Source organism: Mustela putorius, unplaced genomic scaffold (genome assembly GCF_011764305.1).
Source record: "Mustela putorius furo isolate JIRA1106 unplaced genomic scaffold, ASM1176430v1.1 tig00003853_pilon_pilon_pilon, whole genome shotgun sequence".
Classification (NCBI taxonomy): Eukaryota; Metazoa; Chordata; class Mammalia; order Carnivora; family Mustelidae; genus Mustela; species Mustela putorius.
Window position 1 is genome coordinate 28,716,784 of NW_025422005.1, and position 111,055 is coordinate 28,827,838.

General features: G+C 48.2%; 5 protein-coding genes and 1 non-coding gene across 14 annotated transcripts; 3 read left to right on the forward strand and 3 right to left on the reverse strand.

The window, feature by feature from the left end:
• The first annotated feature begins 688 nt into the window (after positions 1 to 688).
• Positions 689 to 6,264, forward strand: MANEAL (mannosidase endo-alpha like). Of its 3 annotated transcripts, XM_045064217.1 has the most exons (5): positions 689 to 1,385; positions 2,623 to 2,732; positions 3,584 to 3,660; positions 4,714 to 4,757; positions 4,991 to 5,232. In XM_045064217.1, the coding sequence occupies exons 1-5, from the start codon at positions 836 to 838 to the stop codon at positions 5,017 to 5,019; spliced, it is 810 nt and encodes a 269-aa protein (XP_044920152.1). In that variant the 5' UTR covers positions 689 to 835; the 3' UTR covers positions 5,020 to 5,232. The 3 variants fall into 3 exon arrangements, with proteins under 3 accessions (XP_044920152.1, XP_044920151.1, XP_012901241.1); XM_045064216.1 differs by having other exon boundaries at positions 700 to 1,385; positions 4,714 to 6,264; XM_013045787.2 differs by lacking the exons at positions 689 to 1,385; positions 3,584 to 3,660 and having other exon boundaries at positions 2,662 to 2,732; positions 4,714 to 6,264.
• A 791-nt stretch (positions 6,265 to 7,055) lies between these two features.
• YRDC (yrdC N6-threonylcarbamoyltransferase domain containing) lies at positions 7,056 to 11,211 on the reverse strand. Its single transcript, XM_004741554.3, has 5 exons — positions 10,820 to 11,211; positions 10,151 to 10,265; positions 9,908 to 10,027; positions 8,167 to 8,309; positions 7,056 to 7,855 (listed from the first exon to the last, which is right to left on the reverse strand). Exons 1-5 carry the CDS (start codon positions 11,209 to 11,211, stop codon positions 7,795 to 7,797), a joined length of 831 nt encoding a protein of 276 aa, XP_004741611.2. The 3' UTR covers positions 7,056 to 7,794.
• Positions 11,203 to 12,481, forward strand: CUNH1orf122 (chromosome unknown C1orf122 homolog). 2 transcript variants are annotated; one of them, XM_045064219.1, is made up of 3 exons: positions 11,203 to 11,337; positions 11,563 to 11,764; positions 12,008 to 12,481. In XM_045064219.1, the coding sequence occupies exons 2-3, from the start codon at positions 11,717 to 11,719 to the stop codon at positions 12,101 to 12,103; spliced, it is 144 nt and encodes a 47-aa protein (XP_044920154.1). In that variant the 5' UTR covers positions 11,203 to 11,337; positions 11,563 to 11,716; the 3' UTR covers positions 12,104 to 12,481. The 2 variants fall into 2 exon arrangements, with proteins under 2 accessions (XP_044920154.1, XP_044920153.1); XM_045064218.1 differs by lacking the exon at positions 11,203 to 11,337 and adding an exon at positions 11,342 to 11,470.
• Positions 12,482 to 12,596: 115 nt separating this feature from the next.
• On the reverse strand, positions 12,597 to 54,529 carry MTF1 (metal regulatory transcription factor 1). Its single transcript, XM_004740747.3, is given in 12 exon segments — positions 12,597 to 18,424; positions 19,677 to 19,740; positions 22,634 to 23,223; positions 23,947 to 24,043; positions 28,545 to 28,619; positions 33,082 to 33,194; positions 33,197 to 33,217; positions 33,689 to 33,762; positions 36,360 to 36,491; positions 37,608 to 37,846; positions 52,380 to 52,838; positions 54,439 to 54,529. Coding segments are annotated over 11 exon segments (2,241 nt in total). The 5' UTR covers positions 52,788 to 52,838; positions 54,439 to 54,529; the 3' UTR covers positions 12,597 to 17,996.
• A 1,688-nt stretch (positions 54,530 to 56,217) lies between these two features.
• Positions 56,218 to 104,767, reverse strand: INPP5B (inositol polyphosphate-5-phosphatase B). Of its 6 annotated transcripts, none has more exons than XM_045064220.1 (24): positions 104,680 to 104,767; positions 103,884 to 103,966; positions 103,398 to 103,492; positions 102,057 to 102,086; positions 101,397 to 101,488; positions 101,121 to 101,231; positions 96,446 to 96,586; positions 78,003 to 78,099; positions 75,832 to 75,999; positions 74,854 to 74,955; positions 72,932 to 73,046; positions 72,483 to 72,599; positions 71,319 to 71,506; positions 69,714 to 69,825; positions 66,965 to 67,074; positions 65,681 to 65,816; positions 64,062 to 64,172; positions 62,971 to 63,133; positions 61,899 to 62,134; positions 60,818 to 60,931; positions 59,226 to 59,310; positions 58,737 to 58,864; positions 57,317 to 57,428; positions 56,218 to 57,069 (listed from the first exon to the last, which is right to left on the reverse strand). In XM_045064220.1, exons 2-24 carry the CDS (start codon positions 103,938 to 103,940, stop codon positions 56,954 to 56,956), a joined length of 2,736 nt encoding a protein of 911 aa, XP_044920155.1. In that variant the 5' UTR covers positions 103,941 to 103,966; positions 104,680 to 104,767; the 3' UTR covers positions 56,218 to 56,953. The 6 variants fall into 6 exon arrangements, with proteins under 6 accessions (XP_044920155.1, XP_044920157.1, XP_012901189.2 ...); XM_045064222.1 differs by lacking the exon at positions 101,397 to 101,488 and adding an exon at positions 102,203 to 102,300; XM_013045735.2 differs by lacking the exons at positions 101,397 to 101,488; positions 103,884 to 103,966; positions 104,680 to 104,767 and adding an exon at positions 102,203 to 102,300 and having other exon boundaries at positions 96,479 to 96,586; positions 103,398 to 103,495.
• On the forward strand, positions 59,940 to 60,046 carry LOC123387421. The gene has a single exon (XR_006601875.1). It is a non-coding gene; the product is annotated as a U6 spliceosomal RNA (small nuclear RNA).
• Positions 104,768 to 111,055: the final 6,288 nt, after the last annotated feature.

A 111,055-nucleotide genomic window follows, 5' to 3' on the forward strand; every position in this document is an offset into this window, starting at 1 on the left:
GAGTTTGTCCGAGGACAAACAGCTCTGGACAACGGGCCTCGGACCCAGCGGTCTGGGCAGTGACAAAATCTCCCTCCAGCCAGTCCCGACCCTTGGGCTTAGGTCGGGTGCATGTGACTTTGTGCAAATCACCGTCTCCCTCGTCTTTCCACGCACTAGCCCAGTGTTTGAAACGTCTGACCCCTGGGTTTCCCTGGCGCCGCAAGCTTCAGAGGGTGCCTGGGGTGTGAGACAGGGTCCGAGGGATGGGGGATGCCGAATGCAAAGAAGGGAGGTCCCTGAGATCAGTACCGAGGCGGTCAGTGGTCAGTGAGGAGGGAAGAGCCGGCAAGGAGATCCCTGGAGAGAGAGACGGACACGGACAGTCGCATTCTTCCCCATCCAGGCCCTGCTCCCACGCCCTCCGGCGCCGCCGCCGCGACCTTCTCCTGGGCCCCGGAGGGAGGGCATTCGCCTTCCCCACTGCGTGCCTCTACGCCACTGTCCCGGGCCCAAAGGCGACAAGTGCTCCGCGAGCCGCGCATCTAGACCAGGCCCCTGCTCCTTTGGCTCCGGGAACTCGCAGCTCTACTGCTCTTTGCCTCTCCTCGCGTCCACTCCCCCCTCGGCTCCTGACCACTTGGTCTGCGCCATCTGCATTCGCAGTGTGCCGGGCCCGCCCGCACTGCGGGGGAGAGGCGGGGAGCCGCCCACGCCGCGCTCGGCGCTTGGCGCTCGGCGTCGCCGTCTCCCTGGGACGCGCGCGGGCGGCGCGGCGCGCGGGAGCCGGGCGGGCAGCCATGGCGTGGCGGGCGGGGAGGTAGCCCGGCGGGCCGCGGGGAGCGCAGGGGCCGCCATGGCCCGGCGGCGGCGCCGCGCCTGCATCGCGCTGTTCCTGGTGCTGCTCTTCGCCTTCGGCACCCTCATGGGCCTGCGCACGCTCAAGGCTCCGGACGGACTGCCGGCGCTGGGCCCCGGCCTGGAGCTGGCGCCCTTTGAGCGACGCCCGGAGGGAGCCCCCGCGCCCGCCGCCCGGGCCCCGGCCGCCCCCGCCGCGCCGCCCCCGCCGCCGCCGCCGCCCCGCACCGCTGGCCCGGGCAGTCCCCCGGGCCCGGCCCCCGCGGAGGCCGAGCCCGCCCCCGGGCAGAGTCTGCGCGTCTACTCGGACCTGCACGCCTTCTACTACTCGTGGTACGGGAGCCCGCGGCGTGAGGGCCACTACATTCACTGGGACCACGTCATGGTGCCGCACTGGGACCCCAAGATCTCGGCCAGCTATCCCCGCGGCCGCCATAGTCCCCCAGACGACTTGGGCTCCAGCTTCTACCCGGAGCTGGGGCCCTACAGCTCCCGGGACCCCGAGGTGCTGCGGGAGCACATGACCCAGCTCAAGGAAGCCGCCATCGGTGAGTTCCCCCCACCCCCCGGGAGGCCCTATTCCCCAGTCTCACCCTTCCTCAGTTTTCACACCCCAACTCCCGCTGGTCCTGTCACACTGGGCCTCTGGTCCCACTCACCCTTCAGCCTGGCTTCTTACTCCCTCCCTTCTATTTTCATTCAGCACTTACCACGCGGCGCCCTCCCCCCCTTCTAGTATTAAGACTCCTCCATCTCTGCCATCTGACCCCTCACAGCTGGGCCCTTTCATAGGGCGGAGCTGCCTGGAGGGCCAGTGGAAGAAGGCATTTGCTCCGAGCTGTCCCAAGTAGGGACAGCAAGGAGAGGGAGAAAGTCTTCATCTCTTGGGTTTCTAGGCTTGGGTAAGTGAGGACTGGGCATTCTGACTCTGTAGGAATGGGGTTCAGAGGAGCCATGCCTAGGATGGCAATGCTTTCACACCAGATACAGGAGAGGGCAGCAACCCTTCCAGTTCTTGCTGGCTGCAGAAACAAAGTTTGCCCATATTGCATGATGAACCCAGCTGTTTGCATTGGGGGGTAGGGTGGGGGGCGGCAGGAGCTTTTCTTCAAGTATTGTGGTTGCAAAGAGGTCCCTGGGAGACTCTTGTAGGCAGGCTTGGGTGGGGAAGCTCACTTCTTTCAGACCGTGTCACTGAATTCTCCTGGATTTTAGAACACATTTCAATTTATCTAGAGATGGTTAGTGAAGGGGGGCGGTGTGTTTGAATGACAGAGACAATGGTGGGAGGTATTCACAGAGAAATACCACAGAGGCTATTCCTCAGGATTTTACAGTCTGAAGAGGCCGTCGAGACAAATGTTATTTCCCTCGGAAGGCATGAGATGACTTCTGCATGGGGCTCCTCTCCCTGCGGGAACTTAGAGGTGTCCTTCTTCTCCAGAGAGAGTACTGTGGCTTCCAGATGGGTGTGGCATTATCCACTCATTTCCTTTTGTTCTACTGCTTGCCATTGCAAGCGGAAGCCCGCGTCCTCCGGACTTTTCTCTGGCTCCTTCCCTGCCTGATGTGCAAAGGTTCCCGCTGGCGCTGTGCTTCAGCACCGTGGGCGTGGACAGCTCCGGGAGGCTAGATTCTGGGATTCGATCCGCAGGAAGCTGGCAGGAGCCTTGCTCAAGATTTCATTCAGAAACCATTTTGCAGTTGGAGACAGTCTGGGAGGAAATGCATCTCTGTTGCGGGGGTACTGTGTGTCTCTGAAGTAGCTTCTATGTTGTGACTCAGGCGTCCTGGTCTTGTCCTGGTACCCACCTGGTATGGCTGATGATAACGGGGAACCCTCAGATGACCTGGTACCCGCCATTCTCGACACCGCCCATCAGTACGACATCCAGGTGAGTGTCCAAGAATACGTCAGGTGCTCTTTGGCCCATTCTGGAGATTTCCCCTTCTTTGCCCTTAGGGTTAGTTTGGGGCTTTAGCCCACATATGGCAGATACACAGCAAGTGTGGTATTGGTGCGGTTCTAATAAATAGCACCTGTCCCTCTTATTCTCTTGAATTTTGGGGGGGAAACTGGGAAAACTAAATATAGGAGAAATGGGAAGACTTAATAAGTATCACTGTGATAGAGGTTAGGGTGGAGACCCTGACTCTGGATAGATGGCAGGCAATCGCCAAACATCTCAGATCGCTAGTAGGAGGCAGTGCTGGGCCTCAAGGAGGGGAGTATAGACAGGCAGGTGCACTTTCAAGATGATGGGGTGGAGCTAAACATGTCCACTTATTTTCCCCAAATGAACCAAATAAGTTATTCCCCTCTCCTGGGGTGAAGGAAGAGAAACAGCAGAGCAGAGCCCCATCCCTGTTCCTGAGCCCATCACTGACATGTTAACAGATCAGAGCACCTTCGCCGGACAGCTTCAGCACACTTGTTCCCATGGTTTCAGATAGCTAGTGCCAATCATATAGAGCTGGCATGTAAGCTTAAACCAATTAGCCATCCAGTGATGGCTAAACCAATTAGCCATCCCATGGGAATGATTCCCAGATGCCCTGCTGTGGGAGGTGGCCAGGCTTCTTGCCCCTCTTTTTCCGACCCTAAGGGCAGTGGCTGCTTTTATCTCTGTTATGCCCACTGTTGCCAAGCCTCCTCCTTTAAGCCCCAGTGGAGCATGAGCCTTATTATGGGTTGTGGCTTGTGGGCAGATACTCACCTGACCAGTACCTCCTCTGTTTGTGCCAGGTGGCCTTCCATATCCAACCCTACAAGGGCCGGGATGACATCACTCTGCATGACAACATCAAGTACATCATTGACACGTAAGGCTGCTATGGAGTCTGGATCTTGATGGGGATCAAAAAGGGGGACGGGGATAGACTTAGAGGGTTAGGTCGAGAGACACCAGGGAAGAATGTCGGTGTCCTCAGCAGCTCCTTCCCAGTAATACAGTACTAGGCTTGGAGTCAGCAACCTGGGTTTGAATTCCAGTTTTGCAGCCTCCAATCTGTGATCTGATGCAAGCCTCTTAACCTTTGAGTCTCATGAGAGTTACAGGAGTTAAAATATGTGAAAGTGCCTTGTACAGTGCTTGCAGTTTCATCCATTCATTCAAAAAATATTTTGAGTGCCTTCCGGTGTCCGGGCTCTGTCCTGAGCCCTGGCTGTACGGTCATGGGTAGGGCTAGCAAAGGTGATGTTCTAGCGTGTTGCTGCAGTGAGGCACACAGTAGTTACACATGAAAAATTACATAGTGACCCATGCTATGAGAAAGTGATAGTAAAGAATAGAGCAGGGAACTGTGTTAACAGCATGCCTGAGAATGGGTGCTAGACTTTAGAACAGGTGGGCAAGGGAACCTGAGGAGAGGAATGTGTGAGCTAACACCTGAAGGGAGTTAGCTCTGCAAAGATCTGCGGCCCATAATGGGACAAGCTTGACGGCAGAATAAGAGGCTGTGTAGCTGATGTGGAGATGGGGTAATGCAGGGATGGAGGTGGGGAGGGCCAGATCAAGTAGGATGGGCCTTGCCCGTCTCCGTCAGGAGCGGTCGGTTTGGGTTCATGCCTTAGAAAGAGAGTGGGTTATAGGGAACCAGAAGTGGGAGCCTGGAGACCCAGTGGCTGGCTGCCTCTGCAGTCCCAATGGGAGAGGGGGTTGGTGTGGTGTGGGACTGGAAGTGAGGCTTTAATGGAGGGAGGTTGAGGCTGGGGAGAGGAGAGTGGGAACTCAGTTCTTGCTATGAGGCATGAAGAGTGCAAGCACGGGGAAGGGCTGGATCCCGAATCACACTTGGGCATCAGGAAGGACCTGATCCGTGGCTTGCCCCCCTCCTAGGCCACCAGCTCAGGTTGTTCTCCCTCCTGCTCCTCAGGTATGGCTCCCATGGTGCGTTTTACCGCTATAAGAACAGCATGGGTAAGAGCCTTCCACTCTTTTATATCTATGACTCCTACCTGACATCCCCTGAGGCCTGGGCCCACCTCCTGACTCCCAACGGGCCCCACTCCGTCCGCAACACCCCTTACGATGGGGTCTTCATCGCGCTGCTGGTGGAAGAGGGCCACACCCACGACATCCTGGCGGCCGGGTTTGATGGCATGTACACCTACTTCGCCTCCAACGGTTTCTCCTTCGGCTCCTCCCATCAGAACTGGAAGGCTGTGAAGAGCTTTTGTGATGCCAACAACCTCATGTTCATCCCCAGCGTGGGGCCTGGCTACATTGACACCAGCATCCGGCCCTGGAACAACCACAATACTCGGAACAGGGTCAATGGCAAGTACTACGAGACAGCCCTGCAGGCAGCCCTGACCGTGAGGCCCGAGATTGTCTCCATCACGTCTTTCAATGAGTGGCACGAGGGCACCCAGATCGAGAAGGCCATCCCGAAGAAGACGCCAACACGTCTGTACCTGGACTACCTGCCTCACCAGCCCAGCCTGTACCTGGAGCTGACTCGCCGCTGGGCAGAGCACTTCATCAAAGAGAAGGAGCAGTGGCTGATGTGAGGAGCCTGGCCACGAGGTGCCGATGTCCTGGCCTCCCCGGAAGGTGTCACCGTGTGGGGCTCAGCTGTGGTGGGAGACACTCGCTGGCCTCCCAAGTTAGCAGCGGGGCGCCTCTGGGTGGCCCATCGAGCCTGGGCCAGTGGGGACCGGAGCTTCCTCCTCAGGCATGTGGCACTGGGGTGCTTTGTAAGGATGGGAAGTAAGGCGGGGCTCCCAAGAGGGACCCAGAGAGGCTGGCAGGTGACTGGACTCAGCCCAGGGCCATTCCACAACCTGGAGAAACACTTTAGAATTATCCCTTTGAGCTTGGAACTCAGCAGGTTGGTGGCGCATAGCAGTCCCCAGGTCACTGCTGTCAGGAGGGTTCAGGGCTCTGGGCAAGCAGGTGCCCTGCTTCCTCTCTGGCCTTCCCATAGCATCTGTCTTCTCCAAGTGAGGGAACCTTATCTGAGACTTCCCAAAATGGGAATTTTAGGTTGAAGCCCCACAGTAGACCCCTGAACACAACAATCAGGAAATAACCCTGAGCATTTGTACACTCATCCAACACATACTAATGGAGCACCTACTATGTGCTAGGCACTGTGGAGAGACTTCATACGGGAAGGTTCTTTTCTTCCAGAAGCTTACAGGATCCAGCTTTCCTTATTTGGCGTGGCCTTGTAGCTAGTACCTGAGCAGTTTTTCTTTTTTTGCCGTTTTCTCCAGTGCTGGGAGTTCAGTTTTTTCCTCCTCTAAGAAGATACCTCTGTGCCCCCGAGCCCAGATTTCCCCAGATGACCATCTAGCTCCAGGGAGAGGACCAGGACATCCTCCCTCCCTCCGGCTGCCTAAACCGAATGAGGCCCACTCGGTGGGGCCATTTTCAGTGCTACTGTGATTTGTAGTAATTAAATATAACATGATCTTCTCAAGTAAGCATTCCTTCACTCTCTTCAGGCCTTCCTGAACTCTGAGTCCTCCCTCAAATGCTGTGACAGACACGAGATGGGCTGGCCAGTGTCAGTACAATGAAGAGTGAGTTTGCTTAAGAAACCAGGAGTATAAAGAAGATGTTTAGAGGGGACATTTAACAGTGCTTATTTACAAATAAATGAATCTACTCATTGTAGGGGCCCTCAGGGCAGGTCCTGGAACACCTTCTTGGCAAGGTTTAGGAGCTACTTGGAAATATGTGCATTACTTTATGGGCTCAAGCTTGAATCCCACTTGTGGGACCAGGGTGCAAGGCAGGAGGGGAGGAAGTGGGGCCTATGGATTACCATGGGACCCCCAGCTCCCGTGAGGTAATGGGCACTGGATGCCATGGTGGACAGGGCAGTTCAGGACAGGAGCACAGGGCTGCACGGCACCCCACAGTACTTCACAGAAACAAGACACACTGAGGCTTCATTTCACACACACACGGTTTGAAAAATACTAAAAATATGGCAAGCTCAGGGTCAGGAGCAGTAATTCTCATTCATGACAGCCTGGTCAGTTCTTTCAAAGGCTAATCTGTAATGAGAGCCATAAAGATGTTCATACACTTTAACCCTATAATCCTAATCCCTGAGGAAGTAATTCAAAAGAAGAAAAATAAACTATTTACAAAACATTTTCTATTAAAGAAAAACATGGTTCAAATAACCAAGAGTAATTCTGTTTAACACTTGGCATACATGTGAATAAAGGCTCTGAGTACATACCGGATTCAATAAAGGTATTGTAGGCATAACTCATTATAATTTATTTTATGAATAAATAAGGAAAAAAGCCACTGGCTGAAAAGAGTAGTGAAGATATGTTTTCCCATATTCTTTTGATTTGGCCTTCCTCAGCCCCACCCCCTGCCAAGTGAACTCACTTCCCACCGTTAGTCCAGAATGCTGACTCTCCACCAGGCCTTAAGGCACACCACACCACCGGCCTCTCCGGTTTGGAGAAAACAGTGTTGGGCCTGTGGCTCAACAGTCTTTATCCTTCTCTAGGTCCAGCTTCAGGTGCCTAAGTACATGTCTTTGGTCACTGGAGACTTAACCAGCTGGTGCTCTGGCTAATTTGGACCTTAAATGCCACTACCTGCCAGAGAGGGGGCTCTGACTGGATTCCGTATCTGTTCCTCAAATTACTTCTTAAAAAAAATTTTTTTAAAAAGAAACTTATCAGAACAAGGCCATCCAAGGAATGTTCTCAAACAAAATCTCTAAGTCAGCTTTTGGCTGATACATGAAATCACAGATAATAAATAGGACCTCCCCCACCAGGTGTCAGACGAAACCAGCAGCTTCTGGGACTTGGTGTGCAGTATTCAGAAAGACACAGTGCCTTCAAGAGTCAGGACTAGTGATGCTGCAGCCCCAGTGGCCTCTCTCAATGAGGCCGTGCCAGTCCCCAGTGGACAGACACATAGTGTCCAGCACCAGTCCTTGGGCCTTCCCCCTACCCAAGATGCAAAAGCAGGATCAGTGTGAGGGGAGGAGCCCATACTTCTGTTGGAGGATGGCTGTAGTACTCTCCAGGGCACTGAGAAAAAAAAAATGGAGGCAGTTAAAGTCTGACTTCTCAAAGCTCCGAGCCCACCAGAGTCTGCTGATCAGTGACCTCTAAACCCTCAGGCCTTAAATATGTTCTCGTCACCAAACCCGTGATGAATCCTTTGAATCCCCAAACAGCCAGCAAATGCCAGCAAACCCAGTCCATCCACCACTTCTCCAAACCTGCCCACCCCACCCAGGACAAGGTAGGAGTGCCAATCCTTATTTTATTAAGGCCCTTTTTTTTTTCCCACCTTCCAACCTTCCTCAAATTCTTTCCCCATGCCATAGCAGACTCACCAGCCTGGACGAATGATGCCAAACTTTCCAGGTACAGACAAATCAACCACAGTTGAGCCCAGGCGATACTCAGGGCTCTGGCCGTTCCCAATTGGTCCCCCGTCAATGACCAGGGACAACTGAGGCCAGAGGTCCTGGAACTCCTGAGAAGAGGGAGAGGAAGATCATGGACACCAACTCTGGCATCCACAGTGATGTCACTGTGCACGCAACGTGTACAAGGAGACAAAGCCAGCACACGTCTAAAACAAGAGGCATCTTCCTCTAAGCAGGGAAGGAACCTCCTTCAGTTAAGGTTTGTCAGCATCTAGGACATGGCATCCTATGGGGTTCGGAGCTGCCCCAGGTTAGCACTTCAAGGAACATCTATCTAGAGCTTTAAAAAAAAAAAAAACCTCACTGTGCCAAGAGGAGCTTGCACACAGGGCTTCTGTTAGAGACATACAGGTCCGATGACTGGAGGTCTAGGTGGATGTCCAAAGATGTAGGCTTTTACCCTGAACTTTCGCCCAAATTTTTGAGTCGGTGCATGCAAGTTACGTCATCCAGTGCATCTCCTGGCTCTCAGAACTCTGGGTAAGGTCAGGGAGAGGAAGGCAGGGTGCATTCTGCACATGCGTGACACCAGCTCTCAGTCCTTGGGTTGTGGGAAGGAGAGCCCCTCCGAAATCCGTGGTCTGAACTGTTAACTGGCTTAGAGCATCACCCACTCTCCCTGCCACCACCACTCACAAAAACCCTGCAGTGGTGGCTAAGCCTGGGCATTTGGGATGGAGGAGCGTAACCACCAGTTTCTGTACTGGACAGGTCAACTGTGTGCTGACAAGAATACCCCCACTCCCATCCCCATTGCCTCAGGCATAGCCACCAGGTAAAGCCTGCAGTCCCAGAATAAGACAGGATGCTGGACTCTCAGTTTCTAAGGCCCCTGAAGCCACTCTCTAGGTCTGGACATGGAGAACCCCATCACTGTGCTGTGTTTTACATTTTAGTTCAGGAAGAAGAAAAGTGGTAAGTGACATCTTTTTTTTTTTTTTTTTTTAAGATTTTATTTATTTATTTGAGAGAGAGAGCTCACGTGCACACAGCAGGGATAGTGGCAAGCAGAGGGAGAGGGAGAAGGAGGCTCCCCAAAAGGGAGCCTGATGTGGGGCTAGATCCCAGGACCCTGGGATCAGAACCTGAGCCAAAGGCAGGGCACTGAGAAACCAGTTGAGCCACCAGGCACCCCTGTAACTGTCATTTCTTTGTGTTGTCATTCGTTCCAAGCTATGCAGTCAAGACAGAATTAGGATGGATTCTTTGACCTGGCTAGTGGCCAGAGAAGAGAACAGGGTCAGGAGTCCCTGGGCCAAGTGATTTAACTTTCTGGAGCCTTAACTGTCTTTACAGCACTGTTGTAAAGACTTAGTACCTGACTATACTTTCCAACGGCTACCACCACAAAAAGAACAAAAGAATTAGATTCACCATGCCGTTCCTTATTATTAAAAAGACAACAAGAAGAAAACACCAATTCTTCCCCTCACCTCTCAAGCTTTTCAATTAAACCTTTCCAAGATTCTTTAATTTGGATCCCCCCACCATGCTACCCCACCCCTGCCAACTGGACAGACCTCCCACCATCAGACTAAATGGATGAACTCCTGCAAGGCGTTCCGGTGAACCATCAGCCCTACTGACTCAGAGGAAACTGTGTCTGGCCTGGTGGTGTTTCTGCAGGGAGGGCTGGGTAACTTACCTCGACATTCAGAGAACTGGCCTGGGAGCTCAGGTTGGCACTGGTGAGAGCGAGTGGTCCCCCAAACACCTGGACCAAATCCTGTATGAAGGCATGATCAGGAATCCGGATGCCTACAAGCTATGAGGCAAGGGACAAGAAGATAGTCAGAAAGGCTGGAAGCGGTAGGGAATGGCTCTCTCCTGGATCCTAGTGAAAGCCAGATGGCAGAAGTCTGGGGACACAGGAGAAACTCTGACTCACAGGAGTAAAGGGATTCAGGTCCTTATTGAGCTCCTCTGAGCGTTCCAACACCAGAGTCACTGGTCCTGGTAGTAAGTCCTTCAGGAGTCCCTCAGGTACTCTCACATGGCAGTACCTGAAAAACAGAGATGGCACAGATCTACCCAAGAATGAAGGGTCTCTGCTGGTCCTATTCCAGACGGTAGACAGATCTAGAAAAGGGGAACCTGGGACTACAATGGGATCGGTCTTCCCTCTTCACCTCTAAGAGTTTGAGAAGGCAGTGCTCCAGAGGAACACCCACGGCTTGGAGCCCACATGCCTCTGGTCTCCGGGACTACAACAGCTGCACCGTTATCACGCTCCGTGTTTCATTTTCTCCCAGGCATCCCCAGAGCGTTTGTTTCCTTTGTTGCCGTTTTTAAACCGCGGGAGTCCCGACCCCCACCCCTCATCATCACAAAATCGCCGGGAGGATAGGGACCCTGCCTGCCTCGTTCATCGCTGCGCCCCAGCACCCCTCTCAGGGACTGGAAGACGTTAAGTGCTCGATACACACTTCCAGTTCCGGATTCCTGGGTGAGCCTGGACAAGCCCCTCCCGCTCTCTGCGCCTCAGTCTCCCAAGCCTGTCACCGGAAGCCCCTCCCGCGGTGCCGCCCCCAGCGGGGCCGGGTCGGGGCGGCCTCACCTGTAGACGTCGGCCACGCGGCCCAGGCAGACGGCCAGCGGCTTGGCCTCGCTGCGGCCCTTGAGGCGGTACACAGCGCCCAGTGCCGCAGAGCAGCTCGCCGAGCAGGCCAGGCCGTACAGCGTGTCGGTGGGGACGGCCACCACGGCGCCGGCGCGCAGCTCGGCCACGGCGGCCCGCAGCGCCTCGGTCCAGCCGGCGCGCTCCGGGCTTGCGGCCCGCACGGCCCCGCTCCCTGGGAGCCGGAACAGCCGGGCCCCCGGCGCCGCCGGAGCGGGGCTCGGCGGGCGGAGGAGGCGGCCCCTCCGGGCGGAGCCCGCCGGCCCCTCGCTCAACCCCACGCTGGCAGCCACCGCGGCCCTCAGCCCCCTGCACGGACGCGCCGGAGACATCCGCCAGGGCCCGCTTCCGGGAGGAAGTGACGCGCCCAGTCAGCTTCCGGCCGGGGAGGCTCGGCCCCACCTCCGCGCCGGGCAACTTAAAGGGACCGCGACCCCCAGGAGGATTGAAGGAGACCGGTGGGGACGGGGCGGGGCGCAGCTTTGCGGAGCCCAAGCGCTGCGCTGGGGAGGGGGGCGGCCGAAAGGGGGGCGGTGGTCGGGCCGCGCAGGCGGAGATGGAATGGGGCCCGGGCTCAGACTGGTCACGGGGGTGAGAGGGGGCCCGTCGGGGCGGGGGGAAGGGGCTCGGACCCCGCGCGAGCGCCGGCCCTGACCGTGTGTCTCTCGCTCTCTCCCGGGCAGGGAGGCTGCCGGCGTGGACCGTGGGAAGGCGGGGCTGGGGCTCGGCGGGAGGCCACCCCCGCAGCCGCCCCGGGATGAGCGCGCCCAGCAGCTGCTGGACGCGGTGGAACAGCGGCAGCGGCAGCTCCTGGACACCATCGCCGCCTGCGAGGAGATGCTGCGGCAGCTGGGCCGCCGGCGCCCGGAGCCGGCTGGTGGCGGGGTCAGTGCCCACCCCGGGCTGGGCCTGGGAGGTGGGAACTGCCCCGTGGCTGGACTTGCTAAGCCCTAGCTTCCCCTGGAGGGTGGAAGAGTGTCCCCACCGCCTTACCCCTGAACCTCCTTTCATCTGGGCAAGAGGCTTTGAAAAAGTTGTGCTATCCAAATGCCAAGTGGCCATGTCCTTGCGGGGCCTAATCCCAAGGCCTTTCCTCCCAGCCTCACTTTTCCTTTCTGTTCCAACCAGAACGTCTCAGCCAAACCCGGAGCACCTCCCCAGCCAGCTGTCTCCGCCAGAGGTGGCTTTCCAAAGGATGCTGGCGATGGAGCTGCGGAGCCCTGAGCATCCCTGATGGGCACCCTGACTTCTCTCCCTCCCGGGGCTGGTGGCTGAACTCTGAACAACTCCCTTCAATAAAGGGGCCAGTCTTCACTGGCAGTGGCTGGTACTTGGCTCTCAGCCTGGGGTGGCAGCTCTGCTAGCAGCTGGGTTCACTCCCACTTCATCCTGGCTGAAGGCAGTGCTGAGCTTTGAAATGTAGCCAACGAATACCCTGTCTGATTACCCGGATTTGGACAGACCAGCAGTGCTCTCCAGAGTGGTCTGGCCTGCTTTGGGGGATCCAGGTGGTGTTACATGTCCATTTCATGCTTTGGGGGCTCCTAGCCCCACAACACACTTTTAGCAGAGCCTTGATTAAAAGGAAACCTGCAGACTTTCCTGGTGACCGACCTTTCCTTTCTGTCCCCCAAGACTCAGCTGGGGAGGGGAGGGGGTGGTAAGTAGAGGAAAATCATCAGCCATGGGTAGGTTTGGGAAGAAATGCCACAGATACTACCAGATTTAAATAAGCATTTAATTAGGATTTCATTAGTATTTAATATTGCTTTTTCAATTCCAAAAAGTTAAATTTTCACTTCTTAGCAGATATTTTAAAGTACAATATTAAGTTTATACAAAATGAGCAATTAAGCAAACACCATTATTTCACATTCTTCAAAAATACAAATTCATATTTACTTTTTGGGGTTTGGAGGTTTCTTCCTTTGGAAGTACTGAACCTGTAACGTTTTCATATCGCTCGGTGGAAGTCCGTTGTTCCCATGTTTCACACTTCAATAACTTTGATAGGCTTTCACATAATCCAAATAAAACCATTGGAGATTTAAAAAACTGTCACCAAGACCTCCGGCCAATGACTACTAGTGTGTGTCAAAAAAAGAAGGCTCTCTGTGGGTCTTGCCTTTCCTGGCCAGATGCAAGCCAGGGATTCAGCAAAATCCTGTTTCCAGCCACCTTCCCCAAAAAGGGACTTGGAAGAGTTGACAGGGAAAGGTAACAGCCACCTTGAGCTCTGACCCTCCACTCCCACATTCTCCAAAACACAACAAAGGATGTAGACTGTTGAACCAAAGGCGCCTCAGGGAGGCCTAAGGACGTGGGAGAAGGGCAAGAGAGGCCTCTGACTTGGCACCACTACGAGGATAACAAGGATATTGCAAAAAACACCCCTGGGTTTTGGTGAAAAAAGGTTTTATGAAAAATTTTCCCATAAGAAAAAGAGTAGAAACTGCATTGCGCTGAGAAAGTGACACTACATTATCACCCAATTTTTGGCCAGCAGGCACACCACCAAAAGGGCAGTGTGTGGTTTTAAACTTTGCTTCCAGTAAAAAAAGCTTGTACTATGTACACATTGACGTAAGATCCAGTTTAATTTGCATTTTTCAGTGCAGACTGAGAAGCCCTCTGGAACAGGAATAACAGTGAGAAATGCCCCAACAGTGATCGTCCGCTTCCCCCAAGGGGCATGAGAGGAAATACGGGACTCTCCCTGTCCCCCAAAACTCTGCAAGAGGAAACAGGCTAAACTGACTACCAACCAGAAATATGCAAAATTCCATTTTGTTGCCTCCCCCCGCCCCCACCCTAATATTAGGGAATGGACAACTTCCCATCTATGTTACAGCAGGCCCATTTGCATATTGATCTGTGGAAATCCTTCTGCTTTGGCTGAAGTGTTATGTCAAAACTTCTCTATTCTACTGTAGCCTGAGAATTGAAGATAAAATGGGGGTGGTACTCCCCCCCCCAGACAAAAGGGAAATATGGGGGAAGGAAGAAAGTAAAAAAAGATTATTAACAGCTTTGTTTACTGGATTTAAGGAAGGCTGGAGACCTTTTTTCTTCAAGAATCAACACGGGTGGTGAGGGGAGCAGTAGGAAAATGGCTCATGTTGCCCGCTCCCCCACTACCACCACAACCTCCCAGACATGTTTCTGATTGGTGGTGGAGGAAAATGTAACTCTAGCAATACTGTTGCAGTTCCACAAATCAATGGTTTCAGTGACTCTGGAGAAGTCTTTAAGATTAAGGACAATGAACGTGATTACAAATAGAAAAGTCTAGAAGGTGCCAGGTTTCTACTAGGAACAACCTGTTCCTTCCTTTCAGGCATCACTTTGTAATGGTGAAGGTGGGGCAAGATGGCAAGGGACCAAGAAGTGATGAGAAAGGGCCTCAACAGTCAGCAGAAGAAAACAGGACCCGCAGCAGTTCTTCAGAGAGCCTGAGGGGGCGCCCTCGGGCACACAGGGAAGGCTTGCATAGATTGAAGCAGTTGCTGAGAATGCATAATAGTGTTTCCCTATGGACAGCCTCCCAGCACAGGGCTGATCAGAGTGGAAAAAGGCGGCCAGGCCAGGGCCACATGGGACAACGACCGTCAAGCTACACATATTGCACCAAGGTAAGTGCTTTTCTTTTCACACCTCAATTTAAATTTTTATTCTGAGCAAAAAATAAAACTTTGTGGAAAGTATATATATGTATATATATACACAAAAGAAATTGCAGCAATTGGGTTAAAGATAAAATAACCTAAAGTGCTTTTTTATTTTATTATTTCTTTAATATACCAATATGAGGTTCTGCAAACTCATCCCTCTGGACACATTCAGCATTATACTATACAAAGTCTCTCAGGAAAACCCACCCATACCCTCCACGATCCCCATCAGCCCACTGCCTTGACCCTGAAGGTGAAACTCCCATCTACTGACTTTCCCAGAGCTGGTGGAGAGAAGTCCCTGGCTTCTACACAGAGAGGTCATCACGCCTTAAGGCCCCTCCTGGGCTTTGTACCATGATCTCCTTCTAAGGGGAAAGGAGTGGAATTTAATAAATGACACCGACTCTGGTCACCAAACAAGCAATGCCCCCTTGAGGCTGACCAGATTCCTCTCCCCACCACTGCCCACCCCCCAAGGATAGGCAGGGCCATGCTCCCTCGATGTCCCAACCACCTCCTGGGGAAGGGCCCACATCACTAAGGCAGCTTGAGGGTGCCAGCCGGTCTCCTACCCCTTCCTAAGTCCATGAACTCCAGTCCCTGGTGCTGACGACACCCTGTAAAGGGGTGGTGGAGCTGGAGATGCCAGCGGGGGCTGGAAGCATACACCAACCAGGTGGAAATGGCTAAGGTTACCATGGTTAGAAAAAAGGCTTGATTTTACCTGCCCGAAGTCTGCAGCTCTTCCCTAACTTCACCACAGGGTCATTCCTGGGTTTGGGGACAGCACATTCTCCATGAAGGCTCGTTCTAGCTCCACTGTAGCCAGTAGCCTGCTCCCCCCGGAAGGTTCCTGGCACTAGAGGCCAGGCTTTGCAGGAGGCGATAGGAGGGAGAAAGCTCTGGAAGAGGAAGGAAAGACTGCCTGTCCCGTGGAAAAAACCTGCTCTTCACAATTGCTCACTAGCATTTTAAGCACATTCCTGATTTTTCAAAAGCTAATTGGCTCTGATAGTCCCCCTGTAATTTTGAGTCACCCTCAAAAGGCAGATACTTCAACTAGATAAATCTGTCAGCCTAAATACTGTTTAAAGATGCTTCTTCATCACCCCCAATCTTTGGAGAGCAGAAAAGCCAATGACCTCGCTAGGCCCAAGAGGAGCACAGCTCTGGCTGGCTAGAAAGAAGCAATCATGAAACCACGGATACTTCCAATGACCTTCCCTGGGCTCCCAGGGAGGTTTCCCACCTCAGCTCCCAGGGAACCGACTCCCAGGTGCCCCCAGACTGGGTATGTGGGGAGGTCATTTGTAACCTCAGATATGAGCTATCTTTGGGACCCTGTCGCTTTGCTCTGTCTGAAGTTGTAGCGAAAACAGCCTAAAAGCTTCCTATGGGTACAAGACCCAGAGACAGCCATGGATAACCCACACTCAGCAACTAATTTTCCAGAAAGACTAAGCCACTGTGGTAAGAGAAGATTCCTTCCCCCTTGTCAACTTCTGCTGAAGTCAGTGGTCACCAGAACCCACCAGCCTTTGGGGGAGGGGAGTGCAGAAAGTCAAGAAGAAATGGATTCTCTGGACTAGACTCCTGGAATGAGAAACCATCAGCTGCCTGAGGGAAAGTCCTTTTCTCATGGCAGTAACAACATTTACTATGTCTGCCTTCCCATCCAACTCCATCCCTGAAATTCTGTCAAAGGCAGGGCCTCTGGGCCCCCAGGTAAATGATCAGCTCTGGATACTGTCTTGGCTGGCCCTGAGTAATAGCTCAGAGAACACAAGAGTGACACATGCAGATCTCTGTACGTTAGGGAATGGGAAAAGACAACAAAATTATGGCTGCGTTCTGCCTGACACTGTTGACTCAGGAGAGCAGCTGTGTTCGTGGACCCCTTTTTCTTGCTCAAGGCAGGGAACGGTCTCTTGGAGGCAGAGGCCTAGTCTACACCCTGGGCCAGGCCTCATTTCTGAGCTCAGTGAGCTTGGTGAGCACTCATGACTATGTTAATATAGCCAGTTGAGAGAAACCTTCCATTTTAGTGTGAACTGGATTTTAGGTTTTATTTTAAAGAGGCAATGACTTAGAGCCAAAGGCAGACAGATGGATATAATTCTATACACAAATCAAAAAAAAATTTTTTTCCTATAACACAACTTAATGAAACATTCCAAATGAGATAACTTATTGCAACATTTCAGGCTTTTTGGTGGAAGGGGGATTTTTGTTTTGTTTTACCCTGAGTAGAAGATCATCGTTTTGTGGTTTTTGTTTTTTGTTTGTTTGTTTAGAAATCACATGACTAAGCCAAGCAAGTCACATCCTTCTTTGCACTGCACTAGACTGTATGCAAAATCCAGAGGGGTGAGAGGCAGAGATGGGAGGGGCAACCAAAAGCCTGGCTAGAACCTGGAACCAGGACACCTGGCCTGCCAATTACATGCCATCTAAAAGAGAAAACAAAACAACAACAAACTCCCTTAAAGCTGCACTTCTTCCCGATAAGCAAAATGCAGCTCTTCTGCTCTGAGGAAGAAAATACCATTAAAGGCAAGCAGACCACCACCCAGCCACTGGCCATAAGCCACATGTCCACTCTAGGACGAAACAGGGAGGTTCCCCAAGAAAAATTCACTGCGGTCCGCAAGCCCTGGCCGCCAACCGAGAGAGGCAAAGTACCAGGAAGGCAAAGACTGGGATGGCGTGGCTAGAGCCTGCTCTGCACACGCACTGACAGACCGCAGTCAACAGCTCGTCCAGGGCCCCCCGAAGAACCTGATCCCCCACACAGCCTCGGGCCAGGCTTTTCGCAACCCACTGCTGGGTGACACCTGCCACAGCCACCCTGAGCTCCACCGACACCAACAGCAAACAACAAAACCACCTTACCCAGTCCCTGTCTGGCTCACGGCTGTCTGACCTGCCTTGGCAATCGCCCCCTCTGATGAAGCCAGGCTCTGGCCTCCCAGGCCAGCTGTGGCCTCAGACTCAAAAGATGCACAGGGAGGGAGGAGCAACACTCGACCCACTGAACTCCACTGCCCAAACCACAGAGACCCCAGTGCAAGTGATGGGCAGCATCAGACTGATGGAAGCCACACCCTTTCATTTCGAATGTTTATGCATACGAGTAACCTTAGTTTCCAAGTTCACATGACAATAAGCAAAAGTGACATACAGTGCAGCCAAACAGTTCATTTATAACTTAGTTTTTGTTTTGTTTTTTTTTTTGTTGGTTTTTTTTTTTTTTTCCAAAGATCAGTTCCTTAAAATGGATGCTCCTGGGATATGACTAAAGAAAATACGTCTGAAAGGTGAGGATTTCAAACAGTAGATTTCTTCATCCTTTGAACTGCTGACCCACCCCCAGTGAGGCAGACGCCGGCCCTTCCGCCTCCCGCTCGCTCCTCCTTTCCTGGAGGTGAGCGCAAGTGGCCCTTTCACTTGGAGAAGCTGGTCAGGCCCATCTCCTCCTCCCCCTGCAGTAGTGCTTCAATGGGAATCAGATTGGACGGGGTGTCCAGGCTCTGGAGGGACAAAAACTCTGACACATCCATGGCACTTAACGTTTCTGTCTGAGGGTCTGAAGGAGTCTCAGCTTGTCTGCTTTGCTCACAGGAAGAGGGTACAGCGGAGGATGTCGACAGGGGGTCAGGGGGCGAGGAAAAAGTCTGTGGTGGTAGCTTCAGGCTGGGCCCGTCAGGAGGCTGGGGGCTCGGTTCTGCAGGGGGTGGGGAAGAACAGCCCTTCCTCCTGCCCGCCGCCCGCTCCTTGGCAGAGTCCCGGCACGCGCACTGACACTGACATGCCTCCTCTTGTTTGATGATGATCACAGGAACACTGAGGCCAATCTGCTGTACAGAGTTCCCTGTGAGAGAGGCAAGAGACACTGCTCCTCAAGTAGCCGCAGGCAGGGGCGTGAGGGATGGGGGGGTACAGACTAGGTGAGCGCCGAGGGCCACAGAGGCAAGAACCGTGGGGAGGGATGATGCCACGCTGCAGGCTTCGTTCTGTCTGACACTCCCCATCCCCTCCAAGGCAAAGTCCCTTTTCCTCAGAAAGCCACTTACACCATCTAGATGACCCTGTACCTCCAGCTTTGTTTCTGGCCATTCTCCCTGGTACCCTCCATGCCAGCCACAGCAGATGCCTCCCTTTTCCTGACATGTTCTTCATACCTCTAGGACTCTGGGCTCTTCCTTCTGCCTAAACTCCCCACACAGGGCTGCTTTTCTGGAGAACTTACTCTTCTTCTTCCTGAAGACCCAGCTCATCCTCTTTCCTGAGGCTGCCAGGCTGGGATGCCCGCAGGCTCCCACGTAGGGCTGGCCCAGGGCAGCCGGCCCACCAACTTCCTGTCTGTGTGCCAGGAGCTCCTGCCTCCCTTCGCACTTCTCGCAACACTGCGTGAGATGTGTGGCCTGAGTCCTCCTTGTCTAGGACCAAGCTCCTGGACAGCCTCTTGCTCACTCTTGCATCCCAGTCTTACACACACAGTGTGTGTGTGGGGGGTCCCCCTGTACACTGCCAGCCTTGCGCTCACGCATGCGCCCGCTCTTTTGTGTGTGTCTGTGTGCTCTGCACACGCACACTCCGAAATCAGGCTGTGTGTGTCTCAAAAAAAGAGAGACCAGGGAGGCAGGAGAAGAAAATAGAAGTCAGGAGCCTGAGAACCAGGGCCCTGACTCTGGCCACAAACTCTCTTAGGACTCCAGAGGAGTCAATTCATCTTTCAGGGCCCCATTTCTTAATCTATAAGATAGTTTGGAAAAAAAAAAAAAAAGGAACTTTTCACTCTGTATGAGTCTCTGGCCCAGATGCTATTTCTTCATTACTGTAATTAGAAAAGAATCCAGTGAATTAACAGCTGCCCTCTTCGGCATTAACTGTGAGTCACACTTTCTTCTGGTTACTCTTAAAAGCTGTATCTGAGAGGCAGAGAACCACTACTCCCTAAGGAATGTTAAGTGTGGTTATTTACGCCGTAAGTGTGCTAACTTATGAACAATACAATCTGACAAATGTGAGGTTTTAAAAACTGGGGCAAAGCAACAGTGAAATCTGCCTCAAAGGGGCCCCGAGAGCTGACGTGCTTTTAAAGCCCCCACACAGTTACATACCTGTGCTACTGGCTACTGGTACTGCCGTGGTAAAAAACACCTTCTCGACTTTAGATGCTTGCTGCTGGGGAGGAAGAAAAAAAAAATCACATTTACGGCCACTCATATATGGCAAATCTCCAAGGACCTGAAGCCTGCCTGATTGTATTGGTCATCCAAGAGGACAGAAAACCCTCAGTGTTCAAGGATTTTTGCACTGAGTGATGTTTTGTTTGTGCTCTGACATGAGGTCACTGCACTGTTTGACATTCAGTGCTGATGGTGCATCCGGCTTTGTCTCCTACTACTTGGCTGTCTCCCAGCTACCCAATCTAGTAGGTTCTGTCCACCCAAAGGCTCCGCCAAGGTTGCTTTGCTTATGCTGGGGTCTTCTCACAGGGAACCCCAGGGCTAGCTTCCCTACAAGGCCTCCACTGCCGCCACACCCCAATACTTCTGTGAGGCTGGAAAGTTCTTTTGTCTCATCAAGGATCAACGTGCATGCTAAGGACCGGCTAAGGTGTCCTCTCACTGGTAGAAGAGCCCCGTGAGGTGTGCTGTAAGCTGCACAGGGTAGCAGCTCCAAGGAGGGCTCTGGCCTCAAGTTCAAGTCCCACCACCTCTTAGTTATTGAGGGAAGGCAAGTGATTTTTCTTAGAGTCTCAGTTTCCTCATCTGTAAAACAGGAATAATAACCAAAGGACCTCCCAGAGGGCCCCCATGAAGGTGAAATGAGAGGAGGCGTGTGAAGCCTGCAGGACGTGGTGAGCCCACAGCGCAAACATGAGCGATTTACATTCTATGAGGCGGACCACAGAGTCAGGCCCAGAGGCCACCCCTTCCACTGTGGTAACACTTCCTGTTACACTGGCTGCTTTCTTCTAGTAGTTACCTTAAAAAGGCTTTGTACTTTACCCCTTTTGTGGGGGCGAAAGGGTCCCTCTAGGCTGACTCTAGGAGGAATGTGAGAGCTTCTGGCTAAGTTATAGGAGCGGACACTAAAATAATGGTGGAAAAATGAGACCAATATTTAAATACATAAAAATGAATTGTATGGAAAAGGAATGACACTGGCCCCATGCAGCTCCCCAGGGCAGATGCAGGAAAAAAAAAAAAAAGTAAAAATGACATGGAGCAGATTGGATTACGACACCAACAAAAAGGCCTCTCCAGTGACTCTGGCACTCTAAACATGGCATCAGGTGGCCTCTGGGGCCTGGCACCTGATCGATGGAATCCGAACACTCTGGTCTCGCTGTTTAGCCCCAGACTACCCTTCCAGTTTAACGGCGTCATACATCCACCCTAGCATTCTCCGACTTAGTATGTTGTTTTCTCCATCTATTTCCTCCTCTTAACTCAAGGCTCACATGCCCTGGATGGCTACCCAACAAGTAGTCAGGAGCACGGGCTCTGAGACCAAGCTGTCTATGCTCAAATCGCAGCCTTCCCACTTATGAGGTGTGTGACCTTGAGCTAGTCACTTAACTTCTCTGGGCTTCAGCTCTCCATTGGTAAAATCATACCCACCTCCTAGGATTACTGTGATTAAATGAGCAATGCACTGAAAAGTGCTTAGTTAGCACAGTGGGTGACATTCAGACATACAGACATCTAGAGACTGAAATTATCAGTGGGTGCTAAGGGAGAGGGGGACGGGATAAATAAGTGAAGAATAGGGACTTTTAAGGTGGTGAATCTACTCTGAATACAGTAATGGGAGACACGTGACATCATGCGTTTGTCAAAACCCACAGATCAGTGCACACACAGAGTAGGCCCTAATGTAAACGATGGACTTTGGATAGTAGTAATATATTGATACTGATTCACCAGTTGTAACAAATGTGCCAGACTAATGCAAGATGTCACTAGCATAGCAAACTGGGTGGTGGTGGACGAGAGCCAATGGCCAGAGAGTACACAGAAATTCTCTGTACCACCTGTTCAATAAAATCTAAAAAAAAGGTAATCTAAGAATAATGTACATAAGGTAACAACTGGCACATGTCAGACCTTCAGTTTCAAAAAGTGCTTAATCAGCACAGGGAGCCCTTATACAGAGTAAGGGTTCGATAAATCACTGCTGGTATTTTTTTATTACCGTTTTTATTATTTGGCCCTTCCCCTACTGGTAATGTTAACTTTGAGGTATTTTAGCCTCTTTAACTAAAATGTTAAGTTTTCGTGAAAAAGAGATCATGGTTTCCACTCTTCTGTATCCCCAAAAGTATCATGCATGGTACCTGGTAAATACCAGGCCCTCGGGGCTCCCGGGGGGCTCAGTCAGTTAAGTGTCTGCCTTTGGTTCCAGTTACGACCCCGGGGTCCTGGGATGGAGCCCCCGCTCAGTAGGGGAGCCTGCTTCTCGCCCTCCCTGTCCCTCTGCCCATGCTCCTGTGCTCACTTGCTCTCCCTCTTATCACTCCTTCAAATAAATAAATACAATTAAAAAAAAAAAAAAAACCGGCCCTCAAAAATATATTTGAGTGACCAAGTCATTTCCTTTGTCATCGAAACAGAATACTGTAGAAACCGGCTCTTAAGGAGGCCCTGGGAGCACAGATTCTCTGTCTGACCTGGCCACAGCTGTGCTTTCCACCTGATGGGGTCTGACCATCCCTGCACATAAGTCTGACTCCGCCTTGGAGAAGAACCCGGTTTCCTAAGTCGTTCTTGGGCCTCTGCAGTCTGCTGACTGCTCTGCTCTCCTAGAGGATGCCGTGACACTGCAGATGGGATCTTCATTCATGAGCCTGCTGCACAGGAGGGCTTGTCCTCTGCTTCCCTACTGCGGGTCTGCATCATGGCATTCTCCGGATTTCTACCACTTGCTCATGGGGACAAGGCCAAGAGGTCAAATCACAGGTTTCAGGGCCAATACAATAACCGTGTTCCTTTCTGAAGCGAAACCTGGGAACATGTCCTCTACGTATAGACACTTCACCCCACCAGATCCGTTCAGACAGAGTACTTACAATTTGTTCCTGGTTTTGTGGTGAACTGGTGGCACCATTTAAGATCCACTGTAGGTTCTGTTCTCCCATGACCAGGCTGGACTGCAGGATGGCTGTGCTGGGCGTCGGGGTGATGGTGATCGTGGGGTTGTGAGTCAGGACAGAGTTGGCGCCCAGGGGCAGAGTCTGGACCATGGCCGGCAGGGGCTCAGTAGTACTTTGGGACTGGGGCGGTGCCGCCACGGCTGGTGGTGCTGCCGCTGCCGCAGCCCCGGAAACAACAGAGAGTCCCGGTACGACGGGCTGCGGGGCCTGAGGGTGCGGGAGAAACTCTTGACGATTAGCAGCAAACTGTGTGCTGTGGGGGACAGGCACTTCTGGAGGTTGGAAGAGAGCAGAGGGGTTGCCAAATGCAGCTTGCCGGGAACCAGTTCCTAGGGAAGGAGCAGGCGGAGGAGCAGACGGTGCTGAGGCTGGTAGCAGAGGCTGGGGTGGCTCGGACATGCCAGGCTGCAGTACAAGCGGGAGAGATAAAGATGCTGAATTTCCTGTGGATGGCGGAACATCACTGACTGACTCTGCATCACCATTAAAACTTTCAATCAAGGCAGCTGGCAAGAAAAAGAAATAGAAATATATATACATATCCCAAGCCTTACAGGAGCCACAAAAACACAGTCATCATGGCGACACCAAAGATAGCTGAAGTCCGTTAGAGCCAAGAGCTTCGTTCCTAGAAGGCTGGCCTCCTGCGTTCCCTTTAATGACCCCTCCAGCCGAAGCACCAGGCTTCACGACCAACCTCGCTTTCTACATGTGAAGAGCTAGTATGGGCTTCACCGTCAAAAAAAAAAAAAAAAAAAATTATTCTAAAGCTTTTCTGTTAAAGAGACTAGACATCCCCTTTTGGCATAACCAGCGAACACACTTTCTGACTGCTGTGAAGCTTCAGGGACAGATTTCCATTCAAACACAGAAGGATCTAGGCATCTGATGCTGTTTGAGGATCCTGCCCACTCGCGAGCACAGTGTCGCTTCAGAAGTGCGAGCTCACAGCTCCTCCTGCTTCTGAAAGCCAACAAGAGCTTTTGAAGAAGACCCTCTTCTTTTGAAGGGCTAGGGAAAGTAGGCCCTCAAGGAGACTCTTGCTGAGGGAAGGAGAGAAAAAGATGGAACCAAACAAAAGGCTCATACTTCCTGGACCCCTCACCAAATGCATGTGTTGTTCAAGGGAACTGAAATCTACTTCACGGCGCCTGCCGCGGTGTGTCACCGAGGGGGACTCCCTTGCCCGGTGCCGAGACGTGAGCAGGAAGAGAGACTGTGGCACAAACCTGTCTGTTGAGGATCTTCCTGAATTGCCGTGTCTTCGGAATTCTGGAACATAGATTCGAAGATGATTGCTGGTGAAATTGTGCTGAGGTCCTGGCCCTGTGATTGACAGAGACAGACAGAGACGTGAGGCTTGTCACCCTGAGGCAATTCTTCACTGGGACAGAACACACAGAAGCAGAACTAGAATGATCTTTTTGATATGTTTCTTTTTTCCAACTTCTCCCTTTCCAAGGTGACATCTAGTTCCCTAAACTTCAGACACTGGCGATTTGGGTCCTAAGATACTCTCAAACAGGAGCCCACAAACTATGACTTGTAGGCTGCGTGTCCGTTTTGGGAAATAAAGTTTTACTGGAATGATGCATGCTTGCTCATTTATTTCCATGCTCCTTTCATGCTCTGACGGCACAGCTGACTTTTGTCAGAGACTCTGTGGTCCACAGAGCTAAAAATATTTACTATCCAGCCCTTTCCAAAAAAGGAGCTTCCTGACCCCTGCCCTAAAAGAAGACCAAATCCTACCTAAAAATGGGATTGTATAATATCTATTACCTGCAACCTGCTCTTCTCGTGTAATAATAATGTACTGTGAAGGTCCTTTAAGATCATTACATAATCCCTATGAAAGTCTAACAGGTATGCGTGGCAACTTATCAGGCAATAAAAGAAACCTTTCATGAGAGACAGTAGTTATCACCTTATACTCACTATTGTTTGTCACTGTTTGTAATTAAGAATTAAGAAGACGTCAGAGGCATTTTTAAAAAAGATAAAATGGGGGGGGCAAAAAACATATAATGCCCTAAGGGTCTGATTCCTGATAGGCACCAAATAAAATGGCCACCTCCAGTCTTCTCTGTGGTGAGGGGGAGGGGACAGCATTCTTCTCCCTCCAGTCCGCCTCCGCCCCACAGCTGGTAGGGCAGGAGGGACAGAGGCAAGTGCCTCCACAAAAGCAGGCAGGTAACAGAAGTCATGAAACCAGGGCGGCAGGGACAGGAGGTTGGGGCAAACTGGGGAGCGTGTACCCCCGGGCAGCTCAAGGGCTTCGGAGGAACGCTGCCCTATGAAGTGCAGACTGGGGACTTCCGGAGCTCAAAAATGGTCTGAAAGGTGGATTTTCATGTGAAATCTACTGATTTGTCATTAAAAGCAAGTAACTGAAAACAAAGCACTGTACAGCCAAACAAAACCGATCTTCGGGCCATGTTTTGCGTCTGTGCCAAACTCATGTTTAAAGGTCATTTTGTAACAACTCTACTTCTGGGAGGGGGAAGGCTCACTCTGGGCCTGGGCAAGTGTGGTGAGCGGAACTGTCCAGCAGCCTAGAGATCCTCCGGATGGAAACACCCACGTGAACCAAGAGGGGCCGAGTTGGGATAGTGGTTATCCTTAGGGAGAGGTAAGAGCTGTTAGCGGGCATGAGGCTGGGAGGCTTCAGGAATGCTGAGAATGTTCTATTTCTTGATTTGGGTGCTGGTTACATCCGTGTGATGAATTGTGAGCATTCATTAAGCTGCGTATCTGTGATTGGTGTACTTTTCTGTATGTATACTACACTTCAATAAAAAACTATTTTAAATTAAAAAAAAAAAAAAAGTGCTTAAGTGCCTGTGACTCAGCCACTGCCAGGCTTCAGGATACAAACCCAGGGGACAGAGTGAGTTCGAGCAGCTCCCCGAAGTGGAGGAGACCAGAATAGTCTGAGCCTCTGGGGCCTGGCTCAGAGAGACAAAGAACCCTGGGAGCTGTCTAGGACCAGGATGGAGCCTGAAGCTCTAGATCTAAGAGGTCCAGAGCACCGTTCCCTAGGCACTTCAACCCTCCTTTAACGAAAGATCCAAGCAAATCGAAGCTCACGTCGGGGACCCACATACACATATGGCTGTCCAGAAACCAAGGAAAGAAGGACTTCATCAAAATGTGTCATTTGGGGGGTGCCTGGGTGGCTCAGTGGGTTAAGCCGCTGCCTTCGGCTCAGGTCATGATCTCAGGGTCCTGGGATCGAGTCCCGCATCGGGCTCTCTGCTCAGCAGGGAGCTTGCTTCCCTCTCTCTCTCTCTACCTGCCTCTCCATCTACTTGTGATCTCTTTCTGTCAAATAAATAAATAAAATCTTTAAAAAAAAAAATGTGTCATTTGGTATTAACAATTCATCATTTTTTTAAAGCAGAACAAAGCAAATTAATTTTTTAAAAAGGCAAATTAATTCTATTTCTTTAAGAATTGTGGCCTTAGAATGAAAGACTAAAAATGAGACTATTTCCAATTCTGGAATAAATGATGGGTGGTGAGGGCACACTATGTAATTTGACCCCAAGGGACAGAGCCTCTGTCTTGCCAATGTCAACTGTGGTAGAAAAGGCTTTTTTTCTTTTTAACAAGTACTTAATGTTCCTCCATACCAGGATTCCTCACCTGATGACCCCAGGGCTCCAGAAAGCTCTTTAATCCTAGATCATGGCCTTGGTCAGGGAGTAGACTCCTAAACAAATCATTTAATACAACCTCTGAGATTAAAGTGCTATTATACCCCAAAATCTTAGGTTCCCCAACTCAGAGGGCATCGAGGCCTCTGATATAGAAATTTCATCTTAGACTATTAACTCTGAAATGCAAAGAGGCATAAAAATCACATGAATCGCTTATTTAGTGTCTTTCTTCTTCAGATTGGTTCATTTCTATTGCTCTGTCTTCAATTTAACTGGTTCTCTCTTCTGTCATTTCCAATCTGCTGTTAAGCCCATCCAGTACATTTTTTGTTTCAGATACATTTTCAGTTCCAGAATTTCCATTTGGTGCACTTTTTATAGTTTCGATTTCTCTGCTGAATTTCCTGTTTATTCAATTATTACAAGCATGTTCCTTTACGCCCTTGAGCATGAAGGAGCTACTCAGAAAGCCTTGTTTACTGGGGCACCTGGCTAGCTCGGTAAGTGGAGCCTGTGGCTCTTGATCTTGGGGTCGTGAGATTAAGCCCCATGTTGGGTGAAGAGACTGCTTAAAGAAATGAATTATTTTAAAAAAATGTTTTCCTCTTTCTTACGTGTACTAATTTGGGATTACCCAGGGCACTGTAAACGGTATGTTGTAGAGACTGTCGGCTTGACTATTCATTCTGTGGATCCGGCTGTGCTCCAATGGCAAACTCGGTCTTCCCTGTGGGGGAGAGCAGCCATCTCTTCGTCCAGTTCTTCAGCCCCAGCTGGGCTGCGGAGGGTCTGTCTCACACATGCCCAGTTCGGGTGTCAACTAGAGATGTGACCAGTTTATACACAAGAGCTTGGGGTTCCCACTTTGTGGCTCTTTACTTTCCAGGCTAATCCCCCCTTCATCTTCCAGGTGCTGCTGTGGTAGCTCTGAGCTCTGTCCTCTGGTTATCAAGCCAGTGAGACTGCATGTTTACGGAGTTTTAGCCATCTTGTTTGGGGTGTCACCTGGGGCTTGCCCTGAGGCTGATCAGCTGTAAAACTTGAGAACTTATCTAGGGCCTTTGCCATTCATTGTCCGTGTGGCTCCTTTTTCCAAGCTTTCACCTCTGCCTGTTTGGGGGCTGCCCTTTGATGCCTTCAAGTAGCTGTTCCTGATCATCTGTTTTCCATGGGGGGTTGGTCTGATAAGAGCAACTCCGCCATCACCAGAAGAACCCAAGCCTTGGGGTGCTTAGATTAAAAAACGCAGTGTCAGATGCCACTCCCAGAGGATACTGATGAAGTAGGCTTGGGGTGTGGCCCAAGAAGCCCGGCATCAGAAGCGCAGAGGACCCCACTGACACACTCTGACGGCACTCCTGAGTCTTTCCGTTTCTGCTCAAATACCTCCCGTCATGTTGATTCCTTCTTACTTAGGCAAATACTCATAGAAAATCTAACTTAAGCTATGTTTATTTACCATACTAAAACGTCAAACAATGCATCCGTAACAACCCAGTTGGTGACACAGCAAAGCACAGATCCTCACGGAGATAAGCTCGGCCTTCATACAGTGGCCTGCAAGGCACATCACCAAGCCACGGGAATGGCAGGGAAATTCCACACAGAGTCAACTGAAGGCACCAGATCAAGAGACAGTGCGGCTGTCCTTTAAAAGAGGCTCAGAAAGAAGGCTCCCTCAGGACCTCAATGCAGTGAGTGAGCTCAAAGAAAGACAAAGACAGACTCCAGTTACATCAGCAGGGCTTGAGAAAGCCTGCAAACTGGAGTTCTGGTGCATTCTGCCTCTCCCCTTATATAGAACTAATTTTAAACTCCTCAAGGACAGACCACACTTACTTTTTTACCCCTATAAGCTCATACCAGCACACTACCTGATGGACTGGGCACTCAGTAAGTATCTGCTAAGTGAATAAAAGAAAGACATTTTCTGGAGCCAGAGGTTATCAAGTGAGTGACATGGGTCAAAAGACATTAGACATCAGAGAGTACAACCTTTCCCATGAGGGCTCTATCAGGAAATAAAATCAAAACAGCCCTCAACCAACTGGATGCAACCAAATCTGGAAGACTCCAAAGGCTGGCCTCCCTTAATTTTCCCACCAAAGGGGTGTGCTCAATTCTTGCACTTATTTTTCTCATACCCGTATCACAGGTACACTTACTGTAGAATTTTCTCGCAGTTCAGAATCTGTGGACAGAAGGCTCAAATCACTCAGACAAAGTGAGTGATTTGTATCCTGTGAAAGACAAAAAGTTCTTATTAAGTAACAACAAAAAAAATTAAGATTTATAGTAGCATAGCATGTATAAAACACTTGATCACAATGTCCCTATGATTGCAAATGTCAAGATTTGTTACTTGGGGGGCACCTGGGTGGCTCAGTGGGTTAAAGCCTCTGCTTTCAGCTCAGGTCATGATCTCAGAGTCCTGGGATCGAGCCCCGCATCAGGCTCTCTGCTCAAGAAGGGAGCCTGCTTTCTCCTCTCTCTCTCTCTGCCTGCCTCTCTGCCTACTTGTGATCTCTGTCAAATAAATAAATAAAAATCTTTAAAAATAAAAAAAATAAAAAGATTTGTTTCTTGGAAAGGTAAAAACCATTCGAAGAAAGGGCTATGTGAATTATTTTAATTTTTAAAATCCTGATATTCTTAGAAGACTGTCTTATATTTCTTAAAGGTGGTTAATAGATGAGTTTAAGAATTATCTCATGACTCAGGCTCCAGAGGAACAAAAGCTGTAATAATATGAAATTAATAGTATTTGTGTAATTGGTCTTCTCATTTATAAAGCAATTTCACATGGCCTGATTTGCTATTCATATGAACAAGTATTTTATATTCCCATCTTAAGTATGAGAAAATCAATGCTAAGACTGGCAGTGAACTGTCCAAAATCACACAGCTCATTAGCAGAACACAAAACCCAGGGCTTCTGAGGGAACGCCATCTTCCTCTGTATCACTGTGTTCCCAGCATCTCAGGGATTCTTACTCAGTAGTGCTGAAGATTTACTTCCAAATACAGCGGCTGAGGCTAACTCTGAACTCTGGATTCCTAGAATGCTAGCTGCGATTCACATACTTTGAGTGGGAACCCTGCTTACCTGGTGGGTCAAATATTTCCATTCATACATACAATCAACAAATAGTCACTGAGCGTCTACTACGTATGAGGCACTGTTCCAGGCCCAGGGCTACGATACTGAACAAAACAAGTCCCTGCCACCAGAGAGCTTACATTTGGGGGTTGTGGTGGGGGTGTGTGACAAAATCCCCGAAGATGATGCTAAGTTTATGGAGGATAAAGGGAACAGGGAATGCCGGGGCAGGAGATGCCCTCTTATTAAATCAAGGGAGGCCTCTTAGATAAGCTGGCATTTGGGCAAATACTGAAGGAAAGACAGCACGAGCCAGGCACGTATCTGGGAAAAGTGTTCCAAGCAGCGGGTATAGTAAGTACAGAGGCCCGGAGGCAGGAATGGGCTTCCCTCTTCTCTACAAAGAGGACAGGAGAGCTAAAGTGAGAGGAAGAGAAGCAAATGAGGCCAGAGAAGTGACCAAGAGAAATGACTCCGTAAGCCACTGTAAGATTCTGACTGACTTTTGCTTTAAGTGACGCAAGAAGCTACCGCAGAGTTATGAACAGAGGACAGACATTATTTGCTTTATGGTTTAGAGAGATTGCTCTGGGTGACATATGTAATCCAGTCTGTGTCAGGGCAGAGTGGGAGTGGGGAGAAGGGGAAAGGTGTGAGGAAGATCATTTAGTGGTTACTGTAGTAATTGAGACAAAAGATGACAGTGGCCTGAACCAAGTTATCAGAAGTGATCAGATTCTATGTCTATTCGCATGGTAGAGCTGACATTTTGCTGGCAGGTGTGGGATCTGAGGGGAAAAAAAGAGGTATCAAGAACGACTCCAAGACTTTCGGCCTATGTCACTAAAAGCACAGAGGTACCATTTACTAAGGTGGGGACCTATGGGTGGAAGAGGTTTGGACATATGAAATTTGAGAAGACTGATGTTTTCTGGGTTGAGGAGGGAGGCTGAAAATATTGATCTTTCTCAACTTACAGTGTAGCTATATCCTGATAAACCCAGCCTAAGTTGAAAATGCACTGAACACCTAATCTTCCAAACATCACAGCTTAGCCTAACCTACCTGAAACAGGCTCAGAACACTTACGCTAGCCTATAGTCAGGCAAAATAATTTAACACAAAGCTGATTTTATAACAGTGTTGACTAGCTCCTGTAACCGACTAGATATTGTACTGAACGGGAAAAACAAACAGACCGGCTGAATGGGTCTGGAACAGCTGGAAGCGTTACCAGCTGGTTACCCTGATGATCGCAGGCTGACAGGGGGCTGTGGATCATACAGGATCATACAGCCTAGCCTACTGTTAGAGGGACAAGAGTCAAATCGAGTTTCAAAGTACGGTTTGTACTGAATGCGTATGACTTTTACACCATAAAATCAAACCATCCTAAGTGGGGACTGTCTGTACCAGTCTAGAGTTCAGGAAGAGATCCAGGCTGGAGGTCTTTATTTAGGACTCAGGGCAATCTAGATGGCTCTGAAAGCCTGGGACAAGAGGAGCTTCCCTCTACTGGGGAATGAGCTGCAACCCAGAGAAAACAAGACCTGAGCACCATGCACTGGGGGGGTTTGGGCAGGGGGTCCCAGTGCTTAGGGGTTGTCACCAATTAAACTGTCCTCTGACTGTCACATGAACAAGAAGATTGATCACGACTTAATACAGGCAGCTTAGTAGACAAAGACTCTCAGATCTTAATATTTTTATCTGGTTTTCCAGAAGAAGAAACTGAGGCACAAAAAAGCCATTTGCCTAAGGGTGTCCATCTGATCAGTAGCAGAGCTTGGATCTGAATTCAGGCAGCTGAGCTCCATAGGCCACAGCCTTGACAGCTAATGTGATTTTGCCTCTCACCACACAGGGGTCAAGAACCAGGCTCTGGAATCAGACTGCCTGTTAAATCAGAATAATTACAAGCTTTGGATACTCACCAAGTCATTTAATTTCTCCTTGCCTCAAAAGCTTCATTATCGGTAATGTGGGGCTAATAACAGTACTGACCTTGCAGAGCTTGTGAGTGAGACCATCCATGTAAAAGCACTCAGCACTGAATGCAGCACAAGGTAAACACTCAGTAAATGCTAGTTATTATTACTAATAAGATACAGGGGCAGAATAGGTTTGAAGGGATCCTTTGCTGTTTAAAAATTGGAAACCACAGAATTTATGTGGTCTCTCCCCAAACCAAAAGATATTACCTATTTTAAGTAGAAACCTCATTTTTCAAAAGGAGGTCAGTGTGGTTCAGTTCCCCTATCTATGAAATAGTAAGATAATAATAATACTTACTTCCTAGGTTTAACAGATATACATTAAGTGCCCAATATGTTAGAAGTAAAAACAGTAGGGGTGCCTGGGTGGCTTGGTCAGTTAAACATCTGACTCTTGATTTCGGCTCGGGTCGTGATCTCAGGGTTGTGAGACTGAGCCCCGTGTCAGGCTCCACACTCACTGGAGTTTGCTTCTCTCCATCTCCCCATGTACTTGTTCTCTCTCTCTCCCCCTCAAATAAATAAATAAATCTTAAAAAAAAAGAAAAAAAGAAGAAGAAGAAGAAGAAGGGGCGCCTGGGTGGCTCAGTGGGTTAAAGCCTCTGCCTTCGGCTCGGATCGTGATCCTGGGGTTCTGGGATCAAGCCCCGCATTGGGCTCTCTGCTTGGCAGGAAGCCTGCTTCCCTTCCTTTCTCTCTCTCTCTCTGCCTGCCTCTCTGCCTACCTGTGATCTCTGTCAGATAAATAAATAAAATCTTTTAAAAAAAATAAGAAGAAGAAGAAGAAGTAAAAACAGCAAATTTCTCCCAGGACCTCTCCAGAATGAAGCTGCAGAGAAGAAAATACAGTAGATGGGCTTGGCAAAGAACAGACCAACTGTCTAAAACTCTGCAGAAGAAAGCTCTGCAGTTCAGTACCTCCCATCAGTGGCTCTCAAACCTTCTGGCCTACAGACAATTCAAAAGGGCAAGAAACTTTCCAGATTCTGCCTGGTTCTCCAGTGACAGATTAAACAGATGTATGAAGCAAAGCTTTATTTATTTTTTTTTTTAAAGATTTTATTTATTTATCAGAGGGGGGGGGGGGAGCGAGCACAGGCAGACAGAATGGCAGGCAGAGGCAGAGGGAGAAGCAGGCTCCCTGCCGAGCAAGGAGCCCGATCCCAGGACGCTGGGATCATGACCTGAGCCGAAGGCAGCTGCTTAACCAACTGAGCCACCCAGGCGTCCCTGAAGCAAAGCTTTAATTTGCGTTTCAAACTCAAGTACAGATGTTTCACAAACACAAGTGAGAAAATAAGACTTGTAGAGCATCTGGCTGACCCATGTGAGACCTCTGGTTACAAGGTGTCTCTTGCACCATATCTGATGGGAAGGTGGCAGAGCCAAATCAAAAGCTGAAGCACAGGGCGCCTGGTGAAACTGCCGGCTTGCACCATCCCAACACAAAGACACAACCATCCCAACACAAAGACACAGATCTTGACCCTGACTTCTTCCCTCTCACTGTCGGATGCACAGAGAAGACGTTTTGACCTTTTATTTTGATACACAAACAACTGTTGCTGTTCTGTGTTGTGTCAAAACAAGAGACAAAACACCACGCACCTCTGATCCATTGTGATTTGGAAGTGCATTGTATGAGTGTCCTTTATTGTCGTGACCTTTCATGTGACTTTTGAGACTGTACTGAGTGCTGAATGTTTTCTCACAGCCATTACTGGGCAGAAAAAGGGTCTTTCACCTGCAAGAATGACAAATAGTGTTAATATTTCCATAGTCATTTCACTCGATTCAGACATCTACTTTTCCCTAAGAGAGAGAAGTAAATATTCCTGTGAAGGTTCAGGTAACAGTTGTTACAAGTTGGACAAATTACATCTTTACCATCCCAGTCCTAAAACTGAATGTAGAGTAAACATAGCTTGCCCCTGGCAAGTTTAAAGAAAAGATTCATCCCCCCACCCCCACCCCACCCCCAACGCCCCCACTATAGGTTCTTCTGAGAATCTCTGTACTGATTTCACCTAAGGCTGGATTCCTGAGTCCAACCTTTAGATCTTTTTCACTCTGAAAGAAACTCAAACATTACAGGTGAAGGCTAAGCTGATTAGGTTTGCTCCACCCAGGAAGCTCTACAAGTCCCAAGAGAAACACAGATATTTACCGGCTTGATGAAGGTTAAAAGAAAAATTACAAATCAGCCTAAACTCACCAGTATGTGTACGGACGTGAGTTTTAAGGTGGTGGCTTGCTGCAAATGCTTTCCCACAGCCATCATGATCACACCTAAGGAAGTTGTTTAAGCAAAAAGAAACAGCAGTCATATGGGAAATACGTCTTCTATCTTCAACATCTCTTATAAATACAAGTTCAAACTAAAACACATGTTCAGAACACAGAGATCTGATCGAGAAAATTGATTTTAGAAATGGGAAATGAAGACAGGTCGCTGGAAAAAGTGACAGATCTGGGAACAGAGGGAACTGATGGTCCAGGATAAATATTTCTTGTCCTACAAGTAAGTCACATGTTGAGAGCTCTGACAATGAAAGCCTTTTGATGAATTACTTAACAGAATTCTATTGACGATCAGAGCTGATACAGAAAATCTACTGCCAGTGGAATAGTAGGAATGTCAATAGTGGGTACAGAAGCTCTCACATAGGCAGGAAGCCTAAAATATAACACGAAAACACAATCAGTCCCAACTACACTGACCACATAATATGTAATGTATAATGGCCATTAATGACTTACTTATAATCTTCAGTGTCAAGATCTACTTTTCTCTTTTACTTTCTTGATAACCAGAGCTATAAGTAATCTCTACCTCCTGAGAACTCCTGAGGCACTTATCTCTGTTGTTTCTTTTACGCACCTGTCCTTTCCAATCTTATTTTATCTTTAAGGGTATACATTTGTTATCTGTTCTAGATTAGAAACTCTTTGAGGGCAGGGTCCAAGTAGTCCTTTCTCTCTGCTGTAGTTCTTCCACACAGCAGGCATTCAGTAACTATTTATATGAATGAATGCATTTTCTTGTAAGCCAAAATATTTTCTTTCTTTAAATAGAAAGCTTCTCTGGAGCGTTTTACTTCTTAATTATATATAATCATGTGTCTAAATTCCCATCTAATATTCAAGAAAAATTAGCAGTTTCAATCATCACAAAAATGCATGTGACTGAATAAAAATTAAGAGTCCCCTCAACAGCCCTATGGGGGAAAAAGTAACCCAAGCTTCCCAGAATCTGGAGAGTAACCAACTAGAATCTAAATACTCTTGCTTTTAGGGGTGCCTGGCTGGCTCAATCGGTAGAGCATGCAACTCTTGATCTCGGGGTTGTGAGTTCAAGCCCCATGTTGGGCATATAGCTTATTTACTCACTTACTAAATAAATAAATAAATAAATACTCTTGCCGTTAGAGGGGCTATGCTCAGGAATGAAACTTCAATTTTATTTTATTTATTTATTTAAAAAAATTTTTTTTAAAGATTTTATTTATTTGTTAGGGATAGAGAGAGAGAGAGAGCGAGCGAGCATAGGCAGACAGAGAGGCAGGCAGAGGTAGAGGCAGAGGGAGAAGCAGGCTCCCTGCCAAGCAAGGAGCCCGATGTGGGACTAGATCCCAGGACACTGGGATCATGACCTGAGCCAAAGGCAGCTGCTTAACCAACTGAGCCACCCAGGCGTCCTGAAACTTAAATTTTAAAACACAATTCCATTCAGTTGATGTTTAAGAATCATGCGGTGCCTGGGTGGCTCAGATGGTTGGGTGTCTGCCTTCGGCTCAGGTCATGTCTCAAGGTCCTGGCATCGAGTCCCGCACTGGGCTCCCTGCTTGGTAGGGAGTCTGCTTCTCCCTCTCTCTCTGCTGTTCCCCCTGTCCGTACTCTCTTGCTCTGTCAAGTAAATAAATAAAATCTGAAAAAAAAAAAAAAAAAGTTGACTGCCCCTGAAGACAAGGGCAAAGTCTAAGGATCCTGACGAGATGAGTGACTTGAGAGGGGAAAGGTAGCATTGCAACGCCATGTATGTAAAGTCTCTCCTGCCACACTTCAGAGACAATGTTTATGAACAATTTTCAGTAATACATTTATACTGTATTTAGGCAGAATCCTTACAAGCTGATTATCTTATTTTAAAAATGTCATATGATCATTTGTTCAAAATTTGAACATTTGTTCAAAATGTTTTTGAATCCCCACTGAATGCCCAGAACCAGACCCTATGCTGTGAGCGGAGAAGAAGGGAGATGATACACGTCCTTCCTTCAAGGTTATATACACATTTACACGTGGATGTGTTCAATATACACATGGGCACAGGTATATACAGACTGAAATACAAACAAAAATGGTTGCTTCTCTATGTATCTGTATACACAGATGAATTACAAGGCAACAACTCAACATGCAACAAAATAAAAACCCTGCATTCTTACCCTTCATCTCCCCTCTCACCTCCTCCCCTACCCACCTAGATCTTTAGGCAGCTCTCCCTTCCGCTGTGCTTGAAGTCATCTATGCACCTTGTTCTCATACTGTCTGTTACTTAGTACTTTCTCACCAGACTACGTTCCCAAGAGAAGAGCATGTGTCTTAGTATTTCTCTAGCACCAATAAAAGTGCCTCTCATCTTAAGTGAGTTTCAACAAATGCCTGTTGAGAAAGGGAAAACCTGAGGCAGAAAGGCCATCACTAGGGTCCCGAGTAAGGATGCTCTTAGAACCCATCACCACCCCCTCCTGTATGCAGGAGTGGGTTGTGGCCGCCAAAGAACTAGCAGAGGGAATTTTCTTTCTGCTTCGAAAAATGTCAGGGCCCATGGAGACAACCAGCTGCAACCTGGTCAGCGACAAACAGAGAGCAGTTCGACTCACCGAAATGGCTTTTCTCCTGTATGTGTTCGGATGTGCTTCCTCAGATCGCTGAGTGTGGTGAAGTACTTGCTGCAGCCTTCAGATTCACAGTTAAACGTTTTCCCTGTGTGAAGCCTCTGATGTGCTTTCAGCCTAAGAGACAGCCCAAGAGACAAAGTCCCTCCGGCATTTGCATAATGTAGGACAGAGCCCCACCCCCGTTAGCTTAATGTGCTTCAGGATCCAGGGCGTGGGAACCCTACATCCTTAATATATTAGTATCCCCAGTTTTCTTGCTTGAAAAGAAATTCAGAGACGTATGTAGCCTAGTGGTAGGAGTGTGACTGTGCAGCCAAACTGCCTAGGACTCAAATCCTGGTCCCACTTCCTACTGGGTAGAGCCCTCCAACCAGTTACAAAACCTCTCCACTTCTTACTATCAGTGCTATGAGGATTCGCACTCAGAACAGCGCTTAGCGCAGGGTGAGTGCTTCCTAAGTGTTAGATCTTGCCAAAGTTGAAGACTAACAGGAGCCTCCTGATACAAACAGTGTAAAAGAGAACTGGCCAAAGTGTGGTAGAAAAAAGTTAACTTCAAGGTGATGAAGGAAAGAAAATGACAGAAGCCTTTGAACAAGATACTGAGCCAAGGGAAAACAACAGTGCAAGTATTAAAATCCCCAGGTCAGGGGCGCCTGGGTTGCTCAGTGGGTTAAAGCCCCTGCCTTCAGCTCAGGTCGTGATCCCAGGGTCCTGGAATTGAGCCCCACATAGGGCTCTCTGCTCAGCAGGGAGCCTGCTTCTAAATCTCTCTCTGCCTGCCTCTCTGCCTACTTGTGATCTCTGTCAATGAAAAAATAAAATCAAATAAATAAATAAATAAATAAAATCCCCAGGTCCGTATGTCACTCCAGGAGAGGCAAATCTGAATATAAAATGTACTATCCTTTTTAACCAACTCCATATAGGTCAATCTTTAAGTAACAAGTTCCTCCAGAGAATTTTAAACAGTTGGGAGAGCACAGCTGTGCATTTCATTTTATTTTTAAGTAGGTGCTACACCCAGCACAAAGCCCAGCACAGGGCTTCAACTCACTGACCCGTGATCAAGATCTTAGCTGAGACCAAGAGTTGGATGCTTAATGGACTGAGCCCCCAGGTGCCCCCCCAGCCACGCCCTTTCGAGCGCTGGAAGTGCCCATCTGCACTGGGCAAGGAGAGGACTCTGTAATCACAAGGGCAGGGGCAGGGGCTGGAGAAGAGGCCGACCTGTACAGCGTGTTGAACGCCTTCTCACAGCCCTGCACGTCACACTCAAATGGCTTCTCCTTCGTGTGCACTCGCACATGGATCCTGAGGCTGTAGGAGGTGAGGAAGGCCTTGCCGCAGCCCTCCTGATTGCAGACAAACGTGTACTCTCCTCGGTGAGTCTTCTGATGGGTGCGCAGGTTGCCTGCTGTGCTGTAGGTGCGGGGACAGCCCTCAAAGGTGCACTGGTACCGCTTTACCTGGCAGACAAAGGACACCTCATCAACAGGACAAAAGAGCTGCCCAAGGCCTAACTCCTCCCAGAGTCTGTCTCCCAAGAAATGTGGACGACAAACTGAGGCTCCTATCAGAAAACCACCTCTAGCAACAAAGCAAGGGAATCTTTCCCTTGATCGAATCACGCCAGAACAAAGAGTAAGTCATAAGGATGAGAGAAGCCTATAGGCAGATGAATATTCTAAATGAATATAAGAAAGGGGTTTTCCAACTCTAGTACACGTCCGGCATCTAAAGGTGGGTCCATACTGTCACAATCACCTACAGCAAAATAACATTTAGCCTTTTTTTTTTTTAAAGATTTCTTTATTTTAGAAAGAAAAAGAGAGACTCAGACTGTGTGTGCAGGGGGTGGGGACAGAGAGAGTCTTAAGCAAGACTCCACGCAGAGCACTGAGACTGCTACAGGGCTCCATCTCCTGACCCTGAGATCACCTGACCCTGAGATCACATGACCCTGAGATCAGGACCTGAGCCTAAAACAAGGGCTGAGATGGATGCTTGATTGACTGCACCCCCCAGGCATCCCTTGGCTTTGTTTTCAGGCTTGATTAAACAACCCTGCCTTGGGGCGCATGGATGGCTCAGTGGGTTAAAGCCTCTGCCTTCTGCTCGGTCATGATCCCAGGGTCCTGGGATGGAGACCCACGTCGGGCTCTCTGCTCCGTGGGGAGCCTGCTTCCTCCTCTCTCTCTGCCTACCTCTCTGCCTGCTTGTGATCTCTGTCTGCCAAATAAATAAATAGAATAATTTAAAAAAAAAACAAAAAACAAACCCTGCCTTATGGCAGCCCACCTTGACGGGAACTGACCAATGTTAGACTGGGTCTAAACCACCCTGACACTGATATACTCAGTCATCAAGCAGTATCTCCCTAGCATAGCTTCCACTGCAAAGTTTCAAGTCCACAAAATGAAAATACTGTATGAATTTCTCAAGAGTATTTGCTGGTATATGACATTTCTCAAAATGCCAGCCTCTCGGTTTCACTTTCACCGCCAAACTTCTTGAGAGGGTGGCATACATGTGCGCCTCCATCTCCCTCGAGGCCCACATACTCCTTAACAACTTGGCAAGCTGCTTTCACTGCATGAAATTATTCTCTTGCACTTCCCAGTGGCCAGACCCTTCCATCCTTCGCCATTTGCCTTCCCTTATTTGCAAACCTCTCCCATCACCCTCCCCTCCTGAAAACCTGTCCTTCACAGCACAGCAGTTCCACCAGGCTCTCTTTATCTTCTTCTCCTCCTCTGAGCCACGCCTTTCCCTTCCCAGTGATGTGTAGGTTTATTCTGGAACTTACCGCTCCCCTCCCAGACCCTCCCCTGCCTGCCCCCATGCAGTGGGCAACAGCCTCATACGCAGCTGGAGGAGACTGAATTTCCTGCACTTTTATGTTCCAGACATTCCGCAGGTCATTTTGCTTCACTGAGCCTCAGTTCTTTATTTCTCAAATGAGTATTTTTTTTAAAGATTTTATTTATTTATTTGACAGAGAGAGAGATCACAAGTAGGCAGAGAGGCAGGCGGGGGGTGGGGGGGTGGGGGGGTGGAGGGTGTGGGGCTCGATCCCAGGACCCGGAGATCATAACCTGAGCCGAAGGCAGAAGCTTTAACCCACTGAGCCATCCAGGCGCCCCTCAAACGAGTATTAATGTGTGACCCGCCTGTCTCACGGTGCTGTGGAGCGGAACGAAATGAGATCAAACATTTGAGAGAACCTGCGGTAGACGTGACGCCGTACACACCAGGGTGATAGCACATTCTACTCTTCAGCTTTTGTCAACATCTCCATTCTTTGACCTGACCTTGCTCCAAAGCCTCAGTCCACATCTCCAGCTACACCGTTAGTATTCCTTGCACAATTACTGAACTAGCAGGTCCCAGGCAACAAGCTAGATACCATATGAGATAAACAAAGGAACCAGACAAAATTCGCTGCTTTTAAGGAGTGCCAATTTTTAGGAGGTTGATGTGCACAAATTATTACAAACTGTGCTGAACCGGACAACAGATATTTGCCCAAGGGGGCTGGGGAATATAAAAAGGGGAAACCTAACCCTTCTTGGAAAGACTGGAAGTGGTAAAGGCTCAGAAGCTGAGGTCCTCTCTTTGAAGTGGTTTTTTTTTTCAGTTGCCAGTTTGTTTTAGGGATAAACTGAAAACGTGTTCTGCAGATAAACCAGGAAGAGAAGGGCATTCTAGAAAGTGCGGGGACACAGGGCACCTGGGTGGCTCAGTAGGTTACGCATCTGACTTCAGCTCAAGTCATGATCTCAGGGATGTGAGATTGAGTCCCACATTGGGCTCGCTGCTCGGCAAGGAGTCTGCTTCTCCCTCTCCATCTGCAACCTCCTCTCAGATTAAAAAAAAAAAAAAAAAAGAGGTGACACCTTGGGAACTGCATGGAAAGAGGAATAGGTGTGCTGGTACAGGGAACCACAAACATACCTGTAGCATGTAAGAGGCTGGAAGGAGAAGGATCTAGAAAAATAAGGTGAGTTCTCCTTAGTCAAGCCCTGGAGTAGAAGAGTATAACAATGGGGGCTCACCAACGGATTTCAACCAAGAGAGCAACATATCAGATCTGCGGTTTATGAGATATCCTTCTGGCAGCCTAGTGGAAGATGGACTGGAAGGGTAAAAGAACAAAAAAAGGGGTAGGAATAACTGGCCGTAGCAGCAACTGGGTACTGAGGAGCGGAAGGGGTGAGGGGGAGGCAAAGTCGAAGTCAAGAGAATGGCCTGGATGACTAAACAGATGGTCATGCCACCAAGTTGGGGATGGATGGAGAGTGGAGAAGAGATGATGAGTTGGCTGTAAAGTGCTGCCAGGACTTCCAGGTAGAAATTTCTAGTAGATAGACATACAGGCTGGAAGCTGAAAGGAAAGCCTATGGCAGGAGTCATGGGTACACATAGCTGACTTTACCTATATACCAAAGCAGGCTCGGGTTCTGCCACTTATTGTGTAATCTTGGGAAAATTACTTAAGCATACCAAGCCTCACTTTCCCTATTTATAACCTGAAGGAAACAAAACCTATCTTTTTAGGTCTGTTGTAAGGATCAGGAATAATTTGCATAAAGCATTTAAATATAGTGACAGGCATATCATAGGCATACAATAAAATAACAGCTCTTGTAAGAGGACAAAGGCTAGACCTCGCTAAGTCACCAATGCGTAAGGTGCTGGTAAAAGAGAAGCCACTCTGGGTGAGTGGGGAGAGGGGCGGGGAAAACAGGAAGAGTCGCCAAGGAGAACGATGGCACAGAAGCCAACAGAAAAAGGATCTCAGGGACAAAGAATGATCAAAACATGAAATGTCCGAGAAAGTAAGGAAGATGCGACTGAGGAAATCCTGGATCCAGCACTAGGAATCACTAATGGCTTAGCAAGTCTAGTTTTCATGGACTACTGGGGCCCCAGGTCTGGAAGAAAGTAAATAAATCGAAGGTTAACGGGAGGCAGACATGACAGACGGACAGCAGGAGCAAGAGTGGGCTTCTGAGCTGATGCCCATTTCCTTCCTTCTTTTCCTTCTTTCTTTTTTCTTTTTTTTGAGTAGGGTAGGTCCTGAGCACATTTGGAAGAAGGTAGGTCCTGGGAAAAAAGAGAAGCTGAGGACCTGAGAGGAATATAAAGAAGAGAATATTTAAAAAAGGCTGGTGGAGGGAAAAGCCTCAGATGGGAAGAGGCACAGGTAGCTTGAGAACTGAGAGGGACTGAGGTAAGGACAGGTATGTTCAAGGGCGTACAAGGTTTCTATAAAGGGCCAAGTGGTACATATTTAAGGCTTTGTGGGCCATGCAGACTCTGTTCCAACCACTCGACCCTGCTGCTACTACGTGAAAGTAGCCATAAACAATGTCTGAATGGACAAGCCAGGCTGTGCTCCAGAAAAACTTTATTTACGGACAGGGGGATTTGAATTTTATATAGTTTTCATATATCACGAAATACCATTCTCCTTCTGATTTAAAACAAATCATTTAAAAATGTAAAAACCATTCTACACACACAGGCATCCGGACAATTTGGCCCATGGGCCACAGTCTGCCAAACCCTAAAACCTGTGCGTGTGGGGAAAGGAGGAGCCCTAACTCCTCCCAGCTCCCCTCCCACTCCCTGGCTCATCTGTCCAACCCCCAACACAATCTTGCACAAGTGCCCGCTCATTTTCTGTTCGGCAGCCTTCCCGCTGCTACACAGGAGGTGCTCCAGCAACATTTGCTGAACTGAATGACTGACCTACCAGTCCAGTGTTCTCATGTCTCAGTGCCTAGGTCTGACGCCAATCGTTCCCAGATTTGTTCTATTTGTTCTAAAAAGAATACACATTCCCAGAATGTGTATTCTCCACATGCCACCTCTATGCTCAGATGCTAAAGTCCCTTTGCCTGATAGTCAAGTCACCCCTCCACAGGTCCTCTTCTGCTTTCCCACACATAACCCCACGTGACTCCACCATTAGCCCAGCAGGAGGCTCTATCTGAGCCTAGAAGCAACAGGACCCTCTATGAATCCCCACTCACTGCCTCTGCTCTCTCCCCGTTCTCTCTGCTGAAAAGGCCTGCTTCCTTCTCTGCTTTTCTGAGTCTCTCTCTCCCTTCCATTCAGGCCTCACTACCTCCAAGGTGCTCCAGGATCAACACACGTGGAAGTGACAGTGCCCCTCTCTGAATTCTAATCATATTAAACTACACCTCCCTTGTGGCACTTAGCCTGTATTATTAACTATTCTCTCATGCCTATATCCTAATTTCCCATCAAGACTGAAAACCTCTCTAGTTCTGCCAGGCAGAGATTTCAAAATAGTCACCGACCAGGAAGGAGAAGCTGCAATAAAGGAGTAGTGTGTCTCCATTGGAGCGCATCAACGATGGCGGCCAGTGAGAGCAGACTCTCATTCCTACGATAGACTGCACTGATCACTTTATAAGAGCTGTGCAATCAATCATTAACCACCCCTCCCTGTCTCCCTGCCCTGCTAACCCCTACTCCTGTCCAGGATTTCCACTTGGCCACCTCAAGCTTCCAATAAAAGTTCCTTCCTCAAGGAACTGCTGCTTGACATCATTACCTCTTTAGTTGCTGGGCACAGCAGTCGGTGGAGAACATGAGGCTCTAAATAACCACTTGTTGAGTTAAATGCAGGAATGGCTACTCGCGTGGTGGACTGCAGGCTCCATGAGAGCAGGGCCTTTATGGTGTTGGTCACAGCCTCAGGGGCTGGCCTTGTGGAGGAGTGGCACACATTCACATTTGTTGAATGAATGAAGGAATGATAACACAAACACAAACACAAACCAGCAAGACTTAATGCTGAGGAAAGTAGTGACAGAGAGTGACAAATGACAAAGGAAGGATGGTCAACTAGGTCAAATGTAGCAGAGATGACTACTGAAGCATTTTTTGGGTTCGCCTAACTCACTAGATCATAAGCGCCCCCCCCAGCAAGATTAGCTTCACTGGAGGAGTGGGACCAGAAGCCAAAATGTAACAGGCTGAACAGTTGGGGGAAAGCAAGGAACTAAAGACCATGAATATAACCACTCTTTCAAGGAACCTGGCTGAGGAGAGAGAGAGAGGGGAGAGAGTTGGGAGAGGACACAGACTGGGAAAGGTATTTGTGTTTCAAGGTTGGGGAGATGGGCCCACTGACAAAGCCAATGCCTGCTCCCTGCTAATGTGCTGAACAGACAAGTAATCTCTTACCCCATCAGGAGGGAGGCTATAAATGAAAGTCATTATTCTGGGTCTTTCAGAATCATTTTTAAATAGCACCAAATTTCACAAAAGGGAAAACTAAACCTCCTCAAACTGGATCGGAACAGGAAGTTGCAAAAAACATGTAAGTTTTCACGGTTACAGAGAAGAGGTATTGCAACATACGGTATATTTAAATACAAGTAAGGTTTATCATGCTTTCAAAAAATGTCGCAGGGATTATATTGTCCAGGGTTCTAAGCATACAGCAAAACCAGTCCATGCTCTCAAGCTCAATGTCAGAAGGAGAATCAAACAGAGAGACAAGACCAATATGGTATGAGAAGTTGGGCTGATAATGGATGTGAGAACAGAAGTACAGGGGGAAAGAATCTAACTTAGACATGGGGGCCACTGAGAAAGGTTTCTCAAAAGAAGTTATGCTCAAGCTGAATCTAAAGAAAGAGGTGACACATAATTCACCTTCAAAATTAACTAGCATTGTCTATAATATGGACCTAATGTCACTGACGATTCCACTGGATAATAAAGACTGCATTTCTTTAAAAGAGCTGAAGACTTGCCATTACCTTAACTTTCCTGTATGACCTCTAACACTTGTTGATTATTAAGCTAAAGAGCTGGGGGTGGGGGTGCACAGGGTAGGCTCACTGAGGACGGGGTCTAATGTTATAATGGGCAAGAAGCATGAGCTTTCAGAGAACTGATACTGCTTTACTCAGGTGTTCTGAGTAGTTCTAGAATATAGAAATATTTAACAAAGATGACTGCCTGGTTAAGTCAACAGAATCAGAGAAGGAAAGGTAAATGAGACAAGCAAAAATGAGAAAATTAAAAACTAGACTCCAAGAGACAAAAGCTTAAAAATTTTCAGAAAGATAAAAAGGCTGGGTTTCTGCTGGAGGAAAAAGAAATGAGAGATCTAGAGAACTAGATGTGACCCTCCTCACCAGCCCCATACTCGAGGAGTCTCTGGTCCTGAGCATCCAGTGCACAAACATTCTCACAAATCAACAACTGGCCTGGTCCTGATGGCTGCTGGAGCTGCCCATTCCTCCTCCCCAACCCTGGAGACTACCTACCCACCTCCCAGATACCAACTCTGTTCCCAGGCTGTCACTGATCTCATTTCTTCTACTGTACAATGTGCAACCACAGAGCTCAAAGTGGAAATTTTTTTTTTTTAAGATTTTATTTATTTGACAGACAGAGATCACAAGTAGGCAGAGAGGAGGAAGCAGGCTCCCTGCTGAGCAGAGAGCCCAAAGCAAGGCTTGATCCCAGGACCCTGGAATCATGACCCGAGCCAAAGGCAGAGGCTTTAACCCACTGAGCCACCGAGGCACCCCTCAAAGTGGAAATTCAAGAGCTTTGACTGACCTCATTTCTTCAACAGGCCTCCCATTGCCTACCACCAGAGCTGGAGTCACACAATACTTCCCACACCTCAGCCTTTTACACTCGCAGAACTAATGCCTTCCTGCTGCCCCGTTTCAGGGCTAACAGGCTTCGGTGGCTCAGTCTCCCCTCTGTCCTTACAAAGGTGGTGTGTTATGTTAGAGCAGCACAGGCTCTGGCATCCAGAACATCCTCGGTTCAAACCTCATGTCTTATCACCTGCTACACTAAGCGTGTCTTCTTCATCTGTAAAATGAGGGCTATGGTACCTATTTCATAAATTCTTATGAAGATCACATACAAGCCATGCTGAAGCCCCTGCGCAGGCGGTCCGCGGATGCTGGCTGTCTGGCCCTCTCACCACAGCCGGCATATCTGGAGTCCTCGATCCTCAGCTCTAGGGGCCCTCAGCTTATAAAACAAGTAAGTCATGGGGATGCAGCACACAGCAGGATGACTGCAGGTAATGGTATCATACGGTGCCACCTGAAAGCTGCTGAGAGAACAGTTCTTAAAAGTTCTCACCGAGGGGCGCCTGGGTGGCTCAGAGGTTTAAGCCTCTGCCTTCAGCTCAGGTCATGGTCTCAGGGTCTTGGGATCAAGCCCCACATCGAGGTCTCTGCTCAGTGGGGAGCCTGCTTCTCCTCTCTCTCTGCCTGCCTCTCTGCTTACTTGTGATCTCTCTCTCTCTGTCAAATAAATAAATAAATAAATATTTTTTTAAAAAAAGGTTCTCACCGTAAAAAAAAAAACTGCAACTATGTGTGGTGACAAGACTTACTGTGGGGATCATTTCAGTGTGCACAAATACTGAATCACTATGTTGTATATCTGAAACTAATAAAATGTTACATGTCAATTATCTCGCAATTACAAAGGTGGCGGAATACCTGTGGCAAGGGCTGGTGCACACAGAACCCCACAGAAGGACTACAAACTTCTGATTATAAACAGAGGTTCACATTCCACAGCGATATTAATACAACAGCTCAGCTAATCAGAGGTTACTGGGAATTCTGCAGGCTGTCTCCTTGTTTTCAGAAAAAAAAATGCTTCCCAAAGAGTTCCTAACAAAGGCCATTTTAACCTCTTCTTAAACAGGAGATTACCTGTGAACCTCCTTTAAGAACCCGTGGGCCCATGAGGAACAGAGAGTAAATGAGCATTCACTGAACCACCACGGTGAACCAGACACTGGGCTCAATGTTTTATGCACATACTGCTGTATATTTATATATGAATAAATCTCATCTAATCTTCACAAAATGCAACTGGGATATTTTTATTTCAATTTTACAAAAGAGGAAACAGAGCAGCTTGCCCAATGCCACACAGAATAAAGCAGAGCAAAGATGGAACCTAAGTCTAAATTATCCCTTTGCACATCACAGAAGAAATAATTTCAAGAATAGGCTTGATTTTCAAATGAGAAAAACATTAAAATTCAGGCTTTTTCTCCAATGTCCTACACTACCAAAATGTTAGCAATAACCAAGAGGTACAGCTTATATAAAATGTCAATTTGAGACCTGTTTATTCCTGAAGCACCATGCTATAAAACCAGTATGTACACAAAACCACTCTGTCCCTCTTCCAGGCCAGGGGGCTTCAATGACGCAAGTGCCCACGGCTATGGAGAGCTACCACCACACATACAGACTTGCAGGGAAGTGCAGAGATGGCTTCTCCCCATGGTAAATGGAAAATGCTTCCTGCCCCGGGTTCCTACATCCCTCCCCCCCAACCCTGCACATAACAGCCTCTGGCAGTCTCCCTGCTAGAGTCCCAGCCCTTCAGGGCAGGAACTATTTCTCTGTCCTTCCTGATCAAAAGTAGGGACTCCATATGTAAAAGCTTGTGGAAAGAGTGAATGGCTCCTTAACACCAAAATTTCAAGCAGCAACAGTCCCAGTTCTGAATGGCAGTTCTGTGGGAGTTCAGAATGGAGCCTAGGAAGAAATGTAATCACAGTATGCGAAGACTAAAAGCAAGTAGCTCCCCTCTGGGAGAGTCAGCAATATCCAGGTTTGTCAGAGTGGATCCTTCCACTGCCTGAGGGGCTGATAGGGAACTAGGTCTCCCAAAGTAAAGGGCGATTGCAAAACACCACAGTCAAAATTCTCCCTTTATTCTTATACTTAAAATTTGTCACACTAAAGAGGAAAAAACCCCACAAAACTCCTCTTGGAGTGTCCCTGACTAATATAGCAAGCAGCCTAATTCACAAAACATCTCTGTAACTGGGCTTCTTGGTAGAAAAAAAAAAGATATTCTTTTCCAGTCAACACACCGGAATACTTTGGCACCTCGTGAAGAAATAACTGGTACGGGGTTCCTGGCTTTCTTCATACTTCCTGGCCAGCTATCGAGCAGAAAAGTGGCAGGGTCAGCTAGCCACAGGGGTACATTATGTTTACCAGTATGGTTCGTACAGAGGTGGATGAACAGGTAACTGGAGAGTCCTGGCAGGTTCTCGCAAAGGGAGGGATGCAAGAAAGTTTGGGAAATCATGGGCTACCTGAACCAGCGAAAGGAAACACAGCTGCTCAGAAACCCAGAGCAGGGCATTAAAGGAGCAACCCCCTTTAGAATGCTGACTTGTGTAGAATGACATATTTTGATCGGAAACTTCTCAAAGATACCCGCAGGTGGATGGTGGTTAAGACAAGTATGAGAAGAAGACACAAGAAATTAGAGTCAGAATGACCAGTGGGCCTGTGGAAGGAGGAGAAGACAGTATCTGCAGCCGAGTTCTGGTTGGTTTATTTTTACGCAAGACAAGCAAAAGGGGAAAAGTGAAGTAACAGGTAAGCCAACTACACACTACAGGAAACAAAAGAACAATCCAGGGTAAACAGGAAAATCAGGCTAAAATCTGACTCAGAAAATAAGCTGCTTGGGAAGCCAAGAAGACTAGTTATCAAATAATCTGATTTCTCAAGAGTAACACCTGGACATGGAGATGGAAGGAAAACACCGGGTTTTAAAAAAGGGGAAAAGAGGAGGTACAGAAATCATGAGAAGTATTATCAAGCAGTCATAAACATTGCCCTCTTTAGGCCAATTAAAAGGATTTAAGTGCCTCCCCACCCCCACCCCCACCACTGTTGAAGCAAAAGCTAAGGTAAGATGGTGCCTCAGGAAGGCAAGTCTCCTGAAGGCCTGGTCATTCAGTAACATTTTCAAAGACTAAAAGCCACTGATGCGGCGCCCTCCATCTCCAACAAACTCTGTATCAACTGATTTTTTTAAAGTTTCTAGACTCTTCCATGTAGGTTTCACAAAAAGACTGGAACAATATGGTGGGATGAAAGTACAGCAAGCTAAATCCATAGTAGATTGAACAAAGTGTTCATGGTATCCTTCACCTTATCTACTCAACATGATGTTCAAGACCTAAAGCCATCAATGGATGGTAAACCAGTCTTGCAAGTACAGTCCCCAAACTATGACGGTTCAACCACACAGTGGTGAGGAAGCAATACACATCCAGGGGAAACTGTACTTCAGATTGTGAATCTGGATTCCTCCCAGTCTAGCAGTATGAGGCAGGGTACTTTCTGCGGGGCACTAGCAGTGAGCTGTGGTTCCCTGTCAGTCCCATCATCATGAGGGTAAACAACCAATATACTTCTAGCCATTCTGTACCAATACAGCCATTGTTTGTCACTTTCAGTACAGTATTCAATCAATTACATAAGCGGGTCAACACTGTATTACAAAATTGGCCATGTTAGAGGACTCTGCCCAACTACAGGCTAATGTAAGAGTTCTAAGCACGCTTCAGGTAGGCTAGGCTAAGCTATGAGAGCAACAGGTTAGGTGTCTACAACACACTTTCCATGATATTTTCAACTGCTGATTGGTTTATTGAAACATAACCAAACCATGAGTCAAGGAAGATCTGGAGCCCGGAGTGAGAAAGTAACAGCTCATATAAGTGATTGCATAATATCATTCCCTCCCTACCATCTCCTCCTTTCCTGCCTAGATCAGCATTTCCCAAAATGCGTTCCACAAAAATACCGACCCTGGAAATGACACCTGAAAATGGTTTCCCAAGTTCAAAGTACTTGGAGAAGTCCGCATTTCCTTCCTTCACAGTTATTAACACACCAAAAGCTCTGAGAAATTCTGTAATAAGCCTCTATCTCGATTTAACTTAATGTTTCCCAAACATTTGTTCTCAAAGACTTTCACATAGTAATCATTAACTGAGGATGGCTTCAAGTTTAGGCTCTAAGCCATGTTCACATATTCTGTGCTAAAGAAATGATTCAATCCCCCTTGAGTTGCTACTACCTCATCACTCTTCCTCCAAATACCATAGTAAAACATACACACACACACACACACACACACACACACACACACGACACTTCCTGCCTCCGGTTTCCTCACCACCCACTCACTTCTCCATCACTGGAAATCTGGCTTCAGCCCCCAGTGCTCTACAGAAAGTCTTCTCATGGTGCGAGAGAGCAGAACCAATGGCTTCTGTCAATCCCTCTGCAGGGTCACAGAGGAACAGTCCCATTCCCTGAGAGTCTTCCCTCGCCTTCCACAACACTGTATTCCAATTCTACCCATCTCTTTGACTACGTGATCTTTGGTTCCTCTTTATCTTTTTAGCCTTTACATTTGCAGACCAACTCTGACTCCTCCCTTGAGTAAACCGCCCATGCATGGATTGAACCCTTTGGGAATCCTGACCTAGTTTTCAACTTCAGATCCACATTTTCAATGGGCTTCTCAACCTGTTCACTTTACTTTTCCTCAAGGACTATACATTCACTATACTCCAAAGAAGCTCATCAGTCGCCCACCAAACTTCCTCCTCTTCCTGATTCCTCTCATGATCTCACTATTTCCAGATGGTGAGGCGAGCAGTGGAGTCTGCCACTTTCTCCTCAGCCTGACATGGCAGTCGAATGGCCTCTGTTCATGCACCTACCACGGTTTACTCTAGCTACTCAACATCCAAGTCTTGAAGCTCCAACAATCCTCTGTGTGGCCCCTGAGCTAAGACAGAGAAGAAACCCGACATACTTGGAAAAATGGATGAATCCACTGAATCGTACCCAATTCATGGCTCATTCTTCAAACGCCAATAATATATAAAGTTATCTTGCAGTTCAACAAAAGCTCTGGATTCTTTTCACTTACAAGACCATTATCCTTCATCACACCCAAATGAAACTCTATTCTAAACTACAACTACCTCCTAACTGGGCAATCAAGCTACCACTGCTACAAGAGTAGTATTTCATAAGGTGCTACTCTAACCACATCACTCCTTAGCTCGGACACATTCAATGGTTTCCCACTATTTCCAGAACACAGTCCAAACCCCTTAGCATGTTATCACTGCCTCACATATCTGGATCTCTGCTACCCTTCCATCCTTATTTTCAATACTCCCTAAGCCCTGTGTTCTAGTCCAGGAGTAGGCGCACTCCAGCCAGTGGGTCAACTCTAGCCCACTGCCTGTTTTGTAAATGAAGTTTTATTGGAAAACACCCAATCAACATTTTGAGCCAGATCATTCTTGGTGGCAGGAGGCTGTCCTGTACATTGCTGAATGTTTAATAGGATCACTGGCCTCCACCCACTGGATTCCAGTAGCACTTCCCCAGTGTGACGACCAAAAATGGCTCCACACATTATTAAATGTCTTTTGGGGAACAAAAATGCCCTCAGTTAAGAACCACTATTCTAGGGACGCCTGGGTGGCTCAGTTGGTTAAGTAAGCAGCTGCCTTCGGCTCAGGTCATGATCCCAGCGTCCTGGGATCGAGTCCCATATCGGGCTCCTTGCTCCGCAGGGAGCCTGCTTCTCCGTCTGACTCTGCCTGCCTCTCTGTCTGCCTGTGCTCGCTCTCGCTCGCTCTGACAAATAAATAAAATCTTTAAAAAAAAAAAAAAAAAAAAAGAACCACTATTCTAGAGATTTCCAAGTACAAGCTAAGAGTAAGTATGATGTCACTGCTAATAAAATACAAACTATACTGCAACTGTAGGAGAGTGTCCAGATTAGGAGGTAAGAATCACACAGTATTCAGTGCTGGTTGCCTCACATTTGGGAGAATGTGCTCAACGGTGAATTTTAAGAAGCCTTTGGATAACTAGAATTCACATAAGCCAAGGTGACCAGACTGAGGAGAAACTAGTGAAGAATGTCACAGAGGAATATTTAAGTAAATCAAGGCGATCAGCCTGTACAAGACAGGATAAAGAGAAAGCCATGATCTTTAAATATCTGTTATCCTGTCACAGGAAGGTTTAACTTGCTGTAGTTCGGGAAGGTAGAACCGGTGGGCAGCGGCTGCAGGAAAGCAGGTTTTTGGCTCTATACAAGTAAAAGCTTTCTAACAATCAGAGCTGGCCAACAAATGCAGGAGGCTGAGTGGTGAAACATCGTGCTCTCGTCATTCTGCAAGTGTTCAAGCAAAGCCTGGATGAACTCATGGCAGAGATGCTGTAGAGAAATTCCTGCCTGAGGTGGGAGGTAGGACGAGATGGTTTCTCTCAGGCTGCTTCCAACTCTGAGATTCTATGGCTAGCAGTGGAAAAGCCATATGGCACAAATAATAAAATTCTCCAATTCCAAGACCTTAATTACAGCATAAGAGAAAAATACTTTGCTCAATGATTTACCCTATGTCTGTCTGGTAACATCTTACATTGAGTCCCTGACGCTGCGACTACCAGTTATCTGTTTTTTTCTAATGGACTTGTAATCAGTTCCTAAATAATGTCTATCACTACCTTTAAACCGTATCTTTCATTCTGCTAATGATCACCACACCGGTACAATTTGTACAAGGCTTTATAGTTTTCCAACCATCGTGACATACATTGCCTTACTCACTGTTGCTAAGTACGAGCATGAACACTTATTTTAGATAACCTACTCTCATTTACTGTCTCTTGCCTGAATTTCTTACGGAAGACAGCGAGGCCTTATTATTCATCAAATATTCACTATGAAAATAAAGCATACTCTAGGCAGATACTCATCTCCAAAACAAACCATTTATCCACACCCCAGAAATAAGCCAAATCTAGTTATTTCAGCATCAAAAACATGGACTTACCTCAGTGAGATTTCTATTTTATTTATGATCTGGGAAGGAAAATTTGAAACATTGTAATTTAGCTTTCCCAAATTTCAATGTGGCCATACAAACTAAAAAGTTCCAGAAAGCAATCAGAACAAAACATGAAGCACATGTGTTGCTGACAAGTAAAGCCACTGCAGGTCCTCATTCCGGGGACTCCTTTATTCCCCAGCTAAAACTGCCAACACAAGTTGGGTAAGAACTTTTCTCCAAACCTAAACTGGGCCCTCACCCACTGTTTTACTTACTTCTTTACGTTTCGTTTCTGGACATTCCGACTGCAGAGTGAGAGTTGCACCTTCGATATTTCTTGGCATGGGCGTGGAACCAGGGTTTATTGTTAAATGAATCTGATCTGGTGAGATAATGTGTTGCACATAACCCTGGGACATTGCTTCATGATCTATTAGGTGAAAGCCCTCTTCACCCCCTACTAGAAAAGGCAAGTGTTCTCCACACTGTCCATCGTCATCTTCATCCTCCAAAGTGCCAGGGTCCTGCTCAATGAGAACAGTTGTCCTATCATAAACAGTTCCAGATGAGGAAGGCACCAGTCCGTTTTTGTCCACAAACCTGAGCATCTTGTCATCGGGGGTCAGCTCATCTTCCTCTGCTTCAAAATAGATGATGTTGTCGTCTGGACTGTGTTCCCCCATGGTTCAAACGTGCTCAGCCCAATTGTGAGAAATGGAAAGATAATGACTTGTCTGCAATAGGACAAAGCCAGAGTTAGAGTCAAACCCAGGGAACTCCTCAGCAACCACAAGACTCATTTTTCCTCTCACGTGAAGAACAGGTCAAAGTAAATGAAAATCATCTTCCCTGGGAATAATTTTTTTTTTTTAATTTAACTTTGAAAGCATCAAGTCATTTTAAAGGATAAGCAATGCCTTAAAACAAAACAAAACACTGAAGAAGTAAGTAGCAGTTCTTAAGACCCTCCAAATCTGCCTTACTACCAAACAATTCCTGAAGGGGATAAACGGCATACCACTTCAAGGCTGAGTTGTTTTAAGTCTTAAAGTAAGAAACTCCAGTCACATATCCTTCAGATTAGACCCTGGGGCAGTGCAGTCTATTGCAGAAGTAGAATTTTGGAGGCAGGATCATCTACCCACAAATCCCAGCTTTGCCACTTACTACTTGAGTAACTTTTCTGTGTCCCATTTTTCTTATAAGTAAGGTGGAACTGCTAGTTACTTCTCGCAAAGTTATTACGCAGAGTGAAAGAGATAATGTATGTTAAGGCACGATGTCTGATTATTATAGGGAAAACAAGTGTGAATTCATTCCCTCCTTCCTAGAACAGATGTTTCAGCTTCTGGGTAGGAGGGCAGATCCCTAGTCAGGCATATTCAATGAAGATCATTTTATCTGTTAACCTTCTAAAACAATGTGGTATCCACTAGAACCTATGCCTGTATAGTGTGCTCTCTGCAGTGAGGGAATGGTGAATCTTATTTTCGTTTCTATTGCCCCTAGCACAATACAATGACACTAAGAGTTCAGGAGATGTCAGCTAAATGAATTAAAGACCTGCAGATATACTCTCTTGGGAAGACACACTCTCTTGGAAAGATACATTTTCTGAAGCTTTCCTGTTCTGGATTAGTTCTCTTTCCTTTAGCTGCAAACATACAGGTTTTGGCAGGCAGAACAGAACTGAAAAATAATAATCAGCACATCACTTTTAGTGTTCAGTCTGGCTTTGCACTTTTTCTCTTCTGCCCTGAGTTAGAAAGTTAACCTTTACGTAGTGGGGCGGCGAGACAGAGAGGTATTTAGCAGAGACAGGCCAAGGGATCAGATCTGGGAGGAACCAGCCCGACCCCTTGCTCTGGCTTACGCAACCCGGTAGATGCACATTTCGCTGCATCTGAGGAGAGATAAGAGCACCGGAGGCCCCACAGGGCTTCCCTGGCACCATCAGCGGCTAAGCGGAGACCAACTGTCCGGAACAAACAAGACCAGGAGGTCTGAGGGTGGCATACGAGGAGTACAAACGGAGCACCCTTGAGAGAAGGCTGGGCAAAGGAAACTGACTGGTACAGCCCCCAAACGGGGCTACACAGAAAAATCTGAAGACAGGCTGGGGGTCTCCAAGCCGGGCGAAGAGGGGCAGGGTCCGGGTCTCCATGGAAACAGGGAAGGGGGGCTGGATACCCATCCCTATGGAAACGGAGGAGGGGTGGGGTCCCTATGGTGACCAGACGGGGGTCTCTACTGAGAAATGCTTCAGGAGGGAGCCTAAGTCCCGCCCCCCCCGGGAAGTCCCCAGCCCAGGCCGCGTCTAGTTTCGCCTTTTACCTCCGCGGCTCCCGGCAACGGCGGCAGCGGCAGCTTCTCCCCTCCCCAGCGGCACCATGATTGCCCCCACCTTCCCTGAACGTCACTTCCGCTTCCGCTTTCCGGAGGAAGGAGGAGATATTGGCCCCGCCTCTCCTTGGCGCTTCTAATTGGTTTAGGAGGTGTGGGGGCGGAGCCCGAGCCTCCAATTGGCGAGTAGAAAGGGCGGGGCGGGGCGGGGTGCCGCGGAGAGATCGTGGGGTCTTAAGTTCGTCCTGCGCTCAGCAGTACCTCCGTGTTCGCTGTCTACAGGGTGCCGATGCGTCCGCGTTGTGGCGCCAGACGCGAGGAAAGGGGGTCAAATCTCCACAACCACTAGGGGAAAAGTAGCGTCAGCCCGGCTTGCACCTGCCGCCCTACCCCTGGCAGTCCCACCTGTAACGGGAAGGACCCCAGTTAGCCCTCCTAATGCCAGTTCGAACCCTAAAGGGGAGCCTGCGATGCTGTGACCTTTCCGGCTTTCTACCTCTAGTGTTGAGGGGAAGCTGGGACTAACCAACGTTAACGTAGCGGGTGGGGTCAAGAAAGGAAGATGGGATCCAAATGGCAGAACCAAACTCAGCCAGAGGACGCCGCTGCTTCTCCCCACTCCCACCATGCCCCCCCCCCACTCGCTATCACCGGACGCCCCACTCCTTCACTCTCACTGTTGGTTCCAACTTTTTCCCTGCTGAGGACTGCCGGCTTCCACAGGACTCCCGCCCGGGCCAGTCGGCGTCACCTATTTCCCATTCCCTTTTTAAAATTTTGACCATTCAGCCTGCATCTGAGTCAAATTTCACTCTGCCAGGGAGTGTTGGTGTCCCAGAGCCCAAGAGGGGACTTTGCACGTACGTGCCTTCCTTATTCTTTATTTTTTTAATTAATTAATTTATTTATTTTATTTTAGAGAAGGAACATGAGTGGGAGAGGCAGAAGGAGATGGGAGAGAATCTCAAACCGACTCTGCCATGAGCAAGGAGTGACGAGTGGGATGTGGGGCTCGATCCCATGACCCTGAGATCACGATCTGAGCCAAAACCAAAAGTCAGGGGCGCCTGGGTGGCTCAGGTTAAAGCCTCTGCCTTCGGCTCAGGTCATGATCCCAGAGTCCTGGGATTGAGCCCCACATCGGGCTCTCTGCTCCGCGGAGGGCTTGCTTCCTCCTCTCTCTGCCTGCCTCCCTGCCTACTTGTGATCTCTCTCTCTGTCAAATAAATAAATAAAATCTTAAAAAAAAAAAAAGTCAGATGTTCAACCAACTGTGCCACCCAGGCGCCCCTCTCCTATCTTTTTTCAATGCCTGTTACATCTGTTAGAACCTCCCAGTAGCCACTGCCTGATTTTCCCATAAGCTACTTCTCTAGAATATTCAGAGTGGGACAACTCTGAAACTAGATTAGAGTTAAGGTGGTCAGGTCATGCCTGTACATCTTTTGCTTGAAAGCTATGAATGGTGATTGTTACCCACCAGACAACTGCCTCTTTAGTCCCCTGACCAGTTGCCCCAATGCTTAAGCCACAAAAGGTCCAGCAGCCATCTCTTAAGAGACAGAAACAGGGCACCTGGCAGCTCAGTCAGTTAAGCATCTGTCTTTGGCTCAGGTCATGATCCCCCCAGTCGGGGAATCCAACCCTGAGTAGGGCATCCCACTCAGTGGGCAGTCCAATTCTCCCTCTCCTCCCCACTCATACTCTGTCACTATCTCTGTCTCTCTCTCTCAAAATCTTTAAAAAAAAAGATTAAAACATACAAACAACCACTGTTAAAAATACATTTATCATTAAAATATATTACATATATGAGAGAGGGGATGCATCATATACAGTTTGGAGGATTATTGACCCGGAAAATTCCATTTGTTTCCCCAAACACCACTTTCTTCGGTACCTTCATTTTTAAGCCACTGTATTGCCCTCAGAGGCTGAGTGGCCAGCCCCAGAGTTGTTTAGCCACATCTGAGTAGTAAAGGGGGTAGGGTTTTTATATACATATATATACACATGTCCTTAGAGCCCTGGAAGCATCTGGGTGACTGTGATCTGTTTATCCAGCAGATTCCACTCGCATTCTTGCTGTCCAATTCATTCTCTCTTTAGGACCCCAAAGTTTGTTCAAATATCTGTTCAAGGGGAGCCCAGCTCAAGCTACAGGGAAGGCACTGACTATGTCCTGAAGGCAGGCTTCAGTGAGTGAGCACAAGAAACAGAGTTATTTAAAATCTTTAAAGTTTAAAAAAATAGATCTGTGTTAAATAACTGAAGTTGAACATTGACAGTCGGTTTTATTGTGGCAGATTTCCCCCATGTCTTCAGAACTCAGAGTGACAGGACTGTGACAGCCATGGTGGGGTGGGGGGTGGTGTCAGGGCTCAGGAAATAGGCAGTTGCCGCTTTTGCTTCCAAGACGCCTCACATCTTGTTGTGGTAGTTCTTGATCTTAAACAGGTGGGGCTGGTAATTGACTGCTTCGAGTAAAAGAGGAGAGGAGATAGGCTCAGGGTGAGTTGCAGAGGAACAGGTGAATAAATTCTTGAGCCTTCTTCTTCTCTGCCATGTCAGGCTTTCGGTGACCAGCTGGGTTTCGAAGCAGTAAGCTGCCAAATACACTAGCTGCATGAAACACACAGAAGACAAATGATTCAGTAAAAGAAACGCTACTAATTCTTGTGTTGTTGAGTTGGGAGGAGTACCTGAAAGCATTATTTTCTGCTTGGAAAAAAACTGTGTGAGGGTAAACTTGGCCCAGAGCTAGAGATTTTAGTTCCACTGCAGTGGTCTTGGACCTTCCTCCAGCACACTTCTCATAATGAGTCTCTCAATATACAGAGATCTTTCCCACAGAGACTTGACTACTTACCTAGAATATTCTCATCCAAGTGATTTTTTGCTGATTTTTTTAGCAGTTCTCGCAGAAATGCCATCAAGTAGTTGAAGACATTTTGGTGGAATGTGGGGAGGGTAGAAATGACCTGAAAGAGGGAGAACGGGGATTTGTCTTTTATTCATTCATTCAATCATTTGTCAGACATGTGCTGTGTTCCAGGAGCTGAGTACATGATCCAAGGGACATGAGTAAGACTGTGCACAGGAAACTCCGATCACTTACCATTTGGCACAAGAGTCAAAAGAGAAGCACAGATCAAGTGCTTTGTGAATTTAGAGCTCAATAGCTTAACTATGTGCTCTCAAAAGGTTTATGGGAATAGAAGACGTTATAAGCTGGGTCTTGAATATAAGACAAAATTGGACCTGCAGAGGTAAGGACTAGGGCATTTGGGGGCAAAAGAAAGTATAAAAAATGCAAGAGAAGGAACACAGTGAGATAAGGAGAGAGAATACACAGAGAAGTCAATTTTTAGCAGGACACCCCTTGAACAGGTGCTAAGTCTGGAGGGATGGATCAGGCTAGAACTCGATGAGTACTCCAACTATCTGTGTATCATCATTATCACTTAGGAGGCTTGTACAAGATATATTCCAAAAGAGATTCCAATTCAGTGGATGTGGGGTGAGGCTCTGGAACCTGTATTATTAGCAAGTTTTCTAGATTATTCCACCATGGCCTGTTACATGTGTGAACCATTAGGCCAGATGGTTAAAAGTCTTGCCTATTTGTTTAAGAAAATCATTCATTGAGGGGCGCCTGGGTGGCTCAGTGGGTTAAGCCGCTGCCTTCGGCTCAGGTCATGATCTTGGGGTCCTGGGATCGAGTCCCGCATCGGGCTCTCTGCTTGGCGGGGAGCCTGCTTCCTCCTCTCTCTCTCTGCCTGCCTCTCTGCCTGCTTGTGATCTCTGTCTGTCAAATAAATAAATAAAAATCTTTAAAAAAAAAAAAAAAAAAAAAGAAAAAGAAAATCATTCATTGGCAATGGAGAGCCAAGTGTGATTTTTGACCAAGAGTGATGTGATGAGAGCTTTAGAGCATGTGGTCTGATTGCGGTATGAAAAACAATTGAGCAGAGGGAGAGCCAGAACGCAGAGCTTAGAACCAAGGTGAGTGGATGAGAATGGAAGACAGGTGACAGATCAAGGGAACTGGGCATGGGGGAGGTGAGCAGAGGACAACTCAGGAATGACTCAGGTTTCTGGGATGAGTCACTGGAATTCAGGGTGAAGCCACTAAAAGAAAAGGGGACGTGAGAAGAACAGGTTCGGGAAGGAGAGCTATGAAGCTGAGCTGCTAGGACACTGTATTTGAGGAACGGCGCCCACTCTGTTCCCTCTGGCCCTGTGAAGCCCAGGGCTGCAGTACGTGAACGCTCAATGCTTCCCCTCACCTGTTTACTCGCGGTGTAGTTGCCAGAACATTCCAGGCAGTTATGGTAGGTGCTGTAGCAGATGACAGGCTCTGGCAGGCTCTCCAGGAAAAGCAGCAAGGCTTCAGCTACGGAATGATTGCTGGCGGCTTTTGGCCCATCGTTAAGGAACTGGCGATGCCATGCCGTGGTTAGGAAAAGGCCCAGGAGTGAGCACATGCCAGACGTGCTGCCTGCCCAGGAAGGCTCTCTGCTCAGAGCTAGGATGCCAGCCTGACATGGTGAAGGGGCCAAGCTGCTTGTCAGCTTAGCTGGGCCCTCCTGAGTTCCTACTATATTGGTGGATTAAAGTTGTGAAGTCTTCTCTATGCAAACTTTAAGTAAGAAAAATATGACAGCTGAGGACACAAGATAGGATTTCAAGCCTTAAAATCATACTCCTTCTTTTCTCTCACCTCTTAATCATATTCACACATACACATGCACGCACGCACAAATGTCTGAGGATACAGAGGCTTTCAATCATTCCAGTATCCAAACAGTCCCTGATATGCTCGAATTCCGACCTCAGGCCTGGCTGCTGGAACAGATCTTCCTGCAAAAAGAAAGTCACCAAATAATTACATTCTCAGAAAATCAGCCATGATCTCCTGACCTAGAAATATGATCCCCACCAAGGTGCAAAAAAGGGGCAGTGAAGTGAGGCCTATGAATCAACTGGTAAACAATCTGGAAGTTAGGGCTGATGTGACGAGCTCATCCTGGTGGCCTTCCTAAGCATGCTCCCAGGACAGGTCTTTAAAGTGATAAAACATCTATTATAAAACAATAGGTAGGGAATACTACTCACAACAGTAAGGGAAAACTGAAAACGGTTTCCTGCAGTGTTGTGGAAGAATTAACCAGAAAAAGAAAAATGTGAAGAAAATATATCATTTATAAGATGGAGAAAGTTAAAAAGACACCACCTCGCTTTGTAAAAAAAAGATTACGGCAATAAAAGTATTTCCAGGGGCCCCTGGATGGCTCTGCGTTAAGCCTCTGCCTTCGCTCAGGTCATGATCCCAGGGTCCTGGGGTCGAGTCCCACATCAGGCTCCCTGCTCAGCAGGAGACCTGCTTGTCCCTCTCCTACTCCCCCCTGCTTGTGTTCCCTCTCTGTCTCTCTGTCAAATAAATAAATAAAATCTTAAAAAAAAAAAAAAAAGAAAAGAATGTAACTTCTGTGCTCTCTTTGGCAGCACATACACTAAAATTAGGACAACACAGAGAAGATTAGCATGGCTCCTGTGTGAGATTGTAACCTTACAGCTAGACTCCCTGGGTTCAAATCCCCATCTTGCCCAGTTATCAGCTTTGGGATCCTGACCAAGTTACAGAGCCTTCTGGACCTCAGTTCTTCATCTGAGAGCTATCGGGAGAACAAACTAAGGCAATGCTGTTAAACACTTAGAATAGTATTTGGGGACACTGTAATAAGAAGTGTGGGCAAGGGTAGAGTAAAAAGACATGTCATTAAGAATGTATGTTGCAAAAAAAAAAAAAAAAAAAGAATGTATGTTGCTCCCAAGCGGTAGAGCTGTGGTAGACTACAGTTTCTACTAGTCTCCCTATACGAATGAGTCAGTGATACAGACTGATTTGATCTCATGAAGCTGGCTCAAATCACTCTAGAAATCAGGACTCATGACTCATGGCCTGGGGGCTCCATCTGGTCTCCTGCCTCTGTCTGGCTTAACAAGGAGTTAGCCCCTCCCATTTCCAGAAACTGTCACGAGTTCCTCAAAAGGATAGGCTGATGTCCTGAGAAGGCTCCAGATGGCTTTATACTGGGAGGACCCCAGAGGCCAGGGAAGGGTACATGTTGTGCCGTGAAGGCCATCCTATGCCAGGCTGCTTCCCTTGGGGGAGTAATCAAGTGGTCTATGTAATAGCAAGGTCTCCTGGGAGTGTGAAACATACCCTACTCACTCCCTGAGAAAGCGACAGCTTTCCACGGATTTGTTGGGGTAAAATCTTCTTACACCCGAAGTTCTTGGGGTTGATGTTCTTCCCCAAGGCAATCTGGCTTCAATCAGTTCTGATTGCTTAACTACCACCTACCTGCTGGATAGCATTTTGGTACAGGTAATCAACCATCATCCAGAGCTCTTTGGGAATTCCCAAGGGGTTCTCCAACTGGACCCCATCATCTTCAGTCTGTAGGGGCATCAGAGTCTGAAAAGAAATAAAAAGCATAGGCGCCTGGGTGGCTCAGGCGTTCAGCTCCGGTCACAGTCCCTGAGTCCTGGGATTGAGCCCCGCATCAGACTCCCTGCTCAGTGGGAAGCCTGCTTCTCCCTCTCCCCCTGCTTGTGTTCCCTCTCTCCCTGTGTCTCCCTCTGTCAACTAACTAAATAAAAGCTTTTTAAAAAAAAAAAAAAGAAAAAGCATAACACGAAGGCCCGCCCATGGACCTTCTGATGGGCTGGCTCCGATAATGGGTACAGCAAACCTGCAGAGGAAGGGATGCACTTCAATCCCCTAAGCAAACATGCTACAGGCAAAAAAAACAAAACTAGGTGACACAATCAAGGTACCAGAAGGTGATTTTTGAGAATTAGGAGTGGGTTATGACAAGCAGTTTCAATAAATCAGGTGAAATATGCATCATGATCTTTGAAAAAACATCCTGCCAACAGCATTTCACTGTCAGAAACAGGGAGATAGTGTGGTCTGGTGCGGTAAGGGCAGAGACTTGGGAGTCCAAAAACTCTAATGTAGGAGCCAGGTCCACTGCTAACTCACCGCGTGACCTGCGACCAATCACTCTCCTTACTGGGCCTCTGTTTTCATCTTATATAAGGGAGAGGATAGAAGCCAAGAGTCCCTAAGTTAAAAAGTCCATTGGAACGGGGCAGGGGGTGGGATATGCATATTACTATAAATCTGTTCTGAAGTAGAGCCCTTGGATTCAAACTGTCTCCACAGAAGTCCTTTGCATCTCAGAAAATTTAGTTCAGGATGATGAGGAAGTCATGATTAAAGCAAAAAAAGGAATAAAATCACAGGCCTGGGAAACTTCATATCTTACTATCCATGGCTGAGTTTCTCTAATGTACTCTATGTGAAAAAATTGAGAATATCTTGCTTCACTGGCTCGGCTGCTACAGTTCTAGATGCTTCCATACGTCATGTAACTTACCAGCTCTCTAATTGTTTCCAGTGGCAGTTCCAAGATCGGTTCCCTCATGTAGCACAGTGTATGAATGGGAGATCCAAAACAGCTGGGCAGGTAGTTCCCAGACACAGACAAGAAGTAATCCTTCCCCCTGTCCAAGTGCAAAACCAGAATGTCTTCGATTTTGTCTTCACCTGAGTTGAGCTTTGTAGCCGTGGTCTTATTTACAAATAGCTCCAATTCAATCTCAACAGCAGAATCTGAAGAAAAACATTTAAAGTAATGTTGGCTGGTGGGAGGCCAGGAAGAAAGGGGGAAAGAGGACAGCAGGCACAAGGCTCAGGCACAAAGGGCTGGGAAAGGGATTCAGAGGAATCAGCTAACCAGCAGGTATGTATGTGCTCGGCACGCCAAGGACACATGGACAAGGCGTTTATAGTTCAAGTGGGGACATGAAAACAACACACAAAAACATGGGAAGAGGCAACTGCTATGAAATTCAAGGACAAAGGAGCACAGCTCAAGTCAGAATTATTAATACAATCAGAAGGCATGGGTCAAAGAGCTTGCCCTGGGACAGGTCAGATGAAGACACCTGATCCAGGAGAAAATACAATGCAAGAAGCAGCCTGTGAATCGTCCACAAAAGAGGCTTCATCCCTCTGCCACACAGCACAACACAGAGTGCAAAGAAGTTAGGGGAAAGACACGAATGGTACATTCCGGGACCAGAGGGAATTTCTGGATTACCACCCCGTTATCTTTCCCTACAAGAGCGGACGCTGGGAGCTGATTATAGTGGGGCAGACAGTGACAATGAGTCCTTCAAGAGCAGCACCTGCTTCCCCGCCATCTTCTGTCTTCTCTTTCTGTGAAATTACGGAACACACACACGGCTGAGAAAGCTTTCCAGGCTGACCTCGTGCCCCTTCCTGTTTTATACCTTAAGTACGGATGGCTCCCCCACAGGGCTTTTAGAAGTTTAGATCAGACAGCAAACACTCAGAAACCGAAAGAGCTTACTGGAGAAAAATAAGCAGTCGGGGTAGAGCAGTCCCCAAACCAGCAGCCGGGAGCCTGGGAACGGAGGCCTCACCTGGCAGGAGGAAACCTCGGCTGGGGTTGGCGTTCAGCCACTGCTTACAGTACGACTTCTCATCAGGCTTGTTGATGAATTCAAACTGACAGGGAACTTGTCCATTATGAATTGTAAAGGACTGTACTTGCAACTGCATGTACTTCACATTCTGAAAACAGAACTGGGAACAGGCCCGGGACCAGTCGGATCAGTGCCCTTTTCTCGGCGACCTGCCCAGCCACCCCAAATGGGCAATCTCTGCCCTTTCTGGAAAGACAATGAAGGACCGCCTCTTTCAAATCATGTTTCTGCTTTAAGTATTTCCCTAGAAGGCCACAGCCCCATGAAAGACCCGCAGTCTGTGTTTAACCCCAAAACCCAAAAACTTAGGTTGTTTGATAAATAAATTTCCTAAAGGAATCAAAGTTCAAACCTTCTATCTTCTGTGCCCAAAGACCATTTTCAAAATACCCTTTATAAATTTCACCTCCAAACTTGAAGACCAAGCACATCCTTCCAAGTAGCTGGACACCCAGGGCACTAAAAAAATACCCACACCATAAATCTCCATTTGCTTGACTTCCAAGTATTGTCCATCCAGAATGATCTATGCTGTAGCTCTTCCATGAACAATCTTCTGCCCTAACTTGACATCCCCCACCACAGATCCCTTGTCTACACTGCCTGCCCTCCCCCCATTGCCTCTGTGTGTACCCAAGAAACTCTGACTCAACTTAATCTTGGTCAAAGCAAAATATCAGGAGGAAGACATTCCTTGCAAGAACACAGACCAGCTAAAACCAAACAAAACACCTTTTGGCTCCTCTGCGCCAACACTTAAATCACGAATGGCCCATGTGTGGGTGAAACCCATGAGCCACGAAGGTTAAAGTCTTCTGATTCAGAAGATCAGGAGAAGAACATAATCTAAACCAACAACCCCACTCCTCTCAGCAACCAGCTCCCTGGAACCAGAGGCCACACGTCAAAAAGACTGTGGAGTCCGGGGGTCGGACAGGTGGCTCCTGGATACTGAAACCTCACAGACGAGATTTAAGTTCTATAAATAGAGGAGCCTGTTGCCAATATTGTTAACATGTCCTTCCTACCTCTCGCTTAGAAAGGGACACGGAAGGAATGTTGGCATTTTCCATCTTGTCCAGGGAGCGAACGATCTCCTCCAGAGTCTTCCGGTAACGTTCTTCGTTGACCACCTTCACCTGGGAGGCAAATATTGGAGCCTGAGTGCCTTCTGCCCATTTCCTCCTTTTCAGGAAAGAGGACATGCACAGCACCGGGCAAGAACAGGGCAAGAACAGTTGGCGGCCACGCAGAAAGTGAAGACTGAATAGATTTAATTAATTAACCAAGAACCCAATTAACAACAGACTCAGGAGGGGTCCTCCAGAGGCCGAGCTTGTGAGGAAGTCAACTGCTTCCTGATGAGCAGGGAGAAGATACAGAGGTGGAAGCCTGGTGGACAGCTCTGCCGGCTCACAGCCCTAGGGCAGAAAAATGCCCAGTGACTAGCTCTAATTCACTTGCTGCTATCCACCAGCCTGTGGTGAGAAACTGCTAGGGTTTAATTTCAAATGGCATCTCTCAAGTTTTTGTAACCTATGCTCCAATGGCCAAGATTTCGTCAGGCTTTCCCTTCTGTATTCTGAGTCATAAACACTTGTTGTCACTTTCCAATACAAAAACTCTGTAACATTCATTAGGCCCTTTTTCAAACTACTCACACCTTCACAGATTCCGATATGCCTCTACCCGAACCCTTGAGAGTGGATAACGTAAAGGAACAAATCACAGGAGAAGAGATAGTAAGAACGAAGATGTTCAACCTCACCAGCAAAATCAAACAAATGTGATTTAGAATAATGAAAGATCTCTTTCTTTTAGCTCACTGGGTTGGCAGAAATTTAAGATGACTAAACTCCAATATTAGCCAGGGTGGGGGAAATAAGCTCATACAGAGTTGGCAGACAGGGGAGGAGGAGGAAGCTCTACCTTTACTGACATGGAAAGATCTGCTAAGACATAGTCAGTAGGAGAAAAAAAAGATATTCTCTCAGAACAATATGTATAGAGGTGCCTGGGTGGCTCAGTGGGTTAAAGCCTCTGCCTTCAGCTCAAGTCATGATCCCACGGTCTTGAGATCGAGCCCAGCATCGGGCTCTCTGCTCGTCAGGGAGCCTGCTTTCTCCTTTCTCTCTCTGCCTGCCTCTCTGCCTACTTGTGATCTCTGTCTGTCAAATAAATAAATGAAATCTTTAAAAAAAAAAAAAAAGAACAATATGTATAATCTGATCTCTTTTATGAAAAGAAAAAATAGCCTCTATGTTGTATATACAATACTGCCCTGTTTATAAATGCACAGAAAAACTCCTGGAAAAATGCAGACCAAAAAGCAAAGCGGAACTTGCACAGACATAGAAATATATAGAAGTATACCAAAATAATTATGACTAAAATTTAAATATGAACAACTCTTTTGGTTTTTTTATTTTTAAGTAATCTCTATGCCCAACGTGACGCTCGAACTCACAACCCCAAGATCAAGAGTTGCATCCTCCAGAGACTAAGGCAGCCAGGTGCCCCTAAAAATAATTTTTAAAAGCTTTCTCACACAGGGTGGAGGAGGAGACCAGAACGACAAAAGTGGTCTTCGTTATAGGAACCAATTCCCCATAGGGGTGCTCAGGACGGGTGTCGGCTGCCCACCTACCCCAATGTCAAACACTGAGCTGACAGGCTTGTGGTCACTGGTCTTCAGGCCCATGTGGCTCTGGTAACTCAGCTGAGTGATGTTCTTCCCTTTCCAGAGGACCCGGTCACACCAGGCAGGAGCACGACACTTCTCACTGAAATGCAAAGTCCGCACTGGGGCCCCCACACAGGCAAGCACACCCACTGCCTGGCCAGTACCCTGGGGCAGCTGGGGAATGACCGGGCAGAGCCTTCAAGTCCAGGTGACCCCACGGTCCCAAGAAGGCACAGAGATTCGGGCCCACCAGGAGATAGCATATCCCATCACCCAAGACAGCCGTGAGGGCTCCAAGCCAAATGTTGTTCAGAATGAATCTCTGTTCTTTACCTTCCTATGGGGAGGAGATGAAAAGAAGCAATCTGGAAGTAAGTACTCCGTGGTCCTTAAAACATGGTGCTTGACACAGCCTCTCAATTCTTACTGCCTCAGTTATAATCCTGGTTCTAGGCTAGCCTGCTTGGGAGGCTCTTTACCTTACTTTTTTTCTCTTCTTTTACAATTTTATTTTTAAGTAATTGCTACACCCAATGTGGGGCTTGAACTCATGACCCCAAGATCAAGAGTGGCTCAAGAGCTGCCTGAGCCAGCCAGGTGCCCCTTGGAAGGCTCTTTACTTTTTGCCTGCCTCAGTTCCCCAATCTAGAAGCTGACGATGATAAATCACACCTCTTTCAGCTGGTAGATGAAGACTAAGTGAGGTCACAGAAGTCAAGTGCATGAAATAATGTGAAGCATATCAGAAGCACTAACGAAAAGTGATAAACTCCTATGTAATGACCAAGTATAAGCTAAGTGGGCTGGAGTCATCCTATCCCCCTAAGCATAGCTGGAAAGTAAATTAGTAGGGAACAAAGGCTAAGGCACTCAAAAAGAAAACATGCAGGAAGACAGAGCTGCTGAATGAGCAGATGCTGCTAGAAAATGTCTGACCAGGGGCACCTGGGTGGCTCAGTGCGTTAAGCCTCTGCCTTCGGCTCAGGTCATGATCTCCGGGTCCTGGATTGAGCCCCAAGTCAGGCTCTCTGCTCAGTGGGGAGCCTGCTTCCCCTCTCTCTCTGTCTACCTGCCTCTCTGTCTACTTGTGCTCTCTCTCTCTCTGTCAAAGAAAATGTCTGACCAGAGCACAAAACACGGGGAAGTCACGGGAATCCTATCACCTTCTGTAGGCCAATGGGGACAAGTGCTTCCCTGAATTTGGGGGTTTCCATTTGCTCAGCCCCCCAGAAGCAGCCCCCTACCTACCTGGTATCCCAGTCATCGGAGCCAGTATCATACTTATAGGTAGGCTGGAACGTAAGCTCGCCTTCAATGAAGCCTTCAAAGACAGCCTTAGTAGCCATCTGAGTTTTCAGCTACAAGAAGAGATGGAAGGGGGAAAAAAAAATCATCTCAGAATAAAAAAGTCAAACCTTGAATTAGCAGAGGAAAGGAAATCAATCTGGAATCTGAACCCTAACCCAAAGGGAAAGGCCCAGGAGAAAGCTATCCTGTAAGATCTTGAGAGCTAAATCCTAGGAAGGGGAGCGAGCGGACCATTCCTTTGCCTGTTGTACCGTGTGTGTGTGTGTGTGTGTGTGTGTGTTGTTATTATTTTTTAAGATTTTATTTATTTATTTGACAGACAGAGATCACAAGTAGGCAGAGAGGCAGGCAGAGAGAGAGAGAGAGAGAGAGAGAGAGAAAGCAGGCTCCCTGCTGAGCAGAGAGCCCTATGCGAGGCTTGATCCCAAGACCCTGAGATCATGACCTAGGCCGCAGGCAGAGGCTTAACCCACTGAGCCACCCAGGGGCCCCTGTTGTACCATTTTTAAGGCTCTTTTATAAGAGGATATTTGTATCCAGGGGGCCCGAGTACCATCTTGCTGAGATGTCCCTAAGAGGATCAGGTACCAACAGAAAAAGGTCTGGGAAGATACTACCCAAAAAGCAAAGGGGAACTTCCAGGTATCTAAAAATAAATAGCAGAACGGGCACCTGGGTGGCTCAGTGGGTTAAGCCTCTGCCTTCAGCTCAGGTCATGATCTCAGGGTCTGGGATCGAGGGCCCCATCAGGCTCTCTGCTCAGTGGGGAGCCTGTTTCCCCCTCTCTCTCTGCCTGCCTCTCTGCCTACCTGTGACCTCTCTCTCTCTCAAATAAATAAATAAAATCTTAAAAAAATAAAAATAAATAAAAATAAATAGCAGAAGTATACCAAAACATGTATGAATTAAATTTAAACAATCTTCTAAAGGAGTTTATCAAACAAGTTACACAAACTAGGGGAAGCTCTGTGCCTTGACTTCCCCCATTCGCAAATTGTGGATTTGTAACAGAATCTGCCACTCAGGACTGTTGGAAAGAACTGTCAACTTAGAAGGGCGTCTGGAACATTCTGAGAACAGCCAGCATTCCTCCCACAATACTCATTTTAGGGACTTCCTCCAGATCACACTCGCAGCAAGATTAACAACCACAGGTGTTCCTGTGTCCTCCCTGGAGGACCAAGCGCGGCCCTATGAGGACTGATGAAGAACTTTCAGCTAACACTGGAGACAGGAGGCAGCTACTCAGGGAACAACAGTTGCCAAATTCCCCAAAACATGAATTCCTAAAAAAAAAAAAAACTCCTAAGGGAAAACCCACAGAAATAATAAAAATGGAGATATTAATGTAGGATGATTCTTAAATCAGTATACATAGACCTTAAAACCATCTGGGAAGTAGAGAACACATGGAACAGGTACTATTACCTGAAGAAAGTCCAGGAAAAAATAATAAATAAAAATTTAAAAATCAATAAATCAATAAATGAACCTGGGGGAGGGGGGAAATAGAAAAGAAGGCCAAGAGGCAGTGGGCATGAAACCACCAGGGAAGTTAGAATGCCTCACTCAGGAATACAGATGCAGTAAACTCAGTTACAGAGTAGACCGGATTAATGCTGAAATAGGGATTAAAGAGGGAAAAAAGGGGGCACCTGGGTGGCTCAGTGGGTTAAGCCGCTGCCTTCGGCTCAGGTCATGATCTCAGGGTCCTGGGATCGAGTCCCGCATCGGGCTCTCTGCTCAGCAGGAAGCCTGCTTCCCTCTCTCTCTCTCTGCCTGCCTCTCTGACTACTTGTGATTTCTCTCTGTCAAATAAATAAATAAAAAATCTTAAAAAATAAAATAAAGAGGGAAAAAAGGTAATTTACCAAGGAAAGAAACTGGCAAGAAAAATGGCCCCAAAAAGATTATTCCATAAAGAAAAATAAAACAAGGTTGATATTTTTTCCCCTTTGACTGATGTGCACCAGGGGACAAAAGGGTTAACAGAAAGATCCAGACTGATGACAATAAGAAGGGGGCTACAGACTAAAATGAAAAGGGACTTTAACGTTCTGAACGACCCTGACCATTTGAACAGTCTTGAAACCCACAGAGAAGGGGAGCCTGATGAAAATCAGCGAGACTCAGGTGGCTCTTGTCCTGTGAAATGGCTAATGCTCCGAGCAAGAAACACTGACCCCAACCGCGGCAGAGAACCGCAGCTTACCGAACTGGTTCCTGCGGGACGTGAGGAAAGCGGTTCAGGAAGAAGAGTGGTCATTTACACCAGACAAGTCTGGTGAGAGCAGGAGGGGGCAAGGCAGACTCACTCAGAAACAATTAAATTGTCTTAAACATCCCAAGTGTCTTTAGGAGAAGCTTGGTACCCCTTCGCCCCTACCAGAATGAATCAATAAATGGGCACTGGGGAAAGGGGTTGAGAGAGAGAGAGAGAGAGAGACTGAGACAGAGAACACACATGCTCTTGCCACCCCCAGGGGGGATGAGGCACCTGGAGAGAAGAGCCAGTGGGGTAGGGGTGCGGGGAAGGTGGGGGAACAGCGAGGGACAAGGCTGGTCAGCAACTCCTTGGGGAAGCCAACCCCATCAAGGAAGAAGAGGCTGAGGGTGGGGAAGCCAGGCCTTCCTGTGAGCTCACAGTGGGGGGACAGCTGCCAAAGAAGGCCCAGGAGGCCACGTGTACCTGATCATACGCATATAGGGTTTGAAAGTCCTTCTCCTCGATGAGGTTCTTCACCGTCTCCACGTCCAGCTCTTCTATCCTGTAGTTGAGGTCCCCCAGCCACAAGATCACACTGTGAGGACAGAACACAAAGGTCACAGGTTGGGGAGGGACTTTACCCATCCTAGCCGGTGTGCTTCTGAAGGAAGGCCTTTGAGGCCAGCTTCTTGGGAGCTGGGAGGGCATTGACTCTGCTGTTTGGGAAATCTTTTCTCTTGCCACCCCATTTCACGTCACGGCTAACATGCTGCTTACTCAGGGACCTTTTGTTCCAGGTTCATCAGAAACAGCCTTGAGTTGTCCTGGACCGTTTTACACTGTGTGGTTGGAAAGATAGTCTAATAAGATCTAAAAGCAAGACAACCATTTACCTCATTCCTGGGAAGAGGCACAAAAGATCAAATATTGGGAGTCAGGTCAGTTGCTCGGGGACTCCAAACCAGAGGATGCCATGATGTCGCCTCCATGCACATGACAATCCACAAATACACTCTCAGCCTTTGTTTCTAGAACTGAGGTCCTCTGAAACAAAGTTCAACCTGTACAGTGGAGTCTGGGTTTAACCCCCACTGTATCATTGGTTGGCTCTTTCTGCAAAGTGGGACAGGTGGTTTGTCACAGCCGCTGCTTCGGGAGAAGGGTAACCCGGACATCCCTGAATGACAGCGCACAGCCTGCCAGGTCCAATACCGCACCATCTGAAGCCAGCAGCCAGGTCATTAAAGAACCCGCGCAGCAGGACACACGCACTAAAACAAAAGCATCCACAAGCTCAAAGCGGACAAACTGACATGCGAGTGGCCACCTCCCAAACTAGGGCGCTGGGAGTCCAGCAGAACGGAAGACACACTCCCTGCTAGGTTCCCCGGAGAAGGAAAGCCATCCTGTCAGCTTCCAGAACACCAGTGAGCCCAAGACCGTTCCACCACCACAGCAGGCGGGATGTGAGGCTTGCATCTGGGGACTCCCCGGCCGACACCATGGCCTCAGGGGCTTCTTCCTTTGTCTAAAAGAAGTGGCACACACTTCGAGTGTTACTGTCAAGTCTGAAATTCTAATATGCCTTGACTTGAGACATATAGAACATCTTAGAGATAAAGAAAACAAAGATTAGCACAAGATGCTCTAAGCAGCTATCACGGCAGCTTTGTAAAGCTGGCTCGAGAGGGAAGGCGGACCACTGCAGTGCAAATCTCAATTACATGTGCTTTTGGAAAGAAAAGACCCATACTATCCTGAAGCCTACTTCTGAAACCCGGACTTGAGATGCTCGCTGTCTGGTGGCTTTCCTCGTGGGGTTTAATCCGAGGCAGACCCACATTAAAATAAATCTTATACGTCTTCTGGGGATAAATGATGTGTAAGAAGAGTCTAGAGGTCTGCCTGATGGTATGTTAGGACACGGGACATTCCCACGAGACATAACCCACATGTAAGCGAGTGATGGCTAGAGTCCCCACTCTGGGAGTGGAAAGCCTCCCCCAAGCACCTCCATGACAAAACAGAGAGGCCCCAATTCCACAACATCGGAGCAGTGAACTACTTGGGGTCTGAGCCCAGACTCACTCGTGTTTGCTGATGGTGAGAGGGGGAAGGCCTGGGTCAATCTGACAAAACTGCATTCGAGAACAGATGTCTTTATAGTCCTGGTTCCTCCTCTCATACTCTTCTGTGTGGGCTGCCAAGTGAGAATTCACTACGCAGATGCTGGTGTTGTGGAACTGGAATCTGATGGCCACGCCTCCTTTGTTACCCTACGGGAAAGAGCCCGGAAGAACGCAATTCACAATGTCAACATGGCTGCCATTTAAATCTGCATGCTTTCAACATATTTTCTCTTCAATATCATCCTGACAGCTAAGTGAAGCAGTTTGTATTTTCATTTAATTTTTTTTTAGAGGGAGAGAGGGAGAGAGACTATCTCCAGCAGACTCCCCGCTGAGTGCAGAACCCAACACAGCGCTGGATCTCACGACCCTGGGTTGTGACCGGAGCTGAAATAGAAAATGGGACGCTTAAGCAATGGAGCCACCCAAGGACCCCTACTGTCTATTTTAACAGCTAGGTAAACAAATCCAAGAAAGCAGAGTGACCAGCCAGTGGCAAAGCTGAGTCCACTTTTCACTATATCACAGGCAAACCACATGCTTGGCCTTCTCTGCAGGAAACTAAGTTCTTGCAGGAGAACCTAAAAGCAGGACTTCAGGGTGCCTGGGTGGCTCAGTGGGTTAAAGCCTCTGCCTTTGGCTCAGGTCATGATCCCAGGGTCGTGGGATTGAGCCCCACATCGGGCTCTCTACTCAGCAGGAAGCCTGCTTCCCTTCCTCTCTCTCTGCCTGCCTCTCTGCCTACTTGTGATCTCTATCTGTCAAATAAGTAAACAAAATCTTAAAAAAAAAAAAAAAAGGCAGGACTTCAGGAGCCTCGAGAATAGGAAATTGCAAACCTATTATCGGCATTCTTTATCTTGGTTTTCTGCAATGTATTTCATGGGTGAAATGACCATTTCATGATCAGCTGGAGGCTCTGGTGTGGCGCAGACAGGGATGTGTGCCAAATTAGCCAGCAGCTCACGAAATTACTACTTCTAAGTGGTCCGCTCTGTCTCACCCTGTGTAAGGGCACCATTCATCTTGTCACACCAGTCCCCTCGAACTGGGACACACCAGTCACAGTGTCGTGAGAGGCAGGGTCGAAACCTTAGGGATCAAGCATACCCCCCAAACTCACCATCCTGCCCATGATTCCGGTCCCCACGGTCTCGGCTTCCACCTCGGAGATGTGCGCTGCATGTTCCTGTTTGACATACAACAGCAGCATAATCCCCACCAGTCGGACGAGCTTCACCTGGACAAGAGCCAGACATTCCCGTCACAGCATGAACCCGAAACCGAAAACAGGAAGATACATCCCAGAGGAAAAGTGGTCTCGAAGCCGGCCGATGACGCCAATGTTTTCCTTCTCCACAGCAGGACACAGGGAACTCACCTGTGCAGCTCACCAAGCATGCTCTGTGATAACCCAAATAGCCTACCGCTGCCCAGACCTGCATCTCTCCTACCTAGAGCGCCTCTTCTGGGGGACTTGGAATTGAAGAATTAGGATGGGCTTATGATAACAGGTCTCAGAATTTCCTTGCATAGCAACATACAATTAAGGGTCACTGACCCCTCGCTTACCTTCGCATACTTGGCATCTGGGTGAAGACCTTCTGACACAGCTTTAAACCACTCTTCCTCCTTCGGGGTATCATGGAAGAAAAAGGCTTCCTTACTCAGATCAAGCTCCTGGAACCTATAATAAGCAGCAAGCAGTCAGACAGTCGAGAAGAGTCAAGTGCAAGACAGCATGTCCTCAGATTGGGTTAGCTATGTGTGTCCTCGCTCTCCAGCTAAACCGCAGGGCCCTCGAGGGGAGAGAAATAAATATGTGGAACCAAGGGACTAAATGCTAAGGAGCTACCAGCGCTTTGACGAGCTGTCACCCACTTCCTCTCCATAACCAGCCTGGGAAGCGGTCAGAAGTGTCTCCATTGTACCCCTGAGACCCCTGATTCACAAAAGCAGCAAATGACAAACTGGGGGCCATGCCTACATCTAGATCAATTCCAAATTCTAGGCCCTTCTCACTTTACTATATAGGCCCCTTAGTTGCCCCCTCCCCATTCACTGTGCCCAGGACAGGGCTAGCAGGATAATATGTACCGAAGAAAAAATGACTGACTGATGGAGCCTTAAAAAAAAAAAAGCCAGTCAGTTAAGTGTCTGACTCTTGATTTCGCCTCAGGTCATGATCCTGAGATCAAGCCTCGCATCAGACTCCACGCTAGGCATGGAACCTGCTTAGGGTTCTCTCTCTCCTTCTGCCTCTCCCTACTTGTGCACTCTCTCTCTCTCTCTCTCAACAAAATTGAAACAAAAAAATAAATAAAGCTTGGGCGCCTGGGTGGCTCAGTCGGTTAAGCATCTGCCTTCAGTTCTGGTCACGATCCCGGGATCCTGAGATGGAGCCCCACATCAGGCTCCCTGCTCAGCGGGGAGCCTGTTTCTCCCTCTCCCTCTGCCCCTCCCTTCTGTTTCTGCTCTTTCTCTCTGTCAAATAAATAAATAAGATCTTTTTTTTTTAATATAATTTTTTATTTTTTATAAACATATATTTTTATCCCCAGGGGTACAGGTCTGTGAATCACCAGGTTTACACACTTCACAGCACTCACCAAAACACATACCCTCCCCAATATCCATAATACCACCCCCTTCTCCCAAACCCCCTCCCCCCAGCAACCCTCAGTTTGTTTTGTGAGATTAAGAGTCACTTATGGTTTGTCTATCTTTTTTTTTTCTTTAAAGATTTTATTTATTTATTTGTAAGAGAGAGAGAGAGTGAGAGCGAGCACAGGCAGACAGAGTGGAAGGCAGAGTCAGAGGGAGAAGCAGGCTCCCTGAGGAGCAAGTAGCCCGATGTGGGACTCGATCCCAGGACGCTGGGATCATGACCTGAGCCGAAGGCAGCTGCTTAACCCACTGAGCCACCCAGGCGTCCCAATAAATAAGATCTTAAAAATAAATAAATAGGGGCACCTGGGTGGCTCAGTGGGTTAAGCCGCTGCCTTCAGCTCAGGTCATGATCTCAGGGTCCTGGGATCAAGTCCCACATCAGGCTCTGCTCAGCAGGGAGCCTGCTTCCCTTCCTCTCTCTCTGCCTGCCTCTCTGCCTACTTGTGATCTCTCTCTGTCAAATAAATAAATAAATAAACAAACAAAGCTAACCTTACTTCCCTGGCAAAAGCTATTTTTGCCTTGTGACCAATAAAGTCCCGAACATCTAAGTGATATAAGTCAGTTTGAGTGTAGCGATTTTAACAGAGGGCTGCACAAAATAACAGCATTTAAATGCCAAGCACATCGCTTTAATGGTGCCAGAAATTTGTTTAATTCCAGGAAGAACATCAAACAGAGAAGCAGCTGTTATTAAGCAAATGGTCATTTTTCAATTCCTTTACCTGCTGTGAGAACTCAGTTATACATTCATGTCCTTGTCCCTTCCCCTCAGCTATATTTTCTGGAGCTGGAGAGGCAGAACTGAGAAGAGAAGCACTCACCCCACACAGTATACATCTGGGGCCGGAATGCTGTGGCTTAGCCAGGGCCGGAGGCCTTCTTTGGGGGACTGGCCATTCACGTTGTATGTTCCCACAAAAAACCTGTCAGCAAAGAGAACGGATCAGTCCCTTGGGAGGACAATGGATGTGACGGGGAAAGCATCCTACACTGACTCCGCCCAGTTTCAGGCTCTCTGGAAACAAATTTTAAGACGTTTCCAGACATTGAGCAATGTCACCCCAGACATTGACCAAGGACTGTGACACTGAAGGGTGACTTGCAGTCTGTCATGATAGTTGTTGCTTTTGTGGTAACTTCGAATAGTATGGGCCTACTGTGAACATTGCTATTTAGCCTTGGCAGCCATTAGACCCATAATCCACAGAATGATTCCTCAGCCTGTGTGTGCTGGGGAAATGAAAGAAAAATGAAAAGTACCTTGGTAATTATCTTCAGAAGGAAAGCAACTGCAGTGCTCACTGTAAGGGATGGTTTGTATGCCTGGAAGCAATGTCACTTGGTATTACAGGCCCCGTGCACGGATTTAAAAAGATTTAGCAGAATCCTGCAGCCTCTATTCATTTAACTTTTGGTAGTCCTGTCTAAAAAGATTACCAAACACCAATTTCATTTCACTAACTTCAGTTTAAATGACTTCCTTCAAAGGCCCGGAATGACCAAGAGATACACAAATATCAGGATATCGTTCCTTCTTCTGTCCTTTATACCTCTTCAAATACTGCCATAATTATCTGCAAGCTGTGTGACTCCGCTATACCACACCTACCACCATGCCTGGCCAGAAAAGACAGAATAAATGGCTGCTCACGAAGAGTGAAAGGAAATGATCATGTTGAGAATGCCGGGTGAGATCCTGCAGAAGGATCTGTTTCCAAATCCAGCGTAGGGAGTGAAGTGCTGAAATTTCAGAGCTGAATGATCATTTTGCTTTGAAAACAGTCTGCCCAGTTATCTACCTGAAGTTCTGGATATAGGTATAATCCTCTTCTTTCTGCACGAGACGTGATTTCACTATTGTATCTCGTAGCCCAAACTTCTGCATGGATAACATGTGAGCCTTGTCTGATACCATGATAGTGGAGGAGCGGACCAGGTCGGTGATTTCACTCTTGGATTTATTCTGTCTAGAAAAACAAACAGACAAAACTTTATCACATTCTGATGAATTCCCCATGACAAAATACATGAACATGAAGCTAGAAGTTTCCACACACAAATTGTCTGAGTCACAGAAGACGAACAAAGTCAATGTATTTACTAAAACAAACAAACAAAAACAAACTCACTACATCTGTATGTAATTAAATAAATTTGTGTGTTGTTGAATGTATAGCACATTGGTCCAGAGATTTTCTTTTTTTTTTTTAAGATTTTATTTATTTATTTGACAGAGTAGGCAGAGAGGCAGGCAGAGAGAGGTTGGTAAGCAGGCTCCCCGCTGAGCAGAGAGCCCGAAGCGGGGCTTGATCCCAGGACCCTGAGATCATGACCTGAGCTGAAGGCAGAGGTTCAACCCATTGAGTCACCCAGGTGCCCCTGATCTGGAGATTTTCTGATAGAGATCTCAGATCGGAGGGGCCTTAAAGACATTCTGATCTAATCCCTTCCTTTCCCAAATAGGAAAAATAATATCTAGCACCATCCACCCAGCTGGATGGCAGCAGAGTATGGACTAGAACCCAGATGTGACAGTACTCTTTCTAGACCCTACTGCCTCATGTAACGAGTCTATAAAACTACCCAGACCCTTTGACTTGAAAATTCTACTGTAACTCTTTCACACAGGAATAATCCGGAATAAAAGAAGAGCAATGAAAGTTCGTATTTCACGATTATTTATGTAGTTTTAATAACCAAACTGACAATTATTCAAATGCCAACATTTAAAGTCAAGCAAAATTTTAAAATTGACATATTTACCTAACAGAAGCCCAATAAAAGTGCAAGAAACTTTTGCCGAACATTATTTAATGAATTGAGATATAGAGCACTTGCAACAACTTCTGGCCACAGAAGTATCTGATATCATATTATCAAGTCCATACTAATTACGGCCATGTAAAAATGTATCTATGTAACCAAAAAGGCTCCAAGTGAACTGAGCAGGACAGATCCAGCTACACTTAAAGTTCAGGGATTGTTCCTTTCTGCTTAAGTGCATAAAAATACGGACACAATCAAGTTTTTTTTATCTTGACCAGCTGTTTCTAGCTATGAGCAGCAGGGGGCACTGGTGTACAGACTAAATATAAGAGCACATCAGGAAAAAGAAAAATAAATAAAAACAGAAAAAAAGAAATATCAGGCGCCTGGGTGGCTCAGTTGGTTGGACAACCGCCTTCCGCTTGGGTCATGGTCCTGGAGTCCTGGGATCCAGTCCCGTATTGGGCTCCCAGCTCCACAGGGAGCTTGCTTCTACTTCTGACCTTCTCCCCTCTCGCGCTCTCTCTCACTGTCTCTCTCTCTCAAATAAATAAAATATTTTTTTAAAAAATTTTTTAAAAAAAGAAGAATTATCTTCAGAGTAAGGAAACTCCTAAGAGAATGTGAGGGAGAAATAAAAATGTTTCTAATCTTCTAGATGTCTAAGGTAGAGTTAGATTGCCAGTTTCAAATCCTAGATGGGCTACTTGCTAGTTCTGGATCTTGTGTAAATGATATAAAGTCTTTTCACCTGCAGCGGTAGAACAGAGTAGACATAGTACTTATCTTTTAGGTCAAAATAAGATAATCCAGGTAAGAGCATGGAGCCTGCGTACATAGTAAATGCTCAATGAATATCCAACATTTCTTTTTTTTTTTTTTTTTTTTTTTTTTTAAAGATTTTATTTATTTATTTGACAGAGAGAGATTACAAGTAGGCAGAGAGGCAGGCAGAGAGAGAGAGGAGGAAGCAGACTCCCTGCTGAGCAGAGAGCCCGATGCGGGACTCGATCCCAGGACCCTGAGATCATGACCTGAGCCGAAGGCAGCGGCTTAACCCACTGAGCCACCCAGGCGCCCCTATCCAACATTTCTTAAACCAGCTACCCTGGGACAACTTACATCACGCACAGCAATGGTCTCAGTTCTCTGTTGAGGAGAACTGTGGCCCTAGGACGTACAAATGAATGGACAGCTGCATTACCTTGTGAGTAAGCTGTCTGGTGTATCCTGAGCGCAAGAGCTTGGGTGCACAAGCAGGCCTCTCTTATCTGACCGTGAATCATCAAAGTCAGAAGCACCTAAGGGGAAGGGGAAGGAATGAAAACAGGCTTACACAGACTTGAACATAGAGACCACAGCTTCTCTAATTGTTGTCTACGAATCACTGGTTGTACACATAATGCTTGAAAGCACAGGTAAGGTAGATGGTGGTACCTTGTGGAGCACAAGAGAGAGGGTGAAAAAAACAAGCATTTCATCCAGAGATCTTAACTTCTGAAAATGTAACTCTCAGCTGGTCCGACTCCCTTTTCCTAGAGACGGAATGCCTTACAGAAAGGATAAAAACTATGCAAGCTGCAGACCTAAGTTCCTTTACTGGCTCTACTATTTACTGACCTTCTGACTTCAAGCAAGTCATCCAACCTCTCTCAGTCTCAGTGACTTGACATGCCCTGCCCTTCTCACAGGTTTATCGCTGGGATCAAATAGTTGACACGTGAGTAAGCATTTTGGAGGCAACACGGCATATTATGAAATATAAGATAGTGATCTCATTTCCATTTACTCCAAGTGGAACTTCAAGTTCAAGGAGAAGAGAGCCAATGGTCAGAGATATGACGCTGGAAAGGGAGGGTCTAAAGTGTTAGAGAATAGCCCATCATTGTTAATAAATTGCCTCAAAAACAAAAGAGCAAACCAAGGACTTTTAATATATAAATACTTTGGGACAGTTGTTAAACCAAGATAAACCTGAAAAGGAAAAGTAATCTGCCAATAGCTTCTTTGCTCCTTAAAAGCCAAATCTCTTGTCCACAGAAAACAGAATGGAGAGGCCACAGAACCGGGCTGCTTCAACATACAAGTTAAAAGGAGCACTGCAGGCATGAGCCATCACGAAAGAATTCTGCCCTGAAGACTATTACTAAACATGGATTTTTCGACCATGCATTCACAGGAACCAGAACACACACACACACACACACACACAAAAATTTGAAATGTGAAAATAATGACATTTCAAAATGCCAATCACCAAGGCCTTTCAATTTTGTTTCCTGAATGCCACTCAAATCAATACAGGCCAATGTGACCCTATGACCCATGTTACCAACATCTCCCTGGAATGACTTCAAACTGATCTCCAGGCCTCCCTTCTTACTCCACCATCTCTGACCCAATTTCTACACTGTGGCCAAAGGATTTTTTGAAAAAGGAAGGCTAATCACATCACTTAAGACCTTTTAAAAGCCTCCCATTGGATAAACTTAAACCTCCCAGTATGGCTGCCAAGTCTCCCTTCAGTCCGGATCCCACCTGCCCTCTTGCATGTCTCACCATAGTCCTCTGCCTCCCATCCCCTCGAATGCCATAGTCTATTAAAGTTACTGCAGTTACACCACAATCCCATCAGAAACCCACTTCCTTCTTTCATTTTGCTTTACACGGCTAACTCCTACCCATCCCGGGGCCAGGGGTGAGCAAACTTCTCTGCAAAAGGCCGGAGCATAAATGTCTGAGGCTCTGCAGGCCAAACCGTCTCCATCACAACGATCTGACCCTGTTGTCACAGCGAAAAGAAGCCACAAGCATGGCTTTGTTCCAGGAAAACTTTATTTATGAACACTGAAATCTGAAGATTACATAATTTTTACATGTCACAAAATATGAATCTCTTTTAATTCTTTTCAAACATTGAAAACTATAAAAACTATTCTTAGCTCCCATGCTGTAAAAAAAAAAAAAAAAAAAGCAGGCAGTGAGCTGGACTTGGCTCATGGACTGTACTTAGCCGAGTCCTGCTATAGACCACATGTCGGGGGTCACGTCTTCGAAGATGCCATCTCTAACTCCCCCTAGATCAGGCCAGATACCCTGCCACTGGTGTCCCACAGCTCCCTGCACGTCTCATTAGAGCCTCAACTGCTGTGTATTATCATGTTCATCCCCCAGTTAGACTGGAAGCTCACTGAGGACAAACTATGTCTGATTTATTCATCACTGCATCTCCATAACCCAGCACATAAAAAGCAGTTCAATCATTCAACAATTCAACAGAAAATACTGGATGCGGGGCACCTGGGTGGCTCAGTCGGTTAAGTGGCTGCCTTCAGCTCAGGTCATGATCCCAGGGTCCTGGGATCGAGCCCCACGTCGGGCTCTCAGCTCAGTGGAGAGCCTGTTTCTCCCTCTCCCTGCCTCTCTACCTACTTGTGTTCTGTTAAATAAATGAATAAAATCTTTTTTTTTTAAAAAAAGAAAATATTGGATGCACATGGATTCCTTATGTGTCTTATATAAATATATAACATCTAAGCTCAAGTCTGTAGCCTTCTTTTGGAATGTCTCAGGTCATCTTCCCATTGTCTTCAGCATACAACAAAAATAAGAAAGGCAGGGTTTCTGGAATTCTACAACTCCATGGTTCACCAACTGATTTCTGAGAACTAAATCCCCAGCTGTATTCTACCTCTCTTGCTTTACTCTCACTGAACTCTAAAGCTTAGAGAACCAAGGGACCAGAGTTAATGTATGGCATACTGGGAAATCTTTAAAAATGGCTGAAATCCAAAAAGATGACAATACCCATTGCTGGCAAGGATGTGAAGCAACAGTAATTCTCATTTATTGACTGTAAGAATGGAAAATGGCCACTTTGCAAGCAGTTTAGTAGTTTCTTACAAAGCTAAACACAGCCTTACCATAGGATCCAGCAATCACACTGCTAGATATTTTATTTGAAGGTTTATGTCCATATAAAAACCAGCACATAACTTAAAAAAATAAAAAGATTTTATGGGGCGCCTGGGTGGCTCAGTGGGTTAAAGTCTCTGCCTTGGGTGCCTGGGTGGCTCAGTGGGTTAAGCCGCTGCCTTCGGCTCAGGTCATGATCTCAGGGTCCTGGGATCGAGTCCCGCATCGGACTCTCTGCTCAGCAGGGAGCCTGCTTCCCTCTCTCTCTCTCTCTCTGCCTGCCTCTCTGTCTACTGTGATCTCTCTGTCAAATAAATAAATAAAATCTTTAAAAAAAAAAAAAAAAGTCTCTGCCTTCAGCTCAGGTCATGATCCCAGGGTCCTGGGATCGAGCCCCAAGTCAGGCTCTCTGCTTGGTGGGGAGCCTGCTTCCCTTCCTCTCTCTGCCTACCTCTCTGCCTACTTGTGATCTCTGTCAAATAAATAAATAAAATATTTTTTAAAAAATATTTTATTTATTTGAGAGAGAGAGTGAGCATGAGGGGGGAGAAGGGCAAAGGAAGAGGGAGAGGAACAAGCAGACTTCCCACTAAGCGCACAGCCCAGTGCAGGGCTGGATCCCAGGACCCTGACATGACAACCTGAGTTAGATGCTTAACTGACTGAGCCACCCAGGAGCCCCTACAGTGGCTTTATTCATACTCACAAAAACTGAAAGCAACCAAGATGTCCTTCAATAAATGACTGGATAAACAAACTATGGTTTATCTATACAATAAAATATTATTCAGCAATAAAAAATGAGCCACCAAGTCACAAAAAGGCATGAATGAATCTTAAATGCATCATGTGAGGTGAAAGAAGTCATTGTGAAGAGGCTCCACGCTGCAGGACTCCAATCACACAACCTACGGTAAAGCAAAACTCTAGAGATGGTAAGCAGTGGGTGGGTAAGGATTAAGTAAGTGACACACAGGGGACTTTTTAGGGCAGTGAAACTATTCTGTGAGAAGCTGTAAGGGTGGATACATGACACTATCCATAGGCTTCAAAACCCACAGAACTTTATAGCACACAGTAATGTATGCAAATTCTTAAAAAACCATTTTGAAAATCAAAGGATACTGGAGTGATATGTGGAAAATGACAAAGGAATCTAACTATATTACAAATGTATGAAACAGCCTCACTGAGGGGGGACAGAGGAAAAAAGTGCTGACTTTAATAGCTTTGGAAATGAGTGGAATCTGTAAGACTAAAGGCAAAATGAACTGTTCCTAAGCACTCTACTCTAAGTGATAACGCTGTCTCCCACAGAGACATGGGTTAACAATTCTAAAGCCGCTATACATGGATCCTGGAATTTAACACTTAAGAAAATGGAGCGAGTTGGGGCGCCTGGGTGGCTCAGTGGGTTAAAGCCTCTTCCCTCAGCCCAGGTCATGATCCCAGGGTCTTGGGACCAAGCCCCATATTGGGCTCTCTGCTCGGTGGGGAGCCTGCTTGTCTGCTTACTTGGGATCTCTCTCTGTCAAATAAAAAAATCTTAAAAAAAAATGGAGAGTGGATTGTGGGAGCCAGGTTTCTCATTGCTGGAGTGGGAGGTTCCAGATAAACAAGGGGAAGAGGCTAGAATGTGGTAACGGGTTAAAATTGGAGATATCAGCATGAGTTCATGTCTACCTAATATAGATACATACGGTTACATGTAGAAATATAGAGATACACATATTTAAGTATACACATGTACATTTCCTTGTGCCATCTGCTAAGACAGCCTAGAAGCAAGAACACACCAGTAGCAAGGACCAATCTTTAATGCCCAATCTTAGTTTCCAACACCATTCTCCAGTAAAAGGAATAGTGGCTCCTTGAGATATGGTTATTTTAGGACTGGGGTAGGCAATATACAAGACGGAGCATCTTCCAGTGTCAGAAAACAAGAAAATACTTTAAAAAACTCCAAAAATAAAAACACCCACAAGGATAAGGTATGTCAAAGGGACATAAGAGCCAACCGTAAGAACTCCAATGGTCCGGCAAAGCCCTGGCCGGAGACGGCTTCTCCAGCTACACTCTTTCCCAGCTAGGTGATCTCACTTAGTCTCACAGTTTTAAAGATTTTATTATTTGACAGAGATCACAAGTAGGTAGAGAGGCAGGCGCCGCCGGGGGCGGGTGGGGGGAAGCAGGCTCCCCGCTGAGCAGAGAGCCCGATGCAGGACTCGATCCCAGGACCCTGAGATCATGACCTGAGCCAAAGGCAGAGGCTTTAACCCACTGAGCCACCCAGGCGCCCCAGTCTCACAGTTTTAAACACCACCTCCATGCTGACCACTCCCAGTCCCCATGCTCCAGCCTTTCACCTGAGCTCCAGACTGTTCTGCGCTGCTGCCCCCCTTAGGCTTTTTCACCTCGGTAGACAGAACCATCACCGGACCAGCTGCGCGGAACAGAAACCTGAGACTTGCTTGAGACTCCTCTTTCTTCACCTGATTCCCACAGCTAATTCATCAGCAATTCAGCCAAGGTCTACCTTCAGAAACATACCTGGAATCTCTCACCACAGCAGCTTCCTAACTGTTCTTGACTTCCACCCTTACACACTCCTGCCGTTAGTTTTCTAGACAGCGGCCAGAGTGAAAAGAAGGTGCTTACGACTTTCAAGACACTTCCCACACCTCAGAATAAAATCTGGTCCCCTGAGAGAGTTGAGAAGGCCCTCCCGAAGCTGGCCCCCACACCCCGCTGGCCCCATCCACTGCGCTCTCCCTCACTCAAGTCTTCTCTGGCCACATCTCCTTTCCTGCTATTCCTGGGCATGTTGAGCTCACTCCTAACTCAGAGACTTTGCTCTTGCTGATCCCTCTGCCTGGAATGCTTTTCCTTCAGATCTCTGCGTGGCTCTGCATTTCATTCAGGGCTCTGCTCAGATCTCAGAGGCCATGCCACCCTATCTAAACAGCACCCCACCAACTCCACGACACTCTATCCCCTTACTCCAGAGCTTCCAGATTCCTCTGTCCACAGCACCCTTACTGCCACAAAGATTTTTTTCAAAGAGCCTACAGGCCAAAAGAAGTACTGACCAGTGCTGTTCAAGTAGTTAGGACCAAAATAAAATCGCTGATTATTTAACTTCTCTAACAACTTAAGTAGCACTTTGAAAATGAATACCCATAAATAGGAGGAAAAGATACTATTTCTATTTCCTTTGAAATAATCAGAATTACCGACTAAGGAGGTGGCTATGCAGGTTGGGCACTGCATACCCTCTCAAACCTTGGAATCCAAGGGGACACCGCTTATGATGTGCCACATTGATTTGTGCCTGGTATTTGCCTGTGATCCCAGCAACCACCCAACCCAGCTTCGCAAAGATACCGTGTCACCAAAAGAAACACAGCATCATCTAATGTTGAAGCTGTGAACTACTTTGAGCTAGAAGGTCACGACACGGCAGACACGACAGGTATCTCTGTCATGTCCCACGGTGGGATGTGTCCCACACTGTGTCCCAACTCTGACGTGTCGCACTGTGAATTCCCTCACAGCGCCGGGGAGCCACAGCATACTATCTGGGAACCAGATAACAAGGTAACAATCCTGTTACCTCATTCCTCTTAGTACTAATACCATTTGATATCATATCTCGTAAGTATTCCTCAGCTTATTGGAGGCTATGCCCCCTGAAAGGTAAGCTCTGGAAGGCAGGGGCCTTGTCCTCATGCTCTTTCCCAGGTATCTGGATCAGCGCCTGGCTTAGTAACTACTACAGTGTTAAATGCAAACAAGTATCAGGAAACGTAAGCTGAAGCCTAGTTGTGGCATTATCTTCCTGTGTGACAAGTTCCTTCTTTGGGTCTCAGTTTCTTCGTCTACAAAGTAGGAACTTCAGGGGCTTTATGATGGGCCAAGGCAAATTAAGGACTAAGGGTTAGAGCTCTGTTCCCGCATGTGCTTCCTATGGATCTTGTTTTGAGGGGGAGGTTCCTACCAACAGCCAGATTGAAAGGACATCTCCTGGGGACAAGTGGTGTGTCCCGATGGATTCAGCTGCTGTCCATGAGCGGACTTGAAAATCGCTCTGCAGATCTACATCGCTGTGTCTGCCGCAGGACCCAGTCCAGCAAGAACAAGAACATCTTCATTCCTCACTCCGTGCATGGAAACTTTAAGGCATGATTTGGGGGATTTCCAGCCACAAGGCAGTCTTCTCGGAATCTCTTCTCCCCTGAATCTAGCACGGAAGCTGGCTGTCAGCGGCTCTTTGCCAAATTTGCCATCATGTAGCCCCATGGTTCCTTCTTGACCACAGCTTCCTGTCCTTCCTCCTCTCCTGCTTCCCTACTCCCACTCTGCCCTTTTTCCGACCTCAGACCTCCATTTCTTTGTCAGCCAATCTAACAGCTGACATCTGGGTTTTTCCTTTCTTCCCATGTTTGTCCAAGTTCTATAAATCCTCTCTCTTGAATATTTTTATATCTGACCCTCTTCCCTATCCCTACGGTCATGCCTTAGGTTAGGCTCTTACTGTTTCTGGAAAGCACATTCAGTGACTTCCCCACCTCCACTATCTCCCCTCTCCAGTCCATTCTGCCACCATCTTGAAGAAAACCCAAATCTGAGCAGGTCATTCCTGTGCCTCAAATCCCACAATAACTTCTATCACCCGTGCAATAAACCCAAAACCTCAGGGTATTACATACAAAGACCTTTGTAATCAGCCCAGACTCCCTTTCCAGCCCCATCTCCTGCCACCCTCCCCAAAACGAGTCACAGCAAAACGACTTCTCTCTTTGCACGCTGCCTCCTCACCCACACCCCTGACCCTAACCACCCCCCAATCCCACCTCCATGGGGTGGGTTTCAGTCATCCTTACAGACTCGGCTCGGGATTCACCTCCTTCAAAAGGTCTTCTCTGGCCCTCGTATCTTCACACACCCAGGGTTTGCCCTGGCAAGGGATTTGTCATAACGGAACCAAAACTGTTTAACTCCTTCTGCCTCCCTTCTTTAGCTAGACCACAAGCTTCCCGGGAGCAGGAGTTGCTTTTTCTCTGTGGCCCTCGGCTCACCACAATTTATGGAACATATCAGGCAGCCAGTAGACACACGTTGAACAAACAGCCACAGGGCAGAGAGCAAGTGCAGCATTATTTCTGGTTATTTGTTTATTTATTTATTTTTATTTAAATTCAATTTTGTTTTTAATTAAAGATTTCTATTTGTTTGAGAGGGAGAGCAGAGTGAGAGAGAGAACACAGTGGCAGGCAGAGGGAGAGGGAGAAGCAGACTCCCCCCTGAGCAGGGAGCCCGACTGGGTCTCAATCCCAGGACCCTGCGATCGTGACCTGAGCCAAAGGCAGCAGACACTTAACCGAGCCACCCAGGTGCCCTCTGGGTGCTTTCCTGATGACCATCTTTCACACCTACAAGTGACACCATGTCCCTGAAGAGACTATGGAGGAAGTAGGTCAACCATAGTAACAGCTTGATCTGGTGTATAAAACTGCAGAAGTGTTGTTCTTGCAAATTCTGTGCATTGCACTGCACAGCTTAGAGACCACACCCCCTCTCCCATGCGTGGCTAAACAGATGACAATGCCCCTGGAGGCCCCTTCCTTAGCCCAAGCAGCAACAGAGCCTAAAACAGATCCCCCAATTCCTGATCTGAAACCCAAATTCCAGGTGACCTTGGAATTCAAAACTCAGGGGATTTTATTAATTTATTTATTTTAGATTTTTTACTTACTTATTTGACACAGAGAGAGAGAGACAGAGAGGGTACACTAGTTGGGGGCAGGGAGAAGGAGAAGCAGGTTCCTCATGGAGCAGGGAACCCAATGCAGGATGCGATCCCAGGATCCTGGGATCATGACCTGAGCCGAAGGCAGATGCTCAACCGACTGAGCCAGCCTGGTGCACCATCATTTGGGGGACTTTGGAAAACTAATATGTTACCTACGCTGCCTATAATACAACACCCCCAGCAGAGTCTGAGGCGACACCAAGGAATCAAGCACTTTAATTCCACAATGCAACCTAGGAGTAGTCATACGAGGTGGGATAAAGAAAGCCTATAAATAGCCTCATGTCAGTCCAAGCAAGCCTTATTGCCAAACTGAGCTTGGGCCAAACTTGCAAAAAAAAATTTTCAGTCTTTGACGCTCTCAGGACTTCAGAACTGCTAATAAGGGAATGAAGATGGTAGTTAAGGGCATGGCCTGACAAAGCTACACACATCAGAAAGGAATAGAGTATATGTATGTGCACATATAAAACAGGCTTATAAATATACCCATACATTTTACAGACATATACGTACACACATTGGAGAGCCTGGAAGGGGAGAAACCAAAGGGTCGAGAGTTGTCATTTCTCCGAGGCAGGACTTCGTTCGCTTTTTGCTTATAGGCACTTTCAAAGTTAGCTACAATGTGTATTTTATTTATATACATCTATCACAGGCTTTGAAATCGAAGACCCAGATTCCATTTTGGACTCTGCCAGTCATTAGCTCTATGACTATGGGCAAGTCACTAACTTCTAGTCACTAACTTCTCTAAGCTTAGGCTCCTCCACTGACCAGAGATAACAGTGAATCTGCCCTCTATGGTTGCCATCTTCTCTTCCTATGGTTAACGAGAGCCTCTCCCTCCCTGCAAGGCCAAAAGGAGCTCTAGAAGCCAAACCAGACCTACTGAAGGCCCAATCTTCAAAACCAAGACAGGAGGCAAGGTCTCAATGCCAATGTCTTGTGGCCAGGCCTATCACTGACCTGGAGAGGGGGCTTTTTTCTCAAACAGGACATCACAGGAGGAAAAAACAGTAAATTCAAACCCAAATTCAAGTATCAGACTTCTTTCCAGAATTGTCTGTGAGGCAGCAACATTCTTTCTTTTTTCTTTTTCCCCAGCAACATTATTTCTTAATTCGGTTGCCCCTTCTATCACACCCTCTTGCTCCATTGCCTCCTACAAGTCCCCTAGTTATCTGGAGGTACTCCCCAAGATCTAGACCAGCACAGTCCGACAGAACTTCCCGTGATGGCAGGAATGTTCTGCAACTTCACTGCCTGAAACAATAGCCACTAGCCACACTGAAACACTTGAAATGTTCAGAGAGCGAATGAGAAACTGGATTTTTATCTTATTTACCTAAATGAAATGTAAATAGCCACGTGTGGCTGCCAGAGAAAGTCGTGCAGATGGTCGCACTCCTTCTCTTCCACGAGAATCCTCAATCATCACAGTCCACTCCAAACGGAGCTGTCCAGCTCTGCCTGAGCGCAGTCCTGTCACCGTCTACACCTCCACTCGCCGTCCTATGTTGATCCGTCCCAGGGAAAGCGGTCATTGGACTGCTCGACGCTCTCTCCCTGAGCTATCCCTTGTCACCTGCACCTGCCCTGTGCCTGCCAGCCCGGTGGGGATACAATCCTGCCATCCACTCAACCCCCTCGCTCAACCCTCTCACTGGGCCCCCAGAGCTGATGGCCTCGTTCCTAAGGCTGCCTTCTCCCAGGCCAACCTCTCCTCAACTTGTCACCGCAAGAGTCTCCCACTACAGGATCTTCTCCCTTCTCCCTACCCAGCTTTGTGTCTGGAGGTGGCCGGACTGAATTCTGGTTTCCTATCTCCCTGCTCCAAAGCTTTCAGCGCTGCACTGCTGCCTGCAGGTTAAGATGCAAACTGGTTGGACTAGCAGATGAGGCCCTTTGCAAACTGGCCCTCCTCCCCAGCTCTCAGCTCCACCACTTAGAAATAGCCCCATCAAAACAGCCACAGCGGCCAGGTTATCCGGCCAGGTTCATTGTGTAAGCCACCCTCACACCTGCCTCTAGGGGGAAGCCCCTCTCCCTCACAAGGCCCACTCCCCTAGTCCCCGGTCTCATTTCTCCGACATCTTGAGACCTTCTTGTCCATAGAACTTGTGTGGCCTTCTAAGAGAAATTAGAGTGTTTGGGGAAAGAAGTCTTGGGCTTTAGAATAAAACAGCCCTGGCTTTGTCACTGACTCCATTCATTACCTTGTATGAAACCTCAAGCAAGTTACTTAATTTGTTTCCTTATTTGCAAAATGCAGATGAGACCACCGAACTTACAGAGAAGCCAAAGGAATAACCAAATGAAATCTAACTGGGTCAAGAGCCTAGCACAATGCTTGGTACACAGCAGACCAGCAGAAACAGTTAGTGCTTTTCCCTCTCCCACTTGCCCCCACAACACTCCTCACCCCCCACTGCCCTGATCATAAAGCCTACCATTTATCAAGTACCCTCTAATTGCCATGGATTCTCCTAAGTGCTTCTCTGTTATTTCCAATTATTGGCTTCTTTTTGCAAATAAGGATACTGAGGCCCACAGCAGAGAGCAGACGCACCCAAGGACACAGAACAAAGCCAGTAAATGGCACAAGTGACATTAAAGCCCAGATCTGCCTGCCTCCACAGTCTCCCCCTCTGCAAGCACGAGCACAACATCTTCGATGAAACTGTCAACTTGCAGAGGTGAGTTCTCTATGAGTCTGTCTGGATAACAAAGCAAAAGTACTACTATGGTGTCCACCGTCCACCGGGTGTGTGGGTGTGTGGCTGTTAGTGCTGGATGGAGGCCATGCCCTACCCTTGCTGAACATCTACCAGACAGGTCTGGGAGGACCCTTCCTATCTTCTCAGCTACTGGCCTTCGCATTCCTTTTCCAGCACACTAGAAGAACCGGCAAAACCATGGGAGAAAAATACCTCACAATTCAAACTGTCAGCAGTGAGTGAGCTGGTTCAGTGCTTATCAGTGACACTGCACTGTGTACACAGGGGGCCACACTGTGCACTGTCGCAGCCTACAACAGCAACACATAGTGGCAAGGGATACACTCAGCTGGGGTGCCTGGGTGGCTCAGTAGGTTAAGCCTCTGCGTTCGGCTCAGGTGGTGGTCTCAGGGTCCTGGATTGAGCCCTGCTGAGCAGGGAGCCTGTGTCCCCCGCCTGCCTCGCTGCCTACTTGTGATCTCTCTCCTGTCTAATAAATAAATAAAATCTTAAAAAAGAGAGAGAGAGAGATACGCTCAACTGACAGGAAGATAAACAGATCCAGATCCAACTACCCAGAATCCAAGTCAAGGCTGTGTTAATGATGACAGTGATAGAACCACATCGTGAATGATATTAATAGCAAATACTCAGGGCTTACTACATGCCAGGCATGGCTTTAAATGCTCTCCATTTATTTAATCTTCACAGCTACTCCAGCAGTAAGTGCTATTATTATCTGCACTTTACAGACCAGAAAGTAAATACAAAGATCTTCAGTAACTTGCCCCAGAACACAGAAGTAATAAATGGCACAGCCAGGAGTCAAACCCAGGGAATCTGGGTCCAGGGCTTGTGCTTTTAACCAGTAAACTATATTAACTATCAGAAAAACGTGAAGTTCAGAAAACATTTCTAGCAAAAGAAACAATTTCAGTACAATGATATGGCATTATGGTATCCTCAGAAAAAAGGAATCATAAGTAGGATAAACAAGTAGGAAGGGAAAATTTTGTCTCAGAAGCCTTAGGGGAGATGAAAGGATGAGGGCTCAAGCATTATATTCAAACTGACAGCTGCGGTTCTGTTCTCAAGTCTGTCACTGACCAGTGAGTGATCACAGGCATGTTACCTACCCTCTCTGAGCCTCAATCTATCCATCTGAGAAACGAATATCCTCTTACTGTACTTTTATGGCACATGTGAGACCCACAGACCCATAGTAAGCACTTAATAAGTGGTAACTGAAAATAATAATAGTTCACATACATTTTTATAAACAAATTTTTATTTTAAAGGATTTGTTAGTAATACATATATACTAGTAATATATAGCCAAGGTGTTAAGACTTTGAATGCCATATAGAGCTTGGATTTTACTCTATGATAAACGGGAGCTAGGGGACGCCTGGCTGGCTGTAGGAAGAGCAGGCGACTCCTGATCTTGGGGTCCTGAGTTTGAGCCTCATGTGGGGCATGGAGTATATTTAAAAAAAAAAAAAAAAAAAGGTGGGAGGAGCTATGTAAATAGCGCACAAAGCAGGAAATCCTGGAGAAAAGCCTGTAACACAGGGCACCCAGCATTACAAACAACGGAAAGAATCAATTTTTCCTATTTCAGCCTAACCACCACCCAAACAGTTCGGTTACTTTATTAAAAGTTGAATAACTAGGGGCGCCTGGGTGGCTCAGTGGGTCTTCAGCTCAGGTCATGATCCTGGGGTCCTGGGATAAAGCCCCGCATCAGGCTGTCTGCCTGCCTCTCTGCCTACTGTGATCTCTGTCTATCAAATAAATAAATAAAATCTTTAGAAAAAAAAAAAGTTGAATAACTATGCTTTTTCATTTTCTCTTCTTTTCTTTTCTTCCTTTAGAGATCTCTAAAAACATATCCTGTTTCCTACAAACCGATAAGCCCTGGCTTCAAGCTCCAATCTGTACCCTGTGCAAATCCGACTTGGGTTGGCAAGGGCTAACCATGACCAGTTGAGCTTTCTTTCTTTCTTTTCTTTTTTTTTTTAAATATTTTATTTATTTATTTGACAGAGAGATAGCACAAGTAGGCAGAGCCACAGGCAGAGGGAGAGAGAGAAGCAGGCTTCCCACTGAGCAGGGAGCTCGATCCCAAGACCTTGGGATCATGACCTGAGCCAAAGGCAGATGCCTAACCGACTGAGCCACCCAGGCTCCCCCCAGTTCAGCTTTCAAGGAGGAAGACTCCAGTGCAACCACTTCACAGCAGTAGGTTATAGTGGTAACAGACCACTGGACAGATGACGTAACTTTTTCCCTCCAGACTCTCCCTTCGCTGGACCTTCTGTGAACTGACTGCGTCTGGCCATACAGCTAAAAGAGAAGTGGCAAGACCAAACCAGGAAGGGAGGGAAGAGGAGTTCAGAGCATGCTCAGAGAGGAAGGGGGCAGGAGCTGCTCACGTGACTAAGCACTTCAAGGGATGAACTGCCTGGGTCGCTATAGCTCAAAGTCACAGGCATTTTTTGAGTACCTATGATGTGCAAGGCTGAATCTGGCTGGCATTTGGGGGAGGGAGGGAGAGGATGCAAAAATGCTAAGACAGCAAGTTCAAGCTTGTAAAAATGTAGCTGAACGATCAGTCAACAAAGATGAAAACGCAAAGGGCTTTATCCAAAAATTACCAGCAGTCAAGTTTGAAGAAGAGGAAATGAAGGTGAGCTGGGGCAGATAAGACGAGATAAGATAGCAGGGGGCTGAAGCCAGGCTGTGCAGGACTTGAACGGCCATGTGGACACGAGGAAGTGGCAAAACACTCAAGTTCACATACAAAATAGTAGGGTAAGATAAAAGTTAGAGTCTAAGGAGATCCCTACGGAGAAGGCTTAAGGTTAGGAAGGCTTGTAGGAAAGCCACTGGGTTCATTCAGGTAAGAGGCTACTTATATGAACTATGGGATTAAATTTTTTTTTTTAATTTTTCAAAAAATTTTAATTGCAGAAAAAGAATGGATAGAATGTGGTTATTAGGAGAGGAGAGGGAAGAGTCCAGGATGACTGAGGTTTTTTAGTGACTGTATTAACAGAAAGGAAACAGGAGGGAGAGCAGAAGAAAGATGATGAGGGGTTACCTGGAAGAAACCAGCCTAGGATAGGCCCTGAAGAGAGCAGCCAGTTTCTAAGCTCTGGGAAGTACGCATTTGCAATTCCTGAATGTGTTTCCCAAAAGGAAGCACCTCTAAATAATTCAGAGTTTCTCTCCCTCCCTCTTCCTCTGACCCTCTCCTCAAATAAATAAATATTTATAAGTAAATAAACAAAGGGACGCCTGAGTGTCTCAGTCGGTAAAGCATCTAACTTTGGCTCAGGTCATGATCTCGGGGTCCCGGGATTGAGCCCTGCATCAGGCTCTCTACTCAACAGGGAGTCTGCTTCTCCCTCTCCCTCTGCCTGCTGCTCCCCTGCTCATGCTCTCTCTGTGTCAAATAAATAAACAAAATCTTTAAATAAATTAACTAAATAATTCAGAGGTAACCTTTTAAGAGACAAACATTTACTCTCCTTGTATAGATGGAAGAAAGGAAAATCAAGAGACACAGCTAATATTATACCAAGGTGATATAAGGAAAATAAAAATTAAAATATCCAGGCCACTTAGCCACACAGTTTGTTCAAATCCTCATCATTCATCCAGCTTCTGCCAGCTAGCCTAAGCATCATCACTGGTAAAGCCTACAAATTTGTTACAGTATATTTTAAGCAGCAAAGAAAACATGCAAGTCAGCTAACTTTTATGTTCCAACACTGTCTTCCCTCTAATAAATATTGATGCCTCTCTTCCTGAACCTTCAGTCCCTGAGGAATTTTCTGTGCAGAGCTCTACTTCTAAGTGAATGTTTGTGGGTCACTTCTCTTGCTCTAGACTCCCACTGTAGAATTCCAACAGAAACTGTTTTCTGAGGGAAAGAAAAGTAGGGGTGGGGGGGGGCTCTCCTGTTCTGGAAAGGAACATGAGGTTAAATGGGACAAAGAGGGAAAATAGAGAAGGGAACAACAAAAGAAGGAAGAAAAAAGAGCACAGTTCTCTTTGTTTAAAGAAACAAGGTGATTCAAACTCATTTGCTTAGAAGCCAGTGGAGCTTCCCACAAAGGCACAGAGAGAGAGGATGGGCAATATTCCCACCTGCAGAAACATCTAAGAGAATTCCTTTTCTCCACGCTAAAAGGATATGTTGGTCCCAGAGATTTTACTTACTGAGAGGGGATGGGGTGAGGGAACTGACCATCCCAGGGGTTATTTTTCCAACATTCTCTCTGGCTTCTACCCTAGTGATCTAGGTTACCCTTTAGGCTTGCCCTGAGATATAAATAGCATTCATTTCCTTTCTCAGGCCAGACAGACTTTAATGCTTTGTTTCCTGGGTCCAGGGGAAAAAATACTCACAGCACATCTCATTTGCAATCTGAGTTACTACAAAGCTGCCTCATTTTGAATCAACCATGGAAATAAGAAAACCACTTCAAAAGACCAAAATTTGTTTGTTATTACCACTTTGTTAAATCAGCCCAGAAGAGCCCCTATGGCACTTCTGAGTAGTTCTTTCCCTTTCTAGCGCATACCTTAGAATCTTCCAGAACACAGCTCCAGGTCTTTGCATGTGCCCAGGATGAAATGCAGGTGAATGTTTTACAGAAGGACAGTGATGAGTGCAGAGGCCTATGCAGGATACCCCAAGGAGCTTTCTGGATAAAAGCACCTTCACTTGCTGGATAGGACTAAGAAGGCATTTGTCCTTATTCCTTTTTATGAAAAAGCTTCATCAAGAAGAACAAATAGGGGCGCCTGGGTGGCTCAGTGGGTTAAGCCGCTGCCTTCGGCTCAGGTCATGATCTCAGAGTCCTGGGATCGAGTCCCGCATTGGGCTCTCTGCTCGGCAGAGAGCCTGCTTCCCTCTCTCTCTCTCTGGCTGCCTCTCTGTCTACTTGTGATTTCTCTCTGTCAAATTAATAAATAAAATCTTTAAAAAAAAAAAAAAAAAAAAGAAGAAGAACAAATAAGTGAAGCAGAAAAGTCCCCACCTGTGAGGGCTACTTGTCTGAGGCCAGTGCAATTTCTTAGCCCAAGAGAATCAGATGAACAGGCTACCACTCCACCTGCAGCCCACATTTCAGCAACACATCTGTCAGACCCCTCTGTTAGACCGTCAGCTCCTTGAGGGAGCCCTGTTTCTTCTGAAGTGCCTCCTGAGTAGCATTTTTAAAGCAGCCTTTTGCCTCGAGTTGGTTCCTCAGGCTATCAGGAAGTGGATATTTTGATCATATGCATATCGGAAGAATCCAATCCACTACCTGTTTCCCTTGGGGCCCCCGGCTATCCAGAACATCCAGAGGAGGCCCAAAGAGGGACTCTCCTCTGAGGCCAGAGCAACTCTGGAAACAGAGATGAGAGATAGAACTAGGGGCTTGGTGTTCTCTTACCAATCTTACCATGAGCAACTTAGCAATTAATCGCATAACCCCACTTACTGTAGGTACAAAGATGGGGCCAAGTCATTTTAAACCAAAAATAAAACCAAAACCTTGACAATAATTCCTCACCAGCATGTGACTAGGTTTTGTTCTGTGAATGGAAACGAAAGATTCTGAGATCCCTGCACATTTATCACCCATGGGCGGACAAGCTGCCTTCAGAGCTGTCCGGACTTCTAGAAGACCTCTCTCCACTTAGGGAATGAAGAACTCCAGCAACCTGGTGCTGGCCAAGAACACACGACCCACCCCCTTCCGTGGCCACTGGGCCTGTTCTCAGTTGTAGGCTCTCACAGCCCCAGCACCACAGCCCAGAATGTCATGGGAACTGAAGCAACAGCCCTCTCAAGAGCAGTAGTTCAAGTGAGACGAGATAAGCCCAAGAAAGATGCAAACTGTCGGCACCCTCAGGTGCCTCAACTGCGCCTGGTAGCAGCTGCAATGAAGGAAAAGCATAAGCACTAAGGAAGTCCTTTGCTCACCCAATTTCCTCTCATTTTACAAACTTTGTGCAACATGCTATCCCCACCCAGCCCCTCATAGTTTCCAAGCCTTATAAGAGCAAGTGGAGTGCTGGCCACACTTATACAGCTACTTGACAGGCTCTTCATCTTTCGCAAATGGCTGAGAAAAGGGGCACGAATGGGTACCAGTGGTCATGCCAGAGCTCACACGTAACTGGTGCCGCATGGGCACACCCAGGAGAAAAACATACCAGAGGGCCCTTGCAGAAAATTCAGGAGCTGGACAGAAAATCCAGGTCTGCAGGTCCTCCCAAAGCACCAGACTGACCCACACTTGAGCCCTGGGCCTCTCGCTTTCCAAAAGACTACCTCCTGCTCAACAATTGGCCTTTTGTGCTGCACAACATTCCCCAGTAAGGGCTCGGTTTAAAGAACCTAGTCCCTTTCACCTGTAATCTCATCCTGGCCTCCAGTCCCAGGGTAGGCAGGGCTCTCTCGGACTCCAGATCTGTGCACACCCCCATCGATCACCCCCATCTATCTTCGGGCGAGCCGAAGACCGACAAGAGAGCCGGGAAGCCCCAATACACATACCCTTCCTCGCCCAAAGGAAAGCTCCGTCATGGCGAGCGCACCACCAACACAAGCCAAACACGCAAGGTCAGAATGGAGAAATCGAGGCTCAGAGAGGGGCAGCGACCGGCCCCAGGTCACACAGCGAGTCAGGAACGGAGCTTTACTACAACCCCAGCCTCCGGATCCCTGAGCACCACACAGCCATCCGCCTGCCCTCAACCACGCCGGCGAAGAATAATATCCCCACGGAACTTCAGTCCCAGCGTCCCCGCCTCCGAAGGGCCAGGACCTTGGTCTTTGCCCCGTGCGTCCACCGGCCAAACCGCAGACCGTGCGCGCCCGAGGCGCGAGGCCCGGGCCCGTCGCCCCTCCCCGCCCCGAGCCCCAGCCCAGCTACCCACAGCCCGCCAAAGACCTGCAGAGTCGCAGTCTCGAGAGCCGGCGGCGGCGGACATTTCCCTGCCTGCTTCTTCAAGCTCTTCATCCCGCCGCCCGCACCGCCCCACCCGCTCCGCCCTCAGAGGGGCCCACCCCGCTTGTCACCTCCGCCAATCGAAGGCCGATCTTTTCCATAGCCCCGCCCCTAAACAGAAAAAGTGCCCGCCCCCGTAGCCGCATCTCCTCCAATCCCTACCAGCCGTTTCGAGACGGATACCTGCCTCCGCCAATTCCGGCGAACCGCGGCGCGGTACCTGGAGGCGAGTTCCAACCGAAAGGCGTGGGCGGCTCGAGCTCCGGCCGGGTGCACCTGTATGCAGACAGCCACAGGAACTCAGGATCTGGAGTCGCAGGGTCGAAACCTGTGGCGGGAATATGGAGGGAATGCTGAGCCATGGGCTTGAAGGGCCTGTTCCACCTCTGCATGACTATGCCGGTGAGCAAGTCGCTCAGCCTCCCGGGAGGGTCCCTAAGCCCGCTTCCCGGCAGACACGGGGCGTTTCAGATTCAAATGCAATAATAAATGTGAAAACACAAGAAACCTTCCAGGCTAGACCCGCACCACTATGTGCCAATGCCTGCGCTTCCCTTTGTGTTACTCCTTATCCTCACAACTAACTTCAGGAGGTAGGGAACAATTACGCCATGGCAGCTGAACTCGGAGACCTTAAGTCTAAGGTCAGGCAGAGGGAATTCAAATAGCTGTCAGTAGTAGGGAGCGGGTAGGGTGCTTTAATGGCCCATAATCTCCCTCAGCGACTTGTAAACTACTCCAAATAAACACACACTCTAAGTGAAAGCAGCGAGCTTACTCTGGGACATGCCTTCAAGACAAGGCCTCTCAATGACAAGCCTTCTGGTTCCCGCTTAATCAGACTGCCACTCCTTCCTAGAAAGTCTTGAATGTTTCTGCCTCTCACTCAAACCCAGTTCTGTCTCAGCCCCAAATGCTTTTGGTCTTCTATGCGCTTTTGCCTGGTCTTGTAAAACTGCACATACCTGATCGAACTGAATTGGATTTGCAAGAACATGGTAATTGAAGACATTTGGGTTCCAGGTCCCAGTGTGGCACTGCCAGACACAGCTTTTAAATTCTTTTCAGCATTTACATACTGTTAACCCATCCTGCGCCTCATCTGATCCTCACAAAACTCTTGGAATAGTAGGGAAGGGAGGTTCATATCTCCACTGTACAAATGATAAAGTCAAGGCCTAAAGAAATAAAACATACTGTTCACATTCATGACTAGGAAGTAGCGGAGCTGGGATCCGAACTGAAATTTCTGGACCCCGTGGGCATGAGTTAGAACCTGGGGTTGCAAATCTCATCATAGTACTTCCATCGATTAATGAGCTTAGGTAAGTTATTTACCTTCTCTATGTCAGTTTACTCATCTGTAAAACAGGGTATCTACTCTTCAGCATTGCTCAAAAGAAAGAACAGGAGAACATGGTTGGTGTGCGTTGTCTAGAGGTCTAGGAAAATATCTGGGACATAGTAGGTGTTCATTTCATCAGCTGCTTCTTTTCCCTAGCTGTGGTTTCTTGACCAAGGTAGTTCCACTCCCTGGCCTTTTGTGCTGCCCATTATCCACCAAGGACTGGGTGGAGAAAACCTATCTCCTTTCACCTTTCACCTCAGACCTCATCCTGGACTCCAGTCCTGTTATCTGTAAAATGCAAGGGCTGGGCTTGTAGACGACACCCAAGAGCTTTCAGCAGTGAGAGTCCCCTCTTCTCTGGGCCCCTCCCTGAGGAAGTCCACATGGGTTGACTGCTCAGAGAAGAAATTGATTCAGTGCAGGTTCCTGCTGGTTGTCCCAAGTGTGGGCCCCAGAAGGCAGAACAGGGAAGACAGTGGATAGACACACACTTAAGCCTTAAAGAGGGAAGTCGTCCTCGACTCCTCTCTCTCCATCTTCACGCCGGCCTCAATTTCTGTTCTTGCATTCAACATATATCCATGAAGGATCTACCAAGTGCCAAGCACTGTTCCAAACACTGGGGGTAAATTTGTGAACACAACTCGAACTCACTCCCCCTGGGGGGAACCTTCATTCCTTTCAGTTTGAACTCTCCCGTGCACACTTTGCTCCCTGTCCCCATTACCAGGCCCTAGCCTAAGCCTCAGTTTTGTTTGTTTGGGTTTTTTTCTTTTAAGATTTATTTATGGGGGGGGAGGAGAGAAAGAGGGAGAGAGAATCTTAAGCAGTCTCCCTGCTGAGCGTGGAGCCCAACATGGGGCTTGATCCCCCAGCCCCGAGATCATGACCAGAGTTGAAACCAAGTGACCGAGCTATCAAGCGCCCCTCCCAGCCTAAGTTTTTTACTCCTGAACCCCTGCAATACACTTCCATTGACCTCCCTGCTCTCCCCTTCAGCACCAGTTTTCCAGGAAATGGGCACATTTTCCTACATGCAAATCCTACCTTGCCATTCCTTTGTTTCAGACTCCTACAGATCCCCACAAGCTGTAGGGCAAAGTCCAAGGGTCTTTACTGGTTAGTCAAAACCCTTCCCTGAGCTGTCTGTGCTGGCCTCTCCTGGCTCAGCTTCCTCCACACCCTCCTACCCCACATTGGATCCCACCCAACAACCTTCTCTTCCCTCAGACAGCCCTTTCCCCCTTGTTGCCTGCCTGGAAAAACCTCATTCATCTTTCCGCTCTCAGCTTACACATCACCTCCCCCAACAAAGTTTTTCTTCATGGAGCCGTTCATATGGGATACAGTGGCGTGAGCTTAGGAAGTACTCGTGAAAGATTCTGCATCAAATCACAAGAGCTCGGGGCACCTGGGTGGCTCAGTACGTTAAGTATCTGACTTGGGTCATGATGTCAGGGCCATGGGATTGAGCCCCACGTGGAGCCCTGCATCAGGCTTTGTGCTCAATGGGGAGTCAGCTGCCCCTTGTGTCTCTACCTCTGCTCCTCCTTTCCCCCTGCTCGTGTTCTCTTTCTGTCTCTCTCTCTCTCAAATAAATAAAATACTGAAAACAAGCAAACAAAACCCATAAAGAGCTCAAGCTCTGGAGAAGACTATCTAGTCCTGTCTAATCCTGGCTCCATGGTTTACCAGCTGTGACCTAAGACACCTCTCTGAGCCTCAGGTGCCCAATCTGTAAAATGGAGGCATTGCTAACCCCTACCTTGGAAGCGGTGGTAAGGAAAATGGTGTAATGCATGAAAAGGCTCGAACACATGCGTCAACAGTGAATGTTGGCTAAGTTATGGACCCTCTCGTACAGAAGGATGAACCGGTTTCTGAGGCCTACTGTGTGCTGGGCACTCTCATGTGTGTTATGCTATTTAATCCTCATACTTCATGAGGGAGCTATTCTTGACATACACAAGTCTACAAGTCAAGGTTCAGACAGGTAAGGTGGTTTGCCCCAAGTCACACACAGCTAGGGATCCGCAAAGATAGGTTTCAAAGGCAAGGGGCTCTGTAGCTTCAAGGTCCGTGCTTTTTGCTATTAACTATTATGACCCCTCCTACAGGCTCCATAGCACAACAGATAGCGGACTGGACTTCTATTACCTCTCCTACATCTACTACTGATAACCATGAGTTATCCATATTAGTTGAAGCTTTGGAGACAAATTTCCCCCTGCTCATAGGGTAAACTTTAAACCCCTTAACCAGGGGGGCGCCTGGGTGGCTCAGTGGGTTGAGGCCTCTGCCTTCGGGTTGGGTCATGGTCCCAGGGTCCTGGGATTGAGCCCCACATTGGGCTCTCTGCTCAGTGGGGAGCCTGCTTCCTCCTCCCTCTGTGCCTGCCTCTCTGCCTACTTGTGGTCTCTATCAAATAAGTAAATAAAATCTTTAAAACAACAACAACAACAACAACAACAAAACCCTTAACCAGGCATTCAAGGCTCATAATTTTGTTTCCACTTCCTTTTCCCACGTATGCCAGGTTGCACCCAAAGCCAGTCTCCTGGGGCACCTGGGTGGCTCAATGGGTTGAGCCTCTGCCTTCTGCTCAGGTCATGATTTCAAGGTCCTGGGATAGAGCTCCACATTGGGCTCTCTGCTCAGCAGGGAGCCTGCTTCCCCTACCCCCGGCCCCTGCCTGCCTCTCTGCCTACTTGTGATCTCTCTCTCTGTCAAATAAATAAATAAAATCTTTTTTTTTTTAAATAAATAAATAAAAGCCAGTCTCCTTCCTGGCGTACCATGTAGCTAAGTTGGAACCCCCTGGACGGTCAGTGTCTGTGGTGAGACCATGATGGAAGGAAGGCGTCCCCCACCCTGTTCCCACAGAGACAAGGTGTTGGCTGGAAAGGAAACAAGTAACAGTATTGGGTAACACCTAAGGCCAGCACCTGGTGGCTGGAATTTGCATGTTCTGTGGCTAATCCTCTGTTCTGTACAAACTCTCCTTTCCCTGCCTGGCTGAAATCCTGCTCTAAACAAATTTTTCCCCAGAAGCCATGAACCTCTCATTGCTAAGCCAAAGCTAGACTCGTTCCTCCGCTGCAGTGGGAGAGAGAGCAGGGTTCAAGGGCAGGAGAGCCCATGTACCCAACCTCTCTTGGTTCCAGCTGTGGTTGCCAGAGAGAGGGAAGATGGGTTTCTACAAGCTTCTGAACTGCCAACTTGTAAGAGATTCTGCATCAGAACCACAGCCTTCCCTGTGCAGCCCTGCCCAGAGCCAGGAGGACAAAGAGGACTGTGCTGGATGTAAAACTCGGGTCTGGAAATGGGAAACCAGAAATGCAAACACATGTTTGGTTCGTGGCCTGAGGGCACTCTGGCCTCCTGCCAGCAGCTTTGAGAAGGCACAGAAACTGTGGAGTATGGGGCCAAAGGGTGGAAAGTCAACTGGCAGCAAGTAGGTCAGTGCCCAGCCAACGCCCCCACCCCACCCCAGAGAACCTGGGGTCTTACCTACCTGGACAGGCCCTGGCAACTTCTTGGAGAAACATCCTGGTGTGCGAACCGAAGGGCAGCAGGAACACGAGGCTGAGCTCCGTCGTGTCCAGCTGGACGGTCACATCTGAGCCTACACAGGGGAGGTGGGAATTGAGCCCTTGGCCTCCAGGAACCAAGGGCTAAGGCTGGAGGTCCCAAAATGGAAGAGAATCAGTCCCCCTAGATCCCAAATCTCCTTTGGCCTGTAAGCAGTTCACCCATATGAAGTTACTTAATTTCTCTCGGCCTCCATTACCTCGTCCATAAACTAGGGATGACAACAGTAATAACCTCACAGAGTTGTGAGGAAAGCAGCCTATGATGCCTGTGAAGCTCCTAGCACAGTGCCTGGCACAAGAAAACCAGGGATTAGATGTTCATTCCTGTTGTTCTTACCACTGCCCCCACTACTGCAATCTAGCCAAGGAGATGAGCATTAAACAGATTCACCAGTGATAATTAAATCACCGTGAGTGCCACAGACCGGCGAAGATGAGAAAAAGGAATGGGTATGCGTGAGGCTCAGACAATTTCAGGCGGCTCAACTCAACCTTCCTGGAAAAAGCCCAGTGTGGACTGAAGCCCCGAAGGATGAGTAGGCTAAGCGAAAGCAGGTGTGGCGTCTTTCAGGAGGAGGGAACAGCATGGGCAGGGGCTTGGTGGGGGTGGGGTGGGGGGTGGAGGGGGCGGGGAGCGTGTCATGTTCGAGGTGATGGAAGCCATCCAGAGGATTCCAAGCACAGCAAGGAGGAGGAAAATGGTGGAACCCAGGCTAGAGAGGTGGGCGGGCCTGATCCTGCAGCGTCCTGCTTGCCACAGGAAGGACATCTCCATGCTCTTACTTTACACCATTCTTCTCTCTGCAGCTCCTCTACCCCCTGTCCCAGCTGGGACTCACGCTCAAAGGACCACTCACCAAGAATGTAGAGTTCGCCTTCTGGGGACACTGTGGGGAGGGAAAGGCAAAAGCCCTTAGTCATGGAGCACCCTAGCCCCTGCAAGGGCAGACATGACCCAAGGACCCAGAGGAGAGGGACTCATACCGCCCAGCCCCTGTAGCACCTTCTTCCAGCGTAAAATCCCGTGAGACTGGCACTATCTGGTCCAAAGAGACATCGTCCCCCGTAATGGCCATCCTCCGGTGCGTATACAGGAAGAGACTAAGGGCAGGAAGCAGCAGTGAAGACGGGGCTCCCTAGCTGTCCCTTAAGCCTTACGTGCTCACATTCCCTCCTTGGTCCCTAGGGTCGTGCTGGTGGTGCCCACCGATGCATAGTCCTCATGCCTCTCTGTCCATGGTACCCATCAGAGACCACCATTCTATGGATAGGTCCTCAAAGCTGAACATGTCTCATCTGGGGGACATCCCTGCTTTGTGTGTAAAACACATGCGTGATCTAGCCATTGCCTGTGACAGCAACAGTACAACTTCAGCCGCCCCCTTCCCTCTCTGACCACAATTTTGCTATCTGCAAAGCGAGGGTGGTAGATTAGAAAATGTCTCATGCCTCTCCCTCCTGGCTCTGAGACCGTGAGGCTCACTTTCTGGCTCTGAGACCTTTGATAAGAAGTCTTCATTCTCTCTCTGCTTCTGTGTAATATGTAGGCATTAGTAGCAACATTTACTGGGTACTTTCTGTGTCCTTCACAGGGTCTGAGACATGTTACGTGTACTAACCCACTCTAATCTTTAATCTGGACAAACTGAGGGACAGAGTTTGCTTGCTCCAGATCATGGGGCTCAGGGGCGTGGGTGGCTCATTCGATTAAGTGTCCGACTCTTGATGTTGTGACCCTGAGCCACACTCAGGTCACACTCTCAGAGATAGAACCCTGAGTGGGGCTCCATGTTGTGGAGCCTGTTTGAGATGCTCTCTTGCCCTCTCCCTCTGCCCCGCTCCCACCCCACTGGCTCTCATGCTCTCTCCCTAAAACAAAAAGAAAAAAAAGTCACGTGGCTCAGAAGTAATAAAACCTGGATTTGAATCCAGGCAGAAAGACCATGCAGCTCAAGATCTGGGCAAGTACATGAAGTCATCTGTGCGTGAGGCGTTCCTTCATCGGACTGTTGAGGATTTTATAAGCTAATACACATGAAGGGCTTAGAATATAACGTTCAAAGTATTTAAATATCATTAGTATAATTAATCTCTAAGACTTAACACTGGGCCCCAGAGGGATGGCTGAAGTCCAGCTGGAGGGTATGGTGAAGGATAACCCTGAGGCCTGACAGGCAAGGACCAAACCCCTCACTTACGCATGTTCCTGGCCACCTTGTTTCAGGCGGTGACGCACGAGTCCCAGGAGGCGGCTCTGTCTGCTGTCTCCCTCACACAGCACACCTTGTAGTGCCTGCTGCGTAGGGTCAAGGGAAACCAAAACAAAACCCGAGGCCAGACCTCTGCCAGCCCAGCCCAGCCCAGCCCAGCCCACCTTCCCTGCCTTTCCATCGCTCACCCAGATTCACTGTGTGACCTTGGGTGAATCACTTCACTTCTCTGATTCTTCCTCATCTGTGACATGGGGACTGATAACCCCCAATTAATAGTAGGTTGGGAGGATAACAGAGTATTTAAAGCATAGGGCAGAGTCCAGGACTGAGCAAGTACTTAGTAAATACTGGTTTCCTTCTCCCGGATGGCAGAGAGAGGGAGGAGAGCAGACAGATACATAGACAGGTCCGTTCCACTGCCCAGGGTCAGGGTGGGTGCTGGGGCTGGGAGCTCCATGCTGGGAAGGATATGATGATGCAGTATTCCCCCTCAGCCAAGGTCTCCTGGATCGCCACAGACTGGTCCATGCTGGGCCCTGCTGGGCAGACACACCCTGGAGAGCAGCAGATAGGAGCCCCCTTTGGTCAACATGTTATCCAGGAGGTGATGCAGCTGCTGCAGAAGGCTGGGGGGCAGCCTTCCCTAAGAGGTACCCTTGTAATGGAAAGGGTAGAGGAGGCCTGACCATCCTCTTCCTCCTCCTTAGATGGGCCTTTTAGTTGCCGGGGGAGGAGCCATCTCTTTGGCCCTGGAGGGATGTACAATTTGTTGTACCACCCTTTGTCTGGAAGGGCATTCAGTTGTTTCTGAGTGGGGTCCTGTCAACTAGTTGGAAGGTGGGCGCCTCATCCCCTTACTGGAGAGGGAGACACAGTCCCACTGCCTCTGTGGATAGGGCTCTGTCTCCCTTTGTGGGGAGCAGTAGTGGTCCTCTCTGGGAGGCACCTCTCTGGGAGGTGTCCATGGTGTGTCTGCATGGGTTTGGGGGAAATGTCCTATTCCCAGGAAGGGAGGTGTCTCATCCTGGACAAGGACCCCAGTCCTGTTCCTCTTTCGTTGGAGACAGGAAAAAACATCCCATTGCTCCTTGGTCCTCCCGCCCGCCCAGCAGGCCTCATTGCATCAGCCACAGGCCAGGGGGGTGTCCAGTAGTGACAGCCACAGGACAAGGGTCTCAGCCCTCAGTTTGCCCACTCCCTCCTGCCCCGCTCTGCCCTGGCTTCCCCCCTCCGCACCTGCTCCCAGCCCCCAACCATTGTCACCTACCTCCCGAGTTGTCACCGCTGGGTACGTGGGACACTGCGGCCCTGGCTGGCGAGGGACTACGTTTCCCAGTAGCCTTTGCGCCACAAGATGGTCAGCCAGCCTGCAAGTCCCAGCATGCCCGCACCAATCACAGGGGTGCTGGTTGGGGGGAAGGCTCCCCCCCACCTCCACTCCCCACCTTCTCCACTCCTCCCGCACCCCTCTCCAACTCCCCACCCCCATTAACTCCTTAGGTCCTGGGCTACACTTGGTTCCCGGTTTCGGAAGGTTTTCTTAATGACTGCTCCAACCTCTACCCCGGCCCTCTAAGTCTTGGGGCCAGAGCTCCCCGCCCAGGGCCGGGAAGGAAGACAGCCACGTCTTCCTTAAGGGAAAAAAAGAATGCCACCTTCTCTTGCAAGGGAGGGACTTCTTCGAAGGGCAGAAAGCTGTGATCCTGGGCCCTGAGGGCTTGGATGGTTGTGCCATGAGCACTGGGAGTACTCCAAAGATTGCAGGGCTGTCCTCCCTCAGAACTGTGCCCTTTCTCCTCCTGCTTGCACAGAGGAGGTCAGCAGCTCAAGAATCTGGCTGGAGATAGACCTGCTGGGGGCTAGGCTGCCTGGGGTCCAACATGCTTGTCCCTCTCAGCTCTGAGTTATACTAAATCCAGGGCAGCATCTGGGATTTTCCAAGTCTCCATGGTAGGCTTCCTTGTTTCTGCTCACCCTGTATGTTCTCTGGGGCCTGGCTGGTTGACCTTGTGGGGAGGGAGCTGGGGGACCAGGGAGGTTCAGCTCCACGCATGACCCACTTAGCACTTTCTGCCTCGGTGAGTGGGGGTCAGGGGCAAGTGGAGTATAAATGGTCCCATCTTTTCTTACAGCTCAACTGGTCCAGTTCAAGCCATACTGTGGGCTGCAGCCAAGCCTGCATGGCAGGGACCCCTGGGGGGGTGGTCACAGGGCTGTGGCTCAGCCCTGCTAGGAGGGGTGCTGCCAAGCCTCAACCCCAGGCAACTGCCTCCAACTGGATGGGAATCTTCACTAGGAGCCCCCTGCGCTGGGCCATGGCTGGGTCCATGCTGCTGCTCCTCCACTCTGCCTTGCTCCCTTCCCACTCCTCTAGCTGGACCCAGCAGAGCCCGGGAGCAGCAGCTAAAAAGACCCCATAGTCCCTGCAAGCCCCCAGTCCCACCCCAGCTCGGATAACTGCAGCTATATCTTTAGTGAAAAGGACTGATGGAGTCCACAGCCTGGGTTCCAGGATCCTCACTTCTCCCTCCCAGGGCCTGGGCCTGAACTTGGTGTACTCCAAGGGGGCAGGACCTCAGCACCAGTTCCAGGGAGAGGCTGGGGTTCGTCTGGAAAAACAGAACCTCTCTCCTGACCCCCATCAAATGGGAGGACACCAAAGTCTGGCCCCATCCACCTTTCCCAGACTTTCTTCCCTAGCTTTTGTCATTAAGAGTGGGGAGGAATTGGGGTTCCCGTACTTTCCTGGTGACTCCAACCGCTTTATCCCTAAGGGTCTGAATCAATTCACTTTCTCCTCATCCCCCACATAACTTTGAAATCAAATTCAAATAAACCTGAGGTCCATTTGAGTTGTGGATTTCTGGCAAAAGGAGACTGGGAAGAAGGCACCATCTGTTTCTGGAAGCTGTTTCCATGTGTAGAATTGGACTGGCCATTAGGGCAGCAACTCCCAGCTTAGTGAAAGAGAAGGGGCACTGGTTTGAGGTTACAGTGGCCACTCCTTCCCCAGGACTGACCCTTTCGTTTGGTGGGTCAAAGCTTAAGAGAAGATGTATTCATTCGGACAATTCATTAATTCCCTGACTCAGGAAACACAGTCTGCGGGCCAACTGTGCCAGAAACCGTACTGGGTGATATGGAAAAGACATAGCCCTCTCCTCAGGGAGCTTTCAGCTTACAGGGACATAGCCAACAGGGTGAGAGTCTCGTCCTGGACTTCCATATCGGAGCTGGCCCCTTTTTTCCATCTGGGGGAAACTCCTTATCCTAGATGCAGAAATCAAGGCCCAAAAGGAGAAAGTGCATACATCAGGGGAGGAGGCTTGAGAGTAATAGGCTGTTTTGAGAGCTGAGGGACTCCCTTCCAAGTCCTCTCTCCTCCCAGAGGTGGGGGAGAGGGAGAAGGAGAAGGAGGAGGATTGGGTCTCTGGGTCTCTTCCTGGCAGTGCCCAGGAACAGGGTAACCCCTTTACAAAGCACACTCACATCCATGGTCTTCCAGCAGTCCCACGAGGCAGGCAGGACCAGGTGCTCCCGTCACGCACACGTCATGCACAGACGCACAGACGTCACGCACACAGAAAGGAGGAAAGGTGGCAGTGTGTGGCAGAGTCAATCCATGGAAGCTGGAGCGAGACTTTAGCTGAGCCCAGTTTTGCCACTTGCTAGCTGCAGGGCTTTGGTCACGCCGTTTAACCTCTCTGATCTTCAGTGGACCAAGCTCAACCCCCTGCACCAGCCCCAGCAACCGCCTCCTCTTCTTCCCGTCAGCATCTCTCTCCCATCGCCTTACCACTGCATGCAGGGTCAGCAGCAGCGCAGCCCCGCCCCTCACCTCCCAGCAACGATGCTCCCTGCGCTCTGTTCCCTTGAACTTTGCCTCCTGGTAGCCCTGGTAGCCCTCCAGAGCTGTGCATATCTGCGGACAGGCTTGAACCCTGTGGCTCCATTCCCATGGGGTGAAGGCATCAGGAGGCTGTCTCCTCCTGGACAGGAGCAGGGGTCAGCTGGCTTCACCCCAGGTTCTGGGCTACCAGTTAAGACCTGCAGGAGAGGAGGAGAAGGAGAGGGGAGACCACTGCAGGGGGCAGCCAGTTCAAGGGTCACAAGTCAAGGAAAGGTCAAGTGAAAGAGGTCATGAGGTCAGGGAAAAGGAGGGGCAGTCCCAGGTCCAGCAACAGTCATGAGTTAGGGTTGGTCACAGAGTCCAGGAAGGGCTGGGTTCTCTGGGCTGAGGACAGCTACTTCTGAGCAAAGCAGCCGAATGGCTACTGCTGGCCACAGGCATCTTCTGTCGAGGTGCTGCTGGAGCCAGAGAGTGAAAGACCCAGCTGAGGGCTACACACACGAGGGGCGGAGGCAGTGCTTGGGGTCCAAGGTGCTGACGTGAGGCTTGGCCGGAGAGGCCACGTCACTCTCTACTTTCACCCTTTCTAATTTTATTTTTCTTTTGTTAAGTAATCTCTACTCCCAACATGGGGTTTGAACTCACGACCCTGAGATCAAAAGTCACACGCTCTAGGTACTAAGCCAGCCAGGTGCCCCTACTTTCACCTCTTCTTACCACCCGGCGCCTCAGTCTCTGCTGCTCCCCTCCCCTCCAACACCACAAGCAAGAGGCAGCTCTCACATCAACACCTGTCCAAGGGGAACTGTTTCCTAAAGTGAATAGGTCAAGAGAAAGGCCCAGAGGCTCTCCGGATGCCTGTGTCCATGTGAAAGGAAGGGCTTCCCACATAAGGCTCTTTTCCTCCTCCCTGGTTTGGGTAGATAAGGCTGGAGGGACAGCTCGATTGTGAGGGGGCCAGGCACTCAGCAGAATCAGAAAACCTGGCTGGTTAGCTCAGCTGCCTTACTTTTGGCTCTTGCCCATCTACTTTAGATTGCGCACCTCTCCATGCATAGAGAGCACATTCTCAATATTCCCCGTGCCATACCACTCCCCTCGCCATTGACCTACTTGCACACCTGAGGCTATGTGTGCATGCTGCAGCCGCTGGAATCACTTGTCAGCTCCGGGACTTCCTTCCCACATTGCCGCCACTGGAGCCATGGGGGCCACAGTAGGATGTCCAGACCGTAGCCAGATGGAGGAATTAAAGCCAGTTGGCAGCACTGGCAGATTGAAGGACCCACATCGCAGAGTCCCACTGGGACATGCCTGTTTGTGTAGATCAGAAGCCTGGTGGGGAGAGAGGACTCTCAGGAGTGACAGAAGGGTGGGGAGGCCGTGTTTGTCCAGAACCCACCTGGAATGGGAGAACTTGGGCTGGCTGGTGGTCGAAAGGGTGGTGTGCGGGGAGAGACCACAGGTCCATTCCTACCATGAGAACTCTGGGGTGAGGCTGCTGGTAGGATCCAAACAATGAGGGGTAGCCATCGTCCCAAGGATAACGTAATGCAGAGGGAGGGGAAACATGGCGGAATCCTGCTCACTTCCCCAGCACATTGGTTACGTTTATGGTACTCTTCCTTGTGAAGCCCGCCAGCTCAAGTTGACCCCCGGGAAGAGATCAGAAGGAAAGTGGAGAAACGGGATGGCCAGTTGGGTCTTGACACAGATGAATGGGCTTTCCTCTCAGGGGTGGGACCAAGAAGACTCCTATTTCTGGGAGTTTCATCCCAGGACCAGCCTCTGGGTTCAGTTTCCTGCCAGCCTTCCTTCTCTGATGAGCAGCCTTTCTTCTTGAAGAGGGAGCGGAGTCACCTGTTCTCAGCAGGAAGCACCCTGGTCTCCACCAGGAGGTGGAGGTTCAGACTCCACATCTAAGGGAGAGAGTCCTGTAAGACTCGGGAACCAAGAATGGATTTCAGGGCATTTGTGAACCTTAAAAATGGACTGCATAGTACCTATGCACATGTATTTTCCTGGGGAGAAAATCCACACAATTTTTATCTTTGTATTTCCTCTTTTTTTTTTAAGATTTTATTTGTCAGAGAGAGAGCACACAGAAGCTGGGAGAGGAGCAGGCAGAGGAAGCAGACTCCTTGCTGATCAGAGAGCCTGATGAGGGGCTTAATCCCAGGACCCTGAGATCATGACCCGAGCCAAAGGCAGACACCCAGTGGAGCCACCCAGGTGTCCTCATCTTTGTATTTTCCAAAGAAATCTAGGATCCCAGAAAGATGAAGGATTACTGCTGTAAGCCAGGGAAGAACCATCCCGCCAGTCAGGGCACTAAGCCAGTCAGGGCGCTGAGCGTGCACCCTGTTTTTGCTATGGCAGAGTCCTGAAGTCCAGATTTCAAAGAGTCCCCTCTGTGAGAACCGGTTCTGCCAGTCTGCCCACCCACACGCTCGCTCGCCTCTGCTGATAGCTCCATACCCCCTGGGCCTGATGCAGTTGGCCAGGGGGCTTTCTCCCTGCCCAGCTTGTCACTGGGCCTCCATACCCTTGCTTTTGCCCCCACTCACCATCTCACCTCCACCTAATTCTCAAGGTTTGTAAAACAAGCCGGGACACAGAAGGCACTAAAAAATATTTGGATGAATGTAACAAAGAAGAAAAGGATCCATAGCTGCCACAGGGAAGGACCCTGGGGTTTCTCCGAGGCTGCTGTGGTGCCCAGTTCGCAGGGCACCTGGGCAAGGGTGATGGCGGGACTCCTCAGAACCTGATCTGCCTCCCCTCCCCGCAGTAGAAGACCGGTCCTTGCACTGACCCTGGAATCCAGGTACCCACTCCCACAGAGGAGGTTCCGAGGGCCGTAACAGTTGGGAAGCAGCAGGTACATCCTAGGGGAGCCCCAGTGTGCCAGGAGGAAGGCTGGAGGACGCGCTCTCCTGTTTCCCACTTCCAGGGCTTCGTTCAGCTCTCTTCCCACATGGCAGGGTCTCCTTGCGCTGGAGGCCAGTTTTTGGTATTCAGTGCTTCCAGTTGCTCAATTAGATTTAATTATCCACTCACTGCGCTTCAGGAGCTCAGTCCCTGGGGAGCTTGTCCAACTGGGGTTTTAAGCAACAGGAGGAGTCAAAGCAGAAACAGGTGAGGAGGTGCCGAAAGAGATGGTTAAACCAGGAGGGAAACAGCAGTCCAGAGTGACGTGCCACAAGAGCAGGGGTGGTGAGACCTTACTGCCGTGGAGGTGACCCCAGGGCAACATGGGAGCGTGAGGAAGAGTGCCAGTTCCGGAGCTGGGACTTTTAAGCAGATGGATTACAGACAGGGGCGCCTGGGTGGCTCAGTTAAGCATCTGCTTCTGCTCAGGTCATAATCCCCGGGTCCTAGGATCAAGTCCCTCATCAAGCTCGTTGCTTTAGCAGAGAGCCTGCTTCTCCCTCTCCCACTACCCCCTGCTTGTGTTCCTTTTCTCGCTGTGTCTCTTTCAAATAAATAAAATAAAATATTAAAAAAAAAAAGTACAGACAGACAAACTGAAGGTCTGAGTGCTGAGGGCCAAAGGAGGCCTCTGGAGAAATCCTGTTCTGGAGCAGGCTCTGGGCTTCAGAAAATCATGCCTGTGGGCAGATCACTGCCTCCTTGGCTCCTCTAGGTCCTTCCATGTGGGATACCAGATTCAGATGTCAGGGCAACTGCTCAAGCCACCCGAATCTTGGTTACTTGGGGTTGGAGTACACAAGCATATTAGCCACTTCTTAGTCAAGTAGGGATCTTGCAGAAGAGACAGACAGACAGGATA

Bases quoted from the DNA above. Each gene is read 5' to 3' on its own strand.
- MANEAL (XM_045064216.1), top strand. From the start codon at position 836: ATGGCCCGGCGGCGGCGCCGCGCCTGCATCGCGCTGTTCCTGGTGCTG. The intron at 1,386-2,622 runs GTGAGTTCCCCC...GTTGTGACTCAG, and splicing joins GCTCAAGGAAGCCGCCATCG to GCGTCCTGGTCTTGTCCTGG. The intron at 2,733-3,583 runs GTGAGTGTCCAA...TGTTTGTGCCAG, and splicing joins CCCATCAGTACGACATCCAG to GTGGCCTTCCATATCCAACC.
- CUNH1orf122 (XM_045064218.1), top strand. From the start codon at position 11,436: ATGGAATGGGGCCCGGGCTCAGACTGGTCACGGGG. The intron at 11,471-11,562 runs GTGAGAGGGGGC...TCTCCCGGGCAG, and splicing joins GGCTCAGACTGGTCACGGGG to GGAGGCTGCCGGCGTGGACC. The intron at 11,765-12,007 runs GTCAGTGCCCAC...TGTTCCAACCAG, and splicing joins CGGAGCCGGCTGGTGGCGGG to AACGTCTCAGCCAAACCCGG.
- INPP5B (XM_045064222.1), bottom strand. From the start codon at position 103,940: ATGGACCAGTCTGTGGCGATCCAGGAGACCTTGGCTGAGGGGGAATAC. The intron at 102,087-102,202 runs GTGCTACAGGGG...CCCTCCCCACAG, and splicing joins GGATTTTACGCTGGAAGAAG to TGTCCCCAGAAGGCGAACTC. The intron at 59,311-60,817 runs GTAGGTGGTAGT...TTCTTTTTGCAG, and splicing joins ACCAAAATGCTATCCAGCAG to GAAGATCTGTTCCAGCAGCC.
- YRDC (XM_004741554.3), bottom strand. From the start codon at position 11,211: ATGTCTCCGGCGCGTCCGTGCAGGGGGCTGAGGGCCGCGGTGGCTGCC. The intron at 10,266-10,819 runs GTGAGGCCGCCC...TCTGTTTTTCAG, and splicing joins CGCGTGGCCGACGTCTACAG to GTACTGCCATGTGAGAGTAC. The intron at 8,310-9,907 runs GTAAGTTACCCA...CCCTCTTCTCAG, and splicing joins CCAGTTCTCTGAATGTCGAG to GAGTTCCAGGACCTCTGGCC.